Genomic DNA, 141722 nt, shown 5'->3' on the forward strand with positions numbered 1-141722 from the left:
TTTTTAAAATTTTAAAGTATTAAATTTATAATTCTTTTTTAATTGATATTCTCAATTAGTGACCACAACACTATTTAACATTGGCTAAATTGCATTTTTAGTTCCTAAGTTTCAGAAAATTGCAATTTTGACCCCTTATGTTTCAAAATAGCACTTCCGACCACCTATCTTTACCCCATTTTGCAAAAGGCCAATTTTGACCGAGTTAATGCTGATGTGACAAGTCACCTAAGTGATACCAATCTCTTTGTGAAACCAAGCAAGGATATACACAATTTGGTGGTCTTCGTCCATTTGAAGTCGCTTTCCAGCTTTCAGGATGGGACAAAAACTACGACTTTCAACTTTACATGAGTGATCCTAGTGAAAATTATGACGTTTGGAAAGTTGGTGGAATTGGCTCCAACAACCATGCAACACAATCTATTCTAAAATAGGACTACAAGGATGATACCATAAGGAAAAAACAGTTAACCTTGCACCGATTGTACTGAGTAAAACTATGGACATCGCTAGTCTTACCTCAGAGAAGCTTGAACTTGAGTTTTTTCTTGTTTATTTTTTAAAATTATTAGGTGAAAAAAAGCTGACGTGGCTGCTGAGTCACTTAAGTGACATGCCACATCAGTGTTGATTTTGTCCAAATTGACATTTTGTAAAAGTGGGTAAAGATAGAGGGTCAAAAGTGCTATTATAAAACATAGGGGGCCAAAATCACAACTTTCTGAAACTTAAGGGCTAAAAGTACAATTTAGCCTTTTACAAACATTTTTTTTTTGGGTCAAGTAGCCTAGTGGTTAGAGTCACACACATTTAAATGTGGAGAATTGTGGAATCGGGGTTCGAACCCCAGCCACTTCAATAATATCACTGATAACTACTATTTGAGTTACACTTACGACATGTCTTTTACAAACATTTTATTGGATGAAATTTTGCAAAAAATAAATAAATAAATAAATACTCCAGCTATAAAACATAAAGTGTGCTTATTCACGAAATTTCATTTCTGCCACTGTCTGTCTTGGCCAGCTATAAAACCCCAGCATCTTCTTCCACATTCCTTCCTAACTGAGCGGGAAAAAGCTGCTCTCAAGTGAAGCAGCCAAAAAGCAAAAACGCCGTCGTTCTATTTTGAGCCTCTAGGGTTTTCTCATTTGGTGTAATCATGGCCAACGTTGTGGATCAAGATCAGCAATGGCTTCTCAGTTGCCTTTCTGCCACACTTGACCCTAACCAGGAGGTTCGCTCTTTCGCCGAAGCGTCCCTTGATCAAGCCTCTCGCCAATCAGGTTTTGTGAATTATCTCGTCCTAGAACCCTAAATATTTGGGAATTTTACTTTGTTAAAACCCTTATTTGGCATGTGCTCTGGTTGTTGTCTTTACTGTGCTCAATTTCGTTTACAGTTGAATGGTGATGGCATTGGGTTGTATTGTTTGTGATTGGAATTGTGATGGACTTTGAAATTAAGTTAGTTCTACAATGCCATTGTTTTTTTTTTTTTTTTGCTTTCACCGCCAGTTTAATCTGTTCGGGGTCAATTCTAGCATCAAGTGGTTCCAGCCCCTCCAATCGCGCAGTTGCGGGGGATCGAACCGTGATCCTCCCTACCAAGTTCAGCACCAATCACCATTGTTTGTTTTGTTTTTCATGTTCTGCGAAAGAGGGTTGGTTTGATATTTAGAGTGTATATGTTTATGGATATGTAAGTATGAAACAATTAAGTTTGTTGTATAATTATGGTTTTAAATTGGGCTTTCGGTTGCCGATGTAGTTGCTTTTGCGGTCGTTGCTATTGCGGTCATTGTGGTTGTTGCAACGTGGCACAAAATGATTTTTTACTTTCCCAATCTATACTAAGTAGCACCACCTTGCCACTACACTATTTAACCACAATTGTAGAGTCTCAATTAGCTCCATAGATAATGATTGGGACAGGCTTGAAATACAAAGTTAAGTGACTGTTAAAAGGAAGATTTTTCAATAGATATGAAGCATTTTGGGATTTGGGGTTCTGAAATTTTGATTTTTAGTGAGAAAATTTAAATATGAATATGTCCAAAAATGTCTGATGCTGATGCGGTTACGCTGCGGTTGTATGGGTGATTAAAGATCAAACTGCAATTGCGGTGCGATGCAGTTGCAGAGACTACCGCATCAACAATACTGCGGCCACAATTACGGTTGCGGACTTCAATTTAAAACTATGGTTGTGGCATTGAGTTGTATTGTATGTGATAGGATTATGATGGACTTTGAAACTAAGTTAGTTCTACAATGCCATAATGTGTTTTGTTTTCCTTGTTTTGCGAAGGAGGGTTGGTTTTTGGTATTTAGAGGTATATGTTTATGGATATGTATGTATGAAACAAGGTCATGATAATTAACTCTCAAGAAAGTCACGGGCTTATAACTAGGTTCTGATTTCTGAATATGTGGCACAAGGTACAGGTAATGTGGACAAAAAGTTATATGCATTCATGTTGATAAGAAGTCCATATGAAGTCAACATAATTTAACTCTTTATTTTCAAGGCAGTGTGATGAATTGCTGCTTTTTCCCCGTTAATGCTGTATGTGTTTGACTTGAAAAAAATGCTACTTGATTTGGGCATTATATGCTTGATTTTCTTTACTAAAGCATTACATGGTGTTTTATGTATATATTTTGTAAATATATTTTAGCTTTTATAAAACTTCAACTTTGTAAGAAGTAGGAGAACAATTAGTAATACTCATTTAGAAACATGTTTATTTTACCCAATTTTTCAGTCTGGTAGAACAATTATAATTTATATGTTGAATTTTCCTGAAGGTTTTGGTAGTGCATTATCGAAAGTCGTAGCAAACAAGGAACTTGCTGTGGGACTGCGTCAGATATCCTTTTCCTAATGATTAAATAGATTTTTTATTTTTGATTCAGAGCCCAAATATGTACTTTTTATGATTCATTCTTGGAATGGATGTTTATAACTATCTGTCATTATGTTTGCTTTACCGTTAGTGGAATCGATACTAAAATATAGAGCTTGCTATAAATTAGGAAGTAGAAGAAAAACAACTGATTTGTCATTACAGAAATATTTTGTGGTATGAAATAATGCTTGGATTGATATTTTCCTTGTTATCAAATTTTCCAATCTTTTGAATTACTCGATGAGGACATTCATGCGCTGCCTCTTCTATCCCTTGTCTTTGTTTTCTACACAAACATTTGAAAGCAGTAAGCAATGAAAACAAGAAATAAAAACAGCAAAATTACTCCAATACCAAACAGATTCTTATTCTTTTAAGAGGAAAATAAAAAGTTTTAAGCTTACTTGTTCCTATTCTCATTCCACATACTAAAGCCTTTACTAGTTACAAGTTACAACTTAAATGTCTGCCAGTAAATTATTCATTTTCCTCCTTCCACGAGCTTATGATCTTGGATAATTTAACTGTCCTCTACTTAGCTGCAGTCCTTCTAAAGCAGTTAGTTAAAAAGCATTGGCAGGAGGGTGAAGACTCATTTGAACCTCCTGTGGTTTCTGTTGATGAAAAGGTAAATATGCTTTAATTTTAATTTGAATATTATAAAAAAGTTGATATCTACAATCAGTGTTATCAAATAGCGGCACTGTAGCATAGCAGATTTTGGTGAATCCTTTATGAAAACCGCGACACTATCCTAGTTTTGCTATTAGGGCAACAATGGCCGATTTTGATGAATCCTTTGGTGAATTTTAGGGTTTTCTAAACTAATAAAACTGAAGAATCTGCATGTGTGCATACATGACCTGTAACTATTATGAAAATAAAAAAACTAAAGTGTCAGTGGTACTCCTCCTATATTCAGCGTATACGTAAACCTTCACTATGTAAGCTACACTCCGCTTCCATTCACTTTTTTAATTGTATGCAACACACCTTTTATTATATATAATTGATAATTGTCGTATTTCAACCACTATGATTCTTCTGCTATTTACCTGCAATGCTATATGCTATTTCACATTGCGGGTTTTTGGCGTTTCTCTATCAGTGATGTCAAATATATGCCATGGCGGATATTGGTGGCAGATTTTTGGAAAACTGATGTGGCCATTTTGTGATGGATGGCGGCGCCATACCCAGATATGGAAGCGCCATATGTTGGCCGATATATTGGTTTTTTCGCACTTCGCCATGGTCCGCCATCCACCATCGATAACATAGTTCTTGATTTTCCGCAACTCTCTATTGATAACACAGTCTACAAGGTATCAGTCGAAACACTATTATCTGAGCTGGAGTTGACTAAGATTTTTTTTGGAAGATTCAGTATCTGGCCCAAGGAAAATTGACTAAGATTTAGTTATATGGAAACTTGTGTCTGATTAGGATTTGATTTGGTTTTGGAAACCTCACCCTTGGATTCTAAATACTCTGTTTACTTGTCATTTGGAAGTCTAAAATCACATTGTAGTATAATATGCTAAATTTGGACAAAGTAGATTTTTCCTTTCAGTTTCTGTCAGCCATTAATTACAGAAGATTCTTTTTAGCCTTTGACAATGACTATTAATGTAGTATTTGCAGAAGAATGTTTTTATCCTTCAACAGTTCAATGTTGCCCTCAAGGTCATATATCATATATGTCTGCAGAGTGCAGATAATGTATTACCCCGAATATGAAATTCTGGAACACATATTGATAGGAGAATACATAATGCATACTTTCTTTGGACTTTTTGACTTGCCTATGAGATAATGGTTACAATACTGATGAAAATATATTTTCTGTGTCAACTGTAGTTGTTCTATTTGTTTTTCTGCCTTTCTAATTTTTTTTTCTATTCTGCAATTGGTCACCTAATGAATGGTATACTAAAAGCATGTTTCCTGTGCTAACTACTTTGTATTACATCATCAGGATATCATCCGCAGGATGCTTCTATTGACATTAGATGACCCTCATCGTAAAATTTGCACAGCTATTGGTGTGGCTGTGGCGTCCATTGCAGCGTATGACTGGCCAGAGGAATGGTCAGATTTGTTGCCATTTCTCCTGAATTTGATCAACAATCAAACCAACTTGAATGGAGGTAAACAATTCATTCTGACTTGGTGATTTATGGGATTTTATACGTTCGAAACTATGGTTGATTGTGGAAAAGCCTTAGGTGAAAGTTGGGTTCCGTTTGCTTATGGAGTGTATACTATATATTATCTGATAGGAGCACTTTTACTTGAATGAGATGAGAAAAAACTGAGTATTACTGATTTACCAATTATAGACTCATATTTATAGACTACTGTACATCAACCCTATTAATTGTTAGTCTAGAAAAATGGAAATTGAATTAGCCCTCATAACTGAAATAGTATCATAGCAATTATGTATAGAAGAAGAAAGGGGAAATATGAGATATTTTATCCCAACATAGAGCAACAACCTACGTTATTTTCAACACTTTGTGATAGGAACCCAAATTTATAGAAGGAAAGAAACTCTATTATTGAATTGAAAATAATTGTATTATAGAAGCTAACATTTGTAACCCTAGATCAAAAGCTCCTCAGAGAAGAGACATTTCTCTCTCTGCTCAAACCATAAGGTTTCTAACTGAATAATGGTGAATGCCCTTCCACTTGCTTCCCTTCTCCTTAATATAGCTGCATTTCCTCTAACAGATTTACCACATAAGTAGTTTGTGATCAATTCTCCATTTGGCCCATTTGTTGGTCCAAGGTAAGGCCCAAATTTGGCACCTAATACTTTGAAAGTCAAACATTGGATAGTGATATGGTTTAAGTAGCAGTTAGGCATCCCCAATCTTACAAGATGGTTTTGAAGGGGTGTGTTAGGCCCAACCCAAATTCTAATATGGCAGTAGAGACTATCTTGATCCTTCTGGCAACCTGGGTCACGCCCTAGATGCTGAGTCCTGGTCATGAGGGGATGTGTTGAGACAGAGAGTTCCACATTGGATATTGTGGACATCCTTTACCTTTCAAGTCCATTTTGTGGGGTTGAATTAAGCCCAACCCAAATTCTAAAACAACACTTCTTCCCCTGAATTGACAAGGTGTCAGCTCTATGTTTTTCTTAGCATACTTATGTAACACTTGGATCATTGACCACAAGTTTCATATTCCAGATGATAAAACACTGAAATAATTAATTTTGGCTTTGATGCTGGTAACTAGTTGATTCATTCGCTTTATTAATTTTATTGGTAAGATTTAAATGGTCAATAATTGTGCTGTTTTAGGATTGTACTGTCTTGTTGAATTTCTATATGCTAGGCCATTTCATATTTTCTCTAATAATTTTATTTATTCTAGTCCATGGAGCTATGAAATGCTTGGTTCTTCTCTCTGCGGACTTGGATGATAGAATGGTTCCAACATTAATACCTGCTCTTTTCCCAAGTTTGCTGACCATTGTATCCTCTCCGCAGGTTATAATTTTGTATATTTTTTTGTTAGCCTTCTAACTATCCAGTTTTATGCTTATCTTATGCTGTACTCATGTTAGCATAATCTTGTTAGAGTACTTATTTTTTCCCAACGCTGATTGACTTGAAAGGAAGAATTTACGTTGCTGTTGGGAGGACTATTCATATGAATGCAAGTATACACGTGTTGACCCTAAATTTCCATAGTGATTTTGTTAGGATATAGAAAAAAAGGAAAATCAGAGTAGTTAAGAGTTAGAGCAATTAGTTGGTTAGTTTGGAAGTCTTTGAATAATCCTCAATTGGTGCAAGAGAAGATATTTATGAACAATTGAGTTTTATGACTATTGACTGCTGGTTAACCAGTCATTAAACTCAATTATTCAAAGCTATCGCCCCCTCTACCAATTGAGGGCTATTTAAAGACTTGGTAACAGGCTGAACAATCACATAACAAACTAACCAACTGATTAACTAATTGTTCTAATAACTCTTAACTACTCTAATTCCCCTTTATTAGATATCCTAACACGTTCTCTCTTCCCCTTGGTATCTTTCTCCTAGGAGCATATTGAATGAATTGGCAAATCCTGTTTATAGATAGAAGTCTCCTTTTTTGTCTTCCTGCATTTTGCATATTAGTTTTTTCTTGTGAATTTCTATATAGTAATTCAATTTCTTCGATAAATCATTTATTGATCATTTTTTTTTTTCCGTATAGAAGAACAAGAAAATAAAGGGGTATAACCAATCTTCTGTTTATATTGTAAATTGTGCCTCTTCTGTCATGTGACAAATATTTCTTTATTCTATTTCTCCATGCAGATATATGACACATACATACGAACCAAGGCCCTTTCAATAGTCTATTCTTGCACGTCTATGCTGGGGGCAATGAGTGGTGTTTATAATGTATTTCCTTGCCACTAAATAACTCTGCACAGTTCCCATTGATTGTTGGTTTATCGTATTTTACTATTCTGTTGTTAACATGTCTTGATGTACCGTTTAGGCAGAAACGAGTTCTCTAGTAGTTCCTTTGCTTAAACCATGGATGGAACAGTTTTCTTCTATTCTACAAATTCCAGTTCAATCTGAAAATCCAGATGATTGGAGTATTAGAATGGAGGTTGGTCTGCTTTTTTAGAAGTTGAGTTCTACATTTTTTCCTAGTTTCCTACGTTATAACCCGATATTGCATCTTTCTTCTTTAAGGTTTTGAAGTGCTTGAATCAGTTTATTCAGAATTTCTCTAGCCTAATTAAAAGTGAATTTGAGGGTATGTCTATTCTCATAGTTTTGTTGTTTAGCCTTTGTCAATTGTCTTAGTTCTAGTTTTTATTTGTTTGACAAGATGCTGTTCATTGTAGTCATATTGCGACCATTGTGGAATACATTTGTCTCCTCTTTGAGAGTTTATGAGCAGGCATCTATCGAAGGAATGGAAGATTCATATGAAGGAAGATATGATTCTGATGGCTCAGAGATAAGCCTTGAATCATTTGTTATCCAGGTGACAGTCGCAGCAGTTTTTGATGTTTATTACTTTCATGATTTGATAATGCAAGTGATATTTCACTATTTGGCATGTTTTCATGTCAGAGTTAACTGACTTATTTTATATGCAATGAGTGATTTCTTCAATCAATAGTGGTTCAACGGCTTTTTGTTTCCATTTTACTTTATCATGTTCATGGCCTGCCCATGTTAGTGTTTGTCAACTAGTTAATGTAACTGAATATTGTTTGTTATCTTGATCTCTATATGTTGAAACCCCTATCCTTATATTCATATTTTAATTGAGCCTCTATCTTTGATCTTTATCTTTAGTGTTTCATAATTGTTTCATCGAATTATTACATAGAAAGAATTGGGAGTTACAATTTCTATACTTTTTAATTTTAAGAGTAATTACGTTTGTCTAAAAAAATAGTAAGTAATTACACTCTCCACCTTCCACCCTTAGAAAATGTCTAAGTTGCATTGCTGTCCTCTCTATTTCAAAAAATGTTAGTTGAACGCGCTCCTTGTGACCTTGAGAGTTGTATTGTAGAAAATAAAAAAATACCTTGACAGGCTCAACTAAAGTTTGTTGTTCCTCACTCCTTATAAACATGTTTATATTAAGAGCGGTGCTATATACCCCGAATATAAAAAAATTCTGTTAAGGTTTTTTCATCTCTTCCACCGCAACCAATTTCCAAATAATATGCATCAATACCTTACAAAACAGAGAAACCCAAATCCTTATCAAAATCTTCACTTTCAAAAACCCCATTTTGGAATTTTATGTCCCAACAAGGATCATAATACAATATACGGTTCTTTCAAATAAGAAAAAAAAATCCAATTGAGAAAACTAGGCCTTGAGAGGGTAATAGAAAGAGACTTCAATTGGGTACATGAGTTTGATAGAAAAATAAATGGAAGAGAGAGAGGGACTTAACTAACCATGAAGTTGAGAGAGAAGCTTGGGAGAAGAACATTAGGAAATTGCATAGGAAATGGGGGTGTTGTTATTTGGGTGGTTGCAGTTTGAAGATGAAAGGAGGATCGATGAGAGAGAATAGATAAACTGGTTTTATTTTTTTTACTAAAGAGAAATTAAGTTAATTAAAGTAAATCACATTTTCGTGATAATATTTTCGCTATAAAAAGCATTTCCCTTGTATTAAAATGGATTGATGTTTCCCATTACCTAGAGGTTTGTTTATGTGAAAGTATAATATTACATTTTAGGTTGATCTTATGATCCGTTTTAGGATCCTTTGGTTTATGATTTTTCTCCCCCATCCTGATCCTAGGTAGAATCTTGATTTTGACAACATTGGCTGCCTTTATTAACCTCTTAAATATGAGAGTGTTCAAAATGGATGACAGGTCAATGTAATTTAAGCATCTCATAGGGGATAGTGTAATTTACTTTTTAAGTAATCAACCGGCTCAGATATGTCTTAATGTATCAATCAGGGTCAAATAGTTCTATGCTTGTGCGTCCTTGATTTCTTTATGTAACCTTTGAACTATTGTTTTGCATCTAATTTTTTTAATACAGCTGTTTGAACTTCTGTTGACCATTGTGGGTAATTCAAGACTAGGAAAGGTTAGTTCAGAACGTTCTTGATATCTTTTGTTTTTTTATAGTTCTGTTCCATTGCATAATTATTTTGATGTGGTTTGAGCTTTTATAGGTGGTTGCAGCTAATGTCAAAGAATTGGTGTACTATACTATTGCTTTTCTTCAAATGACGGAACAACAGGTAAAACAATTTTGAATTTTCCTACTGCTCCTAATGTCTTGTCATTATTTTGTCAAGCAGTATCCTAATGTATTAACGATGCTGAGTATTTAATATCTATGTAATCCAGACTTAGGTACTCTCATCATATGCCTTGTTTTCCTCTTTATCTCAACAAAGAATAATCATTCAACAATTCTGGTCTGCTGAGTCACCTCCCCTAAACAACCATTCTAGATGCTACTCAATAACTAACTCTCAATAGTCTCTACCACCTCAATTACTTTCTTGTGCCTTATTATGTATACCTTCCAACCTTTTGGCCTGTGAGACAGTTAATCTACCATATCTCCTCTAGGATCATCTCTCAAATTCTGGTTATAAACAGTATCAATCATATTTGTTAACCATCATATGGTACAACAAAAATCATGGTGATATATAGTAGTGCCATTATGATGTTCTACTTGTTTCTTTTCTAAATTTGCAGCAATTGAATCCTTGACTATTTTTATTCTGGATACTCTTAGGTACATACGTGGTCTGCGGATGCCAACCAGTTCATTGCTGATGAAGAGGATGCCACTTATAGCTGTCGCATTTCTGGTCTCTTAACTTTCCTTAATATTTTATTTGTCATTTTAAATTTTTAAAGGTGATGGTTTATTTCAAATTGGTTGAAAGGTTCCTATGTCGTTTGTTCATCATGATTATGTTTTGTGTCTGTTATAATAAGGACTTTAATCCTTATATGTACTACCATTTTCGAGTTTTCTAGAATTGCATCAGTGAAGAACATATGTTAACTTATTCATCACCTCCCTTTTTGGTAACAAATGGATGGATTTTGTTCTGTATCCTATTCCTCATGGATAGATAAACTGGAATACATTGATGCATTTACTATGCATCACAAATATAAATGAAGTTAACTCTCTAGACTTCATGAATATCCGTTAGAAACATTTTGGATGGTTCATTAGCCAAATCTGATCAAGTTATCCAATTGGTCTTGTGAGTTCTGCAAACTTTGGGGTTTTGCCAGTATGTAATCTCTATTTTGCATTTCTGTTATTTGGTGTGTTCATATGGATTTATGTATATGTTGTAGAGGTATTCACGAGCTTCATCAGAAAATTGTTTCTTGTAGGCGTGCTTTTACTGGAAGAGGTAGTCAATTCTTTTGATGGTGAAGGATATCTGGCCGTCATAGATGCTGCAAAACAATGGTTCAACGAGTCTCAAACAAGAAAAGTGGCAGGCAATGCAAGCTGGTGGAGGGTAAATACAGAATTTCTGTTTTCCTTGGATCTAGAATTTATCTAGTATGTCTAGTAGAGAGTATAATGTGATTTTAATTGGCTTGCTGACAAAAGCTATTTAAAAATAATGCTGGTTCTCAATCCTCCTCTTTTTTTTATTCTTTTTCTTTTCTGTAACTCTCTTAGAAACATTAGTGAGGAAGAAACGACGTGGTCTAGTAGCTCCTCACCATTGGAAAGTTCCTCTTTATTACAGACTTAAAAGTAAAAAAGATTAAAAAACCCTCAGATATTTGAGGGCCTACCAACGTTCTTTTTCAAAGTTCCCCAAAGTCTTCACACAAATTTCTGGATGCCTCAACTAGGATTGTTAAGCTTCTCTTATCCTTCCTTCTTGTTTATTCCTTCCTTCGCAAGATTGTTATGGCCTAAATTTCTCTTCTCCCCCTGTTGTCTCTTCCCTTCTATTCTTTTTATCTCTCAACTTTATTAATCACAGCCTCACAGGGCTCCTTTTACTTTCCCTTGGTGGTTTGAGATCTGTTTTTTCTGTATATTTCATCTATATCGTGAAACACATGCTGTATTAATATTGCCATGGTATGCATTCCAATGGTCCCAAAACTTATTTGTAACATGAGAAAAAGTTTTTGCTTTCGCATCAATCATTTCATGGAACTTACCATTTCTAAGTTCTAAATTCAGTGTTATACATATTGTGTCAGATAAGAGAAGCTACTCTTTTTGCCTTGTCATCTCTTTCAGAACAACTGCTTGAGACACAGGTATGGGATATTGATTTCAGTTTTCTTAATTCGTATGGGCTGATATACATGCTTAAGTATTTATATCTCCATTTTCAATAATAACTGGGTTCTATTTTGCACCGAGATATGCTTATACTTTGATATATATTTTTATTATCTTCATATAGGAGTCAGGGTTTCAGACAAGTAATTTGAAGACCATGATTGAACAGATTGTTGTCGAGGACTTTCAAATAGGTCATTTCTCAATTCTTCCTTAAGCTTCCATTATACTCCAATTGTGTGTGTGTATATATATTTCACTTTCCCTCTTTTTTGTGCAGATTCTCTTGAATACCCCTTTCTATATGCTCGTATTTTTACTTCAGTTGCCAAATTCTCCTCTGTGGTAACTATTGTCTGTCCTATTTTATTTTCTCGGATAGTTTCTCCTTCTCTGTCTAACTTCTCTTAATTTACAGATAAGCAGTGAAGTACTGGAGCACTCTCTTGATGCAGCACTGAAGGCAATTACGATGAATGTGTAAGCAAACATTTGTCAAATAGTATTCTTTGTACATCAAGCTTTCTTCTAACTTTTAATCTGACAGGCCTCCACCTGTAAAAGTAGGTGCCTGCAGGGCACTTGCTCAACTTCTACCTAAAGCAAAGAAAGAAATTGTCCAACCACAATTATTCGGTTTATTTTCATCCCTCACAGATCTTCTTAATCATGTACTGTACAATATAAATCCCTTTGTCATATATATATTTTGCTATTATTGCAAGATGTAGTTACGTTAATATGGTTTCCAGGCATCAGATGAAACCTTGCATATGGTACTTGAAACATTGCAAGAAGCAGTAAAGGCAGGTTAGTAGTATCTTTCTCTTGTGTGTGTGTGTGTGTGTCTCTACTATATATATATATATATATATATATATATATATATATATATATATATATATATATATATATATATATATATATATATATATATATGTATATTTCTGGTCTAGTCATACTTCCATACATGTTTGTATATTGTGTTAAGCTAGTCATTTGCTTGTATTTATACCCTCATTTTATATTGTAGGCTACGAATCACCAGAAATAGTAGAACATGTTTTATCTCCTGTAATCCTTAATGTATGGGCATCACATATTTTGGATCCTTTTATCAGTATTGATGCACTTGAAGTTCTTGAGGTAATGGTTTTGATGTTATTCTTTTGTTAATATTATTATCTGCTGAGTTTCTTGATTTTGTCAACATATAACAAATAGTTATGATTATGACCGAGGTTGTAATTTGTATATCCTACATAAATTGCATTCAACTAGATATGTATGCAAAACGTGAGTTTGGAAAAGTATAGATAAACTGGCTGATAACCTATATGTTAAATATTTATTTAAATCTTATAATTGAAAAACTAACTGATTGAATTTGAAATGTTGGATAAAATTAGCAATTGAACCATTTGGTAAATGTAAAAGAACGTAAATGACATGCTTATATAAATTTTTATATATTAATTTTAATACTTCAATTTTTCAAGCCACTTAGAAACAAATTTTCAAGATATCTTATCTAATACGCGACCCTCAACACACTTTGTTCACTCTGAGGAGTGAGGACTAGACATTTGAAGCAGGACCCCGATTGGACTGATAGCTGCTGTCTAACAAATCTTGGATAGGCTCCGATACAATCTTTTAGCATTCGGGTTGGACCTAAAACAATCCCACAAAACTGACTTGTAAAGTTAAGGGTGCACTCTTTAAAAACTCTTTTCAGGCCTTTTCCCTTTCTCAATGTTGGATGTAGGTTTTTCTGAAACACCCACACACCCATAAAGATTGGGCTTGGTGCGTGGATAATATTGGAGGCTGACCTGAATATATTGGCTCTGATATCGTCTTAGACTTTGGAATTTCGCCAAACTCATCTTTACTAACCAAACCTGTAAAGTGAGGGATGCCTCCCACTTATAAACAAATTTTAGGCTACTTCTCATCCATTGTGAGACTCGCAATCTAGTGGAATCATGTAATATAAATTAAATGACATATTCATATAAGTTTTATATTATAATTTTTTCTAGTTACTTATTATTTTATTTAACTGAGGCCTGACGGTGTAAAAAGGAATTTCATTAACATATTTAAGGTTGATATGTTAAAAATATAAGTTATAAGTTCATATGTTAACATAGTTAAGTTTCATAAGTTAAGGTTTATGTTATTTTAGTATCAGTCACATGTTTTGTCCCTTAACGTGAGGTGTGAATTTTGTTGAATATTGGGTTGGTTAGTGTCTCGAAGAATATTAGAAAATATTAGCTTTTGTATTTATTGTTGATATCAGTTTATTTTATTTTACTCGTTTAATTTTATGCGAGTATATACTCCTTGATTTGAAGAGTAGATTTTGTGTACCTTCTCCTATAAAAGAGTAATCTTTTACTGCAATAATACCAATACAATTAACAGTTTCTCTAATATTTACAATAGTTAGTCTGAGATAGGATAGGATACATTTTCCTTCTCAGCAGGGGTGTATCATTTAATTTTCTTCTTAATTTCCGCTACCACCTTGTAAGGAGCTTGGCTCCTTTTCAATGTTATTTTCTGTTTTCTGCAACTTCTTTTCCAGACAGTAATAGGAAAATATTCTCTGGTTGTAAGGAGAATTGTCCATCTATACAGTTTGTTACTCCATATATATATTTGGTTTGTAACAACTGGTATCAGAATATTGTTTGTTTTCTGTTTCTGGTGGAGAATGTAATGATTGATGTTTTTGCGGTCATTAAGGTTTTGTTCTTGAAACACCAATTCAACCTCAAACCACTCTTCAGCTGCAAAGTTTAACCTTCTCTGTGATGTTTGTTTGATCTGAATTCATTTCTTATTATGCTTCATATATGGCTAGATTCTACGTTCATAACCAATGATTTGGCAGCAATATTTACTATTGTTATAGGTGATTTATTTTGTCAACTGATAAAATTTATATTTCAGGCAATCAAAAGCATTCCTGGATGTATACATCCATTGGTTTCCAGAATTTTGCCATATATTGGGCCAATTTTAAATAAAGTATGACTATTTAAAGTTACTGAAAGTCCGGATTAATTAACGATTTAAAAATAATACCCTTTGTTATTTATGCACTCTTTAAATGTTTGTATAGCCCCAAGAGCAGGCTGATGGTCTGGTAGCTGGTTCACTAGATCTGGTAACAATGTTACTGAAGGCAAGTATACTTGCATGCATTTGTTTTTCACTTTTTATTTTTAAACTTAAGTTCATTAAATAGCATTGAAGTTTGACCTTTGTACACTGTATTTATCCTACAATTTTCTAATCTCAGTATGTCATAGCTTTGTACAGAATGCCCCTGGCGATGTAGTGAAAGCAGTATATGATGTCTGTTTTGATGCTGCTATTAGAATTATCCTTCAAAGTGATGAGCATAGTGAAATTCAGGTCAGTTTGTTTAATAAAAAAATATATATGCATATCTTATTTTATTACTTGATTTTGCAATGACTTCTTAGTTCTTATTGCAACACAGAATGATATATTTGCATTGACTTTTTACCTGAGCAGAATGCTACAGAATGTTTATGTGCTTTTATATCTGGGGGAAGACAAGAAGTTCTTTTCTGGGGACCCGATTCTGGATCAACTATGAGAAGCTTACTTGATATAGCCTCAAGGTAGTTGGCTGTTATTTCAAATTTTGTAGGAAATTAATTATCACAATTGCTTGAAACATCCTTTCTATAATAGTTTGAAATGTTAGGTTCTTCCAGTTACAGACTGAATTATGTGGACTAGAATCCAATCCACATGTAATTAAGAGTTCAACCATACACAGTAGTTATTGAAATACTTTTTATTTATTGAACTTTATACTATTCATATTGAGCCTTCCTTTTAGATATGAATAGGAGAAATACAGTATGGCAAATGTTTGACTTCTAATACTGGCTACGATTTTTGTTTATTATTGAAAAATGAATTTGTTGCCCTGTTTCATGCAGATGTATGTCTAATTACACACAGCTGTATGTTAAAACCATATTATTATTACTATTATTATTATTATTATTATTATTATTATTATTATTATTATTCAATTTTAGGGAATTTATTATACAGGAGTCCTAATTATATTTCCTTATTTATCTTTCAATCCTTGTATATATATATATATATATCTGATGTGCTGTAAGCATTATTCATTCAATAAAATATATTTTACCCTATTTCTTGAGAATATATATGTGAACTTATGAATTAGGTAGGAACTTTCCGAACTGTGTTATGATCCCATGATTTAAGATTTTCCTATAATCAAACCATCTTAGGTGGGATCTAGAGTTTGATAACCATGGTCGTTAGAATTATGTTGGCAACCATCATAGCAAAAAGTGTAAACTCATTAATTACACGTATATGAAAAGAGAAGGTTAACTGCTGATTTGTTAATGTGATGCAACTGGAAAAAGGCTTACTTTTCTTCCCTTTTTCACATGCACTCTTCTTATAGATACAAGTTGTAGTTTATTATTTTATTCACTTTTTATGTTTTCTGCTTTTGTATATATCTGTGCTTTCTGTTTTTCTGCTTCTCATTTGTTGCTTGATTCCTTGATTTAATTTCAAACAGACTACTAGACCCAAATTTGGAAAGCTCCGGGTCTCTTTTTGTTGGGAGTTACATTCTTCAGCTCATATTGCATTTACCATCGCAAATGGCTGTACATATACATGACCTGGTTGCTGCTCTTGTCAGACGTATGCAATCTGCTCAAATTTCATCCCTAAGAAGCTCATTGCTAGTTGTTTTTGCCAGATTGGTAATACTAACATAGCAAATTGTTTAAATTAATTTTGAGTGATTCTACTGTTAGTTTTTTTATGGTAATAGTTAATGGTCCCAATTCTCTATTATTAATTGTGTACAGAAGTAGAAAGCCCGTACATCCAGGATTGATTGATCATTTATAAAACTTGTATACTACCATTAGACAATGCTTCTAGAAATGTTTGAATAGAATCAAAATGCTACTTTTTACCTTCCCGTTTCTCCCCATTTCTTTGTTTCTCTTGCATCAATAATTATTCTGTTAGCTAGGAGTTTCTGTTTTGGAGTAGTCTTTTTAACTCATTGTTTCCATTTTGTCATGTTTTCTCGGCATCTTCTTTTGTACGACATTATTTTTTGGCTAGAAGCTTTCCACTTGTCCTTTGTCCACAGAGATAATTTTTGAAATGTTTGGTTAAATGCAGGTACACATGAGTGTTCCTAATGTTGGACAATTTATTGATTTGCTAATTTCAATTCCCGCTGAGGGACATAATAATTCCTTTGCTTATGTAATGTCAGAATGGGCTAGGCAACAAGGTTAGCATCCTTCTGCTGTTGTGTTTGATAAGTAACACTTGAAATCAAGACTGGAATTGATACTGACTTGAGAGATCTAAACACTAGAAATAATAACAACCTAGCCATCAGAATTAATAATAATCTTTGTACAAAATAAATTCATTGATTATAGCAATTGTGTAATTACTGCCTAAAAGTATTTCAAATTTACTATATTATTTTTTATTTTTTTTTTGTTTACAATGAGTGGGAATCGAACCCATGACCTATAACATACTACCCAAACCCCTCACCACTAGACCAAACCTAAAAATCAGGATAGAATCTAAAAAAAAAAAAATATTTGGAAATAGGAAATATTAGAAAACAGGATATTTGCATAGCTCTAAATGAATACACGCAGTTGAGGAAAAATCAGAATTACCAACACCCCTCAAGCTTGTGCTATATGTATATGCATTAAACTTGTTACATGTACAATTTATTCTCGGTTGTGCAAAGCTAATAATTCCAATTAAGAAGCAATGTAACAATCTCCACCAAAAGTATATTCTCACAGATAAAGTGACTATTGATCTGTGATTTTAGTCCACTCATGGAAGTCTGGATTGGATTTTTTTTTATAATTTAATTTTTGGCCCTTATGAGACTTGGTGAAAATATCTCGGAGCTAATAATTCAAATTAACAAACAATGTAACAATCTCCATCATAAGCATGTTGTTAGGGCTTCAACAATAGAGGAAAGAGAGTTTAGTCGTCCCTGGTAGTTTTATTGATAACAAAGAAAATTGGTACTCATAGGAGCTATTCTCCTCTTCACACTACATCATTCTCTTATTCTGACTTTCAAGTAAAATGATTTCCTCACCCTCCTAACAAATTACAGTAACAGAAACCAACTAACTATGGTAACAGAAATAAGCAGCAACAAGTAACTACCAACTACCCCAACTAACTACTGGTTTTTGTATTCCTATCCCTCGTCCTACGGTACACCTTTATAGGCTTTTATATTGATTCCTAACAATACCTCGCCCATTGAGAACAACCTTGTCCTCAAGGTTGAAGTCTGGAAATTGATCCTGGTTGGTTAGCCTATCATCCCAAGTGGCGTCCTCTGCTGATTTGCCTTGCTACTGTACTGTACCAACACTTGTTGGATAAGTGTGTCTAGCGTCAGGACTTGTTTAGTATTCATAATTCTAGCAGGTTGACAAGTCACTTCCATTGTCTTGAAATTATGCAGGTAATTCTGCATTTACATGGAGCTGTCGAACAACTTTCTTCAGTTCAATTGAGAATCGTGAAACACCAGATAAATTCTTATAGAGGGTAGTTGAAGTTTGAAAGCCACTGCACCGGTTTGTTTAAGGACTAGATAGGGGTCATTATACTTGGCAGACAATTTGGGGTTTAATCATGTGGGCATAAACACCTGTTTGTGTCGGTGTATTTTTAAATAGACCCAATCCCTCTCCTTTATAGTGGATTCCTTCATGTGTCCATTGGCATAATAGTGCATATGATCATGGGCTCGTTGCAGATGTTACTTGAGTTGATGTAGGGCTCCATCCCTAGCAATGAGATCCAGAGCAACTGCATCCTCCAATGTATCACGTCGATTGAAGTGGGTCAAAGTGGGAGGAGATCTTCCACAGACAATTTCAAAGGGTGTGCGTTGCAGTTTGAAATCTGGTGTTGTACCTGTACTCTCTGCCCATGGAATAAAACAGGCCCATTGTTTTGGTTTGTCAGCGCATAAAATCTCAAATAAGTTTTTAAAGTATGGTTCAAAACCTCTGTTTTCCCTATCAGATTTCGGATGATAAGCAGTGATAAATTTAAGGGTGGTCCCCTCTTGTTTGAAAAGTTCCTGTCAGAACTGACTAAGGAAAGTATAATCTCCGTCACGTAGTATTAAAGTAGGAATACCATGTAAATGCACAATCTTTCTGATGAAGATCTCTGCCATTGATGAGCTGAAATGGTTTGGTGCATGCTTCTTGAGGTTTTGATGGATGGGGTTGTTTAAGTTTAATCAGCATAGAGTTTGGGATGATGGGCTATTAAAAAGTCAGGATGCCCCAAAACTAGTTCTGAAAATTGGGTCTATTTTGAAAAAGTACAGATTAATAATAATGTAATAACATATCCAAACAGTTTCATTCTTGTTTAATTATAAAACTAATACCTTGGGTGCTGGCACCTTGTATACAAAAGATTGAGATTTTGTTAGAAACCCAAAGAATGGAGTAATTTTATTTCTTGACTGAAATTAATAAAGCAAGGACAAAAGTCTCTCTTCTAAGGATTTCCCCTTACAGGACCACAGCTGAGCGATGGCTCTGTTTCTCAATGCTTTATTTTGTTGCTGAGTTCTGTTTCTTAATGCTAACAATTCTGAATAATTCCTTTACTTGCATAACCCCTATTTATTATGTAACTTGTTCCTCCTAACTAACTTGCTGACTGACCTTACTGTCCCCTCTCTTCTGTTCTCAAAAGATTGATATTGCATATAGCTGTGTGGTATTTAATCATGCGATGTTTATTGAATGAGCTCAACTATGTCCTTCATCTTCCGTTACTTTTTGCCACCTTTCTTGTAAAATGAATTTCTTTTGACACAAACATTTGATCAGATTTGCTATTGTCTTTTATGGTTTTACCGAGAGCTTCTCTTCATTAAGTAAAACACATATGCACATGAGCATGATAAATAATTTTTCTACACATAATAAATGATTGCAGGTGAAATACAGGGGGCCTATCAAATAAAAGTTACTACAAGTGCCCTGGCCTTGTTGCTAAACAGCAAGCACAGTGAACTGGAAAAAACACGTGTCCAAGGTCACCTGATTAAGGTATACTGTTATATTATTTATATATCTCGTATATTCTTGATTTGAAAAGTGCTTGTTTTTTTGTAACTTATTTGTCATGTGAAGTCTGCCACAGGAATAACCACAAGATCAAAAGCTAAATCAACTCCAGATCAGTGGGTAATGTTACCACTTCCTACAAAGGTATTCCATTTTTTATACAAGCGGAAAGACAAACACCAATATGTTTGCCTATCATCTTTACTTGACTAAAAAACTCAAATACTTCTTCAATGTAATTACTTGAAGGAATGGGTATCAATGACATAAGAAGATTGTGGCATAAATGCATAATAATTCTTAATTTGTCTCTATCAATTATCAATGACAGAAATGAATGGGTATTTAAGTAAATGAATTGGTATGTACTTGTGGAGTTCCCTATAAGGCTATAATTATGGTACTTGTATTTTTCTGAATATCTTGCAGATTGTGGCTTTACTGGCAGATGCATTAACTGAAATACAAGAACAAGTTTTAGCTGGTGAAGATGAGGTTGGTTAATGAATATTGATGTGTGTTAAGTATACACTGATTAATGAACTTATTACATATGAACTGTTCTTACAGGATAGTGATTGGGAAGAAGTTCAAACAGATGGCATTGATAATGATAAAGAATTTCTTTCTTCAGTGTCAGCTCTGGGAAAACCCTCATATGAACATCTTGAAGCAATGGCCAAAGTATTTAACGAGGTTTGGTTGATTTACCATTATTGTCACATCATAATCTCTTTATTATGACTGTATATTGTTGGAGTTAAAAACTGAACTTTTTATTTTTTTTCATTTTTAATATTGTTGAACTTTGCTTCAAAATCACAAGGATCAGGATGATCAGTATGAAGATGACCTTTTATATGTTGCCGATCCTCTTAATCAGGTCTCACATTGGCGTCTGTTTCATTTGTTTAATGAAATGCATTAACCTGCATATGCATTTGTTAACAATTTTGGTTGCTACTGACAGATAAATGTGGTAAATTACCTTGTGGATTTCTTTGCTAACTTCTCCCAGTCGGACAGACAACTCTTAGATCACATATGCAAGGTTATGAAGCATTATTTTTTTTTAGCAAGTGAAACTTTCGAGACAAACAGATGAATGTCGCTAAACTTGTGTAATGTATTGTCTTTTTGCACTGCAGAGCTTGACTCAGCCTCAACAAAATGCAATTCAAATGGTACTGAAGAGATGAGATTGAGTGTCTCAAGGATTCATCGATACTACTATGAACCGAGAAACAAAGATAGTTGGAAAAGTGTATTTTGTTGGGGAAATTGTTTGTAGTATGAAAGTTATTTTCTTTCTGCTGCTGTGTTCCCCTTTATAAGTTTCTTTTTTTATAAGCTTTATAAGTTTATTGATTGTGTTTACTCCATTTGTGTTGTATGCGCTATCAGTTTTGGTTTAAATTGGTTTATTCTAATTGCTAATTGACCAAGTTATTTGCATACCAATTGTGCCATTTATTATTGGAAAAGAAGTCACATAAGTTGGTACTTGGTAGCATACTGATGCTTTTTTTGACCAGGATAGATATAGACTTTGTTAAGTCTAACTAGGCTCAGCCTATTATATCCCTTTGTTTCATACTTTCATGATGACGACGAACACAGACAATTATTATTATTATTATTATTATTATTATTATTATTATTATTATTATTATTATTATTATTATTATTATTATTATTATTATTATTATTATTATTATTATTATTATTATTATTATTATTATTATTATTATTATTATTATTATTATTATTATTATTATTATTATTATTATTATTATTATTATTATTATTATTATTATTATTATTATTATTATTATTATTATTATTATTATTATTATTATTATTATTATTATTATTATTATTATTATTATTATTATTATTATTATTATTATTATTATTATTATTATTATTATTATTATTATTATTATTATTATTATTATTATTATTATTATTATTATTATTATTATTATTATTATTATTATTATTATTATTATTATTATTATTATTATTATTATTATTATTATTATTATTATTATTATTATTATTATTATTATTATTATTATTATTATTATTATTATTATTATTATTATTATTATTATTATTATTATTATTATTATTATTATTATTATTATTATTATTATTATTATTATTATTATTATTATTATTATTATTATTATTATTATTATTATTATTATTATTATTATTATTATTATTATTATTATTATTATTATTATTATTATTATTATTATTATTATTATTTTTTTTTTTTTTTTTGATTGATAGACGAAATGACAAAGTCATTGAAAACTCACACACAAAGTAGAGTAACCGGGGTTCGAATCCCGGTCATGATGTCCGACACTAGCAATTTCAATATTTCTACCAGTTGAGCTAGAATTTGTGGACATTATTATTAGGCTTAAATGCAGTCTTACCTCATCTGTTTTGAAAAATGCGGAATTTTACCCCCTATTTTATAATTTGTTGGATTTTGCCTCCCAGCAAAATTCTGCACAAAATCTGCTTCTAAGCCTCAATTCAAAGTTTTGCACAAAACTTAATTTGGATTAATAATTCACCAAATTGGTACCGAAACGATTGCAATCGAGTAAGTTTTTCACATAATCAAACTCCACTAAATTTGGAGTTACAGAGAGAGATTAATTACCGTTTTAGTGAAGGTCTGTTCAAATTAATTATCATATGAAATTACTACTGGTATTTTTGTCATGTCTCTCACCCTATAACTTATTTTTTTAATAGTATTTACATGTATGGAAAGCTAACGAAATTACCCTTGATATTTCAATTTCGTCTAATTTGGAGTTACGATGTGTTCGGTAGACGATGTTGAATTTGAAGGTCACAAGTAGATTTCTGCAAAATTAGTAATTGGACAGACCTTCACTAAAACGGTAATTAATCTCTCTATAACTTCAAATTTAGTGGGGTTTGATTCTGTGGAAAGCTAACTCGGTTACGTTCGTTTCGGTATCAGTTTTGTGAATTATTGATCCAAATTGAGTTCTGTGCGAAGCTTTGAACTTGAAGCTCAGAAGCAGAATTTTGATGGGGGGCAAAATCCAACAAATTATAAAATAGGGGGATAAAATTTCGCATTTTTCAAAACAGGGGTAAAACTGCATTTAAGCCTTATTATTATTATTATTATTATTATTATTATTATGAAAGAGTTAATGCTGATAAACTGTTACTAAGTATTGATTATGCGTTGTAAGTATAGTTATGTCTATGTTTTTAGATGTTACAATTTGTTTTTTTTTACTAAAAATAAATTGAATTTATTTAATGTATAATTTATTAATTGATATAAACTTTCAATCCAATACTTAATTAACATTAATTTTTTTTATTATAAAAAGGGCTAACTCCAGTACTCAAGATGATATATTGCAATTCAAAGTTTGTACCTTTCAATTTATGCATCAATTAGTGAAAGAAGAGTTTGAATTGCCCGTCAGATATCTTAATCATTAATTAAAATGTGATGAAGAAATCTAATAGCGTGTAAAACATCTTACTCCTGTTGTGTCATGTTTCATTTGAATTTTGCCTAGTTCATAAAATAATGATCAATTGTTAATTCAATTATACAAAAAAAAAATTATTTACTAAAATATTCTTATTATTTAGTAAAGTAGTTAGAGAAGTTGAAATACAATAAATTAAATTATATTAGTTAAAAACTAATAATAATTGCATGTAGGAAAATTTTGAGATATAAAAAATATTAATATTGCAAAAGAGACACTTAAAAAATAATATAGCATTAATTAAAATCAAAATGTGGCCCATAAAACAGAGTACCAAGTCATGACAAAAAAAAAACGAAATTGTGAAAAATAAAGGTTTCTAATACCGAATTCATGGTATTAAGACAACAAAATAATAATTCGGATTAGATTAGAAATAAATGATAAATTGCGTGTTATCGTCAACCACGGTGGAACATGCATAATCTCAAATTTGTCGACTTCCCCTCCCAGAGGTCTTATCAAAATTTTATGATTGTTGTTAATTGTTATCCATCAAATTTCAATCATTGTTTCATATCTAAATATTTTGTGAAAAATGCTAATTAATGTTTTTAGAATTTATATAGTCTATTTTTTAATTAGTGTTCTAGAAATATCAGTTAGCGTGACCTATATTTTATTGATAACTCAGTCCAATAAACAGTTCCATTTTGTCAAACATAAAAAAAAAAAAAATCAACTATTAGTCAAAAAAAGAAGTCCACTATACTATCTCGGCTAACTCTCTTTATTTTTATTTTTTTAAATCCATATACTCTATTTGTCAAAAAAATCCATATATTCTAGATTGGACAAAACTTATATACATTTCTTTAGATGCAGTTTTTGCTGTTCCCTTCACAAAAAAGTAGTTATTTATATTTTTTAATTAAAAAAAGAAAAAGAAAATTGTTTTTAAATAAAAATAACTCCCCCCATGTATCTAGCACAGTAAGAACTGTGTATATGGAACTGTACATAAGTTTTGTCCTTCTAGATTTTATTGCATAATATTTCCACATCTTTTGATAAAATCTTATTTTTGAGAAAATAACGTACTTTTATTCATAATAAATTTAGGGGTACAACATAATGTGAGAAATATTGATCGTGCATTCATAAACGATCACACATAAGTGAGGGAGTCTGGGTTTAAACCACAGTCACAACGTTCGGTTTAACAATTTCGGTATTCTTTTATCAGTTAAGCTATAATTTTGTGAACTGTGTAAATCATTATTACTAAACAACAATGCTCTTCTAATATCTTCTAACAAACCACTGAAGTTGAAATTAGTGGTTGACGTATGCTGAGACCATCTCTAAAATCCTTAAAGGATTGAAGTCTTTTTGTGAAGATGAAGGAACATGTAAGACTCGTAATGTCCGCGGACGAGCACCTCTCGAACAAAAAGTATATTCATCTCAATGTGTTTGATGCGTTGATGTTGAGCCTATCTTTCAAATAGGTACATTTGTGCTCACGTTATAACGGTAAACCATGGAAGATTTTGTAAAAGAACAATGTAGTTCCAAAAGTAAGTTTTTGATCTAGCATGATTGTGACACCACATTAGCTACCTCGCGGTATTCATCCTTCATGCTTGCCCGAGGTAATGTATATTGTCTTTTTGAGGACCAAGAGTTCAAATTGTCACCGGGATATACACAATAACCAGAAGTAGATCTTCTTATGTGTGCACATCCACCCTATCTATATCAGTGTAATAGATGAACTTATCAATGGAGGAGGGATACAGGTGGATGCCAAAATCAATTGTTCCTTGAATATAGCAAATTATTTTCTTTGATGCAGACATATATATTGCGTTCTTGGGTCATGCATAAATAACATTTGGTCTAATAAATGTCAAGTATTGTAATGCTCTAGCAAGACTATAATATCTAGCTGGATAACTGGATATGATAGGGATTGCCTTAAGAACCACTGAGTTTAACTTTCGTGTAAATAGTTTTTGAACCGTGAAGGTGAGACAAACACCAGAAATGTGGGGGGTTGAATTGTGTTAACTTTTTCTTGCTTTTTAAGAAACATAAACTTATCATATTCTAAAGAGGTTCACAATCTGATCAAGTGTTGGTTCTGAACAGAGTATATATGCAACGAAAATAAAAGCAAAGAGAAGACAACACAAATCAATTTTATATTGGTTCCTCCCACAAATTGAGAGTAGTCGAGTCCCCTTGGACTTCCAACTTCCAAGGGAGTTCACTATAATCACCAAGATTACAATTGTTCAAGCACCAAGCAAGAGACTCCACTTTGCTCAAACATCTAGTAAGATACTTTCTATGTGCAAGCATTCAGCAAAAGACTTCCCTTTGCTCAATCACTAAGAACGAGACTTCCAAATGCTCAAGTCCCCTTGGACTTCCAAATGCACAAATTGAGAGTAGTCGAGTCCCCTTGGACTTCCAGCTTCCAAGGGAGTTCACTATAATCACCAAGATTACAATTGTTCAAGCACCAAGCAAGAGACTCCACTTTGCTCAAACATCTAGTAAGATACTTTCTATGTGCAAGCATTCAGCAAAAGACTTCCCTTTGCTCAATCACTAAGAACGAGACTTCCAAATGCTCAAGTCCCCTTGGACTTCCAAATGCACAAATTGAGAGTAGTCGAGTCCCCTTGGACTTCCAGCTTCCAAGGGAGTTCACTATAATCACCAAGATTACAATTGTTCAAGCACCAAGCAAGAGACTCCACTTTGCTCAAACATCTAGTAAGATACTTTCTATGTGCAAGCATTCAGCAAAAGACTTCCCTTTGCTCAATCACTAAGCACGAGACTTCCAAATGCTCAAGTCCAAATGACAAGAAACTTTACAACTAACTTAATCAAATATAGCTAGAGATGTTTTTACACTTGATATACAACCAGACTTGAAGAAAGATTAAGACTTCAAACTTAAGAATATCTAAAATACAACTTTATGAGAAATTCTAAGTGGCAAATTGTGCTATGAGTCTTAATCTTTTTGAAAGAGTTTTGGTATAATCAAATAATTCTTAGAGTCTTAATCTTTCTTCAAGTCTTCAACTTCTTATATAAGCATACACAAGAGAGACATTGGAGAAGAACTTGCACAATTCTTGAGTCCTTGAGAAACTTCAACAAGATCGTTGGAATGTTACCTCATAGTTTGACCCATGAGTTATGACCTTCATAACTTCAGCTTCTCTTCACAATTTACTTTCAGCTCTTTATATGTTCTTTGACATATAAATTTTTTAATTCTTCATAAGAATTTTAATCTATGATCCTACACACTTGAACATACATTACCAAATCCAATTTATACTTTTAATATTTTGTCATCATCAAAATCCAAGATGAATTGTTCACAATTCAATTTTATTTCAACACTACATACTCTCTCTCTCTCTCTCTCTCTCTCTCTCTCTCTCTCTAAATATAAGCACCTATTTTTTTTTCACTCTTATTAAAAAGGTTGATAGTGTAGTTAATATGTCCATTGTATATTCCATGACATGGACTCATGGAGAGGTACTCCCTTTGTACCAAATGGGTCAACAAATGTTAATGTATCTAATTTAAATTTTACACAATATACATTAATTTTTGCTTATATTTTGAGACGGATAAATATTAATTAGAGATATATTTAGGGGCAAATTTTTTATCATATGATATAAATGCTTATATTTAAAGATAAATGGAGAATTTTTTTTTGGGTTTTGATTTGTTTGTTTAGATTTCCTTGTTTGAGGTTTGATTTGTGTTTAAAAACGGTAAATAAGTGTTTAGAAGGAATTTGGAGTTGATTTGGGTGATTTTGTAGTTTGTTTTTTTGTTTATTATTCATGAACACATGAATGTGTTCTTGAGAGAAAGAAGAGAGCGTGAGATTAGAGAGAGGGAGTGAATGAAGAAAGACATAGAAAAAAAAATAGACATTAGTTGCTACTTAATAAATTAATTAGGAGAAAAATAAGGAAAATAAAACATTAATTACTTATTTCTTATCCTATACAATGTTGCACAGGTTAGAAAAATCCATTTACATAATTAAATGGAGTACATATTTTTCAACAAAAAAAAATGGAGTACATTTTGTCGGCATTTTCATTCATTAATTACAAAAGGATATATATTTAAAACATGTGATATATGATTCCATTCTACGTCAATATTCCTAATTAAAAACATTAAAATAAATATTAAAAATTTCTTTTGGAGTTTGGACATTTGATGTATTATTGGAACAACCACCGTACGTAGTAGAGCAAGTCACCGCAGCCACGTTACCTGACAATGATCATCAGGCAAAACTTGATCATCAATCTGATCCTTTATTGTAGCCACTGAAATTCTGCATAGAGGACAAGTTGTATTGTTGTATTTGAAGCTAAACCATTTATCCAAACAATCTCTATGAAACACATGTTTACACTTTAGCACCATAATCTCTTCCTTTTCTTTTATTTTGCTAAGACACACAACACAATCTATTTTTTCTTCGGATTTTGACACATATTTGCATACACTTAGCTTACAATCTTGAAGCTTGTAGAAAGGATAGAATAGAAAATTGAGTATCCATTTTAGAAGAATATGAAGGTGTTTTGAGTATTTCATGATCATTCTTATGGTATGGGAATTAGTAAAACAGTTTATTGCTAACGCAATTCTGATTAGAGGACTCATCATGTATGGTTTAGTTTCTTGTCTTTGGTTTGTGGAAATTATATGAAATGGTTGTGCATATATATCCCTAACTTTGAAAAGTATGATAATTAATAATACTCAAAATTAATAATGCAATGTTTGTTATCTTTCAATATGTATGCATTAATTAGTGAAGAGGAGTTTCAATTGCGCGTCAAATATCTATCTTAGTCGTCGAAAAAAAAGTGATGTATAGATTCACTAGCGTGTCAAAAACAGTAGTCCCTTTTAGTCGATTTAATTTTTTTTTCTTGAACGATGTTTGGTGGACAAAATAATAATGTGGTATTATAGACAAATTGTGTAGGGGGTTTTAGAGGATGTTCTGGAGGAGCTACCGCACATAACACCAAACATTTAGAGCCACCAAAATTATTATTTTTTTAGTGTATATATGTTAAAAAAATAATTATATAATTAAGATGGATATTTTTTAGAATATGCATAAACTCTAAAAAAAAATTTAGGCTTACACTAACATACAATATAAGGAGGATAGATTGCCACATATGAATATTTAATAAAAAAAATTATAATTAATATATTAAAATTATTTGGTGATGGTTGTGGCTTGTGTGAAATGCTAAATAGATGAACTCCGTGCATGTTATCTGCGTGTTATTGTCAAAGGCGGTGGAACACATTTTTAATATCATATATGTCAACTTGTTCTATTAATTTTTTTTTTTGTAAAGAATTCTATTATTAATACTATCTTCGTCCCTAATTATAAGGCTATGTTTGATAAAAATATACTATTTATTTGTCTTGTTTTGACCGTATTTTTTAATAATATATAAATGTAAATATTAACATATAAGATCTTGTTCACTTTGTTTTGATGAGTATTTTCAAAATATTAAATTTTTATATTTTTTATTAATAGACAATTAAAGATATTAGTGATCAAAATTGTGCATTGGCGTACGTGTAGTGGTCAAACATAGTTTTATAATTAGGGAGAGAGGTAATATTATTGTTATCAATCACAATCAAATCTCAGTAGAGGGCAGCCACAATAATAGTTCTATCATATTTAAATTAAATATTTTTATTGATAACTCCATCGGTCAACAAAACCATTCCATTTTATATCAACAAAGAAAAAGTCCACTTGTTAGCCAGAAAAAGATAAAAAGTCCACTATACTACACTAACTGTTCCGGTTGACAATTTCTCTTTCTTTCTTCTTTGAAAATTTTGTAATATTTTCCCAAGAGCCTTGGTTGGTATTGGACCCGTTTGTTTCAGATTTTTTTTTAAAAAAATCTAATTTTATTAGCTTAAATGTATTTTTAATCCTCCTATTTTGAATTTTTTGAAGTTTTGGTCCCCCTATTTCAAAAATCAGCTTTTTAGTCCCCTTATTTTAGATTTTTTGTACTTTTGATCCCCCACTTCATTTTGAGTCAATTTTCATTATGTGGCAGATGACACATGGAAACTACAATTACAAGTGACATTATTGTTTATTTTATTTCAATAAATCATTTTATTAAAATTTATTTTGATTAATAAAATATTAAATAAATAAATAAATAAATTAAAAGAGATTAATTCCAAAATTCCCTAATTTTCCCAGATTTCTTCATCTACGATCATCATCTCATCTCAAATCTAGATTTCTTCCTCATCCCATCTTCAAAATTAGGGAATGCTTTGTTGAGTTGGTTTCCCTTTAGGTCTGGAGTTTTATGCAATGGGGAAAGTTATAGAACAAATAAACTTGGACGTTAAATAGGTAATTTTATTGATATTGGGAAACAATGAACGATTTCCTGATTGAAAAACATGGAAAAATGTCTTGTTCACATTAGTGAGATTTTTGGTTACGAGGAGTTAAGTGGAAGAAACGGAGAAAGGTTTTGGTGGGGTTGGTGATGAAGTTGAATAAATTTGGATTTTTTTTTTGTTGATAGACGAATAAATTTGAATTTGGAGATGAGAGGATGAACACAACTATGATGGTGAAGAATTCTAGGAAAATTAGGGATTTTTGGGATTAATCTCTTTTAATTTATTTATTTAATATTTTATTAATCAAAATAATTATTTTTTTACTGTAATAAAAATAATTTTTAATAATATGATTTATTGAAATAAAACTTTGAAAAGGTTTCTTTTCTTTGGTTTGTGGATATTATTATATGAAATGGTTGTGCATATATATCCCTAACTTTGAAAAGTATCTATATATATAATTCCTAAATAGTTCTCCTAACCCTACTCCACTTAGACCAATCAAATTGTTTCATTTAGCCACATCATCCATTTAAATCCAATTAAATCACTCTATAATGTCACATCATTTCTACTTAATTATATTATTATTATTATTATTATTATTATTATTATTATTATATTATTATTATTATTATTATTATTATTATTATTATTATTATTGTTATTGTTATTGTCATCTCTATACTTTTCATATTCTACATTTATATACTTATGGCTTTTTAATATACACTCACTCAAGTATTTACTTAGCCTTTACATTTTTTGCGAATATAATAACTTTTGCTTACTATATTATAATAAGGAGAATACAAAAATACACACTAATTAACTTTGTAACTCCCGGTAATATATTTTTCATCTCTTAAGTCACCATTAAATTTTCATCCCTTGGACTCTTCTACCAATATTTTAATATATATAGGTTACAATTGTTTTAATTTGTATCCTATTCATATTTTCCTAACTAACCATTACGAATGTTAGAAACAAATATTTTCATCCCCTGATGCTCAATCATGTGCTTAACAAGATTACCATTTATTTTTTCGGTTGAATGTGAGAATAGATTTTTTCATATCTTATATGTGCAATTTCTCATTCCATTATTTTGCCTCTTCATCTTTTGTGCATCAGGTATAAATACTTATTTTATTTTCTAAAACCATGATTTGTTGTAGTTATTTTATTTCTTGCAAATATTAACTTTTGCATAACAAATAAAATTAAGAGAATTTGACATTTTTTGTTTGTTGCAGATCATACATTCAACTTTTGTGTTGCACATCATTTATAGGTTTAGTTAAGTGCTACTGTATATGTGTATTCATACTCTATTATGATACAAATTAAATAATATATACTTTATTTTTAATTGAACTAGCGGGCCAGACAGGCACGTTTCGCGCCTGCCTATGTCTAATTTACGATTGTTGGAAGACCTTAATAAGAAAGAACCATTGTGCAGTTATAATATGTTACGTTATTAGATGCCTTATTAGATTTATTGTGTTATTTAAAATTTGAATTTAAAATAAAGGATAATTTGGACAATATAAAAAATTCATCCCAAACTCACCTATCCTTTTTATATATTGTTATATATTTAAAATTTGAATTTAAAATAAAGGGTAATTTGGACAATATAAAAAATCCATCTCAAACTCACATATCCTTTTTATATATTGTTATAGATTTTGTAATAGTTTTGTTTAAGCCACTATGTTTGGTCTAGTGGTGAGGGGTTTGGGTAGTATGTTATAGGTCTTGGGTTTGATCCTCAGTTCATTGTAAAACAAAAAAAAAAAATAGTTGTTTTACTTTCCTTTCCTTTACTTTTATAATTTGAATTTAAAATAAAGGATAATTTGGACAATATAAAAAATACATCCCAAACTCACATATTCTTTTTATATATTGTTATAGATTATGTAATAGTTGTTTTACTTTCCTTTCCTTTACTTTTTTATTTGTTCATTTTTTTATTAATATACTTATTTTTATAATTTTTTATTTTAGGCTTTGGGTTATCATCTCTTACTCAAAAGAGCTGAACTGTGAGGTTGATGCTCTTCACATATGTCCCTTTGAAATATTTTTAAAAGGTATGTACCCTTTAATTTTATTTGTTTTATTTGTGTTTTTCTAATTTTGTCACTATTTATATATGCTAATTGTGTGACTTAGATTTTGCCACATCTCTTTTCATCCAATCCTTTGTGTGTTTGGAGATAGATTTATATGTTGTGCGGAGATATATCCTATTACTCCTATATATATAAATTTTATATAGTTATTCTGTTACTCATGTAAAGTAAATCATAATCCTTAAACCAATAATATTTCTTCATTTAACCACATCAGTCACTTACAATGCCACATTACTTCTTCTTAGAAAATAAATCTTTTGAATCTCGGATTCTCTATTTTATTATTATTATTTTGATAATATTTAATGTTTCATTTTTATGCAATTTTGTAAAATAAAAACAATCGCATCACACCCGTGCGACGGGTAAGGGTCTAGTGATAATTAATAATACTCAAGATTAATAATAAGTCAATATTGTTTGTTGCCTTTCAATATGTATGCATTAATTACTAATTAGTGAAGATGAGTTTCAATTGCGCGTCAACGTCAAATATCTATCTTAATCATCATTGATTAAAATGTGATGTATTATAAAGATTCATTAGCGTGTCAAAAAATAGTAGTCCTTTTCGGTTGATTTGATTTGTAAAATGTAAGTATTAGATCCAATATAACATAAACAATTAAGAGATTGAACAACTTTTTTCATGAACGATGTTTGGTGGACAAAATAATAATTTGATATTATAGACAAATTGTGTAGAGGGTTTTAGAGGATATTATGGAGGGTGGCCGCACATAACACAACTTTTAGAGCCACCAAATTTATTTTTTTTAGGATATATATGTTAAAAAAATTAATTATAGGGTAAATGCCTATTTACCTCCCTGCAAAATCTGGGATTTTTCGTTTACCCCCTGTGCGGATTTTTTTTTCTGTTTACCCCCTACAATGTCAAGATTTTTTTCATTTTGCTCCCTAGATAGTGATGGTTGTGGCTAGTGGCCATGTTCAGACTGATAGATAAATGTATAACTAATTTTGTCATCTATTATATATTATAATTAATATATGAATATTTATACCTAAATACTTTGTATAACTGGAAACAAATATAATAAAGGATAGAATTGGAATATCATTAAAAATATAGGGGATAAAGAGTTTTTTTTTGTTACAAGAGAGAAAGAGTTAATTGTAGGGGTGCAAGGAAATTTTTTCCCACCCAGAATGATGAACTCCATGCATGTTATTGTCAAAGACTGTGGAACACATTTGGCGACTTGTTCTATTAATATTATTGTTATCAATCAAATCTCAGTCGAGGCAGCCACAATAATACTAGTTCTCTCTCCTTCAAAAAAATAATAATTAGTTCTCTCATATTAAAATTAAATATTTTTATTCATAACTCCATCGGTCAACAAAACCATTCCATTTTATCAACATAGAAAAAGTCCACTTGTTACCCATAAAAAGATAAAAAGTCCGCTATACAACAGTAAGACCATCCACAATGCAGCACTCCATTTTTTAGTACTTAAATGGTCCCACATGGACACATCATCAATTTATTATTTTTTTTAATAATAGTACCTAATAGGTACTCAACCCCTCCAATGGAGCATTTTTTAAAAAGTTCTAAAATGGGTCCTATCAATAACTTCACATCATTACAATATATTTAATTATCTATTTTATAATATAAATTGATTGAATTAATGATAAAATTACAAAATTAGTATGGACTATTTTTTTTATAATTCGAAAAAATAATTAAAATTCGAAATTTAATTTAAAATAATATTGCCAAATTTTAAGAATTACATAATTAAAAAATAATTTAAAATAATTGATAAAATGGTAATTTTGAGAGGAGTAGAATCCTTCAATTTGGTTTTGATTTATATGATAGGAGTATATTTTTTTTTCAACGGTAAAAAGAACAAACAATGACTACCAACGTCTATATATGGTTGACATTAAATTTTTATGCCAATTTAAAAGTTGTGATTTTTTTTTATTTTTTGAATATATTAAATAAAGTGTGTCCCATAAAAAGAAGAGAGAGAGTTCTTATATTAGAATTGGTACCTATTAAGTACTAAAATGTGTTGTGCTCCAATAGTAGTACCTAATAAGTACCATGAGTACCTAATAGGTACTACACCATTGAAGATGGTCTAACTAACTATTCCGGTTGACAATTTCTCTTTCTTTCTTCTTTGAAAATTTTGTAATCGTTTCACATCTTTTAATAAAAAACTATAAATTTAGGGATACAACTACTTTTTAATCTACAATATATAAAAAGAAGATACATATGAAATCACTAATTTGCCCCTATTTCATTTTTTGACACATAATCATTTTCAAGGGTATTTTGTGTCTTTATTAAAAAAATTAGTAGAAAAATGCTAAAACATTTCTAAGCAGGATTCGAGCACTTAACCTTTTAGTTATATTTTTTATTATATTTACCACTAAGCCATATGAATTAATTTGTAAAATTAAATATAGGAGTAGTAATATTTACCACTAAGCCATATGAAACCAATATGAGTTAAATGCTCAATTGTAACCACAAAACTCCACTTTATTTGTTACTTCTCCCACGATTTTTTTCTTTTTATCTAAAAATCCAATTTTTTGTATGTAACCCAAATTCAAATTAAATTACCTCACTTTATATCTACAATATATGAAAAGTAGATGCATATGAAATCACCAATTTTCCCCTTTTCATTTTTTGAGACATAATCATTTTCAAGGGTGATATCATATGTATTTTCTTTTCATATATTGTAAATTTTTGGAACCAATATGAGTTAAATGTCCAATTGTAACCACAAAACACCACTTTATTTGTTACTTCTCCCAAGATTTTTTTCTTTTTATCTAAAACTCCAATTTTTTGTATGTAACCCAAATTCAAATTACCTCACTTTATATAAATTCAATTTTTTTATTAAACAAAAATCAATTAGCTGGGCATCGATATATCCTATACAATCTACTATATAGGCAGTATTAATTTTGTTTTAATTACTCAATTTAAAACGTTTCTTTACCTTACAAAAAAATAAAATAAATAACATATAGAAATCCACATAAAATTAATAATTATGACCGATGAATGAATATAATGACACATCTACAATATATGAAAAGAAGATACTTTTTTTTTTAAGGAAAAAAGAAGATACATATGAAATCACCAATTTTTCTCTTTTTTCATTTTTTGACACATAATTATTTTCAAGGGTATTTTGTGTCATATTTGAAAGTTAATAACTAATTTCAATATTTTAATATTTTTCTTGTGGTGGTTACTTCCATTTTAATATTTTAATATTTTGTGTCATCAATACATTGGTTAGATATTTTAATAACTAAATTTCAATATTTTAATATTTTCTTGAGGTGGTTTCCTGATTTTTAATAATTTATGTTGGTCTTAAATTTATACTCAGATATTAATGGGAGAACCTATTATTTTTCTGATTTCTACGAGATTTATATTTTTAATCATATATTAATAAAGTTGTTCATTCTTCATAATTTCTACATGACATATATTTATACTCATATATTAATACAAGGATCTAATTTTTTGTGGGATTTATGCGAGACCTATGTTTTTACTCTTATTAATGAAGTTGTCAGTTTTTTACTATTTTTTGTGAGACCTATATTTATACTCATATATTAATACGAAAATCTACTATTTTTTGTGATTCTCAAAGAACTTGTGTTTTTACTAATATATTATGTTGTCTATTTTTTTTAATAATTTTACGGGCTATATTCATATTAATACGGGAACCTCTTTTTTTTTGTTATATCTACGGGCCTTATATTTTTGCTCCTATATTAATAAAGTTGTTTTTTTTTATAATTATACGAGTTATACTCATATATTTATACGGAGACATAATCTTTTGTGTGAATTGTGAGTGACCTATATTTATCCTCTTATTAATAAGGTTTCCTGATCTTTAATAATTTATGTAGAACCTAACTTTATACTCATATTTAATACGGTGACCTAATTATTTTGATGATTGTTGTGAGACATATATTTTCACTAACATATTAATAAGATCACCTATTTTTTAATAATTTTTACGGGATAATATTCATACTCATATATATATATATATATATATATATATATATATATATATATATATATATATATATATATATATATATATATATATATATTACAAACGACCTAAGAAAACAAGATACATGTGAAAATCCCCTACTTAATAATTTGACACATCATCATTTTCATGGGTATTTTGTGTCATATTTGAAAGTTAGTAAATAATTTCAATATTTTAAAATTTTTCTCGAGATGGTTAATTCCTTTTTAATATTTTACTCCTTTTGTATTTTTATAAGTGTTCAGTTAGAATGATAACACTAAATTAAGAAAGTGGATTTTTGCACATTATCTTCCTATTATACCCTCATCTTAATTCACCAATAAATACCTATTTTTTGCACTTTTCCAAATAAATTTTAGTTTTCAAATTTTTACTATTTTTTTAGAGCTATATTTATAATCATATATTAGTACGAGAACCTAATCTTTTGTGTGATTTCTGGGAACCTATGTGTTTTTTTTTTGGTACATGGGATTATGGGAACCTATGTGTTTTACTCATATTAATAAGCTTGCCCATCTTTTATAACATTTGCGGGACCTATATTTATTTATTTATTTATTTATTTTGAAACAAAAACTTTATTATAAAAGAGAAACAAAAACCTCAGCCAGGTCTTATATCGTTTTGGATAAAGAGGGCTATTTGAGGGGGTACATTAGATAAACTTTCATGGGTATTTTGTGTATATATTATAGGGTTATATTTATACTCATATATTAATATGGAAACTTTTTTGTTGGTGTGGTTTCTACGGGATTTATACTTTTAATTATATATTAATTAAGTTATTTGTAACAAAAATAAAATAAAAATTAAGTTGTCTATTTTTTTTTTTTACAAATTTACAGATTATACTCATATTTAATACGGTGACCTAATTATTTTGATGATTGTTGTGAGACCTATATTTTTACATACGATTGCCTATTTTTTAATAATTTTTACGTGACTATATTTATACTCATATTAATACATTGACATAAGTTTTTTGGTGATTTTTACAAGACCTATGTTTTTAATAATATATTAATAAGGTAGCCTATTTTTTTCATAATTTTTACATTATCTATATTTATATTCCTATATTAATATGGAGACCTAAGTTTTTTGGTGATAATTTTACCATTGCTTTTTTTCTATTTTTTTTACCAAATATTATATCCCTTCTATTTTTCTTTTATATTTTAATCTACTTTCCAATAAATTTCATCTTATTAAATGAGGAGCGGCAACGCCGCGACTCCCGTGCGGACGCACGGGTGTCATGCTAGTTTGTAAAAAAACAAAATACTCTTTATTTTATTAAGAAAGTACTTTTCTTAATAACTACTAGTATAAATTTTCAAGTTAGTCCTACTATAATAGGACACAAAGAGAGTGGAAGAAAACACACATCAAGAAAAGAAACAAAAATTAACAAATATGCAATTAATTTTGATCAGAGAACCATCAAATATGTAAAGATAAAAAATCTTTCCTTTAATGTTTGAGGGTTATTTCATAAGAGTTTGTTGGTTGGTTGGTATTGTTGATAGTGGTGGGAGACTTAATTGAGAATCACCATAATCTTGAAACAATTTAAAAAAATAAAATAAAATAAAATTAATGGAAAAACTAGATTTAAACCAAATTTTTAAAGAACACTAAAAATTGTTTTAAAACAACTCATCGAAAAACCAGTTTAAAAACCCATTCAGAAATAATCTCATTCTAAAAAAAAGCGGTTCAAAACCAGTTTAGATGAATTAAATCAGTTTATAACTATAATCGGGTTTTAAACCGGTTCATAATTAAACTGTAATTGGTTTGAGAAACTTACCAATTTTTACTAAAGTGGGTGTTTAACAACTGAACCAAACTGGTAATATATTTGAGTTCAATTCAGTTTATAAACCAGGAACACCTAATTAGACAAGGACAACATATGTAGAACTCATCTCAATTAGGTTAAAACTCTACGACCAAGTTGTGGATCCAAATCAGGTTTAATTCTTGGCAATAAGTCATTCTTCAAATCTCACCCATCAGAATAAGTCATTCTTCAACTTAATCTTTTTGCTGATAAAGATTTTCTTCTTGAAATGATTTCAGCTGCCCAATTTTTACCTATTTCAGTTTGAAACTTTCCTGAATACCAAATAAAAAAATTATGTGATTGACAAAGGTCCAAATAGGGATTCATGTATTTCATATGTATAAGAGAAGTTTCAATTATACCTGCTGTTGAAATGAAAAATTCATCCAATACTTTTCCATGCTCTGCCACAAAGTACAATATAATTTGAGTTACTAAGTATTACTGAAGCATATCATGAAAGAGTATTCAGTAAAAGTAGCATTGTCATTATAAAATATTATTAACACATTAAAATGCTTGAGGAGTTCATTAATTTAACAATTCCAATCTTATCATGGTGCTTTAGTATTATGAATTCAGAGGATGAATTCAGAGGATACAACGATATGTATCTGTCTATCTATAACTTACCCATTTCATATTCCAGCGCTTGTAGAATCATTTCAACCTGATCAAAATTTAGAGCAAGGCAATGCAATTAGAAAGCAACCACAAGGTCTCTAATTTCATGTTACAGTTCTAGAGATGCATGTTATGAGGGAAAAAATCATAACAATAAAGGAGAAATTATTACACTTATATTCATTAATTTTAATTTTCATCTATATCAAATACTACAAAGCTTCAAAATATATTCTTATTTGACCAAATTGAATACTATAAAGACTCCAAGTTATAAAAAAACAAACTGATGATAGACGTGGAAGGTATGCCAATAGCCCTCTCAACAAGAAGACTCTTTGTGCAAAGCACCAAGGCATCTGTAAGTGACCAAAAGTACTGAAGCAGTCTGCATGATACAATAGTGCCTCTAAGAACATAGCATGTAGAAGTTTATTGCAAGCTTTTATTGTTGGACACAGCAAGGATATATTCTTAATAGTTACTACTTACTAGCATGTTTTACTGATGAAGAAGGAAATTTCCTTCCCAGTTAAACCGGAAAACCTACTCAGGAAAGCAAGCAAACATAGGAAAACAATTATTATATGGTTGATTCTATGGAAGTTTAGACTAGCGGAAGAAGCCGCTTAGGATGAGGAAAGTGGCACTGGGCCACTTTCCTAATTTCTGCATTGAAGACAAGACATATTTAGAGGCAACAGTAATGACGGGGGGAGTCAGAAACAACATTGTGGGGGGCTTGTATATTTTTGTCACAAAGTCTATCATAAAATTTAAAATAAATATATAAAATCATATTAATCAAGACTATTCCATATTTTTATGAGATATTGTAATAAAAATCCTAGGAATAAAAGTGATGATCCAATGAAATAAATATTTTCCAAAGCAAATGTAAGTGCCTTTTAATTTTCCATTTCCAAAGCGCATACGAGTCACTACAAATGAAATATTTTTGCAGGTATATGCAAGTGCATTAATGTAGTAATATGAATCCACTAGGCTCTAGTATGCATTGGGCGATATGGAACCCCTGAAACCAACAACCTATATCTGCCCCTGACTACTGGGAACTTGAGTCTTTCATGTAATCATCTTCAAAACCAAACCCAATTTTTAATATTTTCACTTTCAGATAAATCTACGATGATAGATTGCTGTTGGTTTCATAAACAGATGATAACTAATGGTACAATAGGGTGCAAATGTGAAATTTACTTTTAGTACAAGATAGTCAACAAAGAAAGGTTTAATGAAGGAGCAAGCAAGACACAACAAATCCATCTCTATTAGGTAGCATATGAATACCTTGTCAAAATCTTTAACAACATTAGCCTCTAAAGACGAATTGTTTTCATACTCTAACCACAGTTCTTGGATCTCGTCTGCTTCAAATACCAAAAAATAAAATGTCACCTCAAATAAACTTGCCAAGTTTGGAATCTTTGAAGAAACTTACAAGAAAAATAGTTTTTGCACTACCTCTAATCCCACCACCAAGAACTTCACACATTTTGTTTAAAGCTTCCTGCTCCATTCTGCTCTTTTCAGCCTTAGGCACACCATCAGATGGTGTTATATCTCCTACAATAGCTATTGAGTACCAATACTGAACTCAGATTACAATTTATCGAAAAAAGATTTAATGCCTAAGCTAAATTCCTTTTATCTTTGTTGTAGACAAATACTCTAAAAAAAGCAACGAGTTCAGTCACAATCAGACTTACGTTACAATTTAAAAGACAAATAATTCAATATTTTTTAACAAAATCTTGCCTTGTGCATGTTATGTTATAAACACAACCTTCGACTGAAAAGAGAAAATGTCATACAATCAGGATAACTGATATAATAATGATTACCTAGCAACACTAATATCATGTTATTGATCCACTGATTATCATTAAGGCGGGGAATTGAATCATACAAAACTAAATAGGCTTTTATTAATTAAAAAAAAAACTAAATAGGCTTTGAAAGTTTTCTTCTTTCTGGCAGTAAAGGGTGGTCACACAATATAAAATGATATAAGTCACCAACCAAACATTTCAAACAAAACAAGAAAATAACATAATCAACCGATCACAGCTAGCAAATAATACAACGCAAATTGTTACTTTAGATTTAATGTAAGTAACTTCAGAAGCAATTCAGTAAGAGGGACAGATACCTTCTGCAATATCATGCACGAGAGCTATTTTAATACATCTGCACAGAGGGAAGAACGTTTTAAAACAGTATATAAATAGCAGGAAAAGAAGCAGTAAACAAAGTAAACTACACAGACAAAAACAAAGTAATAAAAATCAGTTTGGGAACAAGACCAGTGAGATAGGATAAATATACTGGATCACACTACGAAACTAATAACGTTTAAAAGGTGAGCAAAATGTTTTTATTTTAGTTAATGATCAGAGTGGTGCATAGTTTATGTACTCTTATTATATCACTCAGACTGAGTAAAAGAATTACAAATCACATGTACAAAAACAATATGTCTATATATGAGTCTTAATAGGGAAAACCACTATTTTAGTCCCTGGAAGTATAACAGGTTGTCACATTGGTCCTGAATGTATCGAAATTGAAAATACATCCCTAGTATCTCTTGTGATAGTAATTTTGTGGACTAAATTGACCAACTAAAAACACATTCGAGGATTAAATTAGCTACCTAGAAACAGATTGAATGACTAAAATGACAAATAAAAGACACATTTGTGGATGTATTTGCAATTTTGATACATTCTGAACTAACAGCGAGTTACACATTCGAGGATCAAAACGGTGGTTTACCCATTAGAGTTACATTTTGAGCATTTACAATTTTACTTCCACTTCCCGATTGATTAGAAGGGAAACTTAGGTTGAACGGGAACTACAACTCCTATCGAAGTAATGAGAAGAAAATACGATAGAATCTACTTTCACAGTCTTAGTCAATTATAAAATCGAAGGAAAAACATCCGAGAATAGAACAAATTAAGGAAGGAAGTAAGCATGATGGAAATTGAAAGCACAGTAGAAAATAAATGAGGAACAACCTTTCTCTACTCAATCCAGGAACATCAGCAGCAATCAATGCCATCAAAGCCATTCGGTACATATGATCAGCTATGGATTCCGCACCTTTAATCCCATGGTTAACCCACCCTTTCCTCTTTGTGGTCTACAAGGAACATAATATTATACCTAATTCTCATTAACTTTATATTTTTTAACAGCAAATATATTATTATTAATAAATAATCAGATCACTACACAAGACGAACAGAGACGCCATATATATAACCTAATACTCGGTAACTAATAAATAAATAAATAAATAAATAAGCAGATAGATAGAAATGTACCTTGAGTCTGTGACAGAGAGTGAGAAAATCGATGACAGAGGAAGAAGAAGAAGAAGATGAACCAAACCCTTCCGAACCGGAAGTCTGGGAGCGAACCAAGACGAGGCTGAGGTTTGGAGCGTGGCGGAGGAGAAAGGGTTTGGAATTGGGAGTTAGAAGAATGGAACGAGAAAGTGAAGTGCGATGTTGCGGTGGTGACATACAACAACAGCGAGTGGCTGAATTAATCGCCATTTTTGTCTTTTCTTTTTAGTTCAATTTCTAACTTTTTGAATTGATATAATATAAGAGCGAGCGATGACTGACACTGTCACAGGACTGAGACTGAGAGTTGAAGGTCAAGGTGACAACACAAAATAAAATACTGTCTTGGCGTGGTTATCAATAATTTACTACTCCTCCACACTTTCCCTGCCGTCAAATAATTACTGTAGTTGAATCTCAACCATTGGATCAGATTAATATATTTTATAATCTTAATTTTTTTTTGGACGACTATAATCTTAAATTTGTATCATTTAATTTTAATCAAATGATATATAATGTACTGACTGCACACTGACAATGCCTTACTTGGCCACAATAACAGAACTCTTCCTTCCAATCTAGTCTACGATGGTTTAGGTGTTTGGGGTGATATAGGCTCAAGAGGGTTAGAGTCTAGTTTATTGTAAATCATTTTAAAATATCAATCCTTGACCACCCTCTCTCTAACTCTAAAAGAATGGAATCTAATTTATATCATGATATCTGCAACGATAAGAGGCTATTCCTTAACCTTCTTTAAAGGGAGCGAAGTGTATTCCCCCGGAAGATTAAAAGAAATGAGCATTAGCCCTTTCTTAAAGTAAGGCTTTCTTTTGAAAGTATCGCAGTTACTAAGAAAGTTGTTGATGAACAATTTCAAGCAACTCGTCTTGCATAAAAATCTTCATTCCAACATCTCTCCGATTTAGTTAAAAGGTGGAAGGAAAATTTGGAAGAAGATGAAGAAGAAAAACCGACATAAGAAGAAGACACTGAGTTCATCGCTTAGGTAGCTAAACCTATCACTCATCATCACTATCAGCTAACTTCATGTGAAGTGATGACAATCCACACAAATTCACATTTGTAGACACAAAATTAAATAAAATCATAAAATCATGGTTATGCCTATTATATATATATACTGTATATAATAATCATTCATTAGCAGGCTTGATTATAGAATGGTCGTGGGAAACCCAAGTGACAGAATGAGTGAAAAGTTAGCCTGTGTTCCTCATCCCGGCAGCAATGCCATTAATGGTGATAAGGAGAACATCTCTTGCTTTAACGTTGTCGTCATCACGTCTTAACCTCTTAAGTATCTCCACCTGCAACATGTTCATGGGATTTAGAAAAGGAAGTCTGTTTTCAATCAACCTCCTCAATGTCCTGTTATTCTGCAGAAGTTTGTCATGTCCACTAATAACTGCGATAAACTTCCCAGTTGTAATGAGCTCGTTCCTTAGTTGACGACCAAGTTCTTGTCTCTTTTCTGGAACAAGAGCCTCATCGTACTGCTTAGCAATAGAAAGATCCGCTTTTCCCAAAACCATCTCAATTAGGTCTACTAAGCTTTGAAAGAAAGGCCACTCTTTGTACATGGCTTTAAGCTCTTCTGTTTGTCCTTTCTCACAAGCACCTTTCAAACCTGCTCCAACTCCAAGCCAAGCAGGAAGAACAAATCTGGTTTGAGTCCATGCAAATATCCAAGGTATGGCACGAAGGTGTCCGATTCCTGTAGTAGCCTTTCTTCTCGTGGGACGGCTACCTATGTTCAGGTAGCCAAGCTCTGCTTGAGGTGTGGCCTCATTGAAGTAGGTCAAAAATTCTGGATTTTCATAGACTACACTGCGGTAGGATTGACAACTGAGTTTTGAAATGTCTTCCATTAGATTACGCCATTTTTCTTCTCGAGGTGGGAGTGGTGGACGACGTGTAGCAAGTAGCACAGCTGTTGTGTATATTTCAAGTTGTCTAACAGCTGTCTGTGGCAACCCAAACTTCGCCTGCACCATCTCTCCCTGCTCAGTTGACCGAAGGGTTCCCTGCAATGTGTCACATAACGCACCAGAGGATCATCACTTATTTCAGTGAATTCATATAATATGGGACTTAAAATCAGTCTTTTAGGCTTGGGCAATAATTAAGGCTAAATATGCATAACCCACCATCACAGAGCCAGGTGGCTGGGACTGAATAGCCAGATATGTTGGGCCTCCGCCACGTCCAATACTCCCTCCACGGCCATGGAACAAAGTAACCTTAATATCATACTTATTGCAAGAAGCCACTACATCCTCTTGAGCTTTGTAAAGTTCCCAAGCAGCAGTAAAGCGCCCAGCATCTTTACCAGAATCAGAATACCCAACCATAACCTGCATATAGACATTTAGAATATTACCGAATGTATTCCCTATAATACTGTAACATAAGAGAAATGAACCTTCCATTATTAATAAATAACCTCTTGGTGTCCGTTATGGTTTTTAATTATGTGTTGGCGGTACCAATCTATTGATAAAAGTTTTCTGATAACTGCTCCAGCTCCTCTCAGGTCTTTCACAGTTTCAAATAGAGGAACCACCCGAAGCCTATGTTGGAAACATGTATGTGTGATGTTAAATTCAAACATTTTTTCAATATTTGTTCAACAGATTAGTGCAAAATTGTGTCATAGAGAAATCATGAAATAACTCTTCTCCCAGAACCCTAAATAGTGACAATGACATCTAACTACATAAGAAACAATGCAACCAATTGTATTCTTTTAGTAATACAAATATCTCAAGACGGACTTACGTTCCACCCGGACATGCTCTTCCTAATTCCCCACAAACTGTAAGACGTGCATCCTTCTGTAAAAGCTCTACTGCAAGGACATCACTTGCCTGGCAATAAACCAAAGTAAAAAATCATCAATATAACCTGGACAAAAGTTTTAAAAAATTACTGTATCCCAAGATGATTTCATTCATTTTTGTAGCCTCATAAGTTTACAATGCAAAAATGATATTAAGTACCAAAGTTTTTCAAATTCAGCTGCACAGTTTATGCAGCAAAGATAACTACTTTCGTGCAAAACCAAATAGCAAGAAAATTAATAGATGAAGAGAAAAGGAAGGCAGTCTAAATGCATGATACACAAACTGTTTCTGTTACAAAGTTTCCATGGATAATTTGTAAGAGTAATAGCTGTTGATGTACATTTGAGGCCATAGAGATCACATAGGCTCCAAGTGAATCACTCCCTAGCTCTGCAGCAATTCGAAACGTATCTAGGACTTCTTTAACGTCTGGAGAAACCTAGAAAGAATTAAGCAATACCAATAAAAAGTATAAAGTCAGTGCATAGAATAGATAAAAAAAACTTAAGCAAATTGTAAAATTAAAATCTCAATTAATTATATAGAAAATAATTAAAACAAAATAGATTTGATATATATTTTTTAAATACCATCTTCATTCCATTTCTATGGAAAAAGTTTTACCAACATAGTAGTAGATAATTGCAGAACATTTAAAACTTGTTTCTTGGTGTACATTCTGCCTATCTCACCTCTATATTAGGAGGAACTAGTGGCCTCTTCCCTTTAAGCTCTTTGGTTAAGAAGTCCAGTTTTTTTTCTTCATCCCATTCGCTGTATGTACCCAAATCCAAATACTTTGTAATTGCATCAAGTGTTTCAGCATGTCTGCCAGATTCCTGTCACATTGCAAGTTTCAGGACACAAGAGACTATGGCATCGATTATGAGCAAAACACAATAAATCATACCTGACGCAAGTCAAGCTTCATTAACACCATGCCAAAAGTAGCAACTCTACGGATCAGATCAGCAAGTCGACCATCAGCTAACACACCAGCTCCACAAGATTGCTAGAGGAAATTTTGAGCTAAACAATCATTATGGAAAATCTTGTGTGAAAAACGGGTAGTAGCGGGAGAAATAGTACCATAGATTCGTAACAAAGGAGAAGAGGTTCTAAAAGCTGGTCTGTTGTTTCATAGTAATCAGAAGGATCAAGTTCACATGGACAGTCCTCGAGAAACAGTTCCAACCGTCTACGAGTTTTCTGAAGCTAAACACATGGAACAGGAGACAATGCATGTTTGTAAAAAAAAATTACCAATTCATACGACAACAACAAAATAAAAGCAAGTTCAGTAAGATAGGTAGATATGAATCATTCTTTACACCACATCAAATGCAAACCCTATATGTAAAATTATTCGAATAAAAATTATGTAGTAACAGTTATTTTATTTTTAAACTACTGTTAAGATCAAGGAAATCAATGTGCAATAGATAGTTACTTGTTTCACAAGTTAACTTGTTAGCTTAATGGTTTTTCCTTTTTCAGTTAGGTTAGTTAGCTTAATAACTTTTCAGTTAGTTATGATGTATTCAATGTGTATAAATAAGTAGCTTGTACCATTCATTGTAACATTGAGATTGGTGAATAAATTTTCTCTCTTTTGCGCCTATCCTGCACTTGTTCTTCTGGTTCTGAGCCTAAGCTCATCGCTCTCATCTCTCATACCTTCCCTGCACTTATCTCACGCTCATCTATGGAGCTAGAACTCAACCTTTAACAACTACTGTCTGTTAGATTTAGAGAACATGCACTGGAACAGATATAACATATATTTTGGTACTGTACAAAGTACAAAAGAAGAAATGGAATACTAGACTAGCGTCCATACAGATACAAACAAGTGAACAACTATATTATTAAAGTAGATAAGAAGTGATACCTTATCTTTGACATTCCCAAGGACAACTCTGTAAGGAGCAATTCCAGGAACATGAGGGAGCTTTGGCTCCAAAAGCTTCTGAAAACTGGTTCTTCCTATTCGGGATTCTGCATATACTTTCCTCTGAGCATGTAGTTGTTGAATAGAGTTGGAAGAAGGAGAGCGTGGAATATCAACTGGTGAAGTATTGGAACTCGCTGAAGTATTGGTACTTCCAGCATTGCTCACATTTGAAGTTGAACTCTTACCATCCTATCAGTGAAAATATGTACAATATATTAATTCTCTAAAACTCAAACGAAAATTCACAAATCCTACAATTACTGAATTGATCTACCTTGTGATTGAGTTGGTTGTAATCAGAACCAGGGATGTCAAGTCTTGGATGATCAGATTCACCATTTACTACCAAAGAACATATCCAACTAAGGTAAGGAGATATATGCAGAAACATAAATAAACAAATAGATAAATGGTGAGATCTTCATGAGAAACCATGGCTCGTTAGTGGAAGACAGAAATTTCTTGTCATATGTCAGCGAAAATAATAAAAGTGCACCTAATTATTCCTCATGCATGAGGAAGAAGTTACTTTAATACTTGGTTGGATTCAAATTCATATATAGTTCATGAAATCAGCAAAGGGAATTCCTTAGAGAATAATAGATTTGCAATCCCCATCAAGAAATTTAAGTATTTTCGTTTGGTTCCAGGAAACAACAGATGCCATTAAAAACATGATATGCAAATAAATTACTAGAGAAATTTGAGCAAAATTATGTGTACCAGCACAAGAAGGTAAATGAGCTCTAGCTGGAAGTTTGGATGGAAGCATCTGATTTGGATGTTTCGACTGAGTCTCATGGTTCCAATGCTCACGTTGAGTCTCATGGTTAGCATCTGAAGCAAAATAAGGGATCGCCAATTTTTAAATGTTGATTATACACTTGTCAAAATTATCTATAAGGATATCATCAACATGCTAGAACCTAGAAGAATACTACATAGTACATGCAGAACTGTTGATTTCTTACAGCTTATATCATATAAAGGCTTTAAAGTGCACAAATAGAAATATCATATTATACCTAATGTTACCGTCCAATTTATACCAAAATCTGAAACAAATGAAATACCGGATGAAAACTAAAGTGAAACATCAGATTTGTTGTGTCATTATAAGAAACTTGTACGAAACATTCTGAGTAAATCATAGAAAAGACAAAAGCTCTCAAATTTTTACCTCACATAAGAAACTATAGTCAATCTTATATCTTTAAATTGAATGAGATTTGAGAGTGCGTTAGGCGTAAATGTCAACAGGTTGATGTCTTCAGAAACTAAACAAAAAATTAGAAGGGAAAAAAACATAAAAACACAAGAAATTTTTAGAATGTTTGAATTATTAGCACAAACAGGAATGAGATCTACTAGTATATATTACATCAAAGACATTTCCAAACTAAGAGGAAAATTCCTCGATGTACCATATGAGTAATGCATAAAAAGATCGGGCAGGGATCAAATGCATTACCACAACAAGAACATATATATACAAACAGTAGTCAGTGGTCTCATGATGTAAACATAAGATAAGTGAAACAGAACTGACAAACCTTCTAGAATTGCATGTGCCAATTTAGACAACTTATCAGAGCACCTTTTCATGGATAGCTCAAATCTAAGACTATCCACTTCACGAATATAGAGGTCAATTGCCATCCATCTTGACAAAAGTGAAACATCTTTTGTCACCTAAAGAACAAAACCAAAACCAATTTGAGAATTATTATATTCTATCAAGATTTGTAGGATTATCTTAATGTGGAAAAATAATAGTAATCAAATAATAATGTTTGCTCTCAAGGAATAGTTGTCAACAATTGAAACAGATATGAACATTCTGCTACATCCTGAACAAAACTATAACAACAACAACAATCAATATTTACTAGGACAACATGACTCAACTAATGCCACTGGCCCTTTCCACAATTAAATTTTAAATTTGCCATTTATCATAAAAGTAGGGCGTAGGAAAAGTGTAGACGAAATAAGAGAAATAAGGAAAAGTATTTTTCCCTCTACTTTCTACATGGTATCAGTAGCTCTAGGTTTACCAATCTAGGGATTTCCTCCTCCCTAAGGCATTCAACGTGTGGAAGCAAGCCCTTATCGTTGGTGGCGGCAGCCCTTGTGACTGACCAATAGTCACCGATAACAATAACACTAGCAGCGGACCAATGGTGATATACAACAGCACTGGTGGCAACCAGCCAGGCATCAGTAGCCCAGGAGGATGTGGTCCAGGAGATTCAGGCAGTCTGTGCGGAGGAGATCCAACAATGGTTTTTGTCATCTTTTTGGCCATGAGGAATCCTCTAATGCCCAAGGTTGAGGTTCAGCGTTTCAATGAAAGTAGTTACATGGTCCCAACCGAAAAATTGATACTAGATGGTAAGGGAAGATATGGTTTTCTCACGGCCACGGGAGAGGTGCAAATGCCAACAATAGCAGATTTGAGTTTCAAATTTTTGAAGTCTGAGAATTCCTTAATTATTGTTTAGCTACTTAATAATATGTTGCAAACAATTGAGAAGCTCTTTATGTTCTTGCCAACTACGAAAGATGTTTGGGTGGCTGTCAAAGATACTGATTCTGAAACACTAAATTCTTCTGCAAAAATTTCCAACAAGATTATAAAAAGAAAATTATTCAGAAATATTTAACATGTTGATAACTCCTTTAAATTTGTCTATAGTTTTCCTAGCCCAATTTGTAATGATTGACTGAGAGTCACTAATAAATTTCGAAAATGAACAAGAAAAATGTTCTGTATATCAGTATAACAAATTCAACTATGCTTCTACTATTAGAAATATCTCACCTGTTGAATAAGACTAGTGTAGTTATGAGAAAAAACAAAAGCAAGTAGTAAAAGTACATGTAGCATGAATGTAGATTTGAAAATGCTACCTTTGCTGTGACATTTGGGTTCCCATCTCTATCACCTCCCATCCAAGATCCAAACTTTATGGGAGTGCAAGTCAATGGAAGTGGTTTCCCCGTGTGCTGCAAGGAAATATAAAATAAATTGCATTGAATATCTGCTGAAAGGGAAAGGATATACAAGTCGATTGACATAAAATACAGACAAACAGACCTTCTTTAAAGCATTGCTGACTCGACGTAAATAATGAGGAACAGCCTTCCAAAGTGACTGCTCCACAATATTCAATCCTGGGAGAATTGTATATAAATATAAACCCAGTTAAAGGTTTTTTAAACTTAATCAATTCAAGCATCAACTTACATGTATAGCGTCTAGCACAAGCCCCCCCTAAAAGATTAAGCTACTAGGTGTAATCTTAACATAATGACAAACAGCTTTTTAGTTGCAAGAAGGAACAATCTCGTGAACACTCAACCGAAAAACTTATTTTGTTGGTGAAGGGCTATGTATATTTGTTTATATAAAGTATATAATATACCAGCCCTAGCTTCATCGACCGGAGTAGGTTTCTGACGTCTAAGCTCGTCTGTCTGCCATATTGAAGTTATCTCTCTCACCTACCAAACAAAATATGAATTATGAGAAAAGAAGTAACTGCACTGGAAAAATTGTTGGTTAATTTGACTCGAATGGAAATATAGTAATGAATCGTACCAGATCTTCTATCACCATTTCTCGATCTTCATGGCCAAGATCAGGTCGGTCATTATAATCCAAAAGATGCTGCATTAAGGGTAAAAACTAATCAGAAACAGCACATTCAATAGTTTAGATTTGAAGTTCCAAAGCTCGAGACTAATATAATAACTTTATCAAAGGTAGACTATTTTTCCAAAATAGAAATTGATAACTCACAGCAATCTTAATGTGTTTGTATTGCAAGGTACGTCGATTAATTTGTGTAGGATGAGCTGTAAGAACAATTTCAACCGCCTGTGGCATAAAAAACATTGGAATTTTAATAGTGAAAGAATCTACATCAATTATAACATAATGTTTCAGTCAAATAATAAGAGAAGTAATTATCCAGATTATCTTTAATCTCAGTTGTATAGTGCATTCCACATATTTTTTAATCTCGAGCCATTTGCTTAGGCTAACAAGTAGTAAAGAACAAAACAAACCTGTTTGCAAACTGTATTAAAAAGGTCATCTGGAGAAAGTCCGTCTTGCAAAAGCTGGCAAAAGATATCATCACAAGATTTTGCAAGCTTTGCCATGTTCACACCTTTTCGAACCCTGCACGAACTAATTTGTGAGTAACACTGGCCTACTTAGATATGAACAGATATTTATATAAGTCTTCATGTTCTGATTTTAGTAATAATAATTCAAAAACAAAGAGGCACACAAATTGTCAACTTGTAGAACAAAGGTTAACATAATAGACCGGTTTACCGATGGTGGGTTTCAGCTATGCCCATCAAAGTAAGATAGTGACTGAAGGCGCGGGCAAGTGTTTGAGCTTCTTCCAATGACATCTTCGAGAATTCTGAAGCCAACTGCTTTTCCAACAGCTCTGCCATGTCCTCAATCCCTGCCTGTCTCATATTACAAGCACTCTGTGGTGAAAAAAGCACAACCAAGTGTTAATGAATTTTCACCCTAGCTGGCTACTCTCAACTTGGCCTCAAAAAGCAATCAAATCTACGCATTTTATGATTTTAAAATAGAAAACTCAAGATGTTCATAACTTGGTCACGTTGTACTGGTAGCAATAGTTTTAAATTGCAGTCCACAACCACAATTACGGCTGCAGTATTGTTGATGCGGTAGCCTTCGCAACCACATCGCACTGCAATGCAATTGCAGTGATCTTTTAATGCAATGTAACTGCATCATATCTAAAAATTAAAATTTTCTTACTAAAAGTTATATCTATTGACATGTACGTTTAAATTTTGTCACTAAAAATAAAAATTTCAGAACCCCAAATCCCAAAATGCATTATATCTATTGAAAAATCTTACTTGTAACAGTCTCTCAACTTTGTATTTCAAGCATGTTCCAGTTATTGTGGGCAAATAGTGTTGTTGCACGGTGGTGCCACTCATTATAGTTTGTGAAAGTTAAAAATCATTTCAGGCTGAGACAGCCGCAATGTGCGTTGCAGCAACCGCAATGATCACAATCACGGCATACTAAAAGTCAGTTTTGTAAGGTTGAGTTAAACCAAATCCAAAATTCTAAAATGGTATCAAGCCAGGTTCAAGATTCGTTGGGCTACGTGCTATCAGATTTCGCTATAGGCAATCCTTACGATACAAGCTGGATTTGTAGGGTTGAGTTACCCAACCCAAAATTCTAAGACTACAAAATAAATAACATTTTCATTCTTATTTTCCTAATTTAGGAACATGCAAAGCATGCAAAAGAAAATTAAAAACCAAAAAGAACATACCTGAGCAAGGATTCGAATTTTTTCAAGTTTTTCAACAAAAGCGATTCCAACTTCCCGTTGCAAAACGTCGTTGAGAAGATTTCCGAGCAACCTACAGTCATCGTCAAAGCTTTGGAAGGATATTTCCTCTGCAATGTCATCAGTGGTATCCGTCATGTTCACTCGATCAAATCAAACACAGAAATCGAGAAGAAGAATATGGCATATATGTTGGGTGGATCATATATTGGTAGAAAAGCATAGAAAAGGAGAAGAATGTGGCATGTTATTATTACAAATTATGGTGGCAAAATAATAACTAACAATTGGCACCCAAAGCGGGAACGAAGGAGGGGTTGTGAATTTGTCACTGCTTGCTAGCTCCTATCTTAACGTGTAGGAGTCATGTAAACATTTTAAAATAAGAAAAACATTGTGTCATCCAATAGCACTTAGATGAGATGATGCAGATTTATTTTGAGTAACAATCTTTCGCTTGGACAAGCAGCATCATTAAAATTCTTATGGAGAGTTATTTTAGGTCCACAAAACTCGAGGAATTAATCTCTATAGTTACGCAGTCACGCATATGATATCTAGTTTACGCCCAAATAAAAAAACACGGATTTGGTTCCTCTCCAAATTTCCCTCATGTTTTCTCTCGTTTTTTTTAATCCAAGGGTTGATTTTCTCTTCTTTTTATTTTTTTGTAATTTATCGACCCTTAGATTAAGAAAAAAGAGAGAAAACATGAAGGAGAATTGGAAAGGATCCAAATCCAAAAAACACCATGCCAAGTTTTTATAAGTTAACCCACAATAAAGACACACCGACACAATTTCAGCACATTTTCCTTCTTCAACGAATAATTATACTGCCTACGATTTTTAATATAAGAAAAAGATCACTTTTTAAATACATTGAAAGAGTCTGTTTAAACTTTATCATATAGAGTACCAGATAAATCAATCTTTCAATATATTTAAAAAATAAATTATTTCTAGTATAGTAAACTGACAATCAAAAACAGTATTAATTGTATAATTATTTCTAAATGCCTAATTTATGCTATTGTAAAACTATGGTTCTTACGTTACTACCCTCTAAAAAGAAGTTTCGTCCTTAAAACATAGAGCAAGAGTAAAAACTTCACTAATTGTTACTAGGACCGACTCTTATGTGACTTGAGCACTTACGATAACTCTCTACTATGTCGTAACATTCTCAGCTCAAAACTCGACACTACATCATTACACAACTTAGTCTTAACTCTCATTACATTGCCCAGTACCTCGGCCCCACACGAAGGGGTGGCACCTATCCTTCTTAAAAGATGTCAAATAAATTTAAATGCTACCATGGATGGCAAGATTCGTCTATTTCATTCAACACGATCTCGTTTACTATCAACAAGAGATTAAGGGTGATCAATTTATCAATTTGTCAATATGTAGACGACAACCATTTGTAGCATAGACAATTTAAACCTAGAACACTTTATCAACACTCATAAAGAGTTAGGGTGATAATCTTTAACATAATATTCCTCTAGTCTTCATGTTCCATCTTTTCAATCACATCCTTTGACGAAAATTTCTTCTTGAATTTCCTCCACACTCACCACTTGTTCAGTTACCTCTCAGCTGAAATCTCAAAGATTACAAAAACCTTGCACAACTCCCCTCTGAGAATATTTTGCACCGATGCATAAACCACTTGAACCGGTGCAACAACTTTTTGGGAATCTTGAACCGGTGCATTATACCTTTGAACCGGTTCAAGCAGTTTTGTACTGGGGCATAACTGTCTTAAACCAGTGCAAAGATTTCCAGAAATCTTGAACCGGTGCATAAACCCTCATGCATCGGTGCATGATGTGTTCAATGTCATTTTTGTTATCTCCTTTTTTTTGTGTTTTGTTCAAACATTAAATCATCATCCATTTTTAGTTAGCCGATAGCTCTAAAATATGTATACATTTTAGTAGTAGTTTATGTAAATAAAGCTTGCTTATATTAGTCAAGTTACATGAGCTTTCTTACTACATTTTCTATCTTTTATATGTTTTGTAGGTCCAAAAGCATAAATAAGAGGGAAAATGCACAAATAATGCATACTTTGATGACATATGGGGCAATTGATAGGCATTCCTTATTGAAGCGCAAATGAAAATCCAAAGTCGAGGGTTATTTTTGTGGGTTTAAGGCCATAATTTCATCACTAAAGGTAAGGAAAGCTGAAAAGTCAAGTTTTCAGCACCATGGAGAACTTACACGGCCGTGCCATTATCCACACGCTCGTGCCAAGCCTAGCAGGAGCTTTATGGACATCCCTAAAGCTCACACGATTATGTCATTCCTCACACGGTCGTGCCACTACATGCTCGTCGTGGAGAACAGTAAAATTCTAAGTAGAGAACTGCAATCTGTAGGTGGAGTCAAATTTCTCATTTTTATAACGTCAGCTACTTAAATAACACAAGGATAAAAATGGAAATTAGCAGTCATGCGAGGAAACTCAAGGGGTGCTAAAAGAAATCCTCTTCATGAGCATCAGAAGAAAATTATCAAATTTGTTGTAGCAAAAAAAAAAAAGTCAAACAATTTGTATTTTCTGGAGTTGAGTCGTTTCAACCACTGATTGTAACTTTCATTTCAAGTAATAATAAATTTGAACGCTATCATAATCGTGAGAGTATTTGCAACGATTGAATACAAGATAAAACATTGCAGTCACATTGGTTGCTATGTTGACTTATCAAATACTAACAGAACCTGAAAGAGACCTTCCTACTAACATATAGGTTATTCATACCTGATAAAATCATTTCAAGCCAACTATTCAACAAAATTTTAAATGATTCTTGTAGTTAACCGTCCCGGAGAATTTTCAATTTCAGAAACTATTTAACATAATACTCCGTCCGTCCCAAAAAAATAATCTAGTCGACCGTTTCACACACTTTAAGAAAAGTGTATAATAAAAATCCGATATTTAGATGTACCAAAAAAAAATCCGATATTTACAATTTTGTAAACTAAGTCATTACTATTTTTTTAAAAAAAAAGGCTTAATTGCATATTTGATCCTTTATCTTTATTTTAGATTTCAAATTGGTCCTCTATGTTTTAAAAGTTTCAATTTAGTTCCTTATGTTCTTGATGTCAACATAAGTTCGTCCTTTTTATTAAATTTTGAGTTAATTTTCTTCTAACTTTCTGTTAAATTTTGAGTTAATTTTGTTTAAAACTTTCACGTCACACCTTCCTAAGTTGTCCATGTTTGCAAATTTGTTAATTACATGGACAATTTAAACCAAAATTTGACTAAAAGGACTAACTTGAAACTTTTTAAGCTTAAGGGATCGATTAAAACCTAAAATAAATATAAGGGCCCAAATATGTAATTAAGCGGAAAAAATAGTATACTAAAAATCCTTCTTCGCTAGTAATTTGTGCTTGAAAGTTACACCATAACCATCACATTACACATTTTGAATTGTTAACGTGCCTTATTAGATGATCAATGAATGGTGTCAAACTCAAATGAAGGCTACTTTCCTCCTTCAACAAAAGATCCAAGCCATACGCTTCTCCCCATTTGCTTCATCATAGCCAATAAATATGAAACAAACTCTCTATTATCTCTAACAATTCACAAACAACAGTAATGGCTACAATGTTCTGGGCTCTGACTTTACTAAGTCTCAGCTGCTTGCTAGGATTCAATGCCCAAGCACCAGCTACAGCCCCAAAGGCAAAACCACTGGTCATAACAAAACCACCTACCGTGGTGGCACCAAAACCACCTACCGTGATAACGCCTGCAAATGTGGCACCCAAAATTGCTCCAGTGATAACGCCAGTTCCAAAGGTTGCGCCCAAAACTGCCCCAGTGATAACACCAGTTCCAAAGGTTGCACCAGCTTCAACTCCAAAAGTCACACTGCCCCAACCACCAAAAAGTTCACCTATCTCAACTCCAACATTGCCACCAACATTACCACCACCACCAATTGCTTCACCACCATTACCACCGCCACCAGTTGCTTCACCATTACCACCACCGAAGATATCGCCAACACCAATTCCAACACCGCCGGCTCCTGCACCAGTAAAGGCAACACCGGTGCCAGCACCTGCACCTGTTACTTTGCCACCAATAGTGGCACCAACACCTGCAATAGTCCCACCTGTACCAGCACCTGAGTCCCCCAAGCACAAGAGAAGAAGACACAAACACAAACATAGGAGACATCATGCACCAGCTCCAGCACCAACAGTTGTTCACAAAAGTCCCCCTGCACCACCAACTGATACTACAGATGTCGACACGCCGGCACCAGCACCTAGTCTTAATTTGGTAATACCTCTAGCCATTGAAATATCAAATTACATTTCATTAGCATTGCATTGTTCTGATCATATTCTATGTTTTTTACTTCACAGAATGGTGCACCATCAAACCATCACCAAGGGGGAAATATATGGGCAATAACTGTATTTACTATTACTATTTTTCTAGCGGTAACTGGCTACAGCTGCTAGGAGCCTCATAGTGACCATGGATTCACTCTAAACAGTTATTTGGTTTGCAAAATGTAAAATCATTCAGGTGTACAGATCTGAATATTGAGTGCCAATACTTACAATTTTTTCTTTATATTTGTCATGATCTTTGATTGGGAACAATAATGAATATGAATTTTTTAATTATGGAAATAATCAGGAAATGTCACATAAACATGTCACTGGTTATGAGTTACACGTCAAATTTGATCAATTTCTGAGTCTGTCTTCAGTTTCTCCCGAAAATCATACTCCGTGACGAGTCCAAGATTGTCAACTAATTTGTGATGCCGTTGACAGCCTGCACACTAGTAACATGAGTTTCTCGTTACTTACATTAGAATAAGTGCTTCCATAGCAGTAATGCTGCATATATGTTTATAAAGAACAATAGACTGCATAAGGTACCTAATGTTTGATAAGAAAGAAAAAAAAACTGACATAGAACAATGCAATCCAGCTGCTCCTTTTGTAAGATAAGCACCAAAATAAAATCACAGGACAGGGTAGACAACTGAGAATTAATCTTTCTTTTCTTTCGGGCAAAAATTTGTGTTCTAATTCAATACCCCTCTGTCCCAAATTCTAAACAAATATTAGTCAAAGAAAGTTGATGTATTTTGGTCAAAATTTGGACCAATACATCAATTTTCTTTGACCCAGTTTTTCTTATAATTTGGGACAGAGGGAGTACTTTACATAAATGAGATATGGCAGACATTCAGAACAAGCCATCATGCAAAGCAATCTAGTAACCTCTTTTGTACTTTGAGCACCAAAATAAATACTCAGTATGTAGCTGGGAATTTATCTTTCTTTACAGTCCAGGCAATAATTTTTTCTCATTTAACGTATACAAAATATGCTACATACACAAAAACAGGGAATTGATATGACAATTTGGCAACTAGTTAAAGGTTGATGTACTGGCAATGATAGTCATAATTTTAAACACCATTCGTGACTATATTCAGAGAGAAAACAAAAAAGGGTTATTTTAAAACTTGGAATTTGACTAGTTACTTTTGTTCTTAAATATGTAGATATTACCAAAGGTCATTATTATCAACAAACTACAAACCAAACCCCTATTTATGGGCTGAAAAAATAGCTTTCACTGAGTTAAAGCCACTCAAGCAATCATCAATAATATCATTATAGAAAACTACATACATACTTAGAAGTTAAAGTGGTACTAATACAGCACAAGCAAAGTTATATTTAGGAAGTTAAAGTAAAGATAAGCAAAGGCTAGACTGCATTAACGATGTGTAACATCATCATATTAATTCCCTCTCCCTACATAGCCGAATAAGCAAAAACTGAACTCTGGCAGGAAAGGGAAAGGTGAGTAAAACCTAGCTACATGAAATATGTATAGCATAGTTATATTTGCTCTCTCTACAGAATTCCTGTGGTACATATGCTTTTAATGGGGAGATCCCTATCCCTCATCCCAAAAGAGGGGTGGTTTTTATTACTTCCCAAAAGAGCATGCTGGATCATGCATATATAAGGGGGAGAAACAGGGAGACAGAAACAGAAACAGAGAGGCTGTGAAACAGGGAGAACCTACGAACAAAGGAGATGACGGTGGGTGAAGGCAGCGGTTGGGTCCATGCCGTCTAGTTTCACTTTGCAGCAGAGGGAAACTGCATGATGCTTCACACTGAAGAGAAGACTTGGAAATAGAGTTCTACATGAACCTAATACTTAAATGCTTCTATTTTAAATGAAAAACATACATGAATCTTACTATTTCCAACATCAATGTTTGATTCTCAACACACGACCCTCATGCGTAAGATTGGACATCTGAAACGTTACCCAGGTGGCCTGATAATGGATGACTGACGTATTAGGCTCTTATACTATCCAGTATCTTATAATTTGGTCAGGCCTAATTCAACCAACTTAACCGGCTTGTACCATGGAAATTGCCCCCACATGTAACAACCATTTAAGCCAGGTCACTATCTAGTATGATACTCAACAAAAAAATAAAATTTAAAGTGATTTATAAATATATTGGAAACAGTCAAGCATGAATAGAACCTTAAAAGACAAGAAAACAATCATGCTAATAATCTTTAGAAAAATATGATTAAACATACACATTCAACATAGATGTACAGGAATCAATAAATAATAGATACCTGTACAAAAATGGCACCCCTTTCATAAGCTAATCGGTTTACAAGCCTCTTTGTTCTTTCACCACACAAGTCACATGTAAATTGTACAAGCAAGCTTCTTCTTGGAAGCTTTAAGTCAATACTAGCAACCTGCATATGTAAAGCATAATAGTATACTGAGATCATAATTACAAAGCAAATACTTCATGTACAAAGCAGATATGAGTAATATTGGAACATATATACAGACATGCATACATTAGTAAAAACATACAAACACAGACATAAAACTGAAAATAATTGGTATTTCTTATTCAATATACAAATGAGCTACACTGAGTAATGGATTAATACTCGCTTGAATACATTCTTGACCCCAGATATGTATAAAGAGTAAAAGTGGGACAGGGGCTAGCAGAAAGAGTCTAGAAATATTTAATCAATAAGCAAATTATTTGAATAACCAAAGAGCTTACAATGAGAAAATCGGTACATTATAGGAACAAAAGGAATAAATGCAGTTCAAAATAAATTTTACTTGATTTAAGAAGACGAAAATTGTCCTAATTTGGCAATCTCAAACCAAATTCAATAACTAAGGCCCATATTGGATTACTTCTAGGCTCTATCTTTCAGAAGCTTCTCAACTGAGGTGACTATTTGGTTTCTAACTTATGTACAGTTTATAGAAGGAAAGGTTAGATGACGGAGCTGTCGATAAAGCTGACCTGTAGAAGCTAATTCAGTTGTGATCATAGGTTCAGTTTGGATTGGCTTTTTCCGTATGGGAGTTTCTAAACTGAAATAAGTATTTAATTCTTAACTAACAAAAAAGCACTTATCAATTTATAGCAAGTCATCAAGAAGTTAAACAAAAGCACTTTCTAAAATTGTTAAGATGCATAAGCTCTTTTCAACTAATGCAAAAAGTAATAGGTTCGAAAACTCATAACCATTATACAATTATTTAAAAGTTTATTCCTACAAGTGTTTCATAAAAAGTCTATTCAAGCCAGTTTTAAATCCTAGACCAATATTAGTTCGTGTCAGAATATGTTTTCCTTTGGATTTGGTAGAATTGAACAAGTGTGCAAGTTAGATTGAGCAATCAGATATCTGAGTGTTCCCCATGACTAATCAATTTTACCATTGTATTTTCTACCTTGTTTTGAATTCACTTTTATTAGTAATAATTGACTGTTATTGATGATAGAATAGAATTACACAATGAGTTTCCAAGAAATTCGAGAGCTTGGTCTCTCCTTACCAATCATTTTTCCAAATGACCGAATGACTCTCCCTTTCCTACAAGGCTACAACTTCACTATTTATTGCAATTCATAAAACAGACATAATGTAAACTGCACATATAAACATAACTGCCACAAAACTGATTAAAATCAGTTTTGGTGTTCTTTGCCCCTTCTGCAATTCCTTAATTAGATGTCCAGCAGGTATTTGGTTGATTCTTGTGTTGCATTTGAATTGATTCTGATATAGCATTATTTACTTTTATTGCATTCTCAAATATGGCATCCATTTACCCCGTTCAAAGAGTGATGATAACTGTGCAGCAGTTGGTGTAAAATACAATCCTTGCTGAGAAAATGCTCTAATTATTGCTGAAATTATCCCATTGCACCACATCATCCACAAAGAGAGCAAAGGATTGGGACAACATTGGTTTTGAAATAGACCTGACTAAGATCCAAAAATCAGCAAATCCATAAAGAATCTTAATTCCCACTGTTTTTGTTTCTGATCGAAACCAGAATTTAGACACAATGAAAGAAAATTATTATTGAAGTCTCTGATAGGTGAATACAATGGAGGTAAAACAGAAAACGGAGGGAATAACCAGCGATCTATGAACTCCTACCAGAGCTAAGCTCCTAATCCAGAGAAAACTTCTCTCCTAACAAATTCATAACAACTTTCTTCTTTTCTCTCTCGCCTCTCTAACTTTTCTTTTATAACCAAAGACTCCATAACACTTAGGGAGAGAGCTAACTAACTCATATTCCCTATCAACTAAATAACTAAAAACTCCCTGAAACTTAGGGAGAGAGCTAACTAACTCATACTCCCTAGTACCTAAATAACCAAAGACTCCCTAAAACTTAAGGAGAGAGCTAGCTAACTCATACTCCCTAGTAACTAACCTTTATTCTAACAACTTCTATAACCTTCTAGACCTCAGTGTTCTATCAGTTTCTATATGTCACATGTTAGTTTTACTGACACTCTAAATCCAATATGTAGCTTCAAAATAATTTGTTTCTTGCATTATTAATAGAAAGAAGAAAGCTCATGCGGGTTCAACCCTGTCATTTTGGTGGCCTATGCATGTTTGTTAACTTACAGGCTATAGCTAGCTGCAATTTTTCAAGCTCAATTCTTTCGACCCTTTAGAGTTTAATTGTATACTCCATATTCTCTCCCAACAACCCTCACAGTTGTTTCACATTCAGACTACTCGGCCTAGGTCTACCGGCCGCATTATTATTCTGTAATATAAAGGTTCCGAAAACACGATTTTTAGAACCATGGATCAAAACAACCAACCAAATAGTTTTCTATATCCACTTCTTTGCCAAAAAACCGTTAAACTTTAGAAATATATCAATAAAAATAAATGTTTTTTTTTTCTTATTTCCATGTTATCCTCCTTTCCCAATTAGAAAAGAACAAGTAAACCACCAAATAGATCCCTGGCTTTGTAAGACACTCAAACAAGTCCCTGATTTTCTAAATATTTCAAAAACAATGCCTATTACACTGTAAAATTGGTCCCTGTAATTAACCACTTACTATCAATTAAGTTATTTAAAAAAAAAAATCGTTTTAACCCTTTGGTTTCCGGGGGAAGGGCCCCGGTAATCCAAAGTTCAATTAAGTTATTATATTTTAGAACTTACTATGAATTTGGTCCTTAAGTTTATCCATTTATTCTAAATTAAGTCTCTAACATATTTTTTGAATGACTAATATGACTAAAATTTGACAAAGTCAATAACATTTTGAAACATTCATAATTAAGAGTGTTTTACAAAGTCAGGGACCAATTCGGTAGCTTCCTCGAAAAGAACATGAACAACTTAATAATGAGCCAACAAAATTACAAAACAACATTTTAGAGAGAAAGAGAGACTAACCGGTTCAGAATTGTGTGATTCTAGTGGAGGGACAGTGACAGGATCATCATCATCATCATCCAGCAATCCATGTACTGTAAGTGCTCGACAGGGAAGCCTTCGTGCAACTATTGGGGCAACACAAATTCTTGACCTAAAAGAAGGACATTTAGGTTGGCAATTACAATCTAGAAATTGATATTGATCGAATGAATGAACTGAAAACAAAAAATGTTTGAGAAATAGAAAGCTTTAAAGAACCTGGAGGCTCTAATGGTAGGAGGATTGAAACGGAGGGACAAATTAGGTTGGGGTTTTTTGTACGCAGAGGAAGAGAAACAAGTAACAATCATTGGAAAATTGTAAACTGTGCCTGCTGCCATTGAATTTGAATAATCAATGATTTTGTATTTCAAATTGAAACTACTTAAATTGATTTTTGGCACACGGCGGCGACTGTGATGGTGGCGGGTTGATTTGATGAAGGTTGTAGTGTGGTTGCAGATGGTGCTTCAGCAGTTTGATGGGTTTGTTTGAGTTAGTGATGACTGATGAATGAATAAGTGGGAAAATACTTCTACAGACACATAAAAAATAAATTTAGTCAAAAAATAAATAAATAAATAAATAAATAAATAAAAATAATAAAATCCACATTATTTATGTGAGCAATTCTACCTTGTACACAACCCCAAATTAATCCAAATGGATGATTTTGAGTTTTTTTTTTACTTGAAATTACTCGTGTATCTCAATTCTTGTTTTGTTATGGTATTTGTTTTATTCTGATTATTTTGATTTTATTATATTATTTTGGAGACATGAGTATGTTGTGTTATGCTATTAGATTAGATGTGTAGGTTTGTTCGTAAATTTATCATTTTTGTTTTTAGCGATATTAAATTTGTACTTGAATCTGACGTATTCTACCAATTTAAATGAATGAATATCTTTTATTTTAGTAAAAAAAAAAAATCTATTATAGGCATACACACACATAAATGACATCAATCTTTATCTTTTGATTTTATTTAGATTTTGTTGTGTGTCAAAATTTATATAGTTTTTGTTTGTGTCTATACAAGTGTTCGTTTATTTATGTGTGTCTAAACACTATTTAATGTGGTTGTGTCAGAGAAGACTTTCTCAAGGAAAAAAGATAGATGGGAAAATACTAACGTATATATCGATATATGAATAATATGAGAAAGGATAAAATTGAATGTGCATAGTTGTAGGTGTTCGCATTTCTATTTTAAAATATCTAAAACTTGTTAGTTTTCAATATGTTCATGTAACTAGTAACCTGTACAATCTTCTGTTGTTCTAGTCAATAGATTTTAGCTGCACATGTGAGTATGGTAGTAATTTTTTCAATTCCTTATGAAATAGCTTATATATATCTTCATGTAGATTAGGCCAATGTATTTGTTCTTTTTTGTTTTTAGAACAGGCCAGTATGTATAGTTGACAAATATATTTTTATGGTGTTTGAAATTAGGGATTTATCTTAGTACATGACAACTAAATGACTAATGCTTGTGTAATAACTTCTAAAATGCAAAAGTCCCAATTCAATCATATATTGTTTATGGTTACGACTTTGACCTCTTCAAATAATGTTGAATGACAAATTTACTATTTCATGATTTACACACTTTTGAATGTGTTAGAATTAAATAGCAGAAGGAAGCGAATGTCAGTGATAGTGAAAGATGAAGAAGGGAGAATTTTGTTGTTGTGTAAAGGTGCAGACGTGTATGTAATTAAAAGTCTTGTGACCTTGGTATCTCAGAGTTCTTACCGTTACATCTCCATCCTTATTGAGTTGTTCTATGTAATATTTTGATGCAGTGTCATGTTTGAAAGACTTGCCAAGGATGGGAAGGAGTATGAAGAGAAAACCTTTGAAGATGTGCATGAATATGCTGATGCAGGTCTAAGGACACTGATATTGGCTTACCGTGAACTTGACGAAGAGCAATACAAGGAGTTTGATAATGAATTTTCCCTAGCAAAAATCTCAATTACAGCTGATCGGGAAACATTGATAGATGAGGTATCAGATAAGATTGAAAGTGATTTAATCCTTCTTGGTGCCACTGCTGTAGAGGACAAGCTCCAAAATGGGGTGAGTTGAGTTGGGAGGGAAGTGATTACTTATGAGGATTTATCGGTTGGAATAAAACTTGAAATGACTCTTCTCGTTGTTTTTTCTAGGTTCCTGATTGCATTGACAAACTTGCACAAGCAGGAATTAATATATGGGTTCTCACTGGTGATAAAATGGAGACTGCTATCAATATTGGGTATTATATTGTGATTTTGCATTTTCTTAAATTAATTTCATCATAAGGTGCCTTACATCGATCGATATACAATTGCAAAGTTTTGCATGTAGTTTGCTTAGACAAGAAATGAAGCAGCTTATAATTCAGTTGGAGAGTCCAGAAATTAAAGCATTGGAGAAGGCTGAAGACAAGAGTGCTATTGAAAAGGTAAAATAAATATCAACTTATTAGTCTAATTTTCATCTCATGTAATTTCATAGCCAATTTCATATTATGCATGAAAAAATATTTTAGTGAAACCGTAAAGTTAACCTTATTTCTTTATGTTGACGTATGTTTCAGGCTTCAAGGGAAAATATCCGGCATCAGATATCTGAAGGTGCTCAACAACTTGCCGCCTCTAGAGGAACCTATGAGGAAGCATTTGCTCTGATTATTGATGGAAAATCACTTGCTTATGCTTTAGAGGATAATACAAAGGACATGTTTCTAGATCTTGCAATTCGTTGTGCATCTGTTATCTGTTGTCGATCATCTCCAAAGCAGAAAGCGCTAGTATGTTACAAATTTCACAGCATATCCTCTTTTTGACTTAATTTCAAAATATTAATTTAATTCTACTTAGCTTTGGAAAATAATACTTATTATTCTCATAAAGGTTACTAGACTTGTCAAATCTGGAACTGGTAAAACTACGTTAGCTATTGGCGATGGAGCTAATGATGTTGGAATGCTTCAAGAAGCGGATATAGGGGTTGGAATAAGGTTGAAAAAGTAACCTTTGTACAATCTCGAAAAATAACAATGTATTAAATTAATAATACTAGCGATTGTTATTTAATTCTGCTATAGATGAAGTTTGTGTTTTTTTTTTTTCGAGATTGTACAAAGGTTACTTTTTGTAGCGTAGATTATTGTAGATATTTCCATGTATAGCAGCAACAAGAACTCTTCTTTGGAGTAAGTAGTTTTGCTTCTTAATATAAAAACGATATCATAGCAGATCTCCCATGTATCATCTTATAAATCCCATCATTACAATTTTCATGATTTTCCTCATTTTTGAAAATAATTGAAGTTACTTACGAATTTTTATTTGGTTTATATTTTACTAGTGTGTCGTAGAATACTAATAACTCAAATAAAATAAAATACATGATATTGACCCATTCAAAACGTTATTGTCAAGTGTTACCAATCATTTAATTTATTTTTTTAAGAATATAATTGTTTATCTCAAAGAACAAAAAAATCAAAAACTTAAAAAGATAAGCAAACAACATTATAAATATCAAAGATAAAAGGTGCAAAAGAGAAAAAAACAAGAGAAAAATATGAAATGTTCATGTTTTTTATAGCCACATGTTAGTGGTAGGAATAGATTAAACACATTCTTGAACTCCATGGTACGTGATTCGATTATCACGGAAGACAAAAACTCTACTAGAGAGTGATAGAGAAGATCGTGAGGTAGCATTGGCAAGATTACCTAAGAGAGCGACCAGGGGCGGACCCAGACATGGATTACCGGTGTGGCTAAATTTTTTAGGCATTACTGGAAAAAAATTCATCGTTATCTTGATAATTCAGTTAAACAACGAACAACGTATGAAATTATTATTAATACACATGTGTATCTAAAAAAAACACCAACAATTCAGAAAATTTCTATTTCAAAAAAAGAAATTAACAAACTAACAAACTATATCTAGAAAACTACAAAATTTCTATTCGGAAAAAAAGAAAAGACTATAACTTATTGAATATATGTGAAATCATACATATTACTATTGTTTGATACATCACAAGATTCTATCTTGGACCAAAATATATAGAAACTAAAATTTTATTAGCTTATAGTTTATTTTGATAAACTAATTCAATTAACTTATAACTTATTAATTTTTATTTCAATTTTACCCATATCTTCTTACTTGAAAAAAATTAAACCTATTATTTTATGTCATTTCATATTTATATATGTCACAATCGTTAAAGTTGATTATTATACAATTAAATTATATAACTTAAAATAATATACTTTGTATAACCAAAGAGTTGAATACTATAAACTAATTTGCACTAATATTTAAACTAATATGTATCGAGAGACTTACGATCATTAATAATAAACTCTAAACTAATATTTATATTAATATTTGTACAAATATGTATAAAGAATAATTTAAAATTATTTATAAAAATTTATTATCATTTTTAAAAAATATTTGGGCTGGGCTGGTGTGGCTATAGCCACACCAAGCCTCACACAGGTCCGCCCCTGAGAGCGACCCGGGCGGTTACAACCTACTTCCATCAGGTTGCTTATAAATTGGAACGGAGGGAGTATATATATAATATTATTTTTTTTCGCTAAGCAAAGAGTATCTAGACATCCGGGAACAAAGCATACTTCACCTCATCATTTGTCCATAGCTCCTTAATATATATATATATTAATAAAAAAATAAAAATATATACGAAAACTAAAGGACATAAACCTAACCCAATGAGTGAGTATGGCAATTCAAACAATTGAAACACATCCAACTTCTAGTTAATCCTAACACATTAATTAGAAGTCTACATTTTTGTGTATGGATCAATCATCAATATGAAACTGATCCAAGAACCAAAAACTCCCTGCAGTGAACAACAATAAGCAAAACAATTTTTGAAGTCAAGCATTTTAACATCCAACAATGAGGATGATTAATAAATAATCCCAAAACCACTAAAATAACTGGTAGTGAATTCGACCGCCACCACAATAAATGATCCCAAAACCACTACCTAATGTGATGAATAACAACGGACTAGCATGACCATTTTTAGTTAGGGATGACAATGGGTAGGGTACTATAGTACACATTTCCATACCCGCGGATTGAAAAAATACACGTACCCATTTTCATACCCGTGCGGGTAACAATTTTTGCCCCGTCCCCATACCCTATGGGTACTTAAGTACACATACCCGTATCCGTTACCCGCATTTTTACTAAAAATAAATTGATCAATTATAAAATATCATATTATTTTAATAGAATTAAAAAAATTTCAAAGATTTTAATATTGACTTGTGAAAATTAAAAAAAAAAATTAGTATTAACCTTATGTTAAGGTCATATTTATGTTAAATATTCACATTATTTTTGTATTATGTTATAAATACATATTTTTATTAAAAATATATAATAGTTTAATAGTGTTGTATTGTTTTAAATTGATTTACCCGTTTATTTTTTTGGGTAATTACTCATACCTGTGCTTGTATCCAAAATGCGGGTTTTTACCCTACTCGTTGTGTCAAATTGTCATCCCTATTTTTAGCATCTCATTAAATATGTTGGCTTAAAATTCCGTCATTTTACTCATGTAATATTATCGAATTTTGATTTACTCTCTCAGTAAATATATCATGTAATCATTTATAAGAAACTTTAAGCTAACATTCCATGAGAGGTAAAAATATGAAAATTTGACATTACAAAAGATAATAAAAAAAAAATATTAGTATAAGAAAATAAACCAAAATCCTCTAAAATTAGAGGAAGTACACACTATTTTAGAGGAAGTAAACACTACGTGAGTGACCCCAAGACAAGAGAGAGAACCCCAGCGTGGACTAGATTCTCGTCATTGTTCATCCACGGTGAAGGATAAAAACTGAAAACTCCAAAATCGCTTAGGTGTCATCTCATCATTGGTTTGTTAAAAATTAAACAATAAAAATAAAATAAAATTGCACATAAGAGGCAAATTTTGCCTATAGTAAATTGATCCATATATATAATAGCACTACTACTGCTACTTTTCAATTTCAACAGCATCAACAGAAGAAACACCAGAAACCGATTTGAGCCTTGAAATCAAAAAGGGTCTTCGTCGGTCTCAAAACCCAAACCCTAATTTGAGTCCGAAACGAAACGATTATGGCGTCAGAGAACGCTTCTCGATCGAGTTCTGCGGCGGATTCATACATTGGAAGCTTAATTAGCTTGACCTCCAAGAGTGAGATTAGATACGAAGGAATTCTCTACAACATCAACACCGAAGAATCCAGTATTGGTCTAAGAAACGGTACTGTTTCTTATTCTCTCTCTCTTTTCTTCAATTTCAGCTCAATTTTCTTACCTTCATATCAGATCCATCTTTCAACTTTATATTATAAATTATTATAATTATAACATGGTTAATCATTGAGTGTTGTTGTTGTATTATTAGTTATAATAAGATAATTTGATTTCTGCGAGCTTGTGGTTTAATTGGTTCTTCTGTTCAAAGGGGTGCCTGAATTGTGCTTTATTCATTGTATGTTGCTTGTGATTTTCTCTTTCATACTAGCTGAGGGTTTTATTCATTTTTTTTATTTTCTGGTATCAATTCTTTGGTTCTGGGGGGAAGGGGGCGTGGTAATCCAGAGTTCGACTGCGAGATAAGTAAAACCTGACCAAGAATTGTTCCCACTAGTATCAAACTTGGGTTCTCCGGAATGATTTGTTTTAAGGGGAGCTCATTAACTACTTGAGCTTAATTACTTGGTTAGGGTTTTATTCATTTTTGAGTTTGTTACTTGCTATGCAATTGTGGATTTTGGATTAATGAAAATCGGTAACCTCGTTAGTCAATAAATGCCAGCATCAAATAACAAACTCAAAAATTGAAGAAGCCCCCAATCGTTAATTAGTTTATCAAATGCAACACCAAAAGAAGGAAAATTTAGATACTTGAAAGATAGCGGATTAATGATAGTGCTTTCATGCTGAATGATAATGGAAGTTATTGCTTAAATTATTAAAAAGTGGAGGCACATATTTTCTCTTATATTTTTTGATATTTTTTCTTAAAGAAAGAATTATAATGAGCATTTATATGTCTATTAATATTACTTTTTCTATGAAAAGCATAAGTAATTGCAACATATATACTGTGAATGCAAGAGGATATAGTGTTTATAGATTTTTCTTATGTTGAAGTGTATGCGGTTTTGATGTATTGTTTATGTGGTTTTGATTTCTCCCACCACAATATAGCTTTTGGTGTGTGATTCCTGTATCATTCTTTCCTTAGGTTAGGGCTGAAATTCCATCCATTATTTTTGATGTCAGAGCCGGTTTACTTGTTGTCATAGCCTTTCATTCCATCTACCCAAACCAGCTTTTTTTATGGCTACATGGTGTTGTGTACTTAGTTTCTCCAAGTCTCATTTGTTTCCATATTAATGTTTGTAATGGTTAAAAGCTAAAGCCATAACCTTTGAAAACAAGAACCTCAAGAAAATTTCTGAAAGATATAAAAGACCTTGCTTTTGCTTACGTTTTGGATGGTTGAAGTGTTGATAACATTTTGGTGGTGTGATACTTTTGTTTTTTTGGCACAGTGCGATCTTTTGGAACAGAAGGAAGGAAAAAGGATGGTCCACAAATTCCGCAAGGTGACAAGGTTTATGAGTATATACTTTTCCGTGGGACTGACATCAAGGTATCATGGATGACATATATACAAGCACTTTTTCTAAATAGTTAATGTACCTGCTCCTGGTTTTTGTTAAACATTGGAAACAATGGCATCAACTTCTATGATTTTTATTTTATTTTATAAAACACATTTGGTACAACATGGTTCACCTATGTTATATGGGGAGGGAGGGGGAGCTTTAGAAGGTTGATCTAATTTTTCATTCATATGCTGCTTTACAAATTATTTTTATTACCCAATAAAGGGTTTGTATAGGCGTCAGTGAATTGACGCATTGAACGATTTACGTCCATGTTATATATGTATCAGATGAGCTGACAGATCTATCCCGACTTTTTTCTTTCTGCAGGATTTACAGGTTAAATCTTCTCCTCCTGTCCAGCCTTCTCCACAAGTCAACAATGACCCAGCTATTATCCAGGTTGCTGAATTTTTTTCTTCTTACAAACAAGACAAATTAAATTTATCTCATGCTAAATATATATGAAATTACATTTTCTTTTGCAGTCTCATTATCCTCACCCAGTCGCCACTTCTACAAGTTTGCCTTCTGGTGTGAGTGGGTCTTTCACTGACCCCAATTCTCACACTACACAGCTCGGACTTCCTGGTTCAAGTTTTCAAGGTCCCTTACCATTGTATCAACCTGGAGGGAGCATAGGGCCATGGGGAGCTTCTCCGCCTGCTCCAAACGCAAATGGTGGTGGGCTTGCTATGCCAATGTATTGGCAAGGATATTATGGTGCCCCCCCAAATGGGCTTCCTCATTTACACCAACAATCTTTGCTTCGACCGCCGCCTGGTTTATCAATGCCGCAGTATCCCAATTATAGTCTATCTTTACCGACTGTATCTTCTAATTTGCCGGAACTGCCATCATCATTGCTACCTTTGAGTACAAGTACTTCTTCTAGTGTAACATCTGCTTCTGTACCTCTATCAAATTTTCCTCCAGCACCGTCTGGTTTATCTCCCGCCCCTTCTTCCCTGTCTCCTGCACCTTCTGCCCTGTCTCCTGCACCTTCTGCCCTGTCTCCTGCACCTTCTGCTTTGATTCCTGATCCTTCTGCTACACTAGATTCTGAAAATTTTCCTGTTTCAGTAACAAGCAAAGCACCCATTATTTCTACTTCAACAGTAGCACTAGCTGCTAGCTTACCATCCATGACTCCATTGACCAATTCTGGTCCAGGTATAAATGCTTTAGTGCAACCAATATCCAGCAATATAAACGCTGTTTCAAATTCAAGTTTGCCATATCAAACTATATCCCAGTTTTCACCTGCAACTGTTGGATCATCAAACTCTGTCCATACGGAGACACCAGCCCCCACTCTTGTAACCCCAGGTCAATTATGGCAGTCTGGACCAACTGTAGTTTCTTCTGCTCAGTCTTCACAAACACCTCACAAGGATGTTGAAGTTGTTCAAGTATCATCCACATCTCCTGAGAAACCTCTGACAGTTTCTACTGAAACTAAACCACCAATACTGCCATTGCCAGTGACTTCTGGTCCCAGTCACAGGGTATCCTTCTTATCTTTATCTCTAAGTTAAGTTTGGTTTTTTTTACAACAAATCTATATTTTTTTTTTGATATACTCCTAATTTTATATATTTTTGTTATATATGGATTTTAATGGATTCTCTCTGGTGTTTCTTTTGTTGAAAATTTACTGGATTTGGTTTTGTTTATCTATTTTAATATTTTTGGCAACTGCTGTAGATAAATATTTGGCAACAATTTGATTTAATTTTTAATTTTATCAAATAAATATAGCACCATATCAGTCATACACCCAAACTACAAAGTATGATTTTTTTTTTATTATATTTCAACTTTTATTACTATCTATTATCTTGATTGTGATAGTCATTTGACATTTGGTTGCACTTTTTTAAGCCTGTCAGAGGTCCTGTGCAAACTCATCATCATGGCTATAGCTACAGAGGACGTGGAATAGGAAGAGGAAGAGGACCTGTGGTAATGTTCTTTCTACTGTTTCATTTAATACTTAGGGATTTTTTTTATGGCTTTGTACCCTTTGAAATGAAACTGTGAACTTACTGGAAGATATTGAGTTTTAAAGTTATTATTGGGTTTCAGTTTCATGAGTCTTTTAACTTTGTTATAAATTTTCTAATATCTAAATAGTGAAATACATTTGAAATATTATTATTTTGAATAATTGTTTGGCAGTTAATATTGGTTAAACAAACCTGGCTTAAGGATTTTGATAGGCGTTTTATTGTTAGTTATGAAGTTGGTTATTATGCTAGTTAGTTATTGTGTTATAGAGATAGGTAGGCCCAAAAGGAAGGCTGCCCATAACTAGGGAGGATAAACGAGTGATTTAGGACCTTTTGGCAATTGGGAGGTAGGCAGGTCCTCGAAGAGTTGGCTTTATATTGTAATCAAGGGAATTCTATTGGATTAGAGAACCTAAAGAGTTATACATATGGCTAGAAATACCAACCATTGATTGGGAAGATAGTTGTTTGTGTCTGATCAAGGTCGAGGAATATTTTGACGCAAGAAGCGCATGTGAAAAAGAACATATACCAGAAGTTGTGCAGTGAATGAGTTGTCAAGCTTAAAAATGTACCAACTATGGGTTTCAATCAAACCAAAAGCCAATTTGGGGCATTTTTTCAGAAGCGATTCTTAAGCTGTTTTCGCCAAAAATTGATCCATATATCTGGCTCTCAATAGTAGAAGCAAGAACCTGTTAGTTGAGTGATTTGCTTCCTTTTGGCAACTAGGAGGTGGGTTGGGTGGTCCCTCGAAGAAGTCCCATTATGTTGTAATTAAATTCTTCTGCTTTTTCAGTAATAATACCAGTTGGTACTATCAGATTTATGTCATTATTTTTGCAAGTTCTATATATATGATTTTGAGGTCATAAAAAAATTGATTAATGCTTTGTAGGGTTTTCGCCCAGTCGCAAAATTCACTGAGGATTTTGATTTCATGGCAATGAATGAAAAGTTCAAAAAAGATGAAGTATGGGGTCATCTTGGTAAAATCTCAAAAGATAAAGATGTGGAAGAAAATGACTTTGATGAGGATTACGGTCAAGATGAAGATAATGCTGACTTATCAAATGTTGAGGCTAAGGTACTGTGCAACTTGATATGAAACCAGTTATTATACAGTTGTAATTTTGTTGTTAGAATTTGTGTTCTGACTCCATTGTTTTTGCAGGTTGTTTATAACAAGGATGATTTCTTCGACTCGCTCTCGTCCAGTGCGCTTGATAATGCTTCACAGAATGGAAGAACTAGATATTCTGAACAAATTAAAATTGACACCGAGGTAATTTCTTTCTTTCATAGATTCATATTTTGGGACATTTTTCAATTCATTTACTCATTTTGTGGTGCAGACGTTTGGTGATTTTGCGAGGTATCGGGGTGGTCGGGGTGGCCGTGGTGGACGTAATCGAGGTGGTTATTATGGAAGAGGAGGAGGGTATGGCTATTCTGGAAGAGGAAGGGGGGGATATGGCATGCCCCATCGCAATTCTTAGGTTGCAGTTAGGTTTTATCAAGAGAACAAGAACTGAGGCAACCTCTCATGAAACAGTTGGAGGACATGCCCTTGTTGTGTTTGATGTTTCATTTTCATAAAATAAGTTTGACTTTTTTTTATCATGCGGTACTTACCGGTTACTACCTTGTTACTCTAAATGGACATAGTTTGGTGAAAAGGTGTTTGTACTTTGTACACCATTTTATTTTATTTTAGTGTACACCAATGGTGCAGGAATTTAGAGTGATGTATTACTGAATTTTATGTATGCAGAACAATAAGTCAATCGTACATTGCTGACATGTTTATTAGTATTATTTGCAGTTTAAATATTTTCATGTTGCTGTGGTGGGGACATTGTAGTGCCTCAAATTTAAGTTGCAAGTAAGTATTCTTAGTTTGGTAATCTCTTTCTTCTAAAGGATTATTTCTTTTTTAAGCTTATGTACTATTTTTACTTAAAGGGTACATACCAAATTGACCATGTTTTGTTTTTTTTGAAGGTAAACAACATCTTCCATTAGATAATAAGATAAAGAGAGTACAAACATTGGTTTAGTAAATTGGACCATGTTTTGTTACCTTGGTAAGGACAGGGATTATTTCTTTTTTAAGCATATATACTATTTTTTCCGGGTATACACCAAATTGACCATGTTTTGTTACATTGGTAAGGACAGGGAAAAGTAGAGTTAATTGCATTTTATTATTTGTCAAAATAACAACAAATTTTAAAAGTCGATTAAAAAAAAGAATTCTAATTTATTTATTTCTAAATTTCACTCAAATTAGTCAGTACTTCCCCTAAAAAGAAATATTATGAAACATTTATAATATTATGAACTTTCCTTTATAAAGTTAAATGATTATAAATTACTGTTTGTTTTGATGAAAAAAAATAGACTTTAATATTTATAAACATGATTGTTGTATTTATTATATTTATCAACACATCTATAATAGATTAGCTTTGTAGGATGCTTTCCCAGCTCTGAACCTAGCATTAACATCTTTATTTTTCCAAAATCTTTTTTCTAGCACTTAAACTTGTTAAAGTGTTCAAACCCTATGCCAATCAAAGTAATAATAATTGTCTAAAAAACAATTTGGTTTGAATCGTCACCTTTTAAAATTTATTTTTGAACTTCTAAAACAATGAGAATCAATCTTAATTAGGCATGACAATAAAACCATACTCGCGGGTACCTGTCCAAATCATACCCGTTTTAACGGGGAAAATCCGAGTTGACTTCAAAAGATAGGGTTGGGGCAGGTAATAGGTATATTGATACCCACCCCGAACTCTCACGTTTATACTAAAAATTAGATTTCACCTCTTTTAAATTATAAACGCTTAAACAATCTCTTAAATTACATTCATATATTTATTTTTTATTTTTAATTTGAGTATTAAACAAACCATTTTCTCTAATTTTTTTTCTTTATTTATAAAAATATTGTTTAGAGAAAATAATTTTGGACATTTAACTTTTTTTTAATAAAAAAAAAACAAACTAAAATACAATCTAAATTCACGTAGAAAGATGCATAATGGGATACCCTATCCCCATTGGGTATAAGTTTGAGATTATAATTTTTATCTCCGATCGAATTTGAGATGAGTTTGGGGAAACCCGAACTTTATGGATTTGGGTTTGGGGAGGGTAAAATCATAGAGAAGATATATTACTAAATGCAGAACATAGAGAAGATATATTACTAAATAAAAAAAACATAGAGAAGATATATAAAATTACTAAAATTTTAAAATAGATATATCTCACAAGAAGGTATATATATCTTATAAGTTACAATGGGATCTTCAAATCCAAAATATATGTAGGTTCAACAATTTTATTCGATAAAAAGTATATAATATAGAAGTGATGATATATTGGTGAACAATGAGACACGTAGAATTTATTCATAGCCTTCTACTTGGTTGTAGCAACAAGGACTCTTCTTGGAGGAAGAGAAGGCCTTCTACCATGAAGCAAAGCATAATTATCTAAGAAAAGAACATCTCCTTTCTGCCACTTGAATTGTATGCTCTCTTCTTCAATGATCTCTCCACACCTTTTCACTACATTTTCTGGAATTTCTGTTCCATCTGCCAATGTGGCTGAACTAATTTCCTTTCCATGCATGCCTACAATTGTGTTAAACCACATTCTTCTCCCTTTTCTTCCTTCAAATACTTTTGTTAAATTTCTTGGTCCAAGTATTGTCTTTAGCCCACCATTTGGAAGCCACTCTACATCCATTCCTAGACTTCTTGCCCTGTAATCATTTATTTTATACAAATTCAATGAGTTGTGCTTAATAATGTTCCTACACTATTAAGGATAAAAATATGATAAAAAGTTTGATAAAAATATAATATACATATATGGACAAATGATAAGAAATATGATAATATTATTTATTACTTTTTAAATTTGTGTAACATTTCTTGTTTTTAACTATTATGACATAATAAGATAACATATATATTATATGTCATATTTAAAGACAAAATTACCCTTATGAAATATTTACATATATCTTTTTGAATTGCTTTTTAATGTTTTAAGATTTTATAAATTAACTAAAAATACTAAGTGTGAGCACAATGTACTCATAGGAATTAGTGCTTCACAAAGTCAGATTAAGATCAGACGTTTCGGATCTTAAGATAGCTTTTTAATTAATATAAAATTTTGAGATGATATCTGAACCGTCTGATCTTAATGGGACGATCTGAAATGTACTGACCGCACAGTTTTTCGACTGCCATGAATCTATGTATATCCCACAGTAAGATGTAGTTGTTTTGAAAGGAAATAAAATACCTTTTCTCAGCTTCCTTGGGATCTGAGGTTCCAAAAGCATCCTCCCATCCTCTACCTCTCATGGAGGTCCTATCACTATTGCTAGGAGCTGTAAAAGAGTACTTCAACCCCTTCTCTTCCATCTTCTTCACCTCTTCTGGGAACTCCTCAATCATCCTTTCTGTCACTCTGAAACTTGGAACAAAAGGAGTCTCTCCTCCTTCAGGTGGAGGTATCTCACAGAACAGAATCACTTTCTTTGGATATTCCTTAATCTGGTTATTTAAGTCAACCAAAAGCAAAGGAAAAATATGGTCATAATTAGTTCAATTTTAATTATTAATTTTTCATTATGGATTATGCAAGTTGCAGGATTATGTAATTAAGAAGTTGTTTAGAATTAAAAAAAAAAAATTTGTATCAGGACATCATATACAATCCACATATTTATATACTTTCAGGAAAACTATAGTGTTTCCAAATGTACAAATTAAAAGACATGACATAATCTGAATATATTAATCGATTAATTTATCACTAAAAAAGTATATACAGGGAATCTAGTCAAACATTATTGTCTATTTAATCACTTCAAATTGCTTAAATATATTTAACAAAATTATAGTGAGCTCATATATGTGCATTATTTTAATTTGCTTCATTTTAATTTGTTCAATGTATTACAAAGTTGAATTTCAAGATAAACTAATTTTGCAGGGACGAAAACAAAACATAAACGATCAAAATAAAAGGTGGTATATCTGCATGAATAAAAATCAAAAAAATATATTTACAGAGGCTAAAAGTAAATAATACTAAATTTAATTATCCGAATTAAAAATATATTTAAATTGTCTCGTAAGAGTAACTTAATTTGTAGCTATTAGGGGTGGGAAAATAGTTCGAATCTCGATTCTCCACTTCTCCACAAATATAGTTTGAGTCTCCGGCCACTAAAATATTTGACAAAAAATAATAGTACGAGTCTGGTCACTAAAGTATTTGACAAAAAAATAATTTCAATCTAAAAATATTGAACTTACCAAAACCATTTCATGGTGATAGTAAATAAACTCAGAGAGAGGACCTTCATTAGCAGTCCAAACCATTTTGTAAATATGTGTACGAGGTGCTGGTCCAACATATCTAATATCTTCCCATCCAAATGTTTCAACAATATCATTAAAGTCCTCAGCTTTGTTAACATCAAAACCTCTAAGAAGAACAGCACTATTCTTGATTATCATTTCTTCAAACCATTCTTTGTTTTTATTTAGACTCAAGAGCAAAGACTCCAAATCACTCTTGTTTGCCTCACGAGGTTGTAGTACCAATGGAAGGGTTTCTCCATCCACTATTTTCTCTCCTTCACACTTTCCCACCTTGAACTCTTTGCAACTAAATTCCATCTTAATTTCAATTTGTATTATGATGTTAAGTTAGTTTTGCTTATTTGTGTTTACCTTGCTTAGTCTTGTATTTATATAGATAGAAGTGATTGGTATATTGACAATTGCTATGTTAAAATGACAAGAGGCTGGTTATGTCATCTATCTCTTTTTGTCCTTTTTCTACTTGTTCAAATGTTTTGCAAGGAATATTATATATATACATATATATACAACGAGATTAAATTACACCGGTGTAGTATTCGAGTAAAGTTATACCGTTCAATAATATTTTATCGAATGAAAATTTTACAAAATTTACCGTTAAATTAAAAAATTATATAGATTATCAATGTAAAACTTACACAAATCTAAAATCGTTTGATATATTATTGAGACATATAGAGATTAACGGTTGACATTACTTAAATGTTATACCGATGTAATTTGATATATATATATATATATATATATATATATATATATATATATATATATATATATATATATATATATATATATATATATATATATATATAAAAGTTGGTTAATTTTTATTTTATTGATGGTGGCTCTGCAAGTGCACAGAATCGCAACCAAGTAATAAACTGATAAGTTATCGTTCTCCACAGGAATTGTGCAAAAATTACTAGTTTCGCTTAGTAATTTAGAAAGTAAATGTGTTTTGCATTCGCTTTGATTGTTTGAAAGGGTTTTGCATTTAATAAAAATAAGGCTTAAATACAGTTTTGGTCCCCCAAGTTTCTCAATTGCTCTATTTTGGTCCCTCTAGTTTCAAATGCTCTATTTTGGCCCCCCACTTTTACCCCCTATTGCATTTCATGGCCCCTCTTGACTATTTTGACCAAAAATATGTTGACATGGATTTTTTTTTACACGTGTCTTAATTTTATTGGCCATAATTAAAATGTATTATTATTTATTTAAAACAAAGAACAACAATTATGATCAACATTACCAAAACGAAGAACAACAATTTCAACAAGTGCAACAACAAAAGCAACACCAAAAGAAGTTTGAATTTGTCCAGGAACAACAGAAGCAACATTGAAACCCAAACACAATCCAGCAGCTCTAATCCAACCATACCAAACACAGAAGATCCCACTTGGAGCATATTCCAAAACAAAAACTCTTCCAAATGCATGCAAAACTCCACTTGCAATGCATTGAAGCCCTCCAAATATCAGTATATGACCCCATTTCCAATGACTGTTCCAAAAATAGAATCCAAAACCAGAAGATAACATTGACAAAATAAAACCAATGATTTTCATTTTCGCTGAAACAAAGGTTCTGTTTATAGATGTAACAACATGTAAAACACCAACACCCCATATTAATCCGCTGAAGATTGAAACAATTCAAAGGGTGTATAGATTATGATCATTGGGTTCTCGTAGCATATGATAAATGAAAGCAGAGATTATACCTGAATCTAAACAACCAAAAGATGTAGCTAAAAGAGAGTAAAAACTTGAAGTTTTTTGTGTTTTAATTTTGTTATAAATAAATAATACACTTTGTTGGTAAAAAAAAAACACTTTTATTATGGCCAATAAAATTAAGACACGTGTAAAAAAAATCCATGTCAACATATTTTTGATCAAAATAGTCAAGAGGGACCATTAAATGCAAAAGGGGGTAAAAATGGGGGGTCAAAATAGAGCATTTGAAACTAGGGGGACCAAAATAGAGCAATTGAGAAACTTGAGGGGGCAAAAGTGCATTTAAGCCTAAAAATAAATAACAATAAAGTAAGGGTTGAGTACCCCTTGTACTCCTTATAATTCATTTTTTGCTTATAAAAAAAAAAGATAAGAAAGTAAAGAGCAATAACTAAACTAGTGTGTCTGTGGTCACATGGGTGTGCAGTTAAGTGTTTCGAATCAATTAAGCTTCGTTAGGTTTACCCTTCGTTATTTCGTATCATTATCTTTAACGAGTTCAGTCTCTTATGAGTGCGTCCTAACCTTTAGAAGTTCAGAATTTAACAAGTTCTCTATGTCCGCTTGATTTCCTAATATCATTGCAGAATTTAACTATTGTGATTCTTAATCCTGCCCCCGTACCTTGAGATACTGAATTTAATGGTCTCATATTGGTAGATTGAAATGTCTTTTTGGTCTGGGCTATTAATTTTGTTGTCACGGGATCAACTAATTTCCTTTAAGTTCATTCACTTAATGTGATCAATATTAAGAATGAATAATTAAAACAAGACAAATATAAAAAATAACTTAATAAAAATTGAGCATAAATTTTATCGAACCATAAGATCTACTCAATAAGATCTTTGAATTCAACGGTTGGATTGAAGAAATATAATGCCGATATCGAGTTATTAAGCGAAAGAAGTCAATGGAGACTTACTCCTGGAGTCAAATGATCCCTCCTCAATTTTTTATAATATTAATAAGAACAATATTTAAAAAATGAGTAATAAATACATCTAAAAATTGAAAAATACTTGAATGGTCTCATAACAACACATCATTTAATTTGTGTGTGTCACTAAATTGTGAGTTTGTGACTAAATGTTGATAGACAATGCAACTAAAAATTTGTAGATAATCTTACATTTAGGGACAATTTTTCATCTTCTAAAACATATTTGCAATATTAATTGACGATTATATTTAAAAATTAAATAAATAGATGCAATTTAGTTGAGATAGCACATATATTTTTCAAAAGATATTTTATAGCTTATATTGTTTTAAGGCTATCGAAAACCAATTATGATGATTTCCATTAGTGAAACGGATTCTCTGCAGTCATTATTTGACTGCAGGTTAATCTGAACGATCCAATTTTATTTAAATATATTATTTATTTGATCAAAATCCAATTTAAATACTCTAAAGTAGTGACTGCATGACCGCAGCATGCTTTGACCGCATGAAATTGATATCATCCCATTAGAGCCGTCCAAAGCCTAGTGTCTCTTATTCTTCCTTATTTTTTTCTTTTGTTTTCTTTTCCAATCTATAGATCTTGTTCTTACATTTTTTTTTTAATGTTGTAACAATGGTTTAGTCGATTTATTATTAATTTTTATTTATGCAGAGCTTTTTTTTTACCCTGCAATGACAAAGATTGTTAATACTATACATTGGGTCGTAAATCCGGTTCTGTTGAGGTTATTTCAGTTCCATACCCATGGTTCTTCATCCTGTTACTATTTTTTCAAAGAGTAATTGATATGATCCTTGACGAAACAATAAAATTATTTCCTACAAAAAAAAAAATTAAATAATTGATAGACCAACCAATTATATAATCCCTAACGGTCAAACATGGGATTTGGATTTGATGCTGTTGAAGTATCACACAGTTCCACAAAGTTGAGAAAATCTGAACCATTCAAGTTATCCAATGTACCATATTGTTTCTCTCCTATATTTTTTAATTTTTAACGTGTAAACGACGTCGCACCAAACCATATCACAAACATTTACTGCACAACGGCACGACAACATAACGCCAGAGCCGTAGCTCCACCCATCCTCTTCCTCACTCCACCGTCTTTGTTTCAGAAATTGAAACACTCCATTCTGTAATGCTTCATGCTTCATGTGTTGTTGGTAAAGAAATGAATGAAGATTGAGTTTGAGAGATTGTTACCAGATTTGCAAGAGTTGCAGCTTGAACTCAGATCTGTACCCGTCGGCAATAGAGGAAGACGATAGTGGTGGTGGCCGGTGATTGAGGAGGACGACGGTGATGGTTGACGGTGATGGAGGTGGTGACTGATGATGGTGACTGGTCTAGAGAGTGAGAGAGACACGAGGAACGACGGAGAGAGGGTGGTCGGCGAGTGAGGTTGGCCGGCGGAGAGAGGGTGAGTCGGAGAAGAGAAAGAGATTAGAAGAAAAAAAAACGAAAAAAAAATTGTATAGATGAAGATGAACAGTGTTGTTGTATCTGGTTCATTGGATTACTTTGATGGTCTAGATTTAAGAAACTTTGTGAAACTGTGTGATATTCAACATCAGTAAATCCAAATCCGTCAAACATGCACACAAAATTCTTAGTAATCATCCCCAAACAATGCTTGGAACTTAGTTACTAGTAGAATATTGAAGCCACCTATACTATCCTTATACTTTTGATTCGATACGGAATTTGTAATCGATTCATTCAATTTAGGAATCATCAATCATCATTAAAATAATTTGGAACCACCTAGGTTATGGATTCATTTATATTTATATATATAATATATGTGATGTGATGGGATGAAATTTACCGTTAGCAACAAAATTTTACACCACCTAGGTGATAGATTCATTTAATATTTTCCTATATTTATATGAGATGAAATTTACCGTTAAAAACAAAAATTTACTTTGGCGTATTGTGTATAAAAGTTTCTCACAGACATAATTAGCTAAATTTTTTTAGTTATCCATGTTATTGGTAATTATGATTAATCTTTATCAGAAAATCTGTGGGGCACATAAGGTGAATTCTTCCTTTTCAATTAAATTTTTTTCATTAGCATGAGCTAAAAATTGTAACTCAAACCATATGCTTAATAGGACCAAGATGATGAAGTAATTTGTGTGTGTATATATATATATATATATATGTATATTTTGTTACAAAAGTAATTTGTATATAATAATACAAACAATATTATACACTTAGAAAAGTTGTAAATATAATTTCACCCATTTGAATTTGGCTTATTTTAAAATTTATAAAAATAGTTTATGCAAATATGTAAATTTTTATGTATTTTTCTATTATTATAAGTTTAAAAATTCATAAATTTTTTTTGTTTTGTTTTCACCACCAGTTTAATCTGGTTCAGGGGTCAATTATGACATCAAATGGTTTCAGCCCCTCCCGATCGCAATTGCGGGGGATCGAACTACGTCCTCCCTACCAAACCAAGTTCAACGTCAATCACCACTGAACCAACTAACGATTGGTTCATAAATTTTTATTTATTTGCATAGGTTATTTCGAATAAGCTTAAAAATAAGTCAATCCAAACAAACATTATTATACAATTATTATATAAATCATATTTAGCGCGTTAATTAGAGAGTTTAGTTACTAATATGTATGAGTAGAACTTACAAACAAAGAAAAAAGAGAGGAGATTGCATCCAAGGTTTGAAAGCAAAACCCCAAAGCTTCCCAATGGTAGAAAACCACTCATTAAGCCTCTCCCTAGTGTAATTTGTGCTCTTGCACAAAATTGAATGAGAATTGAAATGAGATTGTTTGAGCCTTTATAGGTGAGGAAAAACATTTCCTCGTTGAGCGAGCACCCATTTGCTCAATGAACATAGATTTCTTCAAGGGAGGGAAAAGAAAGCTCATAAACAACTTGTCAACTTGTGTTTTTGTCATCCTTGCTCGTCGGGCGAATGACCATTGATTTCTAGGCCTATATTCACTTCTTGGTTTACTGGAGCGAAGTGTTGACAAATATGACTAGGTTTTTTTACCTTATTCGCTTAAGGGTCACTGTAGCGAAGTCTAGACAAGCAGGGATGTGTATCTTCTGACTTGGTCCGCTCCTAGTTCGCTTTAGGCGAGGCCTCAGGAGAGAAAACAAGGCAAGTTCGCTCCCATTCTCGCGGAATGAAGTTCCTTTAACTAGATTTTCTTGTTCTTTTTTCTGCAACTCCTTCCAGCTCCATGATTACATATATGAAAATAAGGAAATTTTGGTAGAAATGCATAGAAATTACTGATTTAACATTTCAAACCAATATTTACATTTAGTTGGGGTTTTCTAATGAGTTACTTGCAAAAATGTATGCGTAAATTAATTCTCATTTTACATTATTTATTAGTGAGTTCGGTTAGGCTCCCCATGTTCAGAACTAGTTGAGTATTGAAATTTAGTTTAGAATAACATGTAAGTAGAATAACATGTAAGTAGTTCGGTTATGTAGCTTATAACAGAGAATAGATATATGGATTATGGTTTAATAAAAAAAGTTAATGTAAGAGTTAAAGCTAATTAATGAACTAAAAACTTTCCCCGTTGTTCATATTATTAGTTAGTGTCCTTGCATGTGATGTGTTGGTATGATTCACGAGGATTTGAACTAAAATTGGCAAGAATTTAATGAAAATCATGTTTTTTGTGTATTCTTAAAATTCAGGGCATGAACAAGTGTTAAAAGAGTTTATGCACCAGTGCGAAAAGGTCTTTGGTGTTGTATGTTTACAAATTGTGTTTTTAGACCAGTGCATTATTTAATGAACCAATGCAAAAAGCCCTAGAAGCATTTTTCTAAAGTTGTTTAATTATGAAGGTGCAAAAGACCTTGAACTAGTGCAAATCAGTTCATGTTTGCAAGATCTCTTATATTAAGAATAGATCTGTTTGCAAACATGAAGTGTTGAATAGGGCAGATTTTAGGGTGGGAGACCTTAATAGGTCTCTCACCAATGCATCATATCTTTTATTCATTAGATGAAATGGATTGAATGAGATGTATGATAGTATTATAGAATTTCCGAAAAAAGTTACCGATATTTTTTTGGGAAAAGAATTTCAATTTTTTTTTGGAAAAAAATTCTCAATTTTTCTGGAAAAAAGTTTTCGATTTTATTTTGGGAAAAAAAGTTCATGGTTTTTGGGGGAAAATTTTTCGATTTTAAATAAAAACAATTCCGGAGTTTTTTCTGGAAAAAAATTTCGGATATTTTCCGGAAACTTTTTTTTATCTTTTTTTCTGGGAAAAGTTCCGGATATTCGGGAAAATTTTTTTTTTGAAAAAAAGTTCTCGATTTTTTCAGGAAAAATTAATTTAAATTTGGACCCCGAAGAATTTGGACATAAAATTTGGTTGCGATAATCAACCAATATTGCTGATACAAAATAAAGTGAAAATTATATAATATTGACAGTACACCATAATATCATGTGTCTCATTCAATCCATTTCATCCAATCCATAAAAGATATGTTGCATTGGTCCCACCTAGAATCGGCCTTTGAATAGACCTGTTTGCAAATAAGACCGAAAGCATATTAATAATAGACGGAAAGTAGGCTAATACTACGGTGAACCACCTTCACAAGTGGTCCACCGTGGACAAGTGATCTACCGAATATGAATTTTACAAAATTCACTGTTGGATTGAAAGTTTATATCGTATAGATCATCCATAAATTTTATAAATTTTTTTTAAAATCATTTGATATGTTATTGAGACCCATCAAGATTTACGTTATTTAATAAAACGTTAATCTTGATGTGTCTCAATAACATATCAAATGATTTTCAATTTTTCTAAATTTTTCTATGGGTGATCTATATGATCTAAACTTTCAATCTAACGGTGAATTTTGTAAAATTCGTATTCGTTATAATGTTAATCGTGCTAGTCCACCATGGACCATTTGATAAAGTGGTCCGATTTAGAATTTACCCGGAAAGTATATTAGACGCGGGGCCCATGAAAACGAAACTATTTTTCCTCTCTGACAAGCAACGAGGGCCAAACAATGGAAGCTCAATTTTTAAGGAACTTTTCATCCTCTATGTTTTTCATGCATCCACTTTCTCTTGAAACAAACAATGTGTTAGTTGAAACCCCTATAAAATCCCAAATAGATTAAGTGTGTGTTTGGTTTGGTGGCGAAGAGAATTGAGTTTGACAGAATTGAGTTTGAAAAAATTGATTTTGGTTAAAAGTGAGTTTGACATAATTGATTTATGTTTGGATACATTTAGTAAAAGTGATTTTCACCAATTTATATTGTTTGGATAGTTTAGATCAAAATTGCTTTTAAGGTGGCTAATTACCAAAATGGGTTTTTAATTTAACTAACAATCAAACACTTATCAAAAAAAAAAAAAAACTAACAATCAAACAACAGTAAAATTAAAAACCAGATTTAAAAAATGATAAACAAATAATTGAAAAATTATAAACAGTAAAATGCATATTATATTTAGAAACTATTTTCTGTAAAACTGTATTATCAACCTACAATTTAATAAAATATATAATACTGTAGCAAATAATTGAAAAATAATATAACCATGATTTTGTGTGAGTAGAAAACAAATAATATATCCTTCAAAAAAAAAAGAAAACAAATAATATAGGCGGGCAGGTAAGTATAAGAAATAGTTCATTATAATAATAAAATAATAATAATAATAATAATAATAATAATAATAATAATATAAGCATGGTTCCGCCGAGGAAAAAAAAATATAGAAGCAATTTTTTTGGAATTTAGTTGTTATGTATTGTCGGTGTAAATTTTTTTTACTCATGTATACAATGATGTATTACTACATCATTTAATGAACGTGACACATCATGTGTTTTTTAAAACAATACATGATGTGTTATAAACTAAAAAATAATACATGATGTGTTGCTATATTATTGGACGTATGTGTAAAATAACTTTACACTTTTTTGAGTGTATATAAATTAAATTTATTTTATTATCAGTTAATATATATATATATATATATATATATATATATAATGAACAAATGAACAACAGTGGAAAAAGACACGGTTACAAGCATAAGAAATAAAACAAAGCATTATATAAACAAGGGTATAATAGACATACAAGGATATTATACAAAATAAATTTTCAAAAAAATAGTAGAATTGATTTTGTTGACGCAGAAGCTACAAATACAAGCTTCTTCCAGAATCAAGTTTGGGCACTAGAATCAAGTTGCCTTTTATGTAGCCAAACATAATTATTATCATAGAATTGCTTTTGTTTGCCATGAACGTGCGTTTAGGTGCACTCACCGTGCAACCAAACAGGTACTAAATATGACCCAAAAGATAAATATATTCACAAATCTATGATTTATCCATATATTGTTCAACTATTATATTTATATGTATCAAAATTATAAATACATTCACAAACATATTTTTATTTTCAAATATATTTTTATCTTAATATAAAATAAATTTTACCTTTTAGATTTATTAAAAATTTAATGTATCTAGCTACTTAAAAATAGCGAACCGTAGTTTTCAATTCTCTCTACACTTGTAGTCTTTTTTTTTTCTTTGTTCATCTTAGTGAGGTGGTTTTAGGTCATTTTTGGCCTAGAATCACCCCCTCTACATCTTTTTTTTCTCTCTTTCTTTTATATAAATAAGTGATTTTTCACATATATCGCTTTTTCTTTTTTGTTTTTTCGTGTTGTCGCCGTCTAAGTGTGGCGTTGTGTTGGTCGTCGTCTTGTGCGACATTATTTGATTTTCAGTATTATTGCAGCGTTCGCTTATTCTTATTCAAATATCAACTTCAGTTAATTGCAGATTCAATCAATGGTTTGGATATCAACGTTGCAGATCTGGAAGCATGAATAGTCCGGTGACTTTAATTTTATCATTTTATTTGTAATAGGCAATTTGCCGTTGTATGCTATTAACTTGGATGTCAAGAGTTTGTTCGCAAATTCACCATTTTACCTTTTTAGCGATGTTGAATAATATGTGATTGTATTTGATGTATTTTATCAATTTAAATAAATGAATATAATTTTATTTTTGAAAAAAAAATCTAATATTATCTAATTTATAAAATGGACTAAATATATTAAATTTTCATTAAATTTAATAACTGAAATATCTCTTATATTAAGAAACGGAGTGAAATGGACTACATTTAAGGGAGGGGGCAAAAGATTCCAACAATTTCCAAAGTTACTTTAAGTTTGTGTTTTGAGTGTATAGTGGAGAGGTGGAAAAAAAGTGGATCTAAGAGCTGAGTTGTCGGCAGCCATATTTCAGTGTACAAACCAACTAACCCACTTCAGTAGTACTTGATATGGACACTGTATTTCCCTCACTACTCTCTTTGCTATTTCTAGCAAGAATTTCAGGTTTTGCGGTAGCATTTCTTGTTCTCTTTTGGGCTCTCTCTTTCAAATCTAGCTTCCTCACACTTCCTTCCCTTCCCCAACAAGATCTCAACTATGCAGTAAGTAAATATCTCTCTTTCTTTTTTTCTGCATTTCTTGTTATTTACTACATCAAGTAAATGCTAGATAGTGGGGACAATTTTTTATTATTGTTGTATATAATAAATAAATTATATGATGCATTTTATTTTAATTACAGGTTCTCCATCCTGTGCTGATGGTAATTGGATTTATCCTCTTAAGTGGAGAAGGTAGCAATCCAGAAATTTTATCAGCTCTTGTCATTTATTTTTATATTTATTCAATAATTAATGTATCTGATTTATATTATCGATCAGATACATCAGTTATTCAATAAATCTAAAAAAATGAATTGTCTCTTTTTAATTATTATTTTAATGAATGAATGTTGTGTTGTGTTGTGCAGCAATTTTGGTACATAGATGGTTACCAGGGTCAAGGGGATTGAAGAAATCGGTGCATTTATGTCTACAAGGGGTGGCTTTAGCTTCAGGGATTTTTGGGATTTGGACAAAATTCAAAGGAGAAGATGGGATTGTGGCAAATTTCTACAGCCTGCATTCATGGATGGGTTTGATTTGTATATCCCTCTTTGGTGCCCAGGTATTCTTTTCATGATCTCCATTGTTTGATATCATTCATGCATATCTCCACACGCATTAATCAGGAAATGTATTTTGATCAATAATTTGTAAGAGACATTATTAGAAAATCGGAAACCTTAAATTTTCTATTTTTTAACATTTAAAATATATGAGTTTAGCCACGGTATATCTGTGCACATAAAATTATTACATTATTTCTTTTAAAGTTACAACTTTGGTAGCCACTATAACACTTCTATAGTGGTTTTTTTATGTGTAGTTCAGCTGATGTCATGAAAAAATTACAATTTTTGTCATCATTTAAAAAGGTGACAAAAATCCTTAAAGTTTTAGTTGAAGAAACAAACTTTATTTAGTAATTGATTTTTGCTAATGAATTAGCATCATATAAATTTCAGATCAAACAAATGTTTGTCATGGACATAACGTGCTAGGAGTAATAACGTGCAAGCAGGGTACTGATAAATTTTGTTTCCTCTTTTGATATATATTATTATAAAATATTAATTATAAATAGTATTGATAAAATATAGGTGGCCTGTCAGTACACAAATGCACTTCTGTAAAATCTTGGCCTACTTGACTAATAATTAGTTTTGTTTTCTCGTTCTGCACGATGTTCGATAGTTTTGAATTTATTGCAAAAATTGATTAAATTATGCATATTATTAAGAAAAATAATTGACTACTTTTAGTTTATGTATTGTCAATAAAATATGTTACTAAATCCTCCATGACTATTGTTGTTCATTAAACATACAAGTTGAGAGATTCTATGGAGATTCTAAGAGCAACTCTGCGATAGTTGTTTGACTCGGTCCGTCGGAGTGGAATAACGAAATAGAGTAATTAGTTTTTTATTAGTTTGTTGATTGGAGTCTGCCACCGTGGCACTTTCTACAGTGGCAGACTTCAATCAACAAACCAAGAAAAAATTTGATTATTTCGTTACTCCACTCTGGCGGGCAGCGTCAAACACAAATTAATATAGTTAGTCACTTATCGGATGGAATGGAGTTATTTGAAGAAAACATAATGCATACCATTGTAAACTTACACACAAATAGGAGTTGAAGTTCGAATTTTGATTGCAGTGTTCAACCAAAAAAATTTAGCGTTTTTTTATCAGTTGAGTTATAATTCATGGATAAACAAATCACATTTATTTAGTATATACATATTTATTTTCATTATTTTTAACAGTTTGTGTATATTGCAGTGGCTAATAGGGTTCATGAACTTTTGGCACCGAGGAGAAATGCGAACAGTGAGGATAAGGATCTTGCCATGGCATGTATTTGTTGGCCTATACACTTATGCATTGGCAGTAGCAACAGCAGAAACTGGATTACTAGAGAAGTTAACATTCTTGCAAACACAGAGAAATGTATCCAAGCACAGCATTGAGTCAATGGTTGTAAATAGTTTAGGCATTGCTCTTGCACTCCTTAGTGGCTTTGTTATTTTGGCTGCTGTTTCACCTAAGTATCAAATGCTTAATACCACACTTTTCTACTCAGATACTAGGTGTTTGTCATCTTAATCAAACACATTTCACAATTGTTCATGCTTTAGTAATAATATATGTTCTAAGGTTATCTATGTGACATGCCTAGTCAACAATGGTGCTAGAGTTTAGTACATTAGGTATGTAGAACGTGATATTTGACTTTACGACCATAGATGTATATATAGAAGAGTCTGATGGGAGTAATGGGCGAGATAGTTTAGAGAGTATGGAGAGAATTATGGGAAAGTTGAGATAATGAGGAGGAACTAGTCTCATGTGTTTCTATTATCTTGGAGCTATTAGCCGGTGTGACTTAGTTCATCCTCATCCGGTGGGATGATTAACTAAACATGAGATATTAGTTCCCTTAGCATATTGGGCCTTTTGGCCTATGGGACGGGAGCCCAAATAGAAATTGGGAGGTCGCCGAGTCCAATATATAACACCTAAATATAGGGATGAATATCACGGCCATAACCAAATATCATAATCGGTTTGGTTTTCACAAAAACAGTTATAAAACCGGTTATGTCCATAACCACTTTTATAACCGGTTTTTACTTTTAAAAACCGGTTTTTGATTTAATAACTGTTTTTTTTTCTTTTCAAAATTGGTTTTTGAGTAAAAAATTCAGTTTTCAAAAAACAATTCCCGATTATTTCTGGAAAAGTTTCAATTTCAGATAAAAACCAATTCCGGAGTTTTTTTTTCAGAAAAAAAGTTTCCAATATTTTTTCTGGAAACAATATTTGATTTTTAATTCGAAAAAAAGTTCCCGGATTTTTTTTATTTCAGATAAAAACAATTCCGAGTTTTTACCGGAATAAAAGTTTTCGATCTTTTTTCGGGAATTTTTTTTTGGAAAAAAGTTCCTGATTTTTCATAGTCTGTTCTTGGACCAAACGGTGCTGCTGTGAACTTGTGAACACGCACATCACATGACCAGCGTTTGGCAATCCTCCAACCTGGGAAACCAATTATTCGATGAATGAACAATAAACACAAACAACCCTTTCTTTTTACCGACACAAATGATATACAGAGGAGCTCGCCAAAAAGGAAAAGGGCAAATCTGACCATGGGTCTTAGGGGAGACATACTACCGCCTTCGAATGGTACCAGTAATCGTCGACAGAGCAAGTCAGTAGTGCCAGAAAATGATCGTAGTAGTTCGAGACACAGATATGCAGCCAACGAAGTATAAATTTTAACAGAGCTAGTCAATAGTGCCAGAAGAGTATAAATTTTGACACTTATTAAGGAAACTATTTTGCCAATACTCATCATTTCCGTTGTGAATCACACTAGCTATTGTTTTTTTTATAAACATCACACCATCTTTATTTATATTTATTAATAATTTTTTAAAAAATAAATTGATTTCAATATGTTATTAAATTTATAAATTAGTTTTATTTATTAGGCAAAATTACATCTTTATCCTTTAGGTAAATTGCTTATAAAAAAAGAAAGTATTTTGTTAGCATGTAAAAAAGAAATGTTGGGCTGAAAATACGGCCCACAATAGACAGCGTAATATTGACGCAAGTTAAAAAAGATCCGTTGCGCCCTAATCCGCGAATATATATATAGATAGATAGTGAACATTACTTTCTATTTCTATTCTCTCTCATAGATTGAATATCAAAGCTCTGAGTTTCTATTTCTATTCTCTCAATAGATTGATTCATTCATTCGCTGTTTCGATAATCAAAGCTGATCTCACTTTATTTTGCGCTATTCTCTCATAGATTCATTCATTTCGCTCGCTGTTTCTTTTGTTGATTGATTTCGCCCTAATCAAACCTCTCTCTCTCTCTCTCTCTCTCTCTCTCTCACTTTCCTTACCAACCCAACCGCTTCATGGATTCACCGCCGTCTACTCCTCCGATCACCACTCCTCGTACTCCCATTTCGCCATCCACGCCTCGTACTCCCATTTCTCCATCCACACCTCGTACTCCGATCACCACTCCTCGTACTCCGCCGCTTTCATCATCGTCCCTGGCGGGTGTAGTAACTCCGTCACCTCCTCGTGCACCGATGAAGCAACGAAAGATATATTCTACCCCGATGCTACACTTGATGGATAAAATAATTCAAGAGGGAGAATTGTTGTTGCTTGAGTATCGAAGGAATCAGAACACTGCTGAAGCCAGGGAAAACAACCGAAAAAGAAAAATACGTATTTTGATGTCACTTCGATGATCATTCATTCCTTTTCTATATGAAAATGGGTAACTGAATGAAAAGGGTAAGATATATATTTCTTCCTTTCAGTTGTTGATTGATCTGTTTGAGGTAGGTTATGTTATCTTCTTTAAAAATATTATTTTGAATCCATAATCTGTTAGGAGTGTCTTTGCAGGTACATCAACATTCCTATTCTTGTCAGTAAGATATTAATTTGTTTTTGCCTCTTTTTCATTTACTTTTTACTTTTTATAGTATCAAAAATGGTAAGGAAAAGGGTAAGAATTTTTTATTGCTATTTTGTTATTATGAAATTGTGATGTTCTGAGGTAGGTAAGGTTGGTATGCTATATTCATTACATTAACCATCATTACTGCTAAACCAATGACATCTGTAAAATGCGAGTGGAAACTATCCTCTGTCTTATTGGGAGCTCAATCTCGTCTGCGACGACAACATTTCAAATTGGCAGAAGGTAAGTTACTTCCTTAGCATTCTATTCAACAATGCCAAAGGCAGGTTACTATGCTTATTGAAGGTTCCTTTCAACTATACTGATCAAGTATAACTCATTTGGTACTAAATTGTTTGGCATAATACTCATCCATCACTTTACAATATAATGAGTGTCATAAGTTTTAAGATGGTCTCTCTGCCACTTTATTGTGTAAGTTAGTTAGCTTTCCGTTAAGTTTTCCTAAATTGCATTTTTCTTACCTGATTGCATCCAAATAATTGGTTGCTAATTATGCATTTTTGCTGGGTTTTTTTTAATCTTTAACTTGTTACTTGATGCATTCTATTCAACCATCACTGTGTCATTTGTTAGACACAAAATTCAATGTGCAAAGGTGATAAGTGATAACAATGTCAAAGCTTTGTGCTACCAAAGACAGGTTTGTATGGTTATTTTGGTTTTAATCCTTAACACTTCTTGATGCCTTCTATTCAACCATCACTATATATCATTTGTTAGACACAGAATTTGCAATGTGTAAAGGTGATAACAATGCCAAAGTTTTGTTCTGCCAAAGACAGGTTGGTATGGTTATTGAAGTGCTTTTTATAATAAGCTTAGAGCTTATGTCACACTTTTTTATGTCAGACAGGTTTCTAGTTGTTGGTACTTAGGCATCCTGCTTTTTTCTTTCATAATTATGCATTACTCCAAATTTGAAGGTTTTTTCAACTATGAATTGTCTTATTTAATTAACTATACTGATGAAGTATAACTCTTTTGGTACAAAATTGTTTGGCCTAATACTCGTCAATGTGCAAATTCATGCACATGCTCATAATTTGAACGACGGTGGACAAACACAAGATTTGCACATTGGCCTATATCTATCATATTATCAAAACCTACTGATGGAACTAACATACTTTACTACTTTCTTATCTCTGCATATAGTTGAAATATTGCTTAGCTTTCAAAGTTGGATGTTTAGGGCTCCAAAACCAATCAATCATATTGTAGCACATTCATGACTGGTTTCAAAACTGAACTGACAGTCATTTTGGTTTCCTTCACTTGTTGTCAGGTTTGCTTGTATACAATCCTTTTTCGCCAGTGAAGACAAGACTGCAACTTCAGATGCCCCTTCATCAGGCACGATCATACTCTGGGCTATATGGTCTGCTCTCCATCTTACATTAACTATATATTCTGAACTGTTCACTTAATTGATTGCTAACTATTCATTTTTGCTGGTTACTTTGGTTTTAATCTTTAACACTTCCTGATGCATTCTATTCAACCATCACTATATGTCATTTGTTAGACACAAAATTTGAAAAGTTTTGTTCTGCCAAAGACAGGTTGGTATGGTTATTGAGCAAGCTTCAAGGAAGCCACTGCACCGGTTCAGGAAAAACCCTTGATTTCGACATTCCGTTCCTCCCAAACCTCTCCAGGTTCCTCCATCTTCTCATTTCACTTGTTGTGTTTCTTCGTCTTCTTTAATTCTTATTGATGTGTCGATTCAAACTTATTTATTTATTGACTGTAATATGTTCAATTTATGCGTGTGCGTGACTATGAAGCTTTTCTTTGCTTTTAGGTATGCCAAATTTATAATGTTGCCCAACATTTTGTTTCAATTTTATCGATTATTAAGTTAATGATCCTCATTGGTGGAGTGGAAGTAAAAACTGTCATGAAGAAAATTGAGGAACAAGGAGCAAACATCTTGATCAGCAGCACGCCTGTTGAAGTGCTTATGCTCTGCTACTCAAACTTCGGTATGTTTTTCTTTTACTTGTTCAATGTTTGGCTTGAATTGAATCCCTGTTTCCAGATTCTGTTTATGTTTGGATCACATGATTTGCAATTGCAAACTGAACATGTTTTCCTCTAGAGCTTAATTTGGATTATTTATAATAGCATTTATGCCTTGTATTTTGGCTTCAGGCAGTAGAGATTGGTCATACTTCAGCATTACATTAAGGTTTTTTGAAGTGACTTCCTTGAAAAATACACTAGAATTGGTTATAAGGTCAATTTTGTATGTTGAAAAACACACTAGAATTGGTTATTGTGATAGATACACTGTTCTTTTGCTCTCCCACCATGCATTCTTGATATTTAGATCAAGTGTGTTGTCATGTTGTAGTTGTAATTTATATGAGTTTGTAATCAATTTTATTATTTTGTTTTGTAGGAATGGTAGAGATTAAGATGTGAACTGATTATGCAAGTGAAGAGCCTAATTTGTGCCAATGGATGCAAGAGGATAAAGAACTGTCTACTCATGGTCATTATCTTTACTACGAGATTTGAAGAAATGGATAAAGAACTTTATTTGGTCAGGGGATATCACTCAAAGGAAGCTGGTAATTGTTAGTTGGAAAAATGTTTGCAAGCCTTTTAATCATGGTGGTCTAGGCCTCAGGTCTTTATTTATTCTCAATGATGCCTCAAATTTAAAGCTTTGTTGGGACATGTTACATTCACAAGAACATTGGGCTATATTACTGAGAAGCAGGGTCTGTTGAGATAAACAATGCATATCCACATTTTTTCATCCTTATGGAGTAGCTTCAAGTCAGAGTTCATTTTAATTTTGGAGATTCTTTTCAGTTGAAGATGACTCTACTGTAAATTTATGGAATGACAGATGGTTTGATAAACAATCTTTGGCTCAAACGTTACACATACCTGTCAATCTTCATCAGTTTGCTTCAAGTCAGAGTTCAGTTTAATTTTGGAGATTCTTTTCAGTTGGAGATGACTCTACTATAAATTTATGGAATGACAGATGGTTTGATAAACAATCTTTGGCTCAAACGTTACACATACATGTCAATCTTCATCAGTTTCTTTCTGCTACTGTTGCAGACTTTATTCATGATCACCATTGGCATATTCCTTTTGATCTGGAAGTTATGTTCCCTAATCTCAGATACATTATTGATAGGGTTTCAATCCCAATGGAGCATAAGCATGATGCGTTAGTTTGGATTCATACTGACTCGGGTAACTTGTCCCTCAAGGAGGCTTATTCTTTCAAAAATCATCATTCCATGGATCTACATTGGGCTAAGCTTGTGTGGCTTGGAGACTTATGCATGGTACGATGCCAACTGATGAAAATTTAATGTTGAGAGGATGTAGCATGCCTTCAGTCTGTAATCTTTGCCTTCAGCATGTTGAAACTTCCTTTCATTTTTTCTTCGAATGCCCTTACTCTATAAACATATGGACCTGGTTCTCTGAGATGGTTGGTATTAATTTATATTTCAACTCAGTTGAAGAAATTTGGAAGAAATGTGACAGACAATGGACTCCTCAGTGTAAGGTTATTATGCAGGCTTCACTGATTAACATCATTAATACAATTTGGTTTGTGAGAAATCAAGCAGATTCAAGGGAAAGAATGTTCGCTGGGAAAATGCAGTCACTTTGATATTGGCAAATGTTGCTTTAGCTGGAAACAATACAAAGCGTACTTTCTACAACTCCATGAAGGACTTGAAAAAAAAAATCAGAGTTGAGATACATCCTCCTAGAGCACCTATAATTAAAGAAGTGCTTTGGCTTCCTCCATACTTATCTGGACTAAGTGCAACACGGATGGGGCTTCAACATCCATATCTTCTTCCTATGGTGGAATTTTTAGAAACCAGCAAGCTGAGCAATTGAGAGCAATTGCGATAGCTAGCTATTATAATTGGACCAACCTATGGATTGAGACTGATTCATCTTTGACGGTCTCAGCTTTCAAGTCATCTAAGGAATAGATGGCTGAATTGTCAAGCTCTTTTAACAAATATGAATTTTGTGATTAAACACATCTTTAGGGAAGGGAATGAGTGTGTAGACATGTTAGCAAACATTGACCTTGGTCTTAATATCAGACATTCTACGAACACACTTGGCATGCCTAATTTTGGGTTTGTTTCCTTTTAGAGGGTTTTGGTTTGGTCCCCCCTCTATTTTGTGTATCATATTTCCTTGTTTAATATAGTTTTGGTGGTTGCAGCACTGTAGCTGCAACCCTCCTTTTTTGAAAAAAATTTCAAAATAATTGATTGCTAACTATGTATTTTTGCTGTTTTTTTGTTTTTAATCTTCAACACACCTCTTGGTATGGTTTTTAATATACTGAGACATTCTATTCAACCATGAGACGCAAAATTTGAAATGTGTAAGCTTTGTTCCGCCAAAGACAGGTTGGTATGGTTATTGAAGGGCTTTTTGTCATAAGCTTGCTTGAATCTTATGTCACTCTTTACTATGTTAGGCATGTTTTTAGTTGTCGGTAATTATATTTATTTTTAAATATATTAATGAACTAATAAACCAATGAAATTAAACTTCTATTTTGAAATATAACATGATATTTTAGAAAATTTGACTATATATAATATCATATTTTAATTTTATTTTAGTTTATAATAATACATTTATATATATATATATATATATATATATATATATATATATATATATATATATTGTGTGTGTGAAAAATTAATAGATTAATAAACTTAAACCACCAAAAAGTTAATAGATTTTTAATTTAATTAAAGTACAAATTTTAATATATATATATATATATATATATATATATATATATATATATATAATAATAATAATAATAATAATAGTTGGAAAAATATTATTCATATTCACTTAATTAGGTCAGGTTAGTAGGTTTAAAAGGCATTTTTAATGGTCTGGAGTGTGACCTTTATAGCTAAAATAGCTTTTATTATTTTTAAAATTCAATTTTACTTATTTTATATTTTTTTATAATAGATTTACTTTTCTCTATTCTCATTAAATTAAATGTAAATTGTGTTTAATTTACCCTCTCTCTTCTTTCTCTCATCTATACCTATATATAAATAGGATACAAATATTTTTGGTGTGGATTTTTCATAATACCAACAATACCTTTGACTTTTGTCTTTTTTGTTCCCTGAATATGATGGGGGTTTAGATATTTGTGTATCATTCCTGATCTCCAACGGAATTATAGAACATCATTCCTGTATGAAACTTGAACTATATTTGATAAAAAAAAGTTTATTTAAAAATGTAAAAAAATCCCTCAAAATTAGGTCTTTTAAAACAGAAACAATAGAGAAAACAATTTGTCTAAGATTCGCCTTAAAGAAAGAAAAACAAATTAATGTAATTTTAGTGTGTGTTTAAAAGTTTATATTTTAAAAAAGATAAAAATATAATTTTGATAGGCACATTCGTTCATGAGTTCGAATATTCTCATTTTCGTCTACTCTTTTCAATAAGAGAAAACACAAACTCTGACTCATACTCAATTGATTCGAATTTTTTTCGATCAAAGACGTTGGGGGCTAACCCACTTGGGTTGGCCTAATGACGTCTGTGACCTTGAAGTGTGATCTCAAGTTCAATTTCCCCGGGTGCCAATTTCGGCGAGCTAGTCTATACAGAGTAAAAAATTCTAGCTTTAAATGGCCCCCGGGCGCAAGTGGATGGTGGGATTGGTTCCCTCAGAATAGTCGATCATTTGGCCAGATACCGAGTTTTTTAATTAAAAAAAAAGTTTAAATATGATTTTGGACCCTGCAAATGAGTTGAAATCCTCTTCATTTTGTCGTTTTCCATTTCCTTCATTACTATATAGTCTTAGAAATATAAATGTAAAAGTGTGACATTAAATGACTCAAAATCTCTTCTTATTTTTTTTTTTATACTAAAAATAACAATATTTATTCATTTCAATAATCAATAGAGTACATCAGATACAAATTCAACATCGGTAAAAACAAAAATGATGAACCTGTTAACAAACTCATAGCATTCAAGTTAATAACATACAATGACAAAATGCCTACAAATAATATGATAAAATTAAAGTTACCGAAATGTCCATGCTTCAAGATCTGCAACGTTGATGCTCAAATCATTGATTGAATCTGCAATTGATTGAAAATGATCCTTCGATATGAATTAAACGAAAACCGCGACAAAACGGGAAATACAACAACGCCCTAACAAGGCGACGACCAACACAAACGCCGCACTTAGACGACGAAATCACAAATAACAAAGAAAGCAACTAAAAGACTCAATCTATGTGAAAATCACTTATTTAAATTAAAAGCAAGAAAACAAAATGCAAAGGGGTGATTTTAGGCCAAAAATAACCTAAAACCACCCCTAACAGGCGAAGAAGGAGAAAACTCAAAATGAAAAACTAGGGCCGACTCAAAAGAGAGACAAGTGAACTCTGAAGCTAACAAGTTTCACATTTTAAACTCAGTTCGGCTTACTCAAAATCTCTTTTATATCCTCCAAAATATTAAGAAAAACTTTGGTAATGGAAGAAATGAAAATCATAGAAAATGAAGAGGATCCTTACTCCCGGCAAATATGTCTCATTTTGAATTTGGTCCTTGTAAAAAAAAAATGATTTTAGTGCTTGCAAAGTCTCAAAACTTTTAAAATGGTCCCTAACATATTAAATTTCTGATAATTTGACGGATGCTGAATAGACTTCAATCATGAGATATTTGACATGTCAACAAAAAATCTAGTTTATGGACCATTTAAAAAGTTTAGAAATTTTGCAGAAATCATCTAGTAGTCACAAAAAAAAAAAAATAGGCATGACAACAATATATATATTGTTTGGATTTGTTTCAATAAAAATTAATTTTAAATGAATTGATTATGTAAAATTGATTAGATTTAATAGTGAGTTGAATGCGGAATAATTTATAATTAATATAAAAATGAATTTACTTGCGGCTAAACTCTGAATTATTATATTTCATTTTTAATGCCAAAAAAATAATACTATTTCAAACCCTAAATATAAGCCTTCTTTGAGAAATTTTTTTATCCCTTTTTATAAAATTTTCAACCACATTAATTATTTTCTTACCAACATGCCCCTAATTTTTTTTTTTTGAATAAAACATGCCCTTAATTTATTTACCTCTTTTTCTACAATTTACAATAAATAAATATTATAATAGTAACACACAAATCTCTTTCGCAAAGGATAAACTTGTAAAAATAACATGTTAATAAGTTTATTATTAATTGTCTTAGTAATTCATTTAACTTAGTAAATTGAGTTACTCCCTCCGGTCACAATTATAAAAAAAAAACTACTTTTTAAGTTATTGAGAAAATAATGTATGTAATCTATTTTATCAATAAACCTAAAAAATGGATACATTACTTTATCAATAAATCTAAAAAATGGTTTTTTACTCGAAGGAAGTATATAATTAGTACTTAAACAGAACTGAGGTAAATACAAAAAAAAATAAAAATAAATAAACAGACCTGAGGTATTTATTCCTATTTCTTTCAAAAGAAAAAAGTAGAGTATTTATTCCCTATAGATAGATAGATTAGTGACTATAACAACCAATGAGAAAAAGAAGTAGAGCAATGAAAATGTCTTCAAACAAGAATTAACAAAGAGTAGCAAGCAATTTTGAAAGAAAAAAAAAAAAACTCACCCTCCCACTCGATCATCCTCATTGCTGTTACTCATCGGCGTTGGTGGTAGGTAGTTACTACTTACTGCCGCCTCCCACCACCCACCACCCAACCAACGTGACAATACCCGCCACTCCTTCCGATAAACCCCTAACCCTAATTTGAGACAAATAACAATGTGGCCAGCTAGTATTACTTCTACTCCTAACCCTTCCTTCTTCCTATTTCTTCCCTCTATCAACACCAAAACCAAACCCTCTCTTTTTCATCCTCACATTTTCAATCCATCTCCCACTCTATGCCGTTCTGTTTCTTCCGATTTCAACGGCTGGGACCACCTCGATGCACCCGTCCGCCCCACTACCACCAATGACAAAGGTCGTTTCTATGCTGCTGCTGCTGCTTTTTTAGGCGTTGGAACTTCCATGGCTATTCTTCTTGCCACTCTCTCCCTGTCTAGAAAAGGTTCGTTTGTCATTTATTCTCATTGTTTTTAGTGGTGAACACTGAAATTAATTGATGTGTGTTTAGGTTTCAAGATTCAATTTACAAGCCCGTTGCAAGGAATGTGGAGTACTACTACTAATTGTGATCAAAACGAAGCTGTTGAGTTTGATGAATCCAATGAGGACGCCGCTGTGGCAGTTACACAAACTGTTACGTCTGGTAAGCAAGAACATTTGTTTAATTTTGCTTTTTTGCTGCCTTAGAGTAAATGGTCTTTTTAATCCCCACCAATTGTAGATTCGGAAAATTACACGCTACTAAACACTGCTACAGCGCCACTATAGTCATTTTATACTACCTAGCAGCATGTCATGGAACAGTAATGATTTGTTCAAATTATGCTATTGCTATAGTGCTATAGCCACTATTTAACAACAATGTCCTTGCCTGAAAGTGGCATACAATGTCTGAATGGTCCTTTTAGAATTTTGGGTTGGACCTAACTCAACCCTACAAAACCGGCTTGTACGGTGAGAAACCATCCCTCATCCAATGTAGGACTCTTAACACACACCCTCATGCCCAACACTCTTGGGCTTGGTGTGTTGATATAAATGGCGGGTGGTCCAATAGCGGAAACTTGATAGCAGGTCTCCCAACGGATCTTGGAGAGGCTCTGATATCATCGTAGAATTTTGGGTTGGGCATAACTCAACCCTACAAAACCGGCTTGTATGGTGAGGATTGCCCCCACTTATAAATATATCTTTAGGCCATCTCTCATCCAATGTGCAACTATTAACAGTGCATATAATAAAGGAACTCCTACAACCAGGCTTCCCTTAATCATTTTAGTGTGTGTTTAGTAAACAGTTTTTCTGCTGTATTATACCTCATGAGTTTGGAGAGTCTATGAACTGCCCGTCAGGAGGTTTTGAATTGCAAAATCAATCACGTGCTTTGTCTTTGATGCTAAGTCAATTGCTTAACTCTAAGCAGTGCTAATTAGTCACACTGATGTAATACCTAGGGGTTCATGTGTCAGCAACTAAAATTGAAAGCCAATCTTTGTCATTTTCAAATTCACTCCCAGCAATTCTTCACCGCTCCTCCCTCTGACCACCACCCTGACCCACCGAGACAAAGTCCATGCCACTTCTTCTCTTCAGTACTACATTTTGTTTTCCATCAATAATGTTACAAAAATTTAAAAACTTGGAAGAGAAAACAAGGTGATGGATGACATTTTTATAATTAAAAGTGAAAATAGGGAATAAAATATATTCTGAAACCAAACATGCCCTTAGATCAAAGAATAGATGATTTTTGTTAAAAAGTAAAATATTGGTAACAGTAAATGCTAACATTTTATTAAAACGTTATAGTTTTGATACACAACCATTGTCCTTCATATTTTGTTTATCATTTGCTCTTCTGATTTATAAACATTTAATTCTATTCGGTCCAGTTTTGATCTAAACATTTATTTCTAATTCAAGATATTATTCACTGTTTCAATAGTTTGGTATTGTGTTTAAGATTAAGCTTGAGTATATGCTGTCGGTGTTGTATATTTCTCGAAATGTCTTCATCTATTTTTTACCCTTCATCATATCAGAAGCTACTGAAAAGCCAGGACGAGTTACAGTCCCTGTTTCAGTGGATTCCACCCAAGAAGAAGCATTGTCAATCTTAAAGAAGTTGAAGGTTTGTTTCTAGAAGTATGATTTATTTATATAAGATAGACAAGTGATATCCACCTACATTGTTCTGTACTCTACTCTGTACCACTCAAGATCATTTCAAAGTATAACATAATAATAATAATAATAATAATAATAATAATAATAATAATAACTATACAAATATTTTTTAGTGTTTCGTTTTCATTTTTGGTATAGGAATGTTATTATATTTTGTTATTTGTTATACTTTTGATCTACTGAATTATATATATATTTTTTAAATATACTAATTATCTTTTTGATATGTGAACCCTAGCTCTACACCTTATTTTGTTCAATGTACTGGCAGTTGGTAAATATCGCTTGAGTCATTTGTTATGGTTTTGGTTATGATGCATATGTTTTTAGTTTTAGCTATTGAAGTATGTTTTCTAGAAGTAATTTGAGGAAAAAGTCACAGAAATGTTCCATGTAGATAGTATATGCATGCATTATATATAGTTTTAGCATCAATGGTTATAAAGTGCATCTTGGTATTTCTCTAGACTAGAAAACTTCTGGATGTAGGACTACATGTATGCTATGGACCTATGGTATACATAAATCTGTACTGCTTAGTGCTTACATGCAATATGTTCTTGTAATTTAATCTCTCACATTGGTTGTGTTCGACTATGTTGCACCAAAACTATGCACTATTTTTGTGGAATTGGGTGGAATTGTAAGCTTGAAATTGTAGTTTTCTGATGATTTGTCTAGATAATTGAAGATGATGCAGAAGCTAATGAATTGTGTACCAGAAGAGAATTTGCGAGATGGCTTGTTAAATTAAATTCGTGTTTGGAAAGGTTAGTTCCTGTGCATGATGCATGTAACTTCATTTTCTGGAATTGATTTAGAGCTCAAACATGTAGGTTTGCGTGGCTTCCATTAAATATGGGTTTCTTTGTCTTCCAGAAATCCAAAACACAGGATTGCAACAATTGTATCCCTGTCTGGCCTTATAGTTACTGCATTTGATGATATCAATGTTGATGACCCAGATTTTCAATATATTCAAGGTAATAATAAAAGTTATGGAACTTCACTTGAACCCAAAATCAAGTTTGTCACATGTAGTGATTTGAATGATTTATACTAATATTGCCAATTCAATGATAAAGTCTTAGCAGAAGCCGGTGTGGTCCCCAGCAAATTATCTTGGCAAAATAGTTCAAATGGTTATGGATCTGACTACAAAGAAGGCATATATTTTTTTCCTGATAGGTGAATTTCTATTCCATTACTCTTTTAAACTTCACAATCAAATTGCATTGTACTGAATGGGAGGTATGTCAACTGCAGATTCGTTTCACGACAAGATTTAATGGAATGGAGAACTCCATTGGAATATGGATTTTTCTCTGCGATAATTGACCAGGTATGCAGTTTTAAAAGATAAGTATTTAGGTATTTTTTAAGGTACCGTTTGGCCCGACTTTTTTATGGTCTAAAAGCTACTTTAAAATAAAGTTTAAAGTAAGTGCGTTAGAAAAAAGTTAAAGTTGTTTGGTGATTTCATTTTTAAAAAACTTAAAATAAACTCTAATTCATATTTTGTTTGATAAAATATTTTATTTAAGGATATTATATTTTCAAAATATAATAAACAAATATTAAAATTGTGTGCACTATTTTATCTTAATTTTGTGTGTCTATATAAAACAATTTGATACATTTTTGAAATTCATAAAAATAAAAAGTGCATAAATTCTCAATTTTAGTAGGTCTCAATAACATATAAAATAATTTTAAATTTGTGTAAAATTTTATATAAATAATCTAAATGATATAAACTTTAAATCCATTGTAAATTATATTTTGTAAACTTTATATTTGTTAAAGTATTATGACACGGTGTCACATTATCGGTGTGAGGGAGCCGGAGTTCAAACTCCGACCATAGCGTCCGGCTTAACAATTTTAATATTTTTTTTCAATTGCGCTAGGACTTGTGAACTATGGGTGTAATTTTATCCAAATACATGTATAGTTATTTAAATGATTAGTTTCATATTTTGAAGAAGAAGAAACATGCTACATGGTTCTTTATATTTTTTAATTAATAGTACAGTGAAAATTAATAATAGTGCTTTTTTTTATTATAAAAAAATAAAATAAAAAATATAGTGCATTTTTTAGATAAAAAAATAATAGTGATTTTCTAAAATAATAGTAGTAGTAGTAGTAGTAGTAGTAGTAATAATAATAATAATAATAATAATAATAATAATAATAATAATAATAATAATAGTGCACATGACATGCGTAAAAAAAAAAATAGTGCACAAGACATGAGGGTAGATGCATATGAATATATCAATTAAATATAGTATATATGGTTTTGCAAGGATTCGAAGAGGGAATTGGCCGAAAAGCTGATTTTCCTCGTAAAAAGTTGCATATATTAACTTTATCAAAAACTCATTATTGATGTATTTTACACATCAAAATTAAGTAACTTTTTTTATCAAGTACTTAAAAAAAAAACTGTTTGGCCTGACTTCTACTTTTATGGAGTAAAAAGTCAAAAATAAGTTCGGTCAAACGGTACCTAAATATATGCATGATGAAAAGCTTCTCATGTATGTCATCTCTTAAAACCTGACTTTTTTACAGTCCAGGTATCAATTAAAAAAGCAGGTTATATGGATGTGAAAGATACAACATCTCCAGGAGTTTATTTGGACATGTTGGCGGGAGATAGTAGTATACTCAGAAAAGTTTTTGGTATGGCGTCTTAGACTTTCCTCCTATGTATTGATGTTTCTTTTTTTCCCTCACAAACAATAACAATTGACACATTTGTTTAGCATATAAATTTTTTTCCGACAATTATTCCTGGAATTATGCCAGATCAAGCTCCTTGTAGAGATGTAATGCCCTCTACCCATTTCTAACAGAAAATTCTTCAAAATTAATTCCTCTTCCCTTTCCCTTTTCTTAGATTTCCTTTCTCTCACTGCCACCTCCGACAACACGTCACAGACGCCTTTTTCTAGAATAAACTTACCGCACCTTGGGGCCCACTGGTTGGTGCTGGATCAGCTCCTCATTTGGGCCCAAAGTTAGCATGATCGCGAGGCACCTTGTAACATTGGACAATCTTGCAATCTTTGAAGCTTCCTCCGTTCGACAATGCATATGTGATTGGTAGTTGCAGGATTGTTCCATGGTTGTGAAAATCATAGCGAAATTGGGAATCAACTCGCAGCTGTATTTACAAAAACTTGGGTGATTTTTTTTTTTTTTTTGCTAAACACCCTTTTTTTTAATTGAAAGGGATCTGGGTTGGGTTTTGGGGAAACCCATAACTATGTTTTATGCGACAGTGACCGCTGAACTTTGTTTACTGCATTCCTGTCAACAATATTTTCAATTAGGTTTTCAAACAAGCAGAAGCAGCCCAATTTGTCTAATTTTTTTTTCTGAGTGGATTTGTTGGTACGACCCACAATCTTGTATAATTAGGTTTTCAAACTGTACCACTATATTTAATAGTTTTCTCAGTCTTCGACGTTCTCCTTTATTTTTATACTTCTAATTTAATTAATTATGTCATTGTGTATATATATATATATATATATATATATATATATATATATATATATATATATATATATATATATATATTACTTTAAGTTTAGTTTAATATTATGATTTATAGATTATTCCTTTATTTTTTTTTGATGAAGTTAAATTATTCCTTTATATGTCTGATTTTTATTGTTATGAACTTAGTTTAATGTTCTGATTTAGATTTTAGAGGTTATTTTCTTCATCTATGGTAACTTTTACACATGTGTATATCCCTATTAGTAGGATCTTACGATTCATACTACGATCCTCGACTTACAATCTTTCAACCCCCCTGCCGATCTTGCATAGACTCGATTTTTACAACATTGTTTGGGTCGTCTACTGTCATGGTCCTAGCCCAATCATACCCGCCCTCAGAAACATCCTTGTCCTCAAGGCTGAAGGTTGGAAATTGACTCTAGACAGCGGCAACATCTCCCGGAGTTGCTTCTTCAAGTGACTTTCCTTTCAGTTTCCCAAAAAGTTGGCGTTACCCAGCAAAGATTGCACATGTCGTGACTAGCCAGTATAGCTTCCGGCTCAAAATTTTCCACGTCCTCTCCAGCTAAACCATCGGGAAGAGCTTCCCTCAACCTGATAATTGCCAACAACTTATTTGAGAACAGAAACTTGAAACACCGGTTGTATATACAAAACAAGAGGCAACTCGAGTTTGGTGCTATGGCGCCCAAACGCTCTAGAATCGCAAAAGAATCATCATTGCAGGCAGCAGCAAACATCGCATTGATCCTAGTAGCCACAATGCTGTTGGGGAGGGCATAATTTAAGGAAAACCTGTTCCCCTACTGTGAAACTACGTTTGAGAATGGGAAGACTTGAGCTGGAACACGGTTTGCCTCTACAGGCAAGAATTCGTTTGAGAATGGGAAGACTTGAGTTGGAACATGGTTTGCCTCTACAGGCAAGAATGGTTTGAGAGTTACCTCTATTAGGCTATAGATACAACGATGAAAACATGTCTCATCTACACGGTTTGCGTAAAAAAAAGGCAATACATACAAAATAAAGATGAGATATTATTTCTATGGTAGCATTTTCCTATTTTTCTATTTACATCTTAGAAGATACTTATACTAATATATTTTCAACTATATCAAATGGAGAACAATATTGTGCATTCTAAGCATAACCCTATAAGATACAAAATGGACTCCGAATTTTCAGCACCCTATTTATGCTTTTATTGTGGTCTGTAAACCTGGTTAATGAATGAAGTGGTGCCTGTTATATATTTTATCTTTTATGTTAGCGTTATTGCTATGTATGTAGGAGTGCAACAATGAAGAATAATCATAGGAGGAATCTATTGTGAATTTACTGTTTTACAGGACAGAGTAAGCGCTTTCAGCCACACAAACCTTCAACAAAAGCACAAGCAGCTGTGGCTCTGACAAGTGGCAGGATGAAAGAAGCAATATCTGCTGAAATTACAAGATTAGAAGCTGAGAATTCTGCCAGGCGAGATGAGGCAGAAGAGATCAGATCCGAGCTGCTTAGCCGAGGACACATACAGAAGTTTTGGGATGCGAAGCTTAGTGAAGAGAAAAATCACGGTTCTGATGTAGAGAGGCTTTACCTTGAGGCAGTAAATAATTTGGTGGAAGAGAAGATCAATCAAGAAAAGATAAATGCTGAATGTTTAAAAGAACAGGCAGCAATGGATTGTCAGAAGCAGATGCTACTTAGTTTGAAAAAAGAAGTTGATGAGGTATCAGAGAAGCTTGCCTCCGAGAGAGTCATATATGTAGATGAAAAACAAACTGTACAGAAGTTACTCAGAGATTTAGAGTTCAAGTATGAACAAATTCTTGACACCAAATCCACACTGGAAGCTGAGAAAGAAGCTCTTCAGATGCTTAGGTAATTTATGACTTTTGCTTATAATTGTGGCACCAAATAATTTAATGTAGAAACTTGTTTGCTAGAGAAGTTAGTTAGTGATGCATGACTTTTTTACTACAATATCAAAACAGTATCACTGTTTACTTCACAAATTTTTTTTTTGTCTCACTGAGCTACACGGGTCAATTGATGCTATTGGTCTATTCTGAAAGCCAATTCTTCAATAAATCATTGAACATAAGATGCATTTTTATATTAATAGAGTCTAACAAGACGTGATTTTACTTTTACTGTAAAAACAACAAAGCATTGTCTCTGAGGGTGTGTTTGTTTCCCGGTTATAAAACTAATTCCCAGGAATGGAATATTGAAAATATTAATTCTTGTGTTTGGTAGATGGAATTCACAAAATATTCCCAGCAATAAATTATTCCAAGGAAATTTAAATACCCACGTCCATAGGCATGTTATTCCCATGGAAAAATGACTGGAATGTTTTTTTTCCAGTGGTAATATTGGCAGTTAGCATAATGTAATTCAAATGAGCATCATCATAGCCCACGATGTGTGTGGGTGTTTTTAATTTAAAAAATAAATAAAAATTATTCCTAGGAGTCTTAATTCTTAACCAAACTCTTTTGCAAAATTCCTTGGAATAAAGTTCCGGTTATTATGTTCCTTGGAAAATTAATCCTGGGTTTAATTTTTGCATCCATGAAACAAACACACCCTGAGTTCAGCAACATGTGTAAATTTATGCCATTGGATTTTTTCAAAAGCCAAAATTCACCAAAGACCATTTATAGCACAAGTTTTCATTTACTTCTATGAAAGATTTCTTTGGTTCTCCTTAGTGCATAACTGCATATGAATTGTTTTCTTTTTAAGCACCGCGCTCCAGGTTAGTGCTATCTTTCTACTTATATAGTTATAGTTACATCTTGTAAATGTATCTTGAGTTGGATGAGTCTCATGGTGCAAATGTTGCAGAACTTGGGTGGAGGACGAGGCAAGAAGAAGCCAAGCTCGTGCTGCTGTTCTTGCAGAGGTAGGACGAAGATGGAAATGGGATGACCAAGCTTGAATGTAGGCAGGCATGTACCTTAACTGTAAATTGCTATATTTTCATGTACCAAAAGCATAAATCTTCCGGCTATGATGCTATTTGGTATGGTCTTTCAATGAGAAAAGTAAAGGATTGAAGCTCATGATAGCCTCAACCTTCGTTTTGTATTTGTGGAATAATTTGAATTTGATACCATAGTGAAGGTAATAATAGAACAATATATTGTAAGCTAAGTTGAAATAATTTGTGCAATAAAGATCTATAGCTAATAATTTAACATAATACGATAGTGAAAAACAACGTTGTCATTCAAATGAACTGAAACAAAAGAGTAAAGCTATAGTGTACTTTAGAATGAAATATGATTGGCTTAAATAACTAAAATAAGTATGAATTAAACATTGATTATGCATTAATATTGAAATATTAGGAAAAGAGAACAAGCTCTTATACAAAATATAGCTAGAGCAAATCACTACTAAGGGTGTGTTTGATTCAGAGAAAAGTAAGGGGATTAGACAAATTTATGTTGTATTGTGTTTGATTCTAAATTTGTGTTTGGAATTGGACAAATTAGGAATTAAGGAGGAATTGGACAAAAACTGAAAATTTTATCTATCATTAAACCAGGGGACAATTTTTGGTCTAAAATATGAAAATAATATTTGTATTTGTTGTGCTGTAATTATTTTTACATATCAAACTTACCCTAAAGAGGCTCTCTATCTAAAGAATCCAAATTGTCTTTGCTTTTGCTGCTTGCAGTTGAATAAAGTAAGCGATTGAAATAAGTTAATAGTGATCCTTATTTTTACGATTACGATTGAAATAATGACTTAATTGATACCGATTTGATTAAAACAACGAAAAATAAAGATATAACTAAGTTTCGAATTGAAGTTAATCATGTAATTGTTATAGCCGTAAAGACGAGTAGAGTTGTATTTTTTACATTTAAAAATAAGGTAAAATAGTGTTTACTCCAATAATTTTAGTGATTTTTGGTTTACCCTCTATAATATATGTTTTTTCGATTACTCAATGTCAAGATTCCATCATTTTAGCTCTTCATGAAATATGCTAGCTTAAGATGTCTCATTAATGATGACGTGACATGCTTAGTAAGAGGATTAAATCAAAATTTCGTTAACATTATAGGGAGGCAAAAAGACCAGATTAAGCTAACATATTTAGTGAAAGGTTTAAATGACAAAATTTTGACATTACATGAGGGTAATTAAAAAAACTATTATAGAAAATAAGCCAAAATTCTCTAACATTACAAAGAATAAACACCATTTAACATTAAAAAATATTATCGATAGTCGTAAAATTTCTAAATAATTTTAAACCATGATCCATAGTAGAACTTAGATGATGCATGGTTGGTACTTGGTAGGACTCGCCCTCAAATCATATCTAGACATAAAAAGACTTTTAACCTCAAAAATCAAAATCCATTAGGGGACACAATTACCCAGCGGCCACCACCAATATCCAATTTCCATGACAAAAAGTTATTATAGAGCAAGCAATGCCAAAAAGAGTAACGAATAACCAGGATTCAAATAGTCCACCAAGTAAACTTTAGGCTTTGCTTTAATCATATTCATGTCATTCATCTAATTATGCTAGCTTTCCCATTTTCCCCATCTATACTAATCAATATCATGCCATTAAGTGGGACACATTTGTCCAGGAAACTTCTATTAATCAGATAAATTGAGTTTGTCCTGAGACAAATCAATGAATAAATCACGTATTAGTATATTTAGGATTTAGGATTAGGATTTTGGACGCTTCCATATATTTTTATATTGATTGTACAAACAAATTAAGGTTAAATAAATGATGTGAAATATTATTGGTCTTCAGAATGCTCTATATTAGAAGTAATTTTATTCAATGTACCAAAAAAATAATAATAAAAATTCTATTCCAAGTATATTTAACACTAAACAGTAATTCATGTTTTAGTCAAATAGTAAGATACAAAAGAGTCTCCAAGTGAGGCATAAACAAGTGCTAACAACCAATCAAACAATAAAGCAAACTAGCTTACATGTATAAGCACATGAAGTTGAAAAAATCCCCAAAAATCTGATGCAGTGCAAACTAAATTTCTCCCTACTCATGCCTTGTTTTGACGATCGGAACGGTGAAAAGGTAGCCACTAACTGCAAACATGCCCTCCAACTTTCGGTCAAATTCAACTGTTAACAAATCAGGAATTGACGTTTTAGTGGGACTGCTGTGTCAAAAATGGAAATTGGTTTCTCTCTTTTTTTCTATCTTTGTTGGTCGAATCGGGATTCAAAATTTTAGTGAGACTGTTGTGTCAAAAACGGGAATTGGTTTCTCTCTTCTTTTCTCTCTTTGTTGATTGTTCTTTATCACACAATTCACTCTCATAATAACTCTAGTATAACCACTCTCTCTACTTATATAAATGAAACATAATAGACTAACAAACTTGAACTTTTCTCCATATAACAAGAGAATTCGAACCCAACAATTTCACCATATACAAAAAATTAGAGTTATACTAACTAATACCTTATTCAACTTACAGGTATCATAGATTACACCTAATACTCACGCTGATACTTTGTTGTGGTATGATTTGGACTTGGTTCAAATAGGTTGTGAGATTGTTTGCTTAGAAAAATGCCGACAATTAATTAGGAGAGAAAAAATAGCTTACAACTGCCACATTAAATGAAAGAAATTAATTTTCGTCCCCTTTTTTTTTGACGAACAATAACTTATAACATTTCATTATTCAATAAAGGAGCAATACAAATAGGTAATGTCTCAAATTGATAGCGACGAGGCCAAGAAATGGCCGCCCTAGCAAGTGTATGGGCAACCATGTTCGCTTGCCGCTTGATAAACTTAACCATAAAGTTTGGATTACATTGCAAGATATTATTAATATGGCAAATAAAAAGACTAAACTCAGAACTACCACCATGTAAGTGATGAACCGCATCCACGACGTTTTTAGAGTCCGTTTCAAAAATAACATTAGATATACCCTTTTGTCTCAATACTTCCAATGCTTGGATTAGTGCTGTAGCTTCACCTTCTAAGATAGAACAGTTCCCTTCCAACCATGTAGTCTCTGCCATCACGAAACACGAAACGTCCCATGTAATCACGCAAACACCATTAAAAATATATAATATACTATAGTCTTTGTCCAAAAAATCAAAACATGTCACGTAAAAATTTAGAGCTGTCAAATGGGCCGGCCTGGTCTGGGCCGGCCCGGCTCGGGGGCCCGAACATTTAAAGGGTCTGGCCCGGCCCGGTCCGTTAACATTATGGCCCGGCCCGTTATGTCCGGCCCGATAAACAAAAGCCTACATGGCCCGATGGGCCGGCCCATTAATTTTATTTTATTTTTTAGCATTTTTTTTTTTGACAAAAGCAGAATTTTTTAAAAAAAATGAGTGTTTCTTGATGAACTAGCTAAAGATGAGCTTGCTGGAACAATGGAGGATTAGACTAGTTCAAAAAAATAATGGAGGATTCGTTTGAGTTTAGTCAAAATTTTATGATAAACTATAACTTGAATTGACTCTAAATAAGTTTGCCTTTAAATAAGCTTACAATAGAAAAATAAATTTAAAAAAGATAAAAACTAACTTATTTTAAATTTAAAAGATAATTATCCTACTAATAACAAACTTAAGGGGTCAAAATATCTTTTTTTTGTTTCTTCTTAAAAAAAAATATCTTTTTGTTTCAAAATCAAAATTTCAGTTTGTTTTTTTTTAACATTTTTTTTAAAATTTTTTAAGGGTCCGGTCCAAAAGCCCGTGGGCCGGCCCATGACGGCCCATGAAAAAGCCTGGTCCGATAAGACATGACCCGATAAGGCCCGGCCCACTATTCATGAAGCCCGGACCATAAAAATATATAGGCCTAATGGGCCGGCCCGGTAGCCCGACCCATTTTGACAGCCCTACGTAAAATATCATTAATCTAATAATTTAAATATATATTCTATATATTAATTTATGTTTATATTATCCATGGAACACTTGTCGTACTTTGTTATAATAAGCAATGAAAAAACAAAGCCGCAGAGGCACAAGAATTTGTTTTGTTCCAATTTTACTGTAACATGTTGTCGTTATCAATCTTGTTCCCCTGGCTGGTTTTAACTGTAAATATATCTTTCAGCAATTTTTTTGGCCTCTAGTTATTGGTGGCTGCTGTTTCTCACAGAATGTTTCATTTCATATGCTGATAAGATTATGATAAAGCCAATTTTGTGTACAAAATACCACATACTATTATTATTATTTATGCATATAAACGAAGTTTCCTAACATGGGTTTTGCTTAGTTTTTTCTGTTCATGTTTTTTTCTTCTCCTAGATGAATTCTGAGTCACCTTGGCTTCACTGTTGTTGATGGGAAATGGGTTGAGGACTTGAGGGTTGTTCTTCAAATGGGTTGTTTGCATGTTTGAAGGAATGCTAAATTAAGACATTTCTATTGCCAAAAGCTTCATGATAGTCAGGTTAGGACTCATAGTTGCTGCTTCATTAGCAGCTTTTACAGTTAAGCAGCTGAATGTTGGAAGCTCAAAATCAAAATCAGGTACTTGTTCTGTGTATTCAATAGTCTGTCAAAAAAAAAAAAATAGTCTTTTTATTTTTTTATATTTATTCATTTCATTTTCCTACAAAAAAATAGTTACAATAGATGTAGTTTTTAGGAGGCTGGGTTTTGCCATTCAGAAAGGGTTAGCAGCGCAGCTTAAGATGTAGTTTTTTCGGAGGTTGGATTTTGCCAACCAGAAAGTGGTTAGCAGCGCAGCTTAAGATGTAGTTTTTATGAGGTTGGGTTTTGTCATCCAGAAAGAGTCAGCAGCGCAGCTTGTTGTGTGTCTGCTTTTCATTCATGTGTAATTATCTTGAATATATGATGATTCTGAAGGTTAATCCTTTGAACTAAACAACTTCGTCTACATTTTGGCTTAGAACATGGTGAAGAAAGGTCTAAAAAGCATCAAGATGAGGACAAAGAACAAGAGCAGGTCACTAGTCTTGCAGATGATTCTCTCGAAAGGAATGATGTGAGTTGATCAAACTGAATGTTATCGAATTTTAATCTCTTTTTATGTTTGGGAAACTTTTGTGTTTAATATCGATTAGTTAATGGAAAGTTGTTTGATGTTTTGCAGATGGAGGAAGAAGAGGAGAAAGAGGAGGTTAAGTTAATTAAGGAGGAAGAAGAGGAGAAAGAGGAGGTTAAGTTAATTAACAGCATAATTAATCGAGCTAATGATTTTGAAGATGATATTCTGCCAGAATTTGAAGACCTTTTATCTGGAGAGATTGAGTTATCATTTAGTGATGATGATAATAATAAGGATGAGAAAGAGAAAGTTTATGAAATTGAGATGGCATACAATGACAGCGAATTAGAGCGATTGCGGCAGCTAGTGAAGGAATTGGAGGAAAGGGAAGTGAAACTTGAAGGAGAATTGCTTGAGTACTATGGTTTGAAGGAGCAGGAATCAGACATTGTTGAGTTACAAAGGCAGCTGAAAATTAAGACGGTAGAAATAGACATGCTTAATATTACGATTAATTCGTTACAGGCGGAGAGGAAGAAGCTTCAAGAAGAACTCACACAAGTATCTTCCGCAAAGAAAGAACTCGAGGTGGCTAGAAACAAGATAAGGGAGCTACAAAGACAGATGCAGCTTGAGGCTAACCAAACAAAAGGTCAACTTTTGTTGCTTAAACAACAAGTTTCTGGTCTACAAGTGAAAGAAGAAACGGCTGCAAGAAATGATGCTGATATTGAAAAGAAATTGAAAGCTGTGAATGACTTAGAGGTTACTGTTGTGGAGCTTAAGAGGAAAAATAAAGAACTTCAATTCGAGAAGCGAGAGCTAACTGTTAAACTCAATGCTGCTGAATCTAAAGTAGCAGAGCTCTCCAATATGACAGAGGTCAGACTCTTCAACTAGACTTCTTTACTTCATCATTGAGTTGAAACCAATTCACGAGAATTTCTCATAATTGAAACAGCATAGTCTTTTGAAGTTTTGCATCACTTGAAAATGGTAGTTTAAAGCACCGAACAACTTCATTGAATATCAAATATCAGTGAAAAAATTAGCATTAACCTACAAAAGTGTCTTTAGTGTTTCAGGTTATTGCCTGTATAGTCATTTTCTAATGCTTATTTATTATGTTGATCAAAGTTTACTAACAGAGCATATGACAATTTAGAAACTTCCTTTCGTAAATCTATTTGTCTTGGTAGAAATTCTGTTTCACAAAATGATATCAAGTTTGTATACTCTGTTGAGAGTAGTGGTGATCAATGTTATGTTATAGATGTGTACCTGTGCATGAGACGAGTGTAATTTATTTTGAAGAAGCTTTGTCTTTGACTGCAGAGTGAAATGGTTGCGAAAGCAAAAGAGGAGGTCAGTAACCTGAGACACGCAAACGAAGATCTGTCAAAGCAAGTGGAAGGACTTCAAATGAATAGGTTTAGTGAAGTTGAAGAGCTCGTATACCTTCGTTGGGTCAATGCTTGTTTGAGGTATGAGTTAAAGAATCAACAGCCACCCTCAGGAAAATTATCGGCACGCGACCTCAGCAAGAACCTTAGCCCGAAATCTCAAGCGAGGGCAAAGCAGCTGATGTTAGAATACGCTGGATCGGAACGAGGTCAAGGGGACACAGATCTCGAGAGCAACTTCTCCCATCCTTCTTCACCGGGAAGTGAAGATTTCGATAATGCTTCTATTGATAGCTTTACTAGCAAATATAGCAGTGTTAGCAAGAAAACTAGCCTAATCCAAAAATTGAAGAAATGGGGTAAAACCAAAGATGATTCTAGTGTTCTTTCATCACCATCAAGATCATTTTCAGGAGGTTCTCCAAAAAGGATGAGTACGAGTTTTAAATCTAGAGGTCCACTCGAAAGCTTGATGATAAGGAATGCTAGTGATAGTGTAGCCATCACCACCTTTGGTCATGGGGATCAAGAATCTACTTATTCTCCTGAAACTTCTAGTGCCGAACTAAGAAGAGTTCCATCTAGTGACTCACTAAATTCTGTTGCTACTTCATTCCATTTGATGTCCAAGTCATCAGTTGATGCGTCTGTGGATGAAAAGTACCCTGCGTATAAAGATCGCCATAAATTGGCCATGGCTAGGGAGAGCGATCTAAAAGAGAAGGCAGAGAAAGCAAGAGCGCAAAAGTTTGGTAATAGTTCAAATTTAAATATGACCAAGACTGAAAGAGACAGACCTAATATATCTTTGCCACCTAAACTTTCTCAAATAAAGGAAAAGCCAATTGTTCCTATTAGTCCAAGTGATCAATCTGAGGATGGGAAGAATGTTGAAAATCAAAACGTTAGCAAGATGAAGCTTATTGAAATTGAAAAAAGGCCTACTCGGGTGCCTAGGCCACCTCCTAAACCCTCTGGTGGTGGTTCCGTTAGCACAAATTCAAATCCTGCAAATGGAATACCGTCTGCTCCATCAATTCCTCCTCCTCCTCGCCCCCCAGGTGGACCGCCTCCTCCTCCTCGTCCCCCTGGTGGACCGCCTCCTCCACCTCCTCCCCCAGGAGGCCTAACAAGAGGGGCAATGGATGATGACAAAGTTCACCGAGCTCCACAGTTGGTTGAGTTTTATCAATCGTTGATGAAACGGGAGGCAAAGAAGGATACTACATTATTAATTTCTTCAACGGGTGGTAACACCTCTGATGCCAGGAGCAACATGATTGGGGAAATTGAGAATAGATCAACATTCCTCTTAGCTGTATGTTAAAATTTCCAATCTATTTTATGACTTTTCTCATTTCGGTACTTCTTAAGTCATATCACTTTTTTATTTTTAAAAAGTATTCATTTCTCATTTGTGAAACATGTATACATGTATATAGGTAAAAGCTGATGTCGAAACACAAGGTGATTTTGTCACATCCTTGGCAACTGAAGTTAGAGCATCCTCCTTCTCAGATATCAATGACCTGGTTGCCTTTGTGAACTGGCTAGATGAAGAGCTTTCCTTTCTGGTATGTATATGCCTTTAGGTCTCATTCATTTCTCATCATCTGAGATAATTCATGTCACAAAAATTATTTCATAAATAAATGAGAAGGCATAGAAGTTGGTACCTTGTTGCTTCTCGTCAAAATTTAAACCATTATGTCCATCTTATTTGATTCCTTATGCAATGCAAGGTTGATGAACGAGCTGTCCTAAAGCACTTTGATTGGCCTGAAGGGAAAGCAGATGCGCTAAGGGAGGCAGCTTTTGAATATCAGGATCTGATGAAATTGGAGAAGCGAGTATCTACCTTCGTCGATGATCCTAAACTCTCATGTGATGCTGCTCTCAAGAAAATGTATTCATTGCTTGAAAAGTATGCATACCTCTTTCCCTTCCTACCATATATCTATAAATTTGATTACCAAGAAAAATGGATGGCTTGTTAATGTTGAGACAAAATTATCCTTTAAGACTTTAGCCAGCTATTCAAATCATTTTCTCACAAGTCATGTCTAGTTTAAGGGTTTAGATGCAGAATTTAGAGCCACAAAAATGTTGAACATGAGTGTATTATATTTGTTTATTTTGCAGAGTGGAGCAAAGCGTATATGCACTGTTAAGAACAAGAGATATGGCTATTTCACGGTACAAGGAATTCGGAATACCAATAAACTGGCTACAAGATTCAGGAGTTGTAGGCAAGGTATATATATATATATATATGCATCTAAACCAATAGAAATACCATTGGTTAAAATTTTCCATATGCTATAACCATAAGTGGAGGGAAAACTTGATATTGGAGACAAATCTAATCTAGGGAGATTTTGATCTCTGTCAATGTTATATGTACTAGCTTGCAGATGGACACCGACATCATCTGTTTGCTTGTTCCCATAAAAATAATAATAGAAGTTCTAAAATATGAAGAAAGCTTTGTATTTATTTTATTTATATCTATAGCTAGAAACAATACTAAATAGTGAAATTCTAGCCACTAGGCTACTAGACCAAAAAAAATAAAAAAAAATACTATTCATTATACATTAGCTGCTGCAGTATATACAGTATATTATATATTTGGTGCCTCCACAGATCCTTGAGTTATATGTATATCACAAGGTGAACATACCCTTCTCAATTCTCAGTCACATAGTGCATGAATTGGATTGAGAGTTGCATATATTAAAACCTTGCATGCATTTCCACCAGTGAAGTAACTTATATTAACATGCTGGTTCTCTCCTATTGCAGATAAAGCTTTCTTCTGTACAATTGGCAAGGAAGTATATGAAACGTGTTGCATCTGAACTTGATGAATTATCTGGACCTGAGAAGGAACCAGCTAGAGAATTCTTGATTCTGCAAGGCGTTCGTTTTGCTTTTCGAGTCCATCAGGTTCATAACTTAGGCCACTTTTTGAAATACGATGTTCATAAAAAATTATACTACATATCGAATAATACTCTAACGGTGGTGCGAAACTCTTCTGTTTTCAGTTTGCAGGAGGCTTTGATGCAGAGAGCATGAAGGCTTTTGAAGATTTACGGAGCCGCATCCAAGCCCCTCAAGTTGCTGAAGAAGATAGTAAACAACCAGAAACATAGAATACCCATCGCAAGATTTTTTTCCCTCCCTTAGCATCTGCTTATGTATATGTTGCCCTTTCAGCTGTATAATTCATTCTGCTGCAATTTGCATAGTCTATACATACTCATGTTATACAATGATCCACCGATTATATTGTATGCATAGTCTATACATACTCATTCATTCTGCTTATGTATATGTTGCTCTTTCAGCTGTATATTGTTTAGCGGCCAATTCTATCATGCAAGACCTTTACCATATATTTCAAGGTGCAACACCAATTTTGATAGTTGATTAAGATGATCCCTAGAATATTAATATGGTGGTCCTCACACCTAATTTATTTTTCTGTCTTTCCCTCTATGTTTCCAGCTCACATCTTCCGGCTCAGTGTCATAGTGCCACCCACCACCGCCCATAACAGTGAAACATTCCTCCATTGTTGCCACCCACAACCATCCCCATCCTGTAAAGTTAATCTTAGCAAACTTTCTGGCCACTCCCTGCCACCATCCGACCTCCAATGGACGTGTCACTACCATCATTTTATCCCCTCATCAAGCTCTATCTCTTGCACTAAACAGATCATCAAACTATCATTGGAGCTCCACCACTTCAAAGACCATTTCCGGCCACCACGACACCGGATCTTGAAAACAAACCTCTCCATCTCATCTATGAAACCCACCAATTTATTTTATGAATGAAGTTTGAATTTTTAACCAGTGACTTTCCGGCCATTTTCCAGCCACCTCACCCGCAAAAAAAACTGTACCAAATTATTGTTCTTTGTCACGAGCTCTCTCTCTCTCTCTCTCTCTCTCTCTCTCTCTCTCTCTCTCTCTCTCTCTCTCTCTCTCTATTTATTTTATACTTCATAACACCTCGTTGTTGGACCACCGTCCTCTCAGCCACATGTATGATTTTCCGGATCTTTGTTTTGGGTTATTTGACTGGTGGTGAACAGGTGATTGAAGGTGGTGCAAAAAATAATTTTCTGTGAAAAACTATGGAGTTGAGGAAAATGGGGAAAAAATTCAGTGTTGAGGATACACCAACTTAAATGGTAAATGGTACTTATGCACAATGCACCACTTAGTGTGGTCTTTCATGTTAGACAAAGCCTTGTTTAGCATCTTATTAGTATTTCTTAGAAATCTATATGAGATGAGTTTTTTATCAGACAGATCGATCATGAAAGCCTATAAATATAGATGTGATGCAAATTTTTAAAGGAGAGAATAAAAAGTGACACATTTCCTTTGCATAAATTACTGATTGTCCAATTCATGTAGAAATGTGTAATGAGAAAACTGCCTCGGCTGTTACATTTAATAATCCTCAGCAGGCATCTTTCACGCTCAGGCATAAAAGGTGTAAAGGGGAAGGAAAAAAAAAGAGAACATTTTGAGTTATCGCAATGTAATAACAAGACTTCTGTCCTGGAATTTTGCTCCGCCAACCTTTCCTTGAATTTTTGGAGGCAAAGGGATGACACGTCTTTGGTCTCCGGCTTCTACCAAAAGCTCAGATCCTCCCCTATACTGCATTTATTTGAAACAAAAGAGAAAGAAACACCTTGATTATTCTCAAAAGTTCGCCAGTAACATGATGCAAAGAGAATCACAATAAAACTACCTCCCTTGACAAGTGTCGAAAACATAATTCAACCTATACAGTTGAACCAAAAAATGCAAAATCCAAAAAAAAAAAACCAAGATGGATCATTAAAAAACTAATCTACTAGGAAGTTGACAAAAACTTCTATGAATAAAACATACTCTTCTCATAATCGACATTGTCCATTTTTTAAAATAAAATCTGTGCGCATAACAATGAGTACCTTAGTTATATTTCATTTCTTTTAATGGCCAAGAAGATAATAACCATCTTATTTCTCATAAAATATGTCAAAAGGAGTACCATGAAGAATATAGTTATAAAGGAAGTTACCAAATAGAAAACTTATGAGCAGGAGAATATTACATACTTGATATAGCTTAATCTCTGATTTGTCAAAACCTGGCATGAAGAGAGTAACCGATTTACTTTCAACATCAAATTTAACTGATGATGTCGTATCACTGGATTGGCTTGATAGTGAAGTAAGAAGATGTCTAGCATCTTCATTCACAGTGTCCAGTAAAACTCTGCTCCAATCTATTGGGCTATTCATTAACGGACTAGAGATGAAAGCAGAAGACAAGGGAGATAGATCTTTCTTTGCTTTTTCGAACGATTCTAGTTTTGGTTGCTGAGAGGAGATTCCAAAAGCACCTGAAACTTGAGCACCAGCCTGAATTGTACAACCCCAATAACGTAATGCAGAATTTACGGAGGTTGGATTGTTAGGATCAATCACAAGGAAGCAACCAAATCTCTGCGGGTTTGAGAAGGCGGAAGATCCTCTCTGGACAACACATAATAAAAAAGAACTTTATCGGTTTTTTGCTAGTGTAATCGTTTTTTTCTGACAGTTACTAGTGTAATTATTAATTAGTGTATACGCTTACCTCTAGAAGTTGATCCAAAGTGTCCCATGTTTCTGAACTCATCCTCCCATTGAAATAAGATTTGCTGCTACTAATTTTCATGGCCTCATCCACAAGTCTCAGGAGTGAAGGAGCAGCCAATCTCCCAAGATCAGTTTTCTCAGCCAACGTGCGGATATATTTCAAATACAATCTACAAAATCAAAGTATCAAACCAAAGAAAATGTCTAGGATGTGCATGTCTGTCAGATAGAAAGTAGCAATTCCAAAACCTCGCTTTACTGCTTCCACCTATGACTCGTAAGGTTTCCTCGCTGCTGACACCATCATATATTATGATGTCAAATTTATCTTGTTGACTTTTTGAAGATGCTATCCCCAAAAATCCTACAAGCCTCTCAAGTGCAAGTACTAAAAAGATCGAGTCCATTCCAGGAAGGATGCCAAGCTCTTCTCCAACAATCTATTATATGACATAAAAGAGGAAGACCAAGTCACATCCAAGACTGAAACCACAATTTGAAACCTTGATTAAAAACTTGATCGAAACAATATCACGTACCCACCCCTCCAAGTGTTCCTTGTGTCATATTAAGCTGGGCATCTGCTTGCTTCAGAAGTTTTAGAGGTTCGAGAAGCATCTGCACTTAGAGAAGCACTCAAAGTCTGTACACACCAAAATCAAAATGTAGAAAAAGGTGATACATACAGGGAGGAAATGGAAAAAGCAACACATACTTTTGTTGTTTCCAACCTAACAGCTGAAAGGTTCTTGCTGCATACAACATGGGAAGTTCCAATTTTACAATTGAGAAGATAGTCGGCAGTGATGTCTTGGCTATGTATCACTAAACATGTGTTCAATCCAGCCATTGCATAATGCTGAAATATTAGGCAGAAAGGACAATACAAAAAAGATCAAATATTTAATAACTATTGAACTTGAATGAAAATGAAATTTATCAGGATATATTTATGGCAAAAGAAAGAATCATAAGTTATTCTCGATGAAAAAAGAACATGAAGTGCTATGGTTTTTGTAAGAAATGGGAAATATCAGCTTTGTTAATAGCATAGATGGCACAGGAAGAACTCTTCCTTGCTCCCATTTACATTGGTATCCCCTGTTGCATGTACCTTGATCTTATTACTTACAAAATAAATACCAAGCTATGTTGGTTTACCATGCTTTACATTCCAAATCTATTTCTCACGCTGTAGCATGCCCAATCGACCCATTTTTAAACACAAATTTATCAAATTTTGACAACAAACGAAATAGTTAATACAGTTTTTTTTTTTAAAAAAAATAATAATTGGTAAACCAATGTATCCTCTACGTGCATCTGCAGAAACTAATCCCTCGAGGTAACTGAGTTCCAAGTTATGTTCAAATACACATGATTTCCAAGTGTTCAATTACGCGCTATTCATTAACCATGTGATTTGTATTCAAATTTACATTTGACATTTGAAAATCATGTTTAATGACGTTCACAATTGTGGTTAACTGTTTCGGTGGATAGTTAGCGAGTCGGCTGCAAGTTGCAACACCTTCTTAGATTAATCAGCCATCTACCGAACTGCGTTTTTTTTTTTTTTTTTTTTATATATAAAAAAGCCAATGTTACAGCTCCAACTACCGAACTGCGTTAAGTTAACCACTCACTCAACTTTCTAACTCATCCACCCCAAGCACCAAATCATCCTTACAGCTCCATCTACCGAGCTGCGTTAAGTTAACCACATATTTTACCTACATTAACCATTTTGATGTCAAAATATCATTTCTCGATCATTATCTACTCTCTTGACTAGAATGTCATCTTTTTTTAAGGTGAACAAATAAGTGTATCAGGGTTCAAAATGTTAAGAGTCCCACATCGGTTGTGAGATAGCCTGAATGAATGTTTATAAGCAAGAGGCAATCCTCACCTTACAAGCCAATTTTGTAAGGATGAGTTAGGCCCAATACTCAATTTTAAGATGATATCGGGTTAAAGACTGCAACGTGGGCATCTTACCTAGATGCAATATTGCAATGTCCTCCTATAACTGACCTACGTGTCTAGTTGTTAGAATTTCGTCTTTTTTAAGGTAAATAAGTTATTGTAAATGTAATAGAGTTCGATATTCGGTCCTCCATATTGCATACAATGTGCTACAAATTGAGCTATGTTTATAGGGACATTTAGCATTACATATATATTATAAAAAAGTTGAAAATATGGGAGCAAAACTGAACCTGAGCGGCGAAGATAGCGGCGGTTGTTTTGCCAGAGCCACCTTTGCCGAGAAAAGTGAGTAATTTAGTTGCGGCAACATCCTGCTGAGAAGAAGATGCAACTGCCATAAGAGGTTGTGTTCGAAGAGAAGTTGAACGACAAAAGGAAACTCCGAAGAGAACCGGAAAGGAGAAGCTCGAAATTGCTCCCATCGATTGGAAGCTCCAATTTGGAATACAAGCTAAACTGAAACTGAAACTGAAACAAGTGTGTTAATTATGGATAATTCATTCATAGACACGTAGCATCTCAACTTTAATAATATTATAAAAAAGATAATAATATTATCGACCAATCACATACACACTCTAAAATTACATAAGTTCAAACATATTTTTTTATTATTTAATCACTCATTCATATAATGTTTTATTTAAAATATTTTCATTCGGGTGAAGGAAGGGTTCACATTTTAACTTCCTAACAGTGTTTCATTCAAAATATTTTTATGATAATAAAAAAAAGATGAGTGAAAAAAAAATGATGTTTATAAGATTCACTAATTAAATGATAAGTTACTTTAAATAGCAAATTGTATTTTATTAGATTTCATATTTTTATATACACGTCGTTACTCAATTTATAAGAGTGTAAAAGAAATTTCACTTGGCATTGGAAAAACAACTTGGGCCTGCCAGTTACGAGAAAAGTCAGTCAACAACGACTATAATCAATACTTATATTTTTTGAAAACAAAATATGAAATTATTATATTTTCTGTGTTAATTCAAAAAGAAACAAAAGTGCTTTGTTTATTTCTTACTTTGCACTATTTAGCAGGTTTCTGAGAAAGACAGACAGAACGAAACAAAAACCTAAAAAATAGGTTTTTGAATCTTTTGACTTCATTTGTGTTCATCTATGGCTGGGTATGTAACCTTCGTTTACTTACAATATCTTTGATTTGATTATCATGCTCAGTTTTTCAGTTGATTTTCCATTTCAAACATCATAGTACAAGATGAAACTGTTTTGTTACAATATTGAGGTTACCTAGTATGTTGTGAAAATTGATAGCTTTTTTGTGATCATGTTAGATTTCTAAGTTGGATTAGTATGTCTTTGCGATGTTTCATGTTATGTGTTTGAATGTTTGTGTTTTTGTGCAAGTTGTTAGTTTAGGTGTTTTCTGTTTTTATTTTATTTTTTATTTTTTGAGTGAAACCCATTTTAGCCCTCGCAATTTTCTGACGACCCAATTCAATTCCTGATATTTTCATACCGGGGACAAATTAGTCTTCATTATAACGAACGGGGGACTAATTTGTCTTCGGCATGAAAATGTCAAGAATTAATTTGGATTTTATTTTTGTGAGGACTGAACTGCATCAGCAGAAAATTGTGAGGGACCAAAATGGGTTTTTTTTGAAACATTATTTTGTACATGTTTCCTATCTTTACACAGTAATGCTGGTTTATGAGATAATGTTCATTTGTTCAGTTCTGTTATTGCTTTTAGACTGTCCTACCAAGTAATAAACTTTTTTTTTTCTCTTGATGATAATGCTCTTTGATTGTGTGGATTATTGGTTTTTTTGTTCAGTTTCTAAATCATCTATTTAGTATGGCCAGAGGATTCTCTTAATTAATATTATTGTTACTCTTGCAGCTAATAATAATCATTATATCTTTTTTGATGCGTATGTCTTTGTTCATTTTATCATTCTAATTACTTTTTTTTTTGGGATCATTTGGATTTTTATGTGTGCTGACTAGGATTCTGAATGATAACGGAGTTTTCACATTTTCCTGCTCTTGTGTATATGCAGGCCATCATGGTTGGTTGACAAAAGTAGAATTGCAACCAAAATAAAATGTGCATCAGGAGCATGTGATCCGAAAAGTATTACATGGAAAAGCAATCCTACCAAGACTTGCCCAAATTGTCAGCATGTTATTGATAATAGTAATGTATGTGTATTTTCCAAAAGGAAAATTGCTACTTTTCCTGATTATATTTTAGATACATTGTTATCGGATGGAAGTTGCATCTTATATTAGGTTTATTTATATGATTTTAATTCATATTGTACATTATATTCACTCTCAACCTTCCTTGTCTCTAGTTTAGTACTTGATAGTTAATGGGTTATTTAGGGAGTTTGTCAAGATAAATAACGCACATTGTCTATAGACAGGAATGTGGTTAAGCTATCTTGACAGATAACACTGCTATAGCGTTGTAGGCTTGTAGCATGGTGGCGCACCCTCTACTGCTACGCTATAGGCCCGCAAAGTGCCATTGAGAGTAGAGGCAATATTGGTTGAAAAGTGGAGCAATCCAGGTATCGTAGTGGTTTGATGGCCGCTATTGCAACTTTGGGGCAAACTTCTCAAAAAGCCTAATTGTTTAAATTATTTTTGAGTTGTTGTGGTCTTAGAAGTGAGAGTTGGGTCTAACTCAACCCTAAAAATCTGGCTTGTGAGGTGAGGATTGCCCTCACGTATAAACATATATTCAGGCCATCTCGCAACCAATGTGGGACTTCTTAACAATGGGTATATTGGTACTTTCACTGTTTCACACCCTTTGAGTAACCTATATAATAATGTTCCTAAACTTCTGGTGAAGTGGAACCCATGAATTTATTACAGATGCAACCTCTTTCATAGTTTGTCATTCGCATATTGTGCCTGCTGGTATTTGTAGACCAAATTAGATACTTATAACATGAACTCGTGGGTTGTAGTTACTAACTACAATATCTGCACAATTTGTTGGACCTGTCATCTGTTACAAATATTGAAACTTCATTCTTTTTTATCTATATATCCTATGTATGCATAGCAGTTAATTGTTATAAAAAAAATTGACATTTAATTTTGTTTTTATGTTGTAAGCTTGCTAAAGAGTGGCCGGGCTTACCAAAAGGTGTTAAATTTGATCCATCTGATCAGGAGATAATTTGGCACTTGCTTGCAAAAGTTGGTGTAGGAAATTTACAACCTCATCCTTTCGTAGATGAGTTTATTATTACTCTTGAAGTGGATGATGGAATTTGTTACACTCATCCTCAAAACTTACCTGGTTGGTGGTTTGTTTGTGCTTTACTCAAATTTGAATTGATGATGAATTTTCAATCAATCTTATAAGCTTCGATGAAATTTTAGGTGTAAAGCAAGATGGAAATGCAACCCACTTTTTCCACAGAGCAATTAAGGCTTACAATACTGGCACACGAAAGCGCCGAAAAATACATGATCAGGATTTTGGTGATGTCCGCTGGCATAAAACTGGAAGAACTAAACCAGTAATCTTGAATGGGGCTCAAAAAGGCTGTAAAAAGATTATGGTTCTGTATATGAGCAGTGCGGGGGGAGGAAAAGCTGAGAAAACGAATTGGGTTATGCATCAATATCATTTAGGAACGGAAGAGGAAGAAAAGGACGGGGAATTTGTTATCTCTAAAGTGTTTTACCAGCAGCAGCATGTCAAATTGGGTGATATAGATGAACAGGATATAACTGAAGCCGCCGAAGAAACAATCATAAAAGTGGATCCGGTTACTCCCAAATCGGTGACTCCTGAGCCTCCTCACAATGAAAGGCAGTATTCAGATGTTGATCTAGGATATGAAACACTTGCCATTCCTCAGGTAAAACCTTAAACCATATTTTCTTGTTATCGAATATCAAAATCTTTTTCCTATTATGACTCTTCCGTGAACATAAGTGTTTAGAGTGTGTTTTGATTATTCACACGGAATGTATATCTGATAATGAGTACTTAGTAGTAGAAATAGAGGTAATCCATATGTACTTGGTAGAAATACTTGTTTTAATGTGATTAGTTCCGGCGATATTTTTAAAAGTAACATCATTAGCCAAACGACTAAGTATTTAGATTTTAATAGTTTTTCCTTTAGACATGATTTAAGATATGAATTACCACTTAGTTACTTGTCCACACATAGTTCCATTAGGGTCTATTGGGTCAGATTTACGCATAGATCCAACGGGGTCTATGAGTACTTTGTGTTGTGATGTTGTGATCCACCTCTAGCTGACTTAATTGCAACATATTTGAGCTATCTTCGTGTCTGCTTCTAGCATCTTCATTGTTCTGGTGTGAGGAGTGTTGTTTAGGACTTTAGGTTCATATCGTCTAGAAATATGGCTTAAATTGTGCATATTTATTTATGGATTTGAAAGTCCGGAGCTTACCAGTTGTTTTGTGGGGTTGAGTTAGGTCCAAAGTCCAAATTCTAATATACTAATTGGCGCCACATTGCGAAAATAATTATACCATTCCACACATTCTGTTTATTAATCACGGAATGTAACATAGCCACTTGGCTACACTTTTAACTTTGGATTTGTTATAAGATTACTTTTGGAAGTGCTACTTGTGATGACTTAGCATTACTGAATTTGAAATTATCTCTTAGTACTTTGCATTTCCTGATCAATTTTGTTTTCCGCATTATATTTTACCGAAGATTCAGATGAATTGTCTGGATGAAATACAAGCTGATTGTGAAGAGCATGCAAAAGAGGATCTATCAGTGGTAGAAACTCAACATAATGAAGTGACAGAAGATAATGCCGAAGAAGGCCAAAAATGGTGGGACAGTGAATCACAAAATCTGTTGGATTCACAGCAACTGGTTGAAGCATTAGCCTTGTGCGACGATTTACTTCATAGCCAATCTCCCACTAGGGATGGGGAACATGAAGAAAATAAGAACCAACTTGGTCTTTCTGTTTATGCTCAGCTAGGACCAGAGCATCTGAAGAAGGATATCGAAGACTGTCAAAATCTTGTCCTTGACCCTGTAAATTTAGAGCTCGACACACCATCTACGGAGTTACGACTAAGTCAATTGGTATTCCCATGTTCTCAATGATTTTGCATTAAAATAAATTCATAAGTCATCCTTTAAATGGGTTTTTTTGTGTGTTTATATAGGAATTTGGTTCGCAAGATAGCTTTATAGCCTGGGGTTACAACAAGGACGTAAGGTAATATGGTTTCTTCACCTAAGCTGAGGTGCAGATTTCGTGTAACTACATTTTGGGGATAAGTTACCTCATTATTGTTAAAATTTGCGGTGAACTAAATTGTTGCTCCTTTGTTTGACAAATTGGGCTGTAATTTATGGCAGTGAACTTAAGAGTTAAGTAACTCGTGCAGTCATGCTGCAACACTGCATGTATATTTTGTTTTTGGCTTCTTGAAGTTTGAGTAATTCTGCTGTTTAACATGATATTTAATGTGGTGGTGAATCATTAAAACTTATGTTTGAATAGTTTTCATCCTACCAATTTAACATCTTTCGAGCTTAGTCAAGTGCAGAAGTACTTGTGAATAGGTTGTAAGAATCGAGTTTTCCCCTTGACTCGTCGATGACGATTTTACCTAATTAAAAATAATATTAAATTTATATACAGGACACTTGCATATATTTACTTGACATATATACACTTATATTATATTAAAAATGCATCAATAATTTAACACTTCAACTTAATTTAAAAGCTAAAATATACTAAATCACCGTAATATAATGTAATATTCATAAACTTCAATCAAACTACATGAATTATCCATCGAAGTAACATAAAAAATATCATCCAAAAAACAAGAGTTCACATTTCACTTTGGTCTAGTAAAGAGCAAACTATGTGGCATGAAAGAGTGTCAGAATAGAGAAATATGTGAGAAATAGAGTAGATTTTATGTATTGTTTGGTATCAAAGAATAAGAAGAGAGAGAAATATCTTTATTTTTGAAATGACAAAAATAACCTTTACTACAAATTACTATTATTCAATTGAGTTTTATATGCTTACTTTAGCAATTTTTTCGTTAATATTATTATTATTTAATTCAAATAATTAGCTTAGTTATATTATTAATGTAAAGAAACCTGCAATAAATTGATGTATCATGTATGTATGTTTCCAGTTATCCTCCACAGACGTTCTCAAATATGACACCGTGCGGTTTTGGAAAATTAAATTGGGGCAAATAATTGCTTGAACCTTCAAGTAAAATTTTCAGCAATTGATAAGAAATAATGTTTGTTTTAGATGGATCCACTAACGATGAGTGATAAATTGTATCGTTCTGGATATTCTTGATGCAACCATGAACAATCAAAAGCTTCATTTTTAATTTCTCTGCAATTTTGACTGTGCAAAGAAGACGGGCAAAAACGTCAAATTAGTTAAAATGACCACTTCTCTCCTCTTTCTTCGCTCTTTTGCGGAGAAACAAAATACATGTGGGTCCCACATTTTATTCTTCTCTCTTTCCTATCTCTCTTCAAACCAAACAAGGGAAATTGGACCTTTCTTTTCAAACTTTCTCTCCCCAATTTCTCTCTTCCTTATTTCCCCCAAACCAAACACAGGCTTAGTCTTGCGATTTGTTCCTTTGAGGCATATAAATTGCAACTAGCTAAATACAATTTAGTTAATACTAACCATAACTAACCATAACTTTTGAAACCTGAATCTGAAACAATTGTTTGGTCAATAGTCGTTTTAGAAATATCAAATTATTGAACTATGATAAGGAGAATTAACGAGCATAAATCTTTCTAAGACATTAGAGAATTATTTTTATGGAAAAGGGTTCTTAGTCATTAACACCGGTCTGAACTATTTAGTTAATTCATCGTGATAATAAGAGTAAAAATGTAGCCTAGGACCGCATTTACCAAATCATGAAGAGGAAATGAATCAAACATTCTAATCATCTGTTAATCTTTATTAAAAATCATCTCTTTAGTTTATTGTCTGATAACCAAATATATGCCAAGCATACCCCCCTTTTATTTACGTCCTAAATATGATACAATTATTTTGTCGAGATTGAAACAATCCCTGCGAATACGAACTTTATAAATTTTATTACCTAACAATAATAAGTTACTACACTTGCTAATTTTGTCATCAATTATGGAAGCTTTGTGATTTGAATTGGTCCCCTCAATGTAAAATTACAGTCACTGCAGCTTTAGTTAATATGATCAATGCTATTTGGTTTGCAAGGAATCAAACTAGATTTCAAAACAATCACATCAGCTGTAATTCTCTAATTACTTTAATTACTACCAACACTGCTTTAGCTGGTAAAAATTCTAAGAAAGCTGTGTCTAATTTTATTAGAGATTTTACAGTTTCGAAACATTTCAATATAGTTATTCATCATTCCAATGTTCCTAAGATTAAATAAATTTTGTGGCAACCTCCTTTGGTCAATTGGATCAAATGCAACATTGATGGAGCTGCAAAAGGAAATCCAGGATTGGATTCTTGTGGAGGTGTTTTTAGGAATCATGAGGCTGAGTTGATCTTCTGTTTTGCTGAACCTTTGGGTCTTGCTACTTCTTTTCATGCTGAGCTCTGTGGTGCAATGAGGCCCATAGAGGTAGCACACAACAGGAAGATATTTTCTCTCCCCACCCCCCTCGTTTCTTTTATACCCCCCTTAAATCCCAGTTTGCCCTTCGAAAATGACCAATTTTTTGGTTAGCAAATTCGGGTTTTACGAATCGAAAAAATAAAAACTTCGGTTTTTAAAAACCACTCGCTTCGTCCTTCGAGTTTTACGAATCGAAGTATGTTTATATAGAAAGCAACCTCTCACATTCTTCATCACTTTCAATACTTCATCCCCACACTACCAAAAGAGATCCCAAAATCCAATCCGTTTTTCACTCAAATCGCTGCTTAAAATCAAGTTTGGAACGTTTGCTAAGGGTTGGAAGGCGATTTGAAGCACAATATTAAGGTAATCTTCCGTTTAATTTCTTTTATTTTCAACTGTCATATATGCTAGGTTGGTAGGTTTCTGACACAAAATCGTTCGATTTATAGAAATCGAAGGAATCCTTCGGTTAATACGAATCGAAATGACTGGAACTTTTGGTTTTGTGTTGGTTTAAACGTGTTTGCTTGCCAAGCCTAACCGAAGGATTCGTTCGGTTGATACCAACCGAAATTACTGGAACTTTAATTTTTGCACTGTCTTTACTTGCCTTGACTGTCTGTTTTGCTTGCATTGCATTGCATTGCCTTAGGTCTATCTGTTTTGCTTGCATTGCCTTAGCTGTTATGGATTATAGAATGTGCTACCAATTTTATATGTATTAAGTATTATATGTGGCTAATTATGTGTTTATCCCTCTTATATTATGTAGTTATGGCGGGCAAACGAGAGCTTGTGCTAGGTATCTGTGCCCCGGGAATTGTTGAGGTTCCGCCTGATAAACCTCCATCTAGACCTGTTGCATATGAGATTGATACATCAGATCATTTTTACATTGAAATGGCAACCCCTGACCGAGATGAGTTGATTAGATGGGCTCGGGAGATTGCCTTAAAGCTAAAGTTTGCAATTGTAATTGGCAAATCCGACAACGGCAGCGATAAGAGGAAGCAATATTTCAGGTTGGATTGCGAGCGGGGAGGCCGGTACGTGTCAACAAATAAGAAGCTAAAATCTGATCAAACCGGCACGAGGAAATGCGGCTGTCCATTTCGACTCCGTGGTTATTGTCATGCCGATAAAACATGGCATTTGACCGTTGTAAATGGCAAACATAACCACGAGTTGGACAAGGCAGTTGAAGGCCATCTCATTGTCGGTCGTCTCAAACCGGAAGAAAGGCAATGTATGGAGGAAATGTCAAGGAATCTGGTTCCGCCTAAGAATATAATGTCCACATTGAAAGATAGGGATCCAAACAACAAGACAACGGCAAAGCAACTCTACAATTTAAGTCATCGATTAAAACTTAAAATGAGGGCATCAATGACTGAAATGCAACACCTCTCCAAAAGACTTGTCGAGACCGGGTATTTTTTCAAACATAGGACGGTTGTTGCAGACGGATCCGAACATGTTCAAGACATTTTCTTTGCACATCCTAAATCTATAAGTTTGTTCAATTCTTTTCCTACTGTGCTTTTGATGGATTCGACATACAAAACAAACAAATACAAAATGCCGTTATTTGAGATTGTCGGATTCACATCAACTGGGAGATCTTTCAATGTTGGATTTGCTTGGCTTACCAACGAAAGATAAGACAACTTCACTTGGGCTCTAGAGCAGTGTGTCAGTCTCTTAAGGAATGAGGATGTTAGACCGAAGGTGATTGTCACCGATAGGGATTTGGCTCTGATGAATGCAGTTTCCGAGGTATTTCCAACATCGGCTGCAATGGTTTGTCGTTTCCATGTAAAAAAGAACGTGAGCTCTAAGATGAAGGAAATTGTGAAAATCAAGAATGGAGAGAATGAGAAGCAGACTGATGTGTGGGATCAAATCACCGATGCTTTTAATGATGTGTTAGAGTCGCCAACGGAAAAAGAATATGCTGACAATGTTATGGTGTTTAGGGAGCTCTGTGCGAGATGGCCAAAGTTTTTGCGTTATGTTGAAGAGACTGTCCTAGACACTGATAAAGAAAGGGTTGTCAATGCTTGGGTAGACCAACATATGCACATGGGGAATCACACCACGAATAGAGCTGAATCATGTCATGGTGTGTTGAAAGGTTACTTGAAGGACGGTAACGGTGACTTGGTGAAAGGATGGGAAGCGATAAATAAGATGTTGATAAGTCAGTTCACCGAAGTACAAGGTGAATTCGGTCGGAGTATGTCTGTTGCGGAACACAGATACGATGATGATCCTCTTTACGCATTCTTGTTTTATAAAATCTCAAGAAAGGCTATGGATCACATTTATGACGAAGCAAACAGGGTCGAAGAATGTGGTATGGATAGCAAAAAGTGTGGCTGTGTTATGAGAAGGACATACGGGTTGCCATGTGCATGCTTGATTGCGAAGAAGATCAAAAATAACAAACCTATCCGACTTGATGAGATTCACCCTCAATGGAAGAAACTGTGTTTCGAAGATGAGCCGGCACCGGGCGACGTGGCTGACGATTATGATTGCTTGGCTGAGTGGAAAGCAATTCAGGTTATTACACCTTCATAAATATAATGGTTACATTTCATATACTTTTTTATTATGATTTTAATTTTACATTATGTGTATAATGTTACACTTTGTATACAATTAATTTTAATGAGTTTGATTTTTTTTCTTTCTTTGTAGGAACGATTAAAAACAGCCGATGTTAGCGTGAAGAATGATATTAGGAATCAACTTCGTCTCATTGCATATCCAGAAACCACATCTGTGAAACCTCCGCTTCAAAAGGCCAAAACAAAAGGTGCTAGAAAGAAAAAATCAGTTCGTGTCACAAGATCCACGAGCAGGGATAAGTCTCGGTGGGAGCATGTTGATGATCATATTGCAGCTACACAGGCATCTCAGTCGAAACCAACAAAGTCAAAGCCGTCGACTTCACAAACAGTGCCTGAGGTGCCTAAAGAACTCGTCATCAGTTCTTTGACTCCAGCACCTCCAGCACCTCCTGAAATTCCTTTTATCAACCATATGCCGAAGTTCATACACCCATTTATCGAAGATATTATTGACGTTGAAGGTGACGGTTATTGTGGATACCGTGTGGTAGCTTTGCACCAAAAAGGAAATCAACAAGATTTTGAGTTGATCAGACTGAACATGGAGAGGGAGCTGAGATTGCATAAGGAATCATATGTGGAGTTGTTCGATACTGAGCGTTACAAGTATGTCACGGATGCACTTTTCCCACCACCGAGAAGGAGTAAACATGCTTTTGCAACCAAGGACAAATGGTTTACTTTTCCGGATATGGGTTACGTTGTGGCTACTCATTTTCAGAGGGTTGTTGTTCAACTATCAAATATGGAAAGGTGTGGAGCATCTAGAACTTGTTTCCCATTGCGTGGCAAACCTCCATCAGACACGTCAGACTTGGATTCCAAGATTATTTGCATCGGCGCGCTCGCTGACCACTTTGTGTTAGTGCGGTTGAAAGTAGGATGTCTGATACCTCCAACGGCTCATCAGTGGAAAAACTCTTGTTCCGAAGAAGCTGCAGAATGGGAGCCCATGTTTTTGGATAGAATGCAAAAGTTTGGTGAGCTGTTGACCATTGAAAGAGCAGGCGATGACTTAGTCACGATTGGAAAGGGTAGCAAAGACGATCCGTTGGAATTGTAGTAGATTTTAGTAGTTTCATTTTGAATTAGCTAAGCGCATTATTTTTTGAAATGGTAGCTAAGCGCACTATTTTTTGAAAGGGTAGCTAAGCGCATTATTTTGTGATGTATACCATGCCGATTATGCGTTGTAACATATTAACTTTGTATGCGCAATTTACTCATGAACCTTGGTTATGAAATGTGGTATTATTGTATATTGAACTTTGGTATTATTGTTATGAAATATGATTATGAAACTTTGGTTATGAAATGTTGTAACAAATTGTATTTAGCCTGATATAATTTTGGAAATGAATTGAAAGAAAAAACAGGTTTTGACCTCGACGATTTTGAGGTGGTTCTGCAAGTGATTCTGCATAACCTGGCCTTGTTTCTGCATAATTCGATCTTTATCAACCGAAATGTTCCAGTTATTTCGGTCTTTATTAATCGAAACTTATGTTTCGGTTTCTGCGAGTCGAAAGAAATTTAAATTTTGCGAAACAGAATATAGGGGGTATAAGAGACTTGATGGGGGGGATTGAAGAAAGGTAGGTATTATGTGAAAAATGATCGAAATTGCACCGACAAGTTTTTGTGGTCGATATTGCACCGACAATATTTTGTGGTCGATATTGCACCGACAATATTTTCGTGGTCGATATTGCACCGACAATATTTTCGTGGTCGATATTGCACCGACAATATTTTCGTGGTCGATATTCGTGGTCGATATTGCACCGACAATATATGTGGATATTATTGATTTCTATGTATTATAAATACGTATAGGGAGAGTTAGAAAATAATTGAAATCGTTTTCTACAAAATGAGTACTTCAAAACGGTTTGTTAAAAACAATTTAGCGACTTCTTATCCATTTTCAATCAAGTGTCACGGTAACGACGAGTTGTTCTGCGTTGATTTGAAAAACACTTTAACAACTCTTCAAACTATCAAAAATACGATTGAAGCCATGTATCGCTTCAAATACGCTAGACAAATCAAAATAGACAAACTAGCGTATTATGAGTCATATATCGATCTGGCAGCTGACCATGTTGGAGGATATGATGATGCACCACGGAAATACGAATGGAAAGAGTTGAAAGATGATGAAGATGTGAGAAAAATGTTCGACTGGATTGAAATTGATCCGAAATATCCACGTTTGTATGCTACCTTATGTTGTTGATTTTCCGTTTATGTTTTGATTTTCCGTTTATGTTGTTGTTGAATTTTATATTATGTTACGTAATTTTCAGTTAATGAATGTTTGAATTAAAATTGTAAGTTGTAAGTTTTTTAATTAATCAATTTAAGAATTAATTAAACACAATTTAAACTTCACCTAACTCATTTAAACCCTATCTACCACATTTAAACTTCACCTAACTCATTTAAACCCTATCTACCACATTTAAACTTCACCTACCACATTAACCATCACCTACCACATTAACCATCACCTACCACAATAATGTGCAACAATATGATCTATAAATTAATGTACATTACCACATCTTTTTTCAACACTCAACTCACAAAAAAATGGATGTCTCACTCACACAACGCATGAGATCTACCCTTGCAGCAGTTTACTTCAACCACGAAAAACCAATTTTGTTTCGCATTAACGATGGTGAAACGTTCGATGGTCTGAAACAACAACTGAACGAGCTGAATCGTACCACCAACAACCAGAACGATAACAGAACAGTTTCGAGTCTCAAGTACCGTAAACCGTCAATCGGTCCCGACGGACGCATTACCTTCACCGATATGATGCTTGAAAACAATGATGATATTGAAACTATGTTCTCAATTTTCGAGCAGTATAGCAACAGGGGGCCTATCGAATTAGATGCAACGCTGACAAGATCTGTCGAAGCCATCCTTGCTAGCCTTGTTCGTCCGGAAGATCGAAATCATGTTTCCATTTGATGCGTTGTAACAATTTCATTCCGATGTAATTCCTAATTTCCGTTTATTGTGTTTGATTTGTCTAATTTCGTTTTAGTATTAAAGTTCGTTTCAATATTAGAGTTTTATCGAAATAATTTTAATAAATTTCAATATTACAATTTTATCGAAACAATTTTAATATCGAGTTAAATCCTACCATTCTTCAATCCTACCATTCTTCAATCCCCCCCATCATGTCTTTTATACCCCCCTATATACATGAATTTCGCAAAAATATAACTTATTTCGACCCGCAGAAACCGAAACATACGTTTCGATTGATACAAACCGAAATTACTGGGAATTTAAACAATTTCGAGCCGTATAAACCGAAGTATATCAGGCCAAAAAACCAGTCAATGTGAGTCTCTGCCTTGCACCACCTCTACACATTTGAGGTCCAAACCTGTTTATAACACATTTTAGTATGTTATATATGACAGAGCATCAACATATTAACCATCCAATCTAAAAATATTTTAGCGATTAATAAAAAACGTAACAACCGGTAACACATTTAATAAAACAATTAATACACTTAACGGTACCTCGTGATCATCTGGTTCTGCATCCCATATCGGAACCGCCCTATGATTTCCGTATTGTGTTAATAATGACATATCACTTGGTCCTCCTCCATAACCCTCATTTGCTGCATCTCGTCGTGGTTGCCGTGGTCGCTGTTGCGGTCTCCGTCGTGGTGGTTGTTGCGGTTCTTCAATTTGCGGTTCATCAGGTTGCGGTTCTTCAGGTTCGCCATACTCGGCATCCTGATTTAGAAATTGATCCGCGTCAAAATCATCATCCTCAGCAGCATTTTGTGCTTGGCCTAAACGTGACCGTGTACGCGTACGCGAACCACCCGCCTCAACATCATGTGTCCCTCGCGCCGGAATTGGTCCTTGCTGCTTACTACGACCTCGTTTGGCAGGGCGATTTGCAGCAAGCTCTCTACGAGCGGAAGCATTTGCATTGCTTGGCTTGCCATGTCTACCTCTCCCAACATTTTCTTCCATATTTATCCTAACATGGAAAAATATCTTCACACTCAATACAATCTTATAAACTATGATAAATTCAAACTATAATTCAATCAACATTTAATCCTAACACCTATGGTTAACATTATTCATATGGAAGCATATTGAATTTTACTTACACATTTTGTCAAACACTTAGTGTACACCATAATACCATCTAATTGCATACACAAATTAAACCTAATATCACATGCATTCATGTTAACATCTAACTAAACTAACAACTAACCATTAATCAACAATTCAAACATAGAATTTTGAGATAGAAAATTACTCAGGGAGGGAAAAAAACGTAGAAAAGAGTGAATGTGATAAGAAAAACATGGAATGAGAAAAGAGTGAATGTAAATGCATGGAACTTACTTGATTAAGAATGGTTTGAGATAGGATGTTGAAGTTTTCCACAAAATCGCTCTCAAGAAGAAGAAGGAGTGGTGTTGTTGGTGTTTAGAAGAAAAAACGTAACTGAGAGGAGAAGTTCAGCTTCTGTTTCTATATCAGTTAACTTCGGTTAACAAAACTCGAAGGTAAAAGCGATCGATTTCTATTAATCGAATTTTTTTTAAAGTTCGATTCGTATAACCCGAAACACCGTGCAGGGGCAAAAACGTAAGTAAGAGGGGTATAAAAGAAACGTGGGGGGCCTAAAGAGAAAATATCCAACAGGAATTGAAACAATCTTCAGATAGAAAGTGATTCCAAAAAAGTGTCACAATGAACTTGCGTACCAAAATCATCAAAAAAAATAATAATCCGTCAATCGACCAACACTATAGGAGGATAAAAATCGGACAAAAGGTTATGCACAAAATAATAACAAAATAAAAATTTAGATAATTTATATAGAATATCGAATATAATATAAAAGGATATACTTGATATAAAACTATTTTGGGAAATTAAAAAGTGATTGCAAAACACCCAAAGGAGAACAAAATTGCTCTTTATATATTTATAGTGTCCAATGTGCATATGAAAAGGAAGATCGTATGAGACTATGAGTGGTATATGAAAAGAATATTAATTGTCATGAATTAAAGACTTGGGTAGGTGTATATTGAAAAGCCATAAATATTTATACGTTATAAAAATATATAAATGTAATGTAAGTATATGAAGAGTACATAGAGATATGAAGAGTACATAGATGACAATGATATAAGGAGAAGTGATAACATATTGTTGAGTGTTTTAATTTGATGTAAGTGGCTGACGTGAATTAGGATATACATAGTTAGTAGGAGAACTATTTAGCAATTATATATATAAATATAGATAGATAGATGATATTCTCGTGCACTATCAGAGAATTTACGATAATAAATTGAAATCAACTTATAACATGTCATAAATTGTTTTTGTAAGTTTCTCTCAAACATGTCATAAACAACATTCTCATAAACTAGAACTTTGACCCATGCGGTGCATGGGTCTAATTAGGTGTAATATGTAACAATAAAAAATAAAATACAAAAAATTTAAGAGCATTTTCAATAAGAGTAGTATAGGAAATTTCATGGACTAATTATTCTATATTTGTTTATGTGCTTATTTTATATTTTATATATTTTTTAAATAATTTTTGAACCTCATCGTTTTGTTTACTTATTAAAAAAAATTGCTGATAACTAAAGGTTAAAAAATTGATGATAATTAAAGGTTAAAAAAAAAAAAATTAAAGATGTAATCAAGAACATAAACTTAAGTAGACATCCATAAATAAATAAAAATTGTGATTAATTCCGCCGTTCAAATTTATTGAAAAATAGGGTTAACATATTAGGATTCCTAAATTCTTTCATAATTGAAGCACATGTCATAAATTGTTTTTGTAAGTTTCTCTCAAACATGTCATAAACAACATTCTCATAAATTGTATTCAGCTTTTTTTTTTTTTTTACACAATAAATTGTATTCAGTTAAGAAAGGTATTTTGGCGAGATTGGACTTCTAAACTGGTCTTCAAAGTAACCACTACAAAAATCTTGTTTGAATAAACAACTTAATGAAGCAGCGTAATAAGATATACAAGTTAAATTTAGTGTCTAATATTTCTAACTTCACTCTTTTCTTGTAGTGCAAAATGTAGAATCTTTAGACAAGTGACATATTAATGAGATTTACATATATATATATATATATATATATATATATATATATATATATATATATATATATATATATATATATATATATATATATATATATATATATATATATATACACACATATCATTCATGTGTATCCACCAAAGAGGAGGGAAGGTGAGGGATACATAAGATACAAGTAATTTGGTATGACATCAACCAACAAATTATGGCATTTTAACATACATATGATTTGTTGATATAGCTAACTAACATTTTGAGGTATTCCAAGGAAATTGAAGCAAGCTTATAGTTGGACTTGAATCCTCATAGACTACTACTCATGCCAACAAAGGAGCATGATCACACATCTTCTTATGATGTATAGCCTTGCCCTTTGCTCTCTAAGGACACTTCCAAATCCTTTGTTTGATGATATTCTAGTACTTTTCTTTGACTTTGATCCTCCCATGGGGTTACTTGTTTTCTTAAGCTTTTAATTTGCGTTTGACTTGGTTTGGTTTTGTTTGAATGATGGATTCTTAAAGAGCTAGTTTTCAAGGTGTGGCCAAAACAATAACACACTTTGGTCTAGTAAAGAGCAAACTATGTGGCATGAAAGGGTGTGAAGTGCCTCCAAACCTACCAAACAAGACAAATAGAAATTGGACCCCACCTCAACACCATTTGGGAATTAATGCAATGCATGCATACCCCAATAAGGAGGAGCTAATAAAACAAAACATGCAATTTAACCAAGCTTCACTTTCTTGCATTGCAATTTGTAATATGTCACACTATATTATTCTTCTACGTGTAGCCATTACCCACCAACATAACATAATGCCATATTGTTTATTCATATTTAACAAGATGCCCTCAATTTGTGCATGTTAGGTAATTAGGTTTGTAGCATTCCTTTTTTTTTATTAGTATGTTTCTTAATTTATCTAATTTTTTCCTTATAATTAATTAATAGTTTGAATTGATCTATGAAATTTTTTCAGCATAGATTTACAAATTTAACTTTGTAATCTTAAATGATGGAGATTGAATCTCTTAATAAACAAATATAAAATGACCATTAATATCATTTTGTTAATAATATTTAGTTAATTTCTTAGATTTGATCCTCGTGATGACTATTTCCTCCAATCCAAACTTTCATGGTTTAAAATTTATGCCCTATGAATATCAAAAGAAAAATAAAAAATTTATGCCCTATATTTTGAATAACCATTTAATTGGTGTGTGTGTAAATAATCATTGTTGCCCAGGGTTTGAATACTTTTTATCACTAATTATTCTATGAATTCTAAAAAGAGGAGAATAAATACTTCACTGTAAAGTTGACAAAAAAAAATAGATACTTCTTCTTCTTTTTTTTCAAGAAAATGTGGGATAAAAAAAATAGATACTTCACTGTAAACAATTTAGTAAAAACAATCTTTATTATATATCAAGAGTTTTTTTTTTTCTTTGTTGAGAAATTTATATATCTAGAGTTCAAATTGAAAAATAATGGTCAATTAAAATTTAGAAGTCTAAAACACTTAATTTCCTGAAAAGAAATAAAGTTAAAAAATCTAAAACAACCAAACTTGTGTAATCTAGGAGTAGGCAAACCATTAGGTTTAATTTGGTATAGTGAGGAATTTGGATAATATACTAGAAATTTTGGATTCGATCCCCAGTTTCATTGTAAACCAAAAGGAATTAGGAGTAGGCGAGTAGTAGTGGAGTATATGGGGTTAGTTTTAATTAGTTTTTAGGGTTAAATATATTTTTGTTCCCTATAGTTTTTCAGAATTTTCGTTTTAGTCTCTGAAGTTTGTTTTCACACTTTTTAATCGCTGAAGTTTCATCGGTCAATGTTTTTAGTCCTTACTTTTCATTCAACTCGTGCGTATCATTTGAAATTTTAATTTTTTTTTCTGCGGTCATGATTAGTACATTATATGAATATTTGTTTCAAAAGTTTAAATTTTTTTAACAAGAGATGAATTAAATTAATATGAATTTTTTAGTTTTTTGCACATAAAAATTCATAAATAATTCATCTTATATTAAAAAATTCTAAATTTTTATCGGAAATGTTCTTATAATATTATAAACATGAATACAAAAAAAATCATTCAAAAATATGAAAATATACACGAGTTGAATAAAAAGTAGGGACTAAAAACATTGACTGATGAAACTTCAGAGACTAAAAAGTGTGAAAACAAACTTCAGGAACTAAAACGAAAATTCTGGGAAACTATAGAGACCAAAAAGAATAATCTCTAGAAGTTTTTATATAAGGAATATCCTCTACATAAGAGAATAGAAAAACCTCTAGAAGGTTTTAATATCATAATGGAGGGGGGCCTGCCATCTGCATCAAAGTTTGCATTTCTTGGTTAAAATTGTGTCCATCCAAAACTACAAAGTCCAGAAAATATTGCACAATATTGGGTGATCGAATACTCAAGAAATTAAACAAGAAACTGGTTTTGATGAACCTAACCCCATAATAACAGTAACTAGATTTTCCCTGGCTTGTGGAACGAAGGCACATGATGTTAAAACTATCATTGGTATAACTTGAATATTTCTATTTTTATTTATTTATTTACATCTATACAAATCTTTTGACTGATTCCCCCCTACAAATAATATGCACTTTACTATTTTAATAATTATATGCATTATTTA

General features: G+C 32.9%; 16 protein-coding genes and 1 long non-coding RNA gene across 26 annotated transcripts; 11 read left to right on the plus strand and 6 right to left on the minus strand.

Annotated features, from left to right (window-relative positions):
• Positions 1–1011: 1011 nt before the first annotated feature.
• Positions 1012–21414, plus strand: LOC123911634 (importin-9). Of its 2 annotated transcripts, XM_045963095.1 has the most exons (33): positions 1012–1292; positions 2817–2878; positions 3453–3545; positions 4896–5067; positions 6311–6426; positions 7249–7335; positions 7436–7552; positions 7639–7702; positions 7794–7936; positions 9479–9526; positions 9615–9683; positions 10193–10268; positions 10813–10943; positions 11650–11709; positions 11859–11928; positions 12015–12079; positions 12153–12214; positions 12282–12405; positions 12487–12544; positions 12768–12880; positions 14699–14776; positions 14871–14933; positions 15071–15166; positions 15290–15399; positions 16356–16545; positions 16979–17093; positions 19829–19941; positions 20026–20103; positions 20389–20454; positions 20530–20655; positions 20786–20842; positions 20930–21010; positions 21108–21414. In XM_045963095.1, the coding sequence occupies exons 1-33, from the start codon at positions 1169–1171 to the stop codon at positions 21156–21158; spliced, it is 3078 nt and encodes a 1025-aa protein (XP_045819051.1). In that variant the 5' UTR covers positions 1012–1168; the 3' UTR covers positions 21159–21414. The 2 variants fall into 2 exon arrangements, 1 of the variants encoding a protein (XP_045819051.1); XR_006810605.1 differs by lacking the exons at positions 20530–20655; positions 20786–20842; positions 20930–21010; positions 21108–21414 and having other exon boundaries at positions 20036–20103; positions 20389–20428.
• A 16661-nt stretch (positions 21415–38075) lies between these two features.
• LOC123911635 (5'-deoxynucleotidase HDDC2) lies at positions 38076–42420 on the minus strand. Of its 2 annotated transcripts, none has more exons than XM_045963096.1 (8): positions 42073–42420; positions 41764–41888; positions 40890–40927; positions 40202–40312; positions 40028–40107; positions 38726–38762; positions 38455–38496; positions 38076–38364 (listed from the first exon to the last, which is right to left on the minus strand). In XM_045963096.1, the coding sequence occupies exons 1-8, from the start codon at positions 42304–42306 to the stop codon at positions 38279–38281; spliced, it is 753 nt and encodes a 250-aa protein (XP_045819052.1). In that variant the 5' UTR covers positions 42307–42420; the 3' UTR covers positions 38076–38278. The 2 variants fall into 2 exon arrangements, with proteins under 2 accessions (XP_045819052.1, XP_045819053.1); XM_045963097.1 differs by having other exon boundaries at positions 40028–40104; positions 42073–42414.
• Positions 42421–43232: 812 nt separating this feature from the next.
• Positions 43233–52519, minus strand: LOC123904469 (phosphoenolpyruvate carboxylase 4-like). Its single transcript, XM_045954132.1, has 20 exons — positions 52272–52519; positions 51269–51432; positions 50995–51109; positions 50726–50803; positions 50525–50593; positions 50349–50427; positions 50021–50097; positions 49834–49929; positions 48474–48612; positions 47644–47757; positions 47195–47262; positions 46858–47109; positions 46056–46181; positions 45877–45978; positions 45659–45805; positions 45307–45405; positions 44902–44990; positions 44567–44693; positions 44271–44477; positions 43233–44147 (listed from the first exon to the last, which is right to left on the minus strand). Exons 1-20 carry the CDS (start codon positions 52425–52427, stop codon positions 43323–43325), a joined length of 3129 nt encoding a protein of 1042 aa, XP_045810088.1. The 5' UTR covers positions 52428–52519; the 3' UTR covers positions 43233–43322.
• A 3146-nt stretch (positions 52520–55665) lies between these two features.
• Positions 55666–62653, minus strand: LOC123911637. 3 transcript variants are annotated; one of them, XM_045963101.1, is made up of 4 exons: positions 62349–62653; positions 62109–62241; positions 58975–59103; positions 55666–57126 (listed from the first exon to the last, which is right to left on the minus strand). In XM_045963101.1, the coding sequence occupies exons 1-4, from the start codon at positions 62468–62470 to the stop codon at positions 57019–57021; spliced, it is 492 nt and encodes a 163-aa protein (XP_045819057.1). In that variant the 5' UTR covers positions 62471–62653; the 3' UTR covers positions 55666–57018. The 3 variants fall into 3 exon arrangements, with proteins under 3 accessions (XP_045819057.1, XP_045819059.1, XP_045819058.1); XM_045963103.1 differs by having other exon boundaries at positions 55666–57119; positions 62349–62633; XM_045963102.1 differs by lacking the exons at positions 55666–57126; positions 58975–59103 and adding an exon at positions 60273–60654 and having other exon boundaries at positions 62349–62633.
• LOC123911636 (lysine-rich arabinogalactan protein 19) lies at positions 55920–56914 on the plus strand. The gene is made up of 2 exons (XM_045963098.1): positions 55920–56612; positions 56699–56914. The coding sequence occupies exons 1-2, from the start codon at positions 55920–55922 to the stop codon at positions 56795–56797; spliced, it is 792 nt and encodes a 263-aa protein (XP_045819054.1). The 3' UTR covers positions 56798–56914.
• Positions 62654–67978: 5325 nt separating the features above from the next.
• On the plus strand, positions 67979–73705 carry LOC123911638 (protein decapping 5). Its single transcript, XM_045963104.1, has 8 exons — positions 67979–68461; positions 69762–69862; positions 70209–70280; positions 70367–71386; positions 71763–71843; positions 72789–72977; positions 73065–73175; positions 73246–73705. Exons 1-8 carry the CDS (start codon positions 68314–68316, stop codon positions 73387–73389), a joined length of 1866 nt encoding a protein of 621 aa, XP_045819060.1. The 5' UTR covers positions 67979–68313; the 3' UTR covers positions 73390–73705.
• Positions 73706–75127: 1422 nt separating this feature from the next.
• On the minus strand, positions 75128–77678 carry LOC123911639 (clavaminate synthase-like protein At3g21360). Its single transcript, XM_045963105.1, has 3 exons — positions 77245–77678; positions 76223–76476; positions 75128–75671 (listed from the first exon to the last, which is right to left on the minus strand). Exons 1-3 carry the CDS (start codon positions 77608–77610, stop codon positions 75326–75328), a joined length of 966 nt encoding a protein of 321 aa, XP_045819061.1. The 5' UTR covers positions 77611–77678; the 3' UTR covers positions 75128–75325.
• A 9590-nt stretch (positions 77679–87268) lies between these two features.
• LOC123911640 (probable transmembrane ascorbate ferrireductase 4) lies at positions 87269–89733 on the plus strand. The gene is made up of 4 exons (XM_045963106.1): positions 87269–87564; positions 87705–87756; positions 87933–88129; positions 89351–89733. The coding sequence occupies exons 1-4, from the start codon at positions 87412–87414 to the stop codon at positions 89672–89674; spliced, it is 726 nt and encodes a 241-aa protein (XP_045819062.1). The 5' UTR covers positions 87269–87411; the 3' UTR covers positions 89675–89733.
• Positions 89734–91257: 1524 nt separating this feature from the next.
• On the plus strand, positions 91258–95808 carry LOC123911641. Of its 5 annotated transcripts, none has more exons than XR_006810610.1 (4): positions 91258–93470; positions 93618–93750; positions 93897–94077; positions 94497–95808. It is a non-coding gene; the product is annotated as an uncharacterized LOC123911641 (long non-coding RNA). The 5 variants fall into 5 exon arrangements; XR_006810608.1 differs by having other exon boundaries at positions 93651–93750; XR_006810607.1 differs by having other exon boundaries at positions 91258–93750.
• Positions 95809–99639: 3831 nt separating this feature from the next.
• Positions 99640–108700, plus strand: LOC123911642. Its single transcript, XM_045963107.1, has 10 exons — positions 99640–100246; positions 100313–100447; positions 101847–101935; positions 102673–102761; positions 102871–102974; positions 103077–103179; positions 103258–103333; positions 104577–104682; positions 106881–107412; positions 108385–108700. The coding sequence occupies exons 1-10, from the start codon at positions 99958–99960 to the stop codon at positions 108476–108478; spliced, it is 1617 nt and encodes a 538-aa protein (XP_045819063.1). The 5' UTR covers positions 99640–99957; the 3' UTR covers positions 108479–108700.
• A 3791-nt stretch (positions 108701–112491) lies between these two features.
• On the plus strand, positions 112492–118290 carry LOC123911643 (protein CHUP1, chloroplastic). Its single transcript, XM_045963108.1, has 9 exons — positions 112492–113073; positions 113457–113551; positions 113660–114436; positions 114890–116275; positions 116400–116531; positions 116700–116881; positions 117100–117211; positions 117763–117906; positions 118008–118290. Exons 1-9 carry the CDS (start codon positions 112983–112985, stop codon positions 118113–118115), a joined length of 3027 nt encoding a protein of 1008 aa, XP_045819064.1. The 5' UTR covers positions 112492–112982; the 3' UTR covers positions 118116–118290.
• A 1043-nt stretch (positions 118291–119333) lies between these two features.
• Positions 119334–123104, minus strand: LOC123911644 (uncharacterized protein At1g26090, chloroplastic). Its single transcript, XM_045963109.1, has 7 exons — positions 122836–123104; positions 121329–121472; positions 121157–121231; positions 120863–121053; positions 120612–120783; positions 120089–120508; positions 119334–119642 (listed from the first exon to the last, which is right to left on the minus strand). The coding sequence occupies exons 1-7, from the start codon at positions 123025–123027 to the stop codon at positions 119511–119513; spliced, it is 1326 nt and encodes a 441-aa protein (XP_045819065.1). The 5' UTR covers positions 123028–123104; the 3' UTR covers positions 119334–119510.
• A 355-nt stretch (positions 123105–123459) lies between these two features.
• LOC123911645 (SUPPRESSOR OF GAMMA RESPONSE 1) lies at positions 123460–128124 on the plus strand. 2 transcript variants are annotated; one of them, XM_045963110.1, is made up of 6 exons: positions 123460–123744; positions 124645–124786; positions 125717–125903; positions 125987–126471; positions 127315–127701; positions 127785–128124. In XM_045963110.1, the coding sequence occupies exons 1-6, from the start codon at positions 123737–123739 to the stop codon at positions 127839–127841; spliced, it is 1266 nt and encodes a 421-aa protein (XP_045819066.1). In that variant the 5' UTR covers positions 123460–123736; the 3' UTR covers positions 127842–128124. The 2 variants fall into 2 exon arrangements, with proteins under 2 accessions (XP_045819066.1, XP_045819067.1); XM_045963111.1 differs by having other exon boundaries at positions 123466–123744; positions 127321–127701.
• A 3029-nt stretch (positions 128125–131153) lies between these two features.
• LOC123904470 (protein FAR1-RELATED SEQUENCE 5-like) lies at positions 131154–131915 on the plus strand. The gene has a single exon (XM_045954133.1). It carries the CDS (start codon positions 131154–131156, stop codon positions 131913–131915), a length of 762 nt encoding a protein of 253 aa, XP_045810089.1.
• Positions 131916–131921: 6 nt separating this feature from the next.
• On the plus strand, positions 131922–133952 carry LOC123904471 (PKS-NRPS hybrid synthetase cheA-like). The gene is made up of 2 exons (XM_045954134.1): positions 131922–132818; positions 132957–133952. The coding sequence occupies exons 1-2, from the start codon at positions 132012–132014 to the stop codon at positions 133950–133952; spliced, it is 1803 nt and encodes a 600-aa protein (XP_045810090.1). The 5' UTR covers positions 131922–132011.
• Positions 133953–135484: 1532 nt separating this feature from the next.
• LOC123904472 lies at positions 135485–135877 on the plus strand. The gene has a single exon (XM_045954135.1). It carries the CDS (start codon positions 135485–135487, stop codon positions 135875–135877), a length of 393 nt encoding a protein of 130 aa, XP_045810091.1.
• Positions 135878–136283: 406 nt separating this feature from the next.
• LOC123904473 lies at positions 136284–137405 on the minus strand. The gene is made up of 3 exons (XM_045954136.1): positions 137302–137405; positions 136447–136921; positions 136284–136304 (listed from the first exon to the last, which is right to left on the minus strand). The coding sequence occupies exons 2-3, from the start codon at positions 136912–136914 to the stop codon at positions 136284–136286; spliced, it is 489 nt and encodes a 162-aa protein (XP_045810092.1). The 5' UTR covers positions 136915–136921; positions 137302–137405.
• Positions 137406–141722: the final 4317 nt, after the last annotated feature.

Source organism: Trifolium pratense, linkage group LG2 (genome assembly GCF_020283565.1).
Source record: "Trifolium pratense cultivar HEN17-A07 linkage group LG2, ARS_RC_1.1, whole genome shotgun sequence".
NCBI classification, from domain to species: Eukaryota; Viridiplantae; Streptophyta; class Magnoliopsida; order Fabales; family Fabaceae; genus Trifolium; species Trifolium pratense.

Coding starts and splice junctions, on each gene's coding strand:
- LOC123911634 (XM_045963095.1), top strand. CDS start 1,169: ATGGCCAACGTTGTGGATCAAGATCAGCAATGGCTTCTCAGTTGCCTT. Junction 9,527..9,614: donor GTAATTCAAGACTAGGAAAG/GTTAGTTCAGAA, acceptor GAGCTTTTATAG/GTGGTTGCAGCTAATGTCAA. Junction 11,710..11,858: donor AACAACTGCTTGAGACACAG/GTATGGGATATT, acceptor ATCTTCATATAG/GAGTCAGGGTTTCAGACAAG.
- LOC123911635 (XM_045963096.1), bottom strand. CDS start 42,306: ATGGCGATTAATTCAGCCACTCGCTGTTGTTGTATGTCACCACCGCAA. Junction 38,763..40,027: donor TTGTTAAAGATTTTGACAAG/GTATTCATATGC, acceptor AATTTTGATCAG/GTTGAAATGATTCTACAAGC. Junction 38,497..38,725: donor AGCGCTGGAATATGAAATGG/GTAAGTTATAGA, acceptor ACTTTGTGGCAG/AGCATGGAAAAGTATTGGAT.
- LOC123904469 (XM_045954132.1), bottom strand. CDS start 52,427: ATGACGGATACCACTGATGACATTGCAGAGGAAATATCCTTCCAAAGC. Junction 47,758..48,473: donor GGCACATGCAATTCTAGAAG/GTTTGTCAGTTC, acceptor ATTTTGCTTCAG/ATGCTAACCATGAGACTCAA. Junction 44,694..44,901: donor AGAGCATGTCCGGGTGGAAC/GTAAGTCCGTCT, acceptor TTTCCAACATAG/GCTTCGGGTGGTTCCTCTAT.
- LOC123911636 (XM_045963098.1), top strand. CDS start 55,920: ATGGCTACAATGTTCTGGGCTCTGACTTTACTAAGTCTCAGCTGCTTG. Junction 56,613..56,698: donor CAGCACCTAGTCTTAATTTG/GTAATACCTCTA, acceptor TTTACTTCACAG/AATGGTGCACCATCAAACCA.
- LOC123911637 (XM_045963101.1), bottom strand. CDS start 62,470: ATGGCAGCAGGCACAGTTTACAATTTTCCAATGATTGTTACTTGTTTC. Junction 62,242..62,348: donor CCTACCATTAGAGCCTCCAG/GTTCTTTAAAGC, acceptor TCCTTCTTTTAG/GTCAAGAATTTGTGTTGCCC. Junction 57,127..58,974: donor GGGGTGCCATTTTTGTACAG/GTATCTATTATT, acceptor TCATGTTACTAG/TGTGCAGGCTGTCAACGGCA.
- LOC123911638 (XM_045963104.1), top strand. CDS start 68,314: ATGGCGTCAGAGAACGCTTCTCGATCGAGTTCTGCGGCGGATTCATAC. Junction 71,844..72,788: donor GAAGAGGAAGAGGACCTGTG/GTAATGTTCTTT, acceptor AATGCTTTGTAG/GGTTTTCGCCCAGTCGCAAA. Junction 73,176..73,245: donor AAATTAAAATTGACACCGAG/GTAATTTCTTTC, acceptor TTTGTGGTGCAG/ACGTTTGGTGATTTTGCGAG.
- LOC123911639 (XM_045963105.1), bottom strand. CDS start 77,610: ATGGAATTTAGTTGCAAAGAGTTCAAGGTGGGAAAGTGTGAAGGAGAG. Junction 76,477..77,244: donor ATCACCATGAAATGGTTTTG/GTAAGTTCAATA, acceptor TTAAATAACCAG/ATTAAGGAATATCCAAAGAA. Junction 75,672..76,222: donor CCCAAGGAAGCTGAGAAAAG/GTATTTTATTTC, acceptor AAATGATTACAG/GGCAAGAAGTCTAGGAATGG.
- LOC123911640 (XM_045963106.1), top strand. CDS start 87,412: ATGGACACTGTATTTCCCTCACTACTCTCTTTGCTATTTCTAGCAAGA. Junction 87,757..87,932: donor TATCCTCTTAAGTGGAGAAG/GTAGCAATCCAG, acceptor TGTGTTGTGCAG/CAATTTTGGTACATAGATGG. Junction 88,130..89,350: donor TATCCCTCTTTGGTGCCCAG/GTATTCTTTTCA, acceptor TGTATATTGCAG/TGGCTAATAGGGTTCATGAA.
- LOC123911642 (XM_045963107.1), top strand. CDS start 99,958: ATGTGGCCAGCTAGTATTACTTCTACTCCTAACCCTTCCTTCTTCCTA. Junction 100,247..100,312: donor TCTCTCCCTGTCTAGAAAAG/GTTCGTTTGTCA, acceptor ATGTGTGTTTAG/GTTTCAAGATTCAATTTACA. Junction 102,762..102,870: donor TTAAATTCGTGTTTGGAAAG/GTTAGTTCCTGT, acceptor TTTGTCTTCCAG/AAATCCAAAACACAGGATTG.
- LOC123911643 (XM_045963108.1), top strand. CDS start 112,983: ATGATAGTCAGGTTAGGACTCATAGTTGCTGCTTCATTAGCAGCTTTT. Junction 113,074..113,456: donor AAGCTCAAAATCAAAATCAG/GTACTTGTTCTG, acceptor ATTTTGGCTTAG/AACATGGTGAAGAAAGGTCT. Junction 116,532..116,699: donor ATGAAGAGCTTTCCTTTCTG/GTATGTATATGC, acceptor ATGCAATGCAAG/GTTGATGAACGAGCTGTCCT.
- LOC123911644 (XM_045963109.1), bottom strand. CDS start 123,027: ATGGGAGCAATTTCGAGCTTCTCCTTTCCGGTTCTCTTCGGAGTTTCC. Junction 120,784..120,862: donor GGTGGAAGCAGTAAAGCGAG/GTTTTGGAATTG, acceptor TTGATTTTGTAG/ATTGTATTTGAAATATATCC. Junction 120,509..120,611: donor CTTTGGATCAACTTCTAGAG/GTAAGCGTATAC, acceptor TGTGTTGTCCAG/AGAGGATCTTCCGCCTTCTC.
- LOC123911645 (XM_045963110.1), top strand. Junction 125,904..125,986: donor TCATCCTCAAAACTTACCTG/GTTGGTGGTTTG, acceptor ATGAAATTTTAG/GTGTAAAGCAAGATGGAAAT. Junction 127,702..127,784: donor AGTTACGACTAAGTCAATTG/GTATTCCCATGT, acceptor GTGTTTATATAG/GAATTTGGTTCGCAAGATAG.
- LOC123904470 (XM_045954133.1), top strand. CDS start 131,154: ATGGCAACCCCTGACCGAGATGAGTTGATTAGATGGGCTCGGGAGATT.
- LOC123904471 (XM_045954134.1), top strand. CDS start 132,012: ATGAATGCAGTTTCCGAGGTATTTCCAACATCGGCTGCAATGGTTTGT. Junction 132,819..132,956: donor CTGAGTGGAAAGCAATTCAG/GTTATTACACCT, acceptor CTTTCTTTGTAG/GAACGATTAAAAACAGCCGA.
- LOC123904472 (XM_045954135.1), top strand. CDS start 135,485: ATGGATGTCTCACTCACACAACGCATGAGATCTACCCTTGCAGCAGTT.
- LOC123904473 (XM_045954136.1), bottom strand. CDS start 136,914: ATGGAAGAAAATGTTGGGAGAGGTAGACATGGCAAGCCAAGCAATGCA. Junction 136,305..136,446: donor CAGAACCAGATGATCACGAG/GTACCGTTAAGT, acceptor TGTTATAAACAG/GTTTGGACCTCAAATGTGTA.